Here is a 144,179-nt window from a genome sequence, read left to right on the forward strand (position 1 = left end):
AACCGCCAGGGCAGAGGGCAGAGGAAGCACCGCCAACAGGCTGGTGGTGCTTGAGGGGCAATTCTGTACCGCCGCAGTCAGAAAAGGGGAACCAGCGGTTTCCCGCCGGTTTTCCCCTGCCCCAGGGAATCCTCCATGGCGGCGCTGCATGCACCGCCGCCATGGGGATTCCGACCCCCTTCCCGCCAGCCTGTTCCTGGCGGTTTACACCGCCAGGAAGAGGCTGGCGGGAACGGGTGTCGTGGGGCCCCTGGGTCCCCCTGCAGTGCCCATGCCACTGGCATGGGCACTGCAGGGCCCCCCTAACAGGGCCCCATTAAGATTTTCAGTGTCTGCAAAGCAGACACTGAAAATCGCGACGGGTGCCACTGCACCCGTCGCACCCCAGCAAATCCGCCGGCTCCATTCGGACCCAGCTTCATCTTTGCTGGGGCTTTCCGCTGGGCCGGCAGGCGATCTGCTTGAGATCGCCCGCCGGCCCAGCGGGAAAGTTGTGATCACCGCCGCGGTCATTTGACTGCGGTGCGGTGTGTGGGCGGTTTCCGCCCGGCGGGCGGCGCCTGCCGGGGTCGGAATGACCCCCATAATTCCTTTGCATTTTTCTAGTCGGTAGAGACATCAGCACCATTTTCACCTCCTCTTACGTGAGGTCTGCATCTAATTCCTGCGATTCAACCCCTCCAACACATGAGATCTGCAGTTCCGTCAGTTAATTCTTAATATGCTCCCTATCAGGGGTCAGTGTGGCCAGTGTTCACCCCCTCCAAATGATCTCCAAATACTTCCAGAATATCTTTCTGGGTGAACCTGTCTCCCCCTCTGGGCTTTTAAGATGGAGAACAGGAGGGCTGGGCATCTTGCACAGAAGTGACCCCATCCCTGTGTTGAAGTTGACAGTATAATTTTAGTGTGTAATGCTCGACTTACTGTCATCGCCTCCCTGTCGTAACACTTCTGTTTCCGCTCCATGTCTATGTTCATCATCCCATGAATTTCTGCCGGGGCCTCTTCCTTATGCAAGAGTTCTGTCTGTAGGGTGCATCTTACCCCACATGAGAGACCCACACATCTTCCTCTCATCACCGCCTTCATCGCTTCCCATTCTGTCACCCTGCTCTGCGTAGTATTCCAGTTGATTTCAAAATATTCTCTCAGGGCCTCCACTACTGTCTTCCTGCTCACTTGGTCCTGTAGTATTTCGGATGGGAATCGCCACACATAGAGTGACCTACTGCTCCCTCTCCATTCGAATAGACATACTACAGTGGCGTGATCAGATAGATATCCTGTTAGGTGCATTATCTCCTGTACTCTGGTGGCCATTTATTGTGTCACTAATATACGGTCTAGTCTGCTGAGGGCATAGGCCACAGTTAACTCAGTAAACTCTAACCAATGACTTTCAATTTCTTTGTTTTAAAGCAATAGTTTTTTGTTATTACAAGGCCTAACTATAAACTGACTTTAACTTTTGTTTTTTCAGTGAATAAATAAACTAAATATCTATATATATTTATATATATATATATATACTGTATATATATATATATATATATATATATATATATATATATCAATAGAGTCTCTAGTTGGCAGTGGTATGCACCCTGTGCAAGTAGGAACCCTCACTCTAGTCAGGGTAAGGGAGCCACACAACTAAGATAACGCCTGATCACTCACTTGGTAGCTTCGTATGAGCAGTCAGGCTTCTCTCAGAGGCAATGTGTAAAGTATTTGTAGACACAAACAGTAACACAGTGAAAACACCACAAAACTAATCCACACAAGTTTAGAAAATTAGCCAATATTTATCTGAGTAACACAAGACCAAAATGACAGAAATCCAACATACACAAAGATACCACTTTTAAAAGATTCAATGTCATTGTAGTTCCTTGAAATCAATAAAGCGCTTGACTAAGGCAAAGTACCAGAGATGTGTCAAAACAGAGACGATGCGGGCTGCAGGGAAGGTAAAGGATTGAGCTGGAGATGTTCCTTACTATTGCAGGGGAGGTGGTGCATTGGTTCCTTACTGTCACAGGGGAGGTGATGCATCATTTGCGGCACAAAGTGTTGGTTCCTTACTGTGGTGCGGGGTTGATGAAGAAAATGGCGCCCAGGGATGATGCATCAGTGATGCGTCGGAAGGCAAGTTATGATGTGTCGATCTCACATTGATGAAGCAGGCGCTGCTTCAGAGTCAGGGTGATGCATTATGGACTTCAATGATGCAGTGGTCGAAATATGCAGCAGTGGTTTGTCTGATGTGTTGCGATGAAGAGCTGGAGACTGCATGGAAAACCGTGGGTGTGGTGCGGGCAGCGGTGATGTGGTGAATCCTTACAGCGACACGTCGGTTTGGAATATTGTTTCCACTGGAGGAAGCAGCATTAGTAGCTGCTCCCTCTGGGCGGGAGTAAAGTTGGCTTCCTCTGCATACGGGGAGTCAGATGGGGCTAAGGGCTCTCCCTGTGGCCCAACAAGTTGATGGAGGATGGCCAGGGCTCCAGGGCATTCACTGTTTAGAAATGTGCGGATGAGGTCTCCGGGGCCGAGAACTGCTAGGAGAGGGGGGCTGTGCAGCCCTTCTCCCTTTTGATTAAAAAAAATGGGCCCTGGGGAATGGGGTCCTCAGGGTTTAAGAAGGCTTGGGGAAGGGACCACGAGGCCCCACTCCCCTTTAGTTAAATTAAACAGCTCAGGGGGATGGGGTCACCAGGGTCAAACAGGGTTCAGGGAGGGGGGCCACCCAACCCCCTCCCTTTAATTAACAAAAAGGCTTTGTGGTTGGGGCCCCCAGCATCTAACAAGGTTTGGGGAGGTGGGGCCACCTAGCCCCCCCATTAGTTGTAAAAAACAGCACAGGGGGTGGGGGCCCCAGGGCCTAACAAGGCTCAGGGTCACACGCCCTCACTTTTACTTTTTTTTAAAATGACCTGGGTGAGGTTCCCAGGGCATAACAAGGCTTGGGGAGGAGGGCACATGGCCGTCTTCCCTTTTAGTTAACAAAAACAGCCCTGGGGGATTTGGTCCCCAAGGCTAACAATGATCAGGGAGGTGGGCCACTTGGTCTACTTCCACTTTGAGCAAACATAAGGCCCTGGGGGATGGGATCCCCAGCTTCTAATGAAGCTCAGGATGGGGCCACGTGACCCCCCTCCCCTCTGAAAAAGATGTGCCTGGGGTCCACAGGGCTTAATGAGGCTTAGAGAGGGATCCACGTGGTACCCTTCCCATAAAAAAAAATATAAGGACCTGTGGCCACCCTCCTGCCATGCACGGCCTTTGACTTTGAATATGATGATACAATATTACTTAACAGGTTTTTTTTAAACTACAAATTCACTGAAAAAAAACAAAAGTTAAAGTAAAATTGTAGTTGATGTGTTAAAAAAATGCTTTTGTTTAAAAAAAAAAACCTTAGAAATTCATTGAAAAAAACAAAGGTTGAAGTCATTTTATAGTTAGGTGACAACAATAACGTTTTGAACAAAAAAAAACACACAAATTCACCAGTTTTTCTTAGCAGAGCTAACTATATCTTGCCCCCCAACCATGCACTGCTTTTGACCTCACATAGTATATCACTCATCACATGACATAATTTATGACATCATTGATAACATATCAAATTACATTATTGATGTATCATTGAGAACATCACTGATTACATCATTCAATAAGAGTGCTCATTTGTTGTGTAGTTTTCATAGTGCCGGGTATCTATCATACTACTTTTCTACTTAATTTTGTACTGCCTGTGTCTAGCTAATGGGTGTAAGTGTTTACAAAATGCATTTGTGCCTAATATAGGATAGCTGTGTTACAGTATTGAACACATTATAAATCTCTGCACTGAAGAGCAACCCTGTGGGCAGGTGACAGTTGACATCTTGTGTCCAGCATGTTCCAAACATGCTTTTTGGCTCTGCAGAAAAAGTTTGCAACAGGGTAAAAATTATACGCACTACACATTAGGGGGCATATTTAAAAGGAGCTTGTGCCACCGTTGTGTCATTTTTTTTGTTTGATGCAGCAGCAGTACATTCAGAGCTCCATATGTACAAAGTGAAGACAGAGGCCTCTAGCATCACGTATCTCACTCCTGCATCAATTTTTCCAAGCGCCAGATCCGGCTGCAACAGATAACAACAATAAGATGCAAGGTAGGTGTTCCCTCTTAAAAACCGACACCCTACCACACCATGGACCTACTCTTACTGCAGCTTGGAGCACCAAAAAGACCACCACCACTATCACCACCACTACCACCAACACCTCCACCATCGCCATCGCCACCACTATCACTATCATGTGCACCAGGGAGGCAGTGTAAAAGAAGGAAGCAGACACACCGGCAGAGGATTACTCTAATTGAACTCAGGGAGAAGGAGGTCATTGCCCATTACAGGCTCAGGAGGGAGTCCCCTGTACAGCTCCAGCACCAGAGTGCACCAAGGCTGCATCCAGCATCGCAGCAGTGCACCATCATCCAGGCCACGCCACTGGCCACCATCCCTTCGCAGGCCAAGCTACTGGCCATATTACACATGGTGGCATCTGGAACATTCCAACCCACCACAGCAAGAGTGGAAGGAGTAACCTAGGCATCCTTCTTAGCATTCCTCCCCTCCGTCCTGGATACCATCATAAGCCTCACACCCCAGTCTCTAATCTTCCCCAACGCAAGGCAGAGACAACAGGAAAACAAGCAAAGCTTTCATGCACTTGTAGGATTTCTCCATGTGTTGGGGGCAACAGACTGCACTTATGTCTAACTTCTGTCTCCAGCAGACACATCACACAAGTACCGCAATCATAGGCACACGCATTACATGAACATGCAGGCAATTGTGGACCATCACAGTTGTGGACCCATCAGAACCACTTCATCAATACCCTTGCAAAGTTCCTGGGGAGAACTCATGATTCCGTCATCTTCCAACAATCAATCATCAATAAGCGATTCCAGATTGGGAGATATGGGAATGGCCTACTGGTTGGTAACTAGTCCTCAAGCACATGACTGACCAAATGACAGTCAATAATATGGGGTAATATCACCATATTAATGTTGGGCTGGATGAGACAGTGCATATGGAGCAGGTGTGGGCCCACATACTTACACCATATTACAAGCCGGAGCAAAGTGCAGCGTTGGCTCACCCTACATCAAGCATGTGTTCCATGGGCTTTGAGGTGGTTTATCTCATGCAACACCAATGATGATCTTACACATTTCCACTTGTCCAAGGATCTGTGGCCCCGTGTGTGCATCTGAATGTTTGAAAGATCCTCACTTATCCTGCTCTTTGTGAAATGTTGGGTCCTAACGCAGTGTTAAAGAAAGGGTTGCTCTTTCTGTTGTTTGTGTGTCCACAGGTAACTCCCATGGTCATGAAGCATGTGATATAGCCCAGACCCGTGAAACTGAGACATATAGGCCCTCATTACAACCCTGGCAGATAATGGAGAAATGGCGATGATACCGCCAACAGGCCGGCGGAAAAATAAATGGAATTATGACCATGGCGGTGACCGCCATGGTAATCCTGCACTTCTCCACTCCGACCGCCAGGGCGGTGACGACCGCTGGGCTGGAGACTTCGGTCTCCAGCCCGGCAGCCATCACCAAACTGCCGGCGGTATCAAGACCCTGCATACCGCCATGGATTTCGGGTGGTTTGGCACCACCACAAAATCCATGGTGGTAGGCACTATCAGTGCCAGGGAACTCCTTCCCTGGCATTGATAGGGGTCTCCACCACCCCCTCCCCCACCCCCAAGTCCTCCCCCCACACCCCTGATCCCCCTACCAGCCCCCAAATGTGGCAGGGCCTCCCACCCCCACTCCTAACACCAACATACACCCACCCCTCCCCAACTCCACCCCCAACATGCACATACACACACCCCAACACGCACATATACAATACAACAACACATACACATACAAACAGACATGCACACTGAACGACCCACATACATTTCCCATACACACAACACCATTTTGCAGCACACAAACTACTATATCAGCCTTCCAAGGCTTCAGACTGTGCAGCAAGGTATAGCCTCATGCACTAAGTACATCTCACTGGACAGGCAGCCACACAGTCTCCTTGGGAATAATGTGCCTGTCTTATAGCAGTACTGCACACTGCCTGCAAGCGCAAGCAGCAAACCCGGGACACTGAATCATGTGGACAATATGTCCTACACTGTCCCCAAACAGTATGGCAGTGTAGTGTAGTTATGTACCAGTTTGCACTGTACAGCACAAGATTCCCACTTATCTCAAACCCCTTGTGTACTTCCAGCATAGTGGACTAGTGCATTGCCATGTGTACACTGTCATGACCTACAATGACATCCACTCGCTAACCTCCCCATGGCAGTAGCTATTGAACAACAGTTCCTCCAACTCTCACTGCCAAATATGTGTGAATGAAGTACGCAACATCACCAGCCACAGCTACAGATACAAAATTGTGACATGTATCAGTCCAGAACTGTCAATAGTAGTCATAAACAGAGACAATAGATGAGTGTTAGAGATTTATCTCCTCAATGGCTAATTGACTGTCCTTAATTGTGATAAATCTCCACCTTCACGGCATTGACACTCACAAGTAGGACAAATAATCAGTATATCACAGTGGACAGTAAACCTGCATGTGTAATACAGTGTCAATCAATCTATCAATCAAGCATCCTATTTGTAGATCGTGGCTTATCACCCTGGGGGGTATCCAGGCACTTAAGGTTGTCGCTGCACGTGCGGGCTACTCCTCGAAGAGCCATGTCTTGAGTTCTTTTCTGAATTTGAGTAGGGTGTGCGTGGCACAAATTTGGGGAGGATATGGTTCCAGTTCTTGGCAGCTAGGTAGGCGAAGGATCGCACTCCACAGGGGCTGGGTCAGATTCTCATGACATGGGCGATGGCGAGTGTTCTTGAGTGAAGCTCCTTGATTGGCTGGTGGAAGAAGAGTCTGCGGTTGATTAGTATGGGTCCAATGCTGTGAATGACTTTGTAGGTAATGGTGAGAACTTTGAATTTGAATCTCTTATGAGCCGGCATCCAGTGTAGACCGCTGAGCCGGGGGTGATGTAGGTTCTTCTGGGAAGGTCTAAGACGAGTCTCACTGCTGTGCTCTGGATAGTATGGAGGTGGTGAATGAGCTGGGTGGGGAATCTGATGTAGAAGGCTTTTCCATAGTCAAGTCTGCTGATGATAATTGCTTGAGTAAATGTCTTTCTGGTTTCGAGGAAGATCCATGAAGATCTTCCTTAGCATGCAGAGGTTGTGGAAGCTGGCGGAGACCACAGTGTTTATCTATTGTTTGAAGGTGAGTTTGCTGTTCATGATGATGTTGAATTGTGGGCGTGGTCCATCGGTGAAGGGGGTTATCCAAGTGTAGAGGGCCCCCAGGAGTTGCCCCACGGGGAGGGGTTGCTTCCAAAGATGATCACTTCCATCTTGTCCATGTTCAGTTTCAAGTGATGGTTTTTATCCAATCGGCAACGTGTGTCATAGCATTGCTGAAGTTGTTTCTTGGGGTGGCGCGGTCTTCGGCAAGGGAGAGTTCCATCAGCGTAAGAGATGATTTTGAGTCCATGAGAACAATCTTGGCCAGCAGCATCACGTAAATGTTGAAGAAGGTGGAGCTGAAAGAGGAGCCTTTGGGGATGCTGCATATGTTCCTCTTAGGTTCAGAGGTGAAGGGTGGGAGGCGGACCCTCTAAGTGCAGACTGTTCTGTAGGCATGGATCCATTTGAGGGCATTGCATTGGATCCCGATGTGGTGGAGTATGGCGGTGAGGGTGAAGTGGGAGATGGTGTCAAACGTGGCGGAGAGGTCTAGGAGAATCAGAGTTGCTTTCTCTCTGTGGTCAAAGAAGTGTTAGAAATGGGGACTCTAGTTGGCAGAGGCATACACCATTGTCCAAATAGGGACCACAATCCTAGTCATGGTAAGTTACACACAATCCCAATTATCTTTTACCCACCCTCTGGTAGATTGGCACTGAGCAGTCAGGCTTAACTTAAAAGGCAATTTGTAAAGTATTTGTGTAATAAATCATACAGTAACACAGTGAAAACACCACAAAAATACACCACACAGGTTTAGAAAAATGTAAGATATTTATCTGTTTAAAATGAGGTCAAAACGATGAAGATTCAATAAGCACCAGTCGAGATATCACTTTTGCAGGATCACAAAGAGTCTTAAATCTTAAAAATCAACAGTTGTCTTTTGGTTTCACAGAGTACCTGGTTTGCTTAAAAAATAACACGCACGGAGACCGTAGAGGAGGAGATGTTTGGAAAAATAGGGTGTGCGTAGGATCCTTGGCACGGCTATGACGATGCGTTGTTTGTTTTCCATGCTGCAAGGGGCTTTGCGTTGAATTCTGTCACACAGTCTTGAATCCTCACTGCAATGTGGGGATCTTTTTGACACCCAGGGACGATGCAGGGAAATCCTGGGCGTGCGGGACAAAGTCACAGGCATTGCTTTGTTCCAGTATGTCAATGTGTCTAATTTTCTGTCGCACGGCAGGCTCTGGGTCGATTCTTCACTGGGGAAGTTGGGCTGTGTCATTCCGATTCTGCAGTGCACCGATCCGGTAGGGCTGTGCATCTAATTTCTGGCCACAAGGCAGGCGCTGCATTGATTCTTCACTTAGGAAGTCATGCTGCATCGTTCCGGTTCAGCTGAGTGGCGATTTCTCAGTTGCACCACAGCTGTGCATCGTTTCTGGCAGGCTGTGCGCCGATTTCCAATGCACAAGGAGTTTCCTGAAGAGATGAAGGGGGTTATTACAACTTTGGAGGAGGTGTTAATCCGTCCCAAAAGTGACGGTAAAGTGACGGATATACCACCAGCCGTATTACGAGTCCATTATATCCTATGGAACTCGTAATACCGCTGGTGGTATATCCGTCACATTTGGGACGGATTAACACCTCCTCCAAAGTTGTAATAACCCCCGAAGTCTTTTTGGCCCTGAGACTTCAGAAAACAGGAGGCAAGCTCAATCCAAGCCCTTGGAGAGCGCTTCGCAGCAAAGTCAGAGGGCAGCAGGGCAACAGCAGGGCAGCAATCCTTCCCAGCAAACCAGTCTAGATGAGTCCTTTGGGCAGCCAGGCAGTTCCTCTTGACAGGTTGCAGGTTCAGGTCCAGAAGTGTCTGATTTGAGGGGATCAGAGGTCCAGTTTGTATACCTAAAATGCCTTTGAAATGGGGGGGACTCCAAAGAAGTGCACAAGTTCCCCTGTCAGTACAGATCTGTCTGCTAGGGTCCCAGTAGGGGGCTTAGCAGTCCTTTGTGTGAGGGAGGCCACTGGCCTTTGAAATGTGTCAAGTCCTCCACCCTTTTAGACCAGGAAGACCCATTCAGTATGCAGATGAGTGCAGGTGTGACTGAGTGTCCTGTGTTTGTGGTTGTCTGAGTGAAATGCACAAGGGAGCTATTAACCAGCCCAGACATTGATTGGAGACAGGTATAAGGCACAGATGGATTTTAAGTGCAGAGAAATGCTCACTTTCTAAAAGTGGCATTTCTAAAATTGTAATAAAAAATACAGGCTCACCAATAAGCAGGATTTTCTATTACTATTCTGGCCATACCAAATAAGACCTGGTTACCCCTTTCTGATCAGTACCTACCACTCAAACATTATATGAGGGTATCCCCAATGTTATCCTATCTTCAGTTTGTAGAGGCCTGTGTCACATTATAACTGTGCCAGGTATAACGCATGCAGGGTAGCCATTCCCACACTAAAAGCCACGTAGAACTGGTGCTGTGAAATGTACAACTTTTGACAGCGTCACTCTATGACTTTACTGTGTGAAAATCCCTACACCTTCTCAAACCAGCGCTTTTAACATGGGACTCGCCTGTGTGTTCTGACACATTGCTGGAGTTGTGTTAGTCTTACGACCAACTCCAACAATGTGGCACTTTAGCGCCAACAGATGCTTAAAACTTTCTGACGCATCCGTGAATTTTTGCACCATGGAAACCTGTATTGTAAATAGAGTGGGTCCATGGCATTGTAGGGAATTTGCAGGAGGTGCAAGAAATCTGGTGCATCAATATCAAAGCGTCAGTTCTTGCAAATATGGCCCATTGTCTTGTGCTGCATTGCATAACACTTCTGAATGGAAACCAGTCCGTTGGCATTGATGGCATGAAGTCCCAGAGTCCTCAAGGGATATGGCTGTGTTCAGCACCCAACACTGATCATGCCAGAGTGATGAGAGAAAAGGCCCTCATTATGATCTCAGCAGTCCAAACAGTTGACCGCCGAGAACAATGCTGTGGCAGGACCTCCAGTGCTGACGGTCTTATGACCGCCATATAATGATGCCTGGTGGCACACCATTATTGATGGTGGTGTGAACCACCAGACGCCATACTGGCAGTCAGTGGCAGAGATGGATGCTGCTCCACCCTCACAGCCATGTCAGCCAGACACTGCCACGCCAATTATGATGCAATAATAGGTGTGCCGATGTATAGAGACAAAGCGCCGCTGGTGAAGCAGCATCCAGGGAGCCAGTTCCCTACCGGAGCAGCGCTATGGAAAAGATAAGTGATGTCAGAGAGGGAAAGGGGATTCGGGGGGCGTGTGTGGAGTGATTGAGTGCGTGCATGGGGGTATGCATGTATGTGAAGGGGGATTGTGTGTCTGCGTGTATGTATGCTTGTGTGTATATCAATGAATGTATGCATGTGTGACTGAGGGTGTTGGTGCGCATGTGTAGGCATGTGTGTGGATGCGAACATGTTGTTTTGGAGGGATGGTGAAAGGGGGCTGGGGAGGGCCTACTGGGAGATCGGGGAGGAGGGGTAGGGGTTCAAATTTCAGGGTTCAGGGGGGTGGGACGGGTCTAGGGGCTTGGGAGGGCTGGCGTGTCACATACTGGTGACAGAAATGAGAATTCCTGTCACCAGTATGCTTTCCGTTAGGGATTACCTGGCGGTGTATCCCGCCAGGAAATCCCTGGTGGAAATGGGATCATTATCCCACCTGTGGTCTATGGTCGACCGTTGGGTCAACGCTGGCTACCTTAGGCCCAGTGGTCGACTTAGCCATGGCGGTGGGTGGTGGTGAACTGGCTGCTTTGTTCACTACTTGCATCGGTGCTCGATTGCCAAGATCATAATGAGGGCCAAAATGTCAGCAGGCTTCTCATTTCAACAGCCCATTTGTGCTGCAAACTACAGCATGTATAGTAAGAGGGAAATACTTTGAGAGTTTGCTAATGAGCTTGAACTTATTCATACTGGCAAACAAATCAATTTATTTGTGATGCTGCCACATAAGCACCATAGTGCTAGGGTGGCAGGGTTGCTGCTAGGCTCCATGAACAGCATCTGTGCAAGGAAAGTGAAAGAAAGCTCCACATTGTCAAATGGGTCATTCCTGTCCTTGCCCTTCAATGCAACACAGCACATAAATTTGTCTGGATGTCTCCAAGATCATTCATTGGGCACCTTCACTTGCTAGAAAATTTGAAAATGGCACTTTGAGTGTCACGGTATTCACACCAGGTGCTGTTTTATAGAAGTTCTGCAGGAGCATAATGGGCTTTTGCGGTCCCCGGGATCCCTGGAAAAGCCTGAAGGTGCTGCACATGCTTTTCCCAACAATCATGACAAAGCTGTGACGTAAGGACACTTATACTGGCTGATACATCAACAGAGGGTGCACCCTCTTGTTCAGGGGTGTGTGGATCCATGATTATGTGAAAATCACTTTGGTTTGGACTGTACGCCACATGTAAGATTTTGGGCCAGAGGCAAAGTCAATCTAAGCAGGAGGACTAGCAGTGCGTCCCCAAGTGGAAGCCCCCTGGAGATGGGAATGGGGGCATATGACCCCATCCATACATCCCCCTTCTGGTTGGACCAGCCAATCACAGCACTTGCCTGCAATGGAAAATGTAACCACTCCGCTCCCGCTCCCCTCACACGTTGCCTGACAGCCTGCTACATGCACTGTGGTACATGGCACAGATTGACAGAAGACTGTGCTGTCTTAGATATAGTTGCGCTGACCCCATGCCAGTGCCAGTTTGTGGCATCCCTGGGGGTATCTCAGGCAATGTAATTGGGTGCTAATACTTATTTGGCACACAGGACATCTCTTGTAAGATGTGCCATTGCACTAACAGAGGGATTGGGCCCTATGCGTAGTATGATCCCAATAACACATGCACTGTCACATGTGTACTCTGTCAATACACACATTACACACCTCAACTATTCACAGGCAATACATCAACCCCTGTAAATGTTTACATGCATTGCACATCACACTACACAGAAAACCACCCATGTGCACCATTGCATCAAAAATAAACACACATTAGCCTAATTTGATTTTGTGCAGCCATCGCATCAGCCGGAAGTGACGCTTCCCACCCAATGCATCTGAATTACTTTATGGTGCCTTGTCAGGTATTGTGTGAAATTTATACATTGGTTGGAAGCATCAACAAAATCGATGCATCAGCCGAAAACATGACACATCTACACAGAAAGTGATGTGGTGGATCAGGCATGCTGCATACCATAAACTGTGAAGTTACTTTCATTTTCACTTTTACTCCCAGTGTATGTGTCTGTGCCTGTGAGAGGGTGTGTTTTGGTTGTTTTGGAGAGAGTAATGGTGTTTTTTGAAGATTGTTGTGCTGTCTGCTGTCCCTGTAGTGTCTCTAACATTTAAATTGTCCTTTGTAATTGTCTATTGTATTGTTTTGTGCTGTGTTTTGTACGGGTTTGTCTTTAGGGATATCATTGTTGTTAGGGGTAGTTATGAGTATTTTGGGGATTTTTTGGTTTGTTTTGCCTCAGATTGTGTTTGGGGAGGGACATGTCGGGGAAGGGAAGGGCACGTATTATGAATGCCCAGGGGTTCAGTGGATTTCTGTGGCTTATCACATAGTACCTACCCAACATGTAGCCAATTGTGGATGGGTCATCCAGGGCTACAAGACTGAAACACAAAAGCACAGGTGGAAGAAGGTCTGACACCACATGCTAAGAAACTTTCACATAGACCGGACAACCCACCAACTGAAACATCGGTCGGCGGATGTGATCAGCCATGAACGTGACCTATTGGATTAAATTGGAGTACAAGTTGGTGTAAATGGTAAATACACCTGGTTTTTTAATTCTTCCCTGGGTCTCATTTGCCTATAGATGGTTTGTGCTCATAGTTTGTGGCTCAAATATGTTTTAGTGCAAAAGTGCCATGCCCCTATAAAACATTATTTAAAAGATTAAGCATTCCACAGAGGCATTCAAACACTGGACTGTCATGGGTCCAATTTCTCTGTTTGAACCCCTGTGCACATGTAAATAAGTATGCTGTGCGTCAACTGAGAAAGTGTGCACCTTTCCTTTTCATGGCCTGCTCCCAGGATGTCTGCTAACTTGCGCTGCCTTGGAGTATGTACTCTTTCCGGAGAAGACAAAGCATTTTCAAATCAGAACCTCTGTGTTTCAGTGTGCTTCTCTAAGTCACATGCACTTTGAAGGATGTTTTGAAGTCCCCTTGTAGGATGGGTGAAGTGATCTACATCACCTGCCTGAAAGGGGAAGTCCATGTTGTCATGATTGCCCCCCTATGCCCCTTCAGAGGGCTGCCATCAGGGGGCACCCTGTTAGTGTGACCCCTATCAGGGTATGCACTGTCACTGCACGTCCTGACAGGTTATTATCATCAGTACCTGTGTCTAACATACAGTCCTAACACAGAGGCACAGGGACTTTCTCTTTTTTATGTGGCAACGACCACATGCAAATGAGGGAGCATGCTGTAGTGATAACGCTGGCCTATATGTGGGCCATTGGTATCTGTGTCACAGAAAGTGGCTGCACAAGTGTCTGCAGTAGATTTTGTAATACTAAAGTGTCCCAGGGAAGCATGAAGCATCCGCACATGCTTGTAACACCCCTGGACCATATATCTGATAGTGAACTAGGTAGTGCAAGGCAGCTCCAGAGGTGCTTCTTTCACCACAAACATTTGTCTGGTACTATAGTAACCGGTTATTACAGGACATAAGTTACACACAAAGGTTACAGCAAAACTATGTGGGAGTGCAATTCACAAGTTCGGGTGCAGGGCAGTTCAACAAGGATTCTGGCTGCGCTGGGCAGCATCCGAATCAAATTGCAGGTTTGGAATGAAGCAATTTACAATGGGTCTTTCCATTGTGTTATGCCTGCACAGGTACCCTAACTGGTGTTTTTCTATTACACAGGCACCCCTGCCCCATGGTGCAGGTGTGTCTGCACAGTTGACTTCATTGGTCTTGTACTTCAAAAGGACAGCTTACAGCAGAAAGGGATTCAATGTAGGTGTTCTTCATTTCTATGAGGGCACTGGAATGCACTGGAATGTAGCACACATACAACACAAAGATATGTGAAGATGATCCTCATTGTTATACCTCTCTGGGTGGCCACACAGTAAGGAGGTCTTCAATGGTTTTCATGGTTTAGCTATTCGGGGAAGGTGTCAAAAACACATTTATCTTGTTAGGGACAGCAATTGCAATGAAAAGGAATGTCTCCTTGATGTATAGTATCACTATGCCTTGCTTCGCACTGACTTGCCTGACTCCATACCTCTTAATGCATACAAAGTCACTCAGGGTGTCTTTGCATGGCCTCACAGAACTGATTGAGAGGGCTGAGACACTTGAGCTGTTCTTATTTATAACACTCCAGTTGTTCATGTCTCATATAAATGAGGTCCCATGTATATTACTTTATCCAAAGGTCTAACAGTCTGAATTTTACACATCTGGACATATCTCATACATGTTAGTGTTCAATGTCTAAAAAGTAACCTTTGGGAATACACAGGGCATGTATGGTCAATGGCTGGGACTCTGCAGCCCTAAAAGGTACTGATCTCTGTTAAATGAAGGAACAAGGATGGCTAATGTGCGATGCATATAGCATAGTCATGTACATGTAAAGAAAGTGTAACATAAAGAAAAGAGTAAGGCACAGGTTTTGCTATACCTTGTTGAGTGTGGTCTGTGGGCTATTTAGGTGCAGAGAGCCATGAAAGTATGCTACCGTTGTGAAATTTTGTAGTAGTGAGTTATTTTAACTGGTTCTGCAATGTGCCTCGTGATGCATGTTTTGGCTCATTATATGTGTGTTCACGTCAGCTTGCCTTAATAAGGTGTATTATTGAGGCATGTCACATGAGTCATGTGATTTATTACAACCAGAAGGGTTACATAGCCAATTGCTATTCATATGTACTTTGCTACACTTGACCACAGTGCATGTATTCTACAATCACAGTGCAATGTATCATGTTATGTCTTGTGGGTGGCCTGAGCCTTACACAGCCTGAGAGGTGGAATGCTTCAAGGATCGCAATATTACCAGTGAGCGTCATCCTGAATTCTTACTGTGTAGTGCAAGGATTGTGTGTTATGTTGGATGCTTTGTGCAATGCCATGTTCAATGTGCATCCCTTACATAAAAATAACATATAGCAAGGTGGATGTATTTGCTATAACTGATGGACCACATGATTAATGGTCTAAGTGAAGAACAATGAGCACACTAACATACTCTGTGAACATATGTGGAAGTGGAGTCATAGGTGAACATGGCTGGAGATGGGAAACATAACAAATGCATTTCAGATGCACAGAACTACGTTTGTTTCTCACATTGCATTCTCTGACTTATGTGTATGAGTTATGTGTATGGCTCAGTACAACACAGTAATGACAGAAAGACTATGGTGGTCATTATGACTATGGCGGTGACTGTTAAAGTGGCAGTAATACCACCAACAGGCTAGTGGTAATTACTGCCAAATTATGGCCGTGGCAGTGATACCTCCCATAGACATCCAATATACCACACCAACCACCAGGGCGTTAACACCACTGACCACGGCGGCAGCCATCAACAGCCAGGCAGAAGACAAGGTACAGCCCACCACATTATGACATAACAAAAAGCCACAATTTCCAGGGGGATACCAATGCCATCAAAAGCTTGGCGGAAAACTGCCAAGTAAACAAAAGACTCACCATCAGAGACACACAGAAGATCATCGCATTCCCTATGCTCTTCTATGCCATGCTCCACCTGGAACACCAACGACGACGACGGTGAGTATAGCTACCTAGCACAAAAGGGAGGGAGGGAGGAAAAGGAGAGTGACACACACACACGCACAACACACACGATTCACACACACACCAGACACACAACCAGCTGCAGAGGAAAAACAATGTCACATCATACATGTGATAATAATGCAACAACATTTAGGTCTAACTGATATTGTAATTTGATGCCAACAGCTACCATATTGTTCATGTGATAACAAAAATAGGAGTAAATGTCCTGAAAGGGCTAATGGCCGGTCCAAAATAAAAAAGGCCCACATGGCCACAGGGCACAGTCCAAGCCCAAACTTGTTTCCTGACATCATCCAGACTATACTGTGCAGAGGCATCATGTTGGATATGGGCAGGCACCTCAGGGGGAAGGGGGGCTGAGGGGCACCTCAGCTGAAGTGGGGAACCTGACCACTGGTTCTGGAGGGGGCTCCATCCCCATTTCTCTTTGCAGGGGGGTGCAAGGTCACAGTCTCTGAGGTGGGATACTTGCCCACTGGTTCTGGAGGGGGCTCCATGCCCATTTCGCTTTGCAGGTCACAGTCTCTGAGGTGTGGTACTTGCCCAGTGGTTCTGGAGGGAGTTCCATGCCTGTTTCTCTTTGCAGGGGAGTGCAAGCTCACAGTCTCTGAGGTGGGGTCCATGCCCAATGATTCTGGAGGGGTCTATATGCCCATTTCTCTTAGCAGGGGAGTGCAAGGTCACAGTCTCTGAGGTGGAGAACTTGCCCACTGTTTCGGGAGGGGGCTCCTTGTACAACAGCCCCTGGAGGGTGGCCTACATGCCATCTGCTGGAGGTGAGGGATGCTTTGTCTCTGCTGGAGGTGAGAGCTGCTGTGTCTCTGCTGGAGGTGAGCGCTCCATGCCCACTGTTGGTGGAGGTGTTACCCTGCCTGCTTCTGCTGGAGGTGAGGGCTACTTGCCCACTGCTGGTGGAGGTGGTACCCTGCCTGCCTCTGCTGGAGGTGGGGGCTCCTTGCCAACTGCCGGTGGAGAGGGCCTCTTGCCTCTCTTGGGTGGTGGAGTGGGATCCTTCCCTTTCCTGGATGGTGGAGTGGGATCCATCCCCTTCTTGGTTGATGGAGTGGGAACCTTCCCTTTCTTGCCTCCATGACTAGGAGGTGCCTCCACTGTCCCCGTCTCATGTCCCTTGGGTTTCACCACCCTAGTCCTCCCTTTCTGAGGCAGAGATGTGCTCACAGTAGGAGTGGCTGCTGTCACACTCTGGGGCCCCTTTGAGTCAGCAGCTGTAGGGAGCAGTGGCAGGCCGTTCGGCTGAGGTGCTGGGTTGGGTCATTGGGACCCTGCTCTTATAGACAGGACGAGGTTAGACGGGAGGGAAGAGGTCAGGTTGGACAAGGAAAAGCTTCTTAGGGACGATGGGGTGGGATGAGGGAGGAGGGATGGGAGTGGAGGTTGAGGAGGTGGTTGTTGGAAGTGTACGTCTGCTGGACTTGGGTGCAGGTGCATGGGCAGTGTGCTGATGTGAGGTGGATGACTGTTGGGAGTCTGAGTGTGTGCGTTTGTGTCTCTTAGGTGGGGGGCAGACAGGGTGAGAGAGGACCTACGTGGATGGATGTTGTGGTGATGTCTGCAAGTGAGGTGTGTGTGTGCTGCTTGGTGGAGTGATGGTGGTAGTGGCTGTTGATGCAGTGCATGCAGGTATGAGTGCGGATGTGACTGTAAGGGAGGAGGAGGAGCAGGCGGGGGAGACAGTAGAGGCAGTGGATGTTGTTGTGTGTGCAACTGTCTCGTGTTTGTGTGAGTGCTTGTGGCCTGAAGTGTGCTGTCTGTGTTTGTCTGTGCCTCTCTTATCTGATGTTTTGTGTGCATGCTTGTCTGTATGTGTACATGGGATGGGTTGGGGTTGAGGTGACTGGGACTCGGAAGTGGTAGTTGGAGGGGGAAGGTAAGAACAGGGACACTGGCTGCCATCAGAGAGGAGGCCTGAGCCTGATACAATCTCTGTTGGGCCGCCAATCCACCGTGGATGCCCTCCAGGAAGGCATTGTATTGCTGCATCTGGGATGCCAGCCCGTGGATGGCATTCACAATGGTTGACTGCCCTACAGAGATGGATCTCAGGAGGTCAATAGCCTCCTCAATGAGGGCAGCAGGGCTCAATGGGGCAGGGCCTGAGTTGCCTGGGACGAAGGAGATGCCCACCCTCCTGGGTGAGTGGGCACAAGCAACTCGGTGGGGGCTACTGAGAGGTCAGTGCTGGTACGGGGGTGGCGGCTGTACCTCTTGCTGGGGTGGTCCAAGAGGTGACCGCCACCACCAGGGAGCTTCCATCGGAGGAGGAATCAGAGTCAGTGTTGCCACCTCCTGTCTCTGTCGTGGTGCTCCCCTCACCCTCCGTCCCACTGGTTCCCTCGGCGTTGGTGGACCCTGCCTCTTGGGTCCTATGGGATGCAGCTCCCTCAGTCGCTGGTGCCCCTGCTCCTCCACCAGATGATGCTAATGCACACATGGACAGGATGACAGAAGAAAAAAGGGGGGGAGAGAAAGGGAGCACTGGTTCAATTACAGCACCAACACCACAGTTGGCATACACCTTGCCATCACACACAGGGATCAGGATTGTGCATTATACACCACACTGGCATTCAGTTGTCTAGGTGCCACTGCAAGATGAGAGCCAACCACCGCCAACTGCACCCCTCCTGGGACCCACTAAGCCCTGTCTGACATGGAATGCAACCAAGCTAGGTTACCAGATATTGCAATACACCCATTTCCCTTGAGCTGGATCACGCTTCACTATCTGACCTGGAATTAAGGGGCACCCACTAACTGAAACCCACCACCAGGGTCCTATACCACCTACCAATAATTGTTGTCACGCTCACTGTACTCACCCTCTTGTGGCTGCTGTGATGCCCTCAAGCGCCCATCCAGCTCTCGGTAGGCCACTGACAGTATGTGGCCATCAGGTTCTGATGGTCACCCCACCTTCGTTGGGAGGCCATCCCCAGCTGGGCCAATCTGTCTTACGGGCCCAGCATCTCAGGTCCTCCCACCTTTTCCTACAGTAGGTGCTCCACCTGCTGTAGACCCCAAGGGTCCCCATGTCCTTGGCGATGGCATGCCACAATCCCTTCTTCTGATGAGCGCTTACCTGCAGAGGTAATACAGACAAAAACACCATGAAACATACAATCCAGCCTGTCACACATACGGCCTACAAATCCCATTTTCATCTCCATTGGCACACACATCACCCAGCGCCTACCATGTACACTGCCACCAGACATACCACCCCGCCAAATGACACAATGCTTGCACACACATCTCCATGCAACCTTGCCACATGCATCGTGCCCATGGTGTACTCTCCTGTTGGTCTAGAGGTCCATACAGCTGGTCATACTGGGGTAGGACCCCATCCACCAAGAGCTTTAACTCCTTCGAAGTGAAGGCAGAGGCCCTTTCCCCAGTCACATGGGCCATGGAAGGATCCAGACACAGGTCACAGCAGCACACGCAGTCTAGGTGTTGTCCTGTGGAAAGTCAGGAATCAAGTGAGGTTATAGACAGAAAATAGTGGTTACGTCCGCGGCAGTGCAGATCGTCACCACCGCCGGTGATCCCCATTGGCCACTGTACTCCATAGAGCCCCATTTTAGCCAATGAGGGACACCACGGCGGTGCCATGATGCCCATCGACGGCGGAGTTACTTCACTTCCACCTGTCCCTACATACAGGACAGGCGCTCGCCATTTTATGGTGGTGGACAACATTCAGAAACTGTGTCATTGCTGTAAATTGCACATACATTGCCATTCCAATTGTCCCATCACATTAATGCTCTATGTACACTGGGGTGGTGGTTCCATTGTTTAAATTGTGACATCCTACTCACTCTTGTGTCCCTTAGGCCCCTACCACTGTGGAGGAATAGGAGGAGGAGACAGGACCCCATGTACAGACCCCTTGTGGACTTGGCTCCACTGGAGGACAGGCACATAATACTTACCTATAGACTGGACAGGGTCACTATCACAGAGCTGGGTGCTCAATTGGAGCCTGATATGATATCAGCTGACCATTATCCCACTGGGACCCCCCCTCTATCAGTGCTCCATTTCCTGGCAACTGGTTCTTTCCAAGTGACAGTGGGCTTGGCAGCACAGCCAATGTTCTCAATTGTGCTGGCAAGGGTTTTGTCTGCCTTGGTCAAACACATGTGGAGGTACATTGTTTTCCCCCGGGTGAAATATTTGGCCACTGTGAAGGCAGGATTCTATGCAATGGGACATATACCTAATATTATTGGGGGGATTGACAGAATAAATATTGCGTTTCCTCCCCCCCACCACAATGAACAGGTGTTCAGGAATCGGAAGAGTTTTCACTCACTCAATGTGCAAATGGTGTGCCTGGCTGACCAGTACATCTCCCACGTCACTGCCAAATATTCTGGGTTGGTGCATGACGCCTTCGTCCTGAGGAATAGCAGCATCCCAAATGTGATGGCACAACTACAGAGGCATGGGGTGTGGCCAATAGGTGAGCCTGAGTCCCCACACAATGTATGTCAGTGTATGCCTTCAGGAGTTATCCCCATACCATTGTGTAAGGCTAATGTTTGTCCCTCAATACTTGCAGGTGGCCCTGTGAGGAATGCCCAGACAGGGGCTGAGAATCAGTATAATGATGCACATGGGCAAACCAGGTGGATCATCGAACGTACCTGCGGCCTCCTGAATGCCCAGTTCAGATGCCTCCATCTGACAGGTGGACCCCTGCGCTACTCACCCGGGAAGGTCTGCCAGATAGTAGTAGCATGCTGCATGTTCACAACCTGGCCTTCAGACGACATGTGCCTTATCTACAGGAGGAGGTGATCGGAAATGCACCCTTGGCAGCAGTCGTCCCTGAATACAGTGAGGATGAGGAGGCAGAGGATGAGGATGTGGACAACAGAACATCAGTTATACGTCAATACTTCAAATGACACACAAGTGAGACAGCGGAAATGACCATTCCTCTGTCTAATTATGTTTTCCGTGTGCCTGTAGCAGGATGGCATTCACTTCCTTTGCATCTAAACTGACTGTCACCTATGCCTTCTCATTTTGCAGATGTTGGTGTTATAACAACTGTGTACTGATGTGATGACTACAGACAGCTGCAGGTGATTATTTGTATGCTATCATAGTGTTCAGATCATTTGCACAAGATGTGACTGTTTCCATAATTGCACATTTTCATCACATAAAACACTATCACTCAAGTTGTGTTCAAGGGTGTTTATTGCAGTGTACAATATAGATGGAAAAGTTCAATGGAATAGGGTAAGTTCAGGGTATTGGTCCAGCCTGTTTGTAGCACAAGTCCAGTGTCCAAGGGGCCATAGGAAGGGGAGCAAAGGCAGTTCAGATTGGACAAGATTGGACAGGGGGAGGTGGCTTGTAGGTCCTATGGCAGGGCCTCCTGTCCACTAGCTGCAGCAGATGAGGAGGGCTGCTCAGTAGATTGGCTAGTGGTAGGGGCCTGCTGGTGTGCTGCCCATTCCCTAACGATGTTGGCCATATCAGCCAGCACCTCTGCTATGGAGACCACAGTGGTGTTGAGGGCCTGAAAATCTTACCTGATCTCCTGATGGTGTACCTCCTGCAGCCACTTGTTCTCCTGCATGTTGGTAAGGATCTGGCCCATCTTGTCCTGGGATTATTGGCAAGCCCCCAGGACATTAGTGAGTCCCTCCTGGAGAGTCGGTTCCCTGGGCCTGTCCTCCCCCTGGCACACAGCTGCCCTCTCAGTGTCCCTGTCCCCCTGTGCCTGTGTCCCCTGAATGATCTGCCCACTGCCACTGACCGCAGGACCCTCATTGTCTTGGAGGTGGGATGTGGACTTGGGCCCCTGGACAGGTGGGCACACTGCTTATTGACATATCCCGGGGACAGAGGTGTGGGGACGTTGGGTGGGTGCTGTGGTGTTGGATACTGAGGGGGGAGGCTCTGTGGTGGAATGTGGGGATGTAAGTGATGTATTATGTCTGTGACATATTGTACATCCATAGCTTCCCCTCTATCGTTGCTGTTGCCCTGCCACCTTTGTTTGTGTATGGCGATGTATTGTGGGATTGTTAGTTGTCCATGCTGTGCATGCTTTGGTGATGGGTGTACATGCAGGGCTGGGAGGGCTGCACATGCATTGGTATGGCATGCAGGGCTTGGCATTGGGGTTAGTCACATGTTTAGGTGCACTGTGTGGGATGGAGTGGAGTGATGGAAGTCAGGGTGAGGGGATGAGATGGCATGCAGGTATGGGGGCGATAAGTAGTCAATATTGACTCACCAGTGTCCAGTCCTCCGGCGATTCCAGTGAGTTCCTCATGATGCAGTATTGCCAAGCCTTGCTCCTCCCATGCTGTGAGCTGTGGGGCTGGAGGTGGGGATCCACCACCAGTCCTCTGGATGGCGAGCTGGTGCCTTGCTGCCACGGAACGTACCTTCCCCCGCAGGTCATTCCACCTCTTCCTGATGTTGTCCCTTGTTTTTGGATGTTATCTTACGACGTTCACCCTGTCTACGATCCTCCGCCATAACTCCATCTTCCCGGCAATGGATATTTGTTGTACCTGTGCTTCAAACAGCTGTGGCTCTACCCTGACTATTTCCTCTACCATGACCCGCAACTCCTCATCAGTGAAACGGGGGTGCCTTAGTGGGGACATGGGTGTTGTGTGGTGTGTGTGTGTGTGCAGAGGGTGTTGAGTAATGTGGTGGGGTGTGGGATGTGGGGTGCGTGACGGATGAATGGGTAGTTGTGGTGTGTGTGTAGTTGTGTCAGTGATTTTTGTGTCTGTCTTGTGGCAAGTTTTGGTGTTTGTAAAGGGTAATGTGGGTGTGTGTTTTATAGTGCTGTGGGTGAGTGGGTATGGTGGGTGTATCAGTGTCAGGTGTGTGATTTTACTTTTGGCCAATGTTGTGTTGTTTTGTATTTGGGTGGCCATTCTGAGTGCGCCGGTGTGTACTGCCAATGGTTTACCGCCGTTGAATGTCCGCAGTGGTGATTCGTGGATCATAATGTGGTGGGCATTGTTTTGTTGGCGTAACGATATGGGTGCTCATACCAACACTTTAACACTGACCTTTGGCTTGGCGGATATGTGTTTGTCGCAATAATCTGTTGGTTTGGTGTGTGTGTGTGTGTCATAATATGGCAAACAGATGTTCGCCTCCGCAATGGTATGTTGGCGGCCTTCACCGTGGCGGTAAGCGTGATTTACCGCCAATGTCATAATGAGGGCCTATGTGCCATAGTTATAGGATCATGACAAGCCATACAGGGTGGCTTTATGTGGTCTTTTAAATATGGCCCGCTGTGAAAGCCACATGACCCTCACAAAAAGTAAGGTTCTGCCAGGATTGAGGGACTTGTGAATGAGCCCCTAAGTGTAGCAAGGACAGATGATAACATTCCACACATGGTAATGCATTTGAAGGGCTCACTTATGTTGTGTATTGCCCCATACTCCATAGAGGATACATCAACATTCTCATCCCGTGTCATCTTCACAGATATGGCAAGGTGTATTAGACCAGAGGGAGTCATCGAATATGCCAATGCTCAATCCATCTTCAGATGGTGTTGGCCATGATACTCTCCAATATTTATCACAAACAGGATCACACTTTGGACAGCAATATCTATTTACATCACAAGATACCTGTGCAGATGAGATTTAGGGCATGCATGCACACACCTATCAAATGGATGTGCTGAGTGCGGGTGTGCAGCAAGGTGAAATTAAGATCTGACACGTAAGGACAGACACTAGTCTGTGTAGGGGGACACATGTTATTATATTGGGGGTATGTAAAGAGCAGTGGCATGGTCTACAGTAGACTTACAGGAGTTTATATAGGAGATGTTTCATTCATCTTTGTGTGATGTGAGTGAGCTAACCACCCTTCATTCTTACATCTAATACCTGGCACATGTTAGGTCTAGGTAGCAATGTGTCCAGATATGTGTCCTTGCTATATATGACACAATATATGTACCTTGAAGACCTTGATCATCTTACTTTGGCAAATACCAATGGAATCAAGGTCATATTGGGACTGAGGCACCTACAGGCTCCCTCTAGGGTGCCTGTCATGGTGTCCACCCCTGCCCGCACCTGATCTGTCAGCTCCTGCGGGACACCTATCGCAGCGTATTGAAATCGCTTTATGTCCTCAGAAACTAGGGCTCTGGGAAGGGTGGCAGGTGTTGTCTGTTGAATGGTAGGTGGCTCATCTGGAGAACCCACAATGCTGTTGACCCTCCCCATGACTGGAGATGGTGACTGTATGGAGCCCAGGATTTGCTGGAGGGTGTCTTTTTCTAGGAGTTGCAGCTCATCATCCACATCATCACTGAAATCCGGGACAGTCTGCTGGCACACTAAGATAGAGTGCGCTAAGATAGAGAAATGGTAATGGTGATCTCCGTTAGTTGTTCACATGCGTAATCAGGTTGACAATCAAGGTTTCAGATTTAGTACTTTCAGTTCAACAGTGATGCGTAGGCCACCTCTTACACATGGGAATTGATGGCACATTTCTCTTTAGTTCCCTTGCAGAAGGCAGTATCGCTGCATTGTTCTCGTAAGCACTGTTTGCCTACTCGAGGGGATGGGCCCTGTCCTCTTGGGTAGATTAAGCTCACTAACATTCACCCCATTTCATCATGATCAGAGTTGTTTTTCTGCAGAGTGTCACAAGTCATTTGACTCGGGCCCACACCACTGTATGTGTACATGCCTCCTCTGGTTACCCATGTTTGGGCTCCTGGTACATGAATTAGTGGCACACAGTGATGCTACCCAGATCATACATTCACTATCATGTGGCTACAGCGTGTAGATTAGATGGGACCATATCCAATGGAGCTACATGTCAGGTTGTTATTGAGGGCTATAGGTCAGACATCAACCAACATGGAAGAAGTACTGGAAATAGTGCAAAGTACCTACATATGTTTCCCACATCACTAGGTCATCCCACTTCAGCTTCAGACCTTCCATGACGCCCGTCATTTGTGTTGGCTATGTTGTTCTTACTATGTAGTATGTAGTACCCTAATGGGCTGTTCTCTGCCATCCCTGCCCAGCTGTGACACGTGTGGCACAGTCAGACACACAGTGAATGTTTATTGGTGAGGTTACCTTGCAGTGTACATGTCCATTCTCACCTCCCTGGTATGCACAGTTTCCCCATTCAGACCAAGGTGCAGTTTTACATGCACAGCCATTGCCAACAATGTACAACTCAAGTAGGGGCCCACCAGGTCCACACATCATCATTAGTTTGGGCACACATGGTCCTCTGGTTTGCATCTCTTGCACCTTCCCCACACCTAGTCCGATTTAGTAGATGAGAGGAATTTGGGTGGTTCTTTCCATGGCAGCTGACAACTGTGTGCTCTCACCCTGCACGCCAGTTCAAGTGGATGCAATATGGTTTCATGCAAGGTACTAAAGATGTGTCTTTTGCTATGTCCCTCTGGATAGATACTTCTCATGGCCCACACCTGACCCCACTTTCAGTTGAGTGGTTTCTTCTTTGACATGCACATTCCGTTCTGAGGATTTGCAGTCTAGATTAGTATGCATGGGCCCAAGTGAGACCGAGTAGCTTCATGGTGCTGTCAAGTGACGTGCAGTATGAATGGAATATCCTGGGTGGATCCTCCTCTAATGACCTTGGTCTCACAGAGTATTTTCATAAGACCCATAAGGCAGACATTCTGACATGGGTGTGTATCTAAACATTAGACTGTGTGTGCAAACTTTGATTGGCAATATCATAACAAAATGGCTTACATGTTCACATTGTTCTTGTCAACATGAAGCAAAGAGACATGATGACATTCAGATACGTACATTACTGATAATGACACTTTAACGAAATGGTGACTGATTATAAAATAAAAACATCTCTCCCAAAATGCAAGAACTGCAAGCAATGCTAAAATTAATAAAACTGAAGAATAAAACAGAGCATGTTTATCTAGGTAAAATGGCACAGACATGCAAGCCAAAGCTGAGGTAAACTCCTGTACCCAGGCAAACTACAATGGACCCAAAACAGTGCAAGGTGGCCTGCATTGTCACAGTTAGTTTGTGTAGGGGAGAAGTGTGGATGCATGATGTATTGTTCCAGCACATGTTTTTTGCATTGTATTTTGGGAGTTGCAGTTGTGGCGAGTGATGAACATTCCACTGCAAGTGCCAGTATACAAAGAAAGGGGAACAATGACTGCTGCTGCACTTCACATATTCAAGGGAGGAAGGTGACTAAACTGTTCAAATTGTAACTGGTTAATGTGAATTCCATGTATTTGATGTTTAACCATAGATGAGCCAGAATACTACCCTTTAGCCTGCAGAGTGTGGTTGAGTGCTAGGAAATAGCTGCCTGTGCTTTTCAACATTTCTTAGTTGCCACATTGCCCCTCATTGCAGCTTACCATGAGGGTCTTGTTGTTCATCATAGGGAGCACTGTCATGTCCTGGGATCCTGCCATGGACTCCTCTGGGATGATGGCTGTCACACCTCCTCCAACACATCCAGCTGCTCCTGGGATGACAGAATTCCACCTCATGTCTGCAATGTTGCCTTGAAGTTGCTGGCCAGTTTCTCCTTTGTCCTGCACTTGCAATCATGCTAGTGCTTTTTGCAGTCAGTCACTGTCCTCTTGGCTTCTGCCACACTGTTGACCTTGTCCACAATGGACTGCCATATGGCCTCTTTCATCCCTAATGACAATTTTGAGGTGACGAAGAGCTGGTATTAGTGCTCCATCACCTCAGTGATCAGGATGTTTTTCTCCTCCTCAGTGAACATGCACTTTCTCTTCCCCTGGGAGTCTGTCTGGACATCCTGGCTGGTCACTGGGGTTGTTGTCCTGAACTCTGTGGCCTGCTTTATCCTCAATGTCTGCATCAGGAGAGCGTTCCTTTTTTTTGCGCAATGCAGCATTTTTTTAAACCTTTTTGGGCACTTAAAAGTGACACTCGGATGGCTTGTGTTTCTTTATGTGATGCTAATCAAATCAGGAGCACTTTTACAGCAGTAGCATCAGATTTCCTGACAACTCTGCACAGGTTTGTGTCACTTTGTTTTGACACTGACTGACTCCTTACGCCATGGTGTGTCATATTGTAAATATGTAATTTCCATGGCATAAGAATCTCTCATGCCACTGTTAAAATTTTTAATGCATCACTACATTATGGCAGCAATGCATCATTTCTTGTAAATATGCCCCTAAGTTTTATAACCAGCCATGAGTTATTAGCTAGAATAATCACTGAATGCAAATTTGTGCATAACATAAAAGACTGTGGGCACCCGGTATTAACCTCTGTACATGTGCTTCTTTTGCTTCAGAAGATGAGCTATCTGTAAAGTTTTCACCACAGTGTGAAGGCCCCAGGTTGTATGATATTTAGCTCCTTCAGTCTTTGGTTATTTAAGTGAGTAGTCACTCTTTAGACATGTTTTTCATAAAGCATGCGCTGTTCTTGTTTCACTGTCTACAAACAGTGTGGTATAGAGTGAACTCTGTCCGTAGAGTTAACACTATTTACAATACCCACTTTTCTACTAATATCAAGTAGCTTTCTTAATGTATCTGGAGGAACTTCGTTTACCCTGAACAGTTGCATACAGATTGAACACTGTGTGCAGGATATGTTACCCTTTCATCTGTGGTTCTTAGACAACATAAACTCGGCTACAGATGAAGTGCATGCAGAGGGTCAACATTGCAAATAACACAAGGTTGCTTTACCTATTGGGGTTGTATCTATTACAGTGGTAATCATGTCTTATATTATTATCAGCTTTCATAGCCCTAATGCTATACCCATTTATAGAGTAATGTGTATGAAAGAAGCTTGGATGATGTCATCAGTAAAGTCACCAATTATGTCACTTGAGATGTCATGAGTGATGTCATATTTGAGGCTAAAAGCAGTGTGTGGCGGGGGAGCAAGTTAAAGCTAGAGAATTTCTGTGTTTTTTTTAAGTTCATTGTTAATGTTTTCACTGACATATTTATTTATTTATAACGTTACTTAAACCTTTATTTTTTTCATTGAAAATATATCACCAGTAGGTAGTTATAGTTAAGACCATGTTTCCATCGAAAAAGCATTTTTTGACTTCCCTATATCTTTGAAGCCGTTTGATTAATTTTCATGAAACTTTCCAAAACAAAGTGTTCCAGTGAATCTTGTTGTACATGGGAAGTTTTGGGGTGATTCATCAAGCGGGGACCTAGAAAAAGGAGGGTCAAAAAAGTGTGTTTCCCATTATAATTCCTGTGTGGAATTTAGACATGACTACAGCCCGAAAGGCTGGATGAAATCACACTAAATTTGGCAGAAAAGTAGCTCTTGATCCAGAAAGAGTGCCTTTTGTTATTTGGTGTAAATCCGTTCTGTCATTTTTGAGATATTAAAAGAAAAAGAAATATAGATATCTAGAGGCACAAAGGATTTGCGGAATAAGATTGTGCAGGTAAATGCAGAGCTCTGCAGATCCAACAGAAATGAAAAATGAAATTCAAGCACGTGCTCCTGAACTTGTTTTTATTAAGCCCCGGGGTGGGCCAGGTCCCTGGGACATATGAAAATGAAGGATGGGGCACCCTCCCCCTCCTAGGGTACTTTAATGCCCCAGGAATCACCACCTCCCTAGGGCTTCATTCATAATGAGAACCCCCCACAGCTCTAGGGTCTGCCATTTTCCCAGGCCATTAATCAAAATTCATGTGAGGGGCCTTGCTGCTCCCTGCAGCTCATGGGACCGCCACCACCCCGGGGCTTTATTCAGAATGAGTGCAGGGAGGGCCACGGGGTCCCCCGGAAGCCCCATAGACTGCCATCTTCTCATGGCTTCAATCATAATGAGTGTGGAGGGACGTCTGTCCCCCGCAGCCCCGGGGACTGCCACCTCCCTGGAGCTTTAATCAAAATAAATGTGGGGAGGCCACCCCCCCACATCCCCAGGGACTACCACCTCCCCAGGGCTTTGATGAAAATGAATAAAGGGGGGCGGCGTGCCCCCTCACCCCCCCCCCCCACCACAGCCCCAGCAACTACTACCTTCCCTTCCTGGGGCTCAATTTAAGGAAGCAGCAGGCAGCACCACCTCCCCGGGGCTGCTTCAAATTCGAGGGCGACTGCACGCCCCCCTTAAGGAGCCAATTATGTTTCTGGGTACTGCCACCTCTCAGGGCTGGCTGTGCTATGTCCCGGGGTGTCCACTCCCAGGACATAGCTGTGTGCTCTGATTTGGTGGGAGCTTTGACAGCTCCCACCAAGCCAGAGCAAACACTCTGCTGTTTGCAATTGGGAGCTGTCAAACAGCTCCCAATCACAGAAAGTAGAGTTTCCATCTCATTTATGAGTGCAGGGAAACATGAAAGCTTTGCTCCCGCAAGCAGGGAGCTGCTTTTGAAAGCAGCTCCCTGTTTGCGGGAGCAATGCCAGCTCCCCAGGATGTGGGGAGCTGGCTAGGACCGTGGGGGCACTCAGACTCTCCCCACATCCCTGTCTCTTCCATCCCATGATATGATGAAAGAGAGAGAGAGAGAGAGAGAGAGAAAGATTGTTACTGCAATGGGCAATTCATGCAATGACTTCAAAGAATCAAACTAGCAAGATTTTTGGTGCAAATGTTACACTTACAATTTAATGGAGAGGAGAGCAGCGTCACTTCTGGCCTAGTGGTAAAGTTCTTCGACTGTCAGTAGGCTGAAGGTTCAAATCCTAGTATCTCATGACAGTGTGCCAATTTTTATGTGTTTTGACTGTTAAACGTTCCTAGTGATTGAACACTGAAGTATTTTCCCCTCTAAATATGTGGGTTGAATGTTATAGATAGGGTCACTGGAATTATGCAATTGTGCGGCTGCAGCGATTTTCACATAAATATAGATTTGCTGCATTTGCCACCTAATCCATCATCTGCCACATAGGGCCTGATTCTAACTTTGGAGGACGGTGTTAAACCGTCCCAAAAGTGGCGGATATACCACCTACCGTATTACGAGTCCATTATATCCTATGGAACTCGTAATACGGTAGGTGGTATATCCGCCACTTTTGGGACGGTTTAACACCGTCCTCCAAAGTTAGAATCAGGCCCATAATCTGCAGATTTTAACAAAAAAATGTTATTTCTAGCTCAAATGGTTCCAAAGTTACAAAAAGCGCAGCAACACTTGTTGCGCTCAGTGGAAGGCCCTTTAGAAAGGTTGAATGATGACCTTTACTATATGTAGGTGTTAAACTAGTACTAATGAGGTGCAACTAATGCCCAGGCAAGAGTTATAGTTACCTTAGGGCATAAATTATAGTTACTTGAAATAATTCTAGCTATCACAGATGAATGTATATGGTCTTGTGCTTATAAATTCAGAACCTAACTATAAAGTCCCAGTAACCTTTTTTTTCCCCAGTGAATTTCTAAGGTTTTTTAAAAGCTAATTCCTAACTATAATGTCCCTTTGTTTTTGTTGATGACTTTCTTTGTTTTTATAATGCTGGTGGGGCTGGCCATTGGGCTTGGCTGCAGGCCAGACCCTGCGCCCAACCCCCACATGTTACCACCCCCCACATGCATTTAACCCCACCCTGTTTGCATGGTAGGGGTTGACCGCAGGGCCTGAAGCACGGCCAGGCCTGAGGCCAACTCCGTAGCCACCCAACTCTGTGATATGCATGGCCTTTGGCCGTGCAAGGTGGGGGTTGGTCGTAGGGCCTGGCCTGTGACCCTGCCCTGCAGCAAACCCCTCATAACCATACCACCACGCACGGCCTTCGGCCATGTGTGGTAGCTTGGCTGCAGGGCCCCCTGAAGCCATCCAGCCCTGTGCCACGCAGGGCCTTCAGCCAAACCAACAGGACTTCTAGGTAATTTTGCACATTTGCAAACTTGTAGTAGTTAAAAGGGAGACAAACGTGCTCTGTTCTCAACAGGAGATGACAAGAAAAAAAACATCTGTCGCAATCACTACAGAAGCTATTGTGCTCCAAAAGAGCAACAATGCATTCACCTCCACCATGGACTTCAGATATTGTTTCACAGTGGAACTGCAGAGAAAACACACTTGTTTTGTCTTGCCCAAGAGCAAGAAGTTAGGATGAATTGTACTTTACGGAAACGGAGCTTCAACTAGGGCACCTGCTTGCTTTTATTTGTAAGTGCTTCCCAATGGGATTTACTTTCTGTGAAATGAGCATCGGTGCCAGAATGCATCCTGACCTGCTTATTTATCCAAAAGAGGCCACAGTTTTGTGAAAAATGTCTACCATCTATGTATTGGCCATTTAGTAAGTGCTACCTAGTTGGGTAAATGTATAGTGCATATTCAACACTACTGCAACATTAAAGGCCCCAAGGTAATGTCTTCAGTGACCTTGTGTGTCTGTAATTTTGGCACTGTGATTTTTCCCAGAGCATCTTCATACAGGCAGTTATAATCACATTAATCTTCCTGCAGAGAAGGCAATGAGATTACAAACAGCTGAATCCCCACCAAACAAGAATACTTGCTCTTGTTTTGTGGAGATGTGCCACACATCTCCTGGGAACCCCATGGGAAGCCTCAATGCTCCTGTGGTCCCTGCTAGCTCCCAGTGTACAGCAGGAGCCAGCATCTAAAATGCTGCTCTCTTTGTGCAACAGTAATCCTGTCATCTGTTTTTCTGTCTGCTTGACAGTGAAAGCAAATTTCTGACTCCCAAGGGTGGGGGCACCTCAGGTGATAGGGAACTGGCCCTGAGGGATGGAGATTCCTAGGGCCACTAATGACTCCAGGAGTGGGTTTGCACCCCTCCCTTCCTTTAATTTGCACAGAGCCAGCCCCGGGAAGGTTGTTGTCCTGGAGGCCGAATCTGGCCCAGGAGGGGAATCGCACAACCCACCTCCCGCTTTTTACTCAAACTGTGCCCCAGGGAGGTGACGGTCCCCAGAGCAATTTTCAAAGCTTGAGGGGGGGTCTGCATGATCCCCCCTTATTTAATAAGCAAGACCCAGGCATGAGGTGGTTATCTGGGCCAGTGCAGGCCTACGGAGGGGGGGCACGCATCCCTCCTCCTATTATTTTATATTGTAAATGCCCCAGCGATGTGGCAGTCCCCAGGGCACAAATTGCCCATGGGGAGGGGACCGCAAGTGCCTCCTGCCCATTTGATGCAATTGAACATGTCCTCAGGATCTGGTCTACCCAGGTGCTGAAAGAAAAACAAAAATGGAAAACCACATTTTTTTAAAACAAAAATTCTCTGAGATTCACAATTTCTCCCCGAATTTTATGTCAAATTTAAAAGACACCAGAAGTGAATACCTTAGTGAGTTGAAGTGATCCTATAGTCTCATACAAAAGATGGGAGTGGGGAAAAAACCTCACATAGTATAAGAGGTGTTTGTGACATCCCTCAAAGAACCTTGACAAGTAAAGGACTGTTTATTCACCTGCCCACCTTATCAAACTATTCTCAAGATGGGCAAGCTTTGCGGAGTGCTTCTCTGCACTAGAGATTTTAGTCTACACACTCAGATGGAGACAAAAATGTACCAAATTTAATTGAGGCCAGCAGCCCTCTTTTTCCCCCGTACTGTGCATAAAAGACCTTGTTAAGTTAGTGCTCTCTTGTTTTCATGCCACTACCCTTTTCTTCTTTTTCCAGCCTGGGCCACTCACCATGAGTGCCACGGTTCTCCACAACCGTGCCAGGTGCATTGGTTTCTCCGATGTAGTCCCAGGACTCTACTTCAAACCACTCTTCTCGCTCCTCATCTTCTTCCTCTGTTCTACTCTGGCCACCTGCTTCTTGTCCTGGTTCCGCTCTCCTTCCATCTGCTTCTCGTCCTCACTCTGCTATTCCTTTGCCTTCTTCTCGTCTTCGCTCTTTCCTTCTTTGGTTTCCGGTTCCTTGTTTACCTTCTTCTATCTTGTCATTTTTTCTTCTAGCTCCTCTCTCCTGATGTCTTTGGCTTCTCCTTCTTCTCCGCCTTCTGCATGCCACCCCCTTTGCTCCTCCCTGTCTTTATTACTCTCTATCCATCCTCTCTTTTTTTCTTCCGGGTATTCCTTAGAGCTGTCCTTGTTCTGAAAAATAACATCCGGGGTCATGAATGATGTTTCCTCTGATTTTTGTTTCATTTTGTTCCACAGATGTGGTGCCATGGATATCTCCCTGGGATATCTCAAGTAAGTACATATACAAGATAATGTCCCTGGTCTGAATTGTTTTTTTTCCCCCTGCTGTTTGTGGACAGATAGCAGTACAACCCCTAGATTTTAGCAGTTTTAGATAATGGATTAAGGTTATGGTTGTTTTCATATGGTTCTTTACCAATCCACATTTTTTCCAATTCTTTTCCCTGTTATTACAGTTACCCAATGTGCTGGATCAAATTGTTCTGTTGCACTTCAAACTCAACGATTCTCATTTTTTCAATATGTTTTCCTTGGATCGCCCTGCTTATTGGATTAATGGGCTTTGTTTCCCCATGCCTGGCTATAATTACCAATACAAACCTCCACAAAAAAATTTGCATTCAAAAATGATTTTGCTATTAGTTTTGTCCTATGTTTTTGGTACATAATGAGAATTTGCCTCATGATTACACATAGTTTATTGTATGTGCTGGGATTAGATGGATACTGCACCACATTCCCCATATTTCTTTTGTTTGTCACACTGTTAGTGCATTTCGTTGCAAGTAATTTCGGTGATTTGGTAATTTCTTTCCATTCACATATGCCTTTCTACATTTAAACACCGCTTCAGGCTATATGGCTATTTGAAATGATTGATCAAGTGTTTATGTGTTTGACCGTGGATCCTAATTTTTGATCTGTTGTCAGACTTAATTAACTTTTTGTCTTTTGTTTCACTAGAGGCAGCCTGTTACTCTGCGTAACTTATATCAGTCTGTTTTCTGTTGTTCTTAATTGTGTCTGATTAAATTCAATGAACAAATATTAAGGTTTTATTCAGTTTTCTTTTTTCTATTTTTCTATTGTGATTGTGGATAGTTATATGTGTATATCTAGTTTGTCCTTTGTATGCCTTTACAAAATAGGCAGACACGTGCTGTAGTTGTTGCTTCTGTGCTTCATTGCGTATTACATGCTGCTTCCACATCCTTGTTTTTTTTTTTTTTTATCTGTTTATTAAACACAATCTTCACACAACAATACAATAGCTGTACGTTATTTTGCAGTTCGTTTATACATTTGTATAATTTTACACAGCATTGCTACACCGTAAGGTGTCAAAGAGAAAGGAGGGGAAGGGGGGATGGAAGGAGGGGAACGAGGGTAACTGGAAGGGAGAACCTATATAACCAATCCTAAGAATGCGAGGAAATTAAGGGCGGGGTAAAGGAGGGTACAGTGGCATTTAGCGTGCAAGCTATTGTGGGAAGTGATTGCAGCTTAAGGGGACTGGCCAATCACTGACGGTATCCGTAATTAAGGTGGAGATCACCTCAAGGGTATGAAAAGTGTCTGTGGTGTTGACAGGTTCAAGGGCAGGGATATTTTACATGTTATAAATGTATGTTACATGCATGTATTAACGCGTGGGGTGTGACTGGGCACAGCTAAGAAATATCATTTGAGGAAGAAGGAGGATATTAGCGATGAGTGTATTTGAGGACAATCAGAGTTGATGCTGTGTGGCTAAAGTATTAACAGTGTCAGCCCAAGCTGTGTTGTTTGTGTGTTGTATCCTGTTCACGGGGATACATGTCGTCTCTGGCCTCTATTGCCACCACGAACGTGTCCCAAACCTCCGGGCCCGCAAGAATGAGACCTCTGTGTTGTAGCAAGTGCAGCGTCTGGGCTTCAGCTTGAGATCGGCTATGTAACTCATGTAGCCATGTCGCGTGGGAGGGGGCATGTGGAGCTTTCCAATGTGTTGCTATCAAACGTTTATACACCACAAATGCCAGGTCTATAATCCTGTGCGTATGTTTGTCTGTTTTGGCTCGATGTCGTATGCCGAGTAAGCAGGAGTCAGGCGTGGGTACCAGGGTGTGAGATGAGATCTCTGCTGTGATCTCCGTCACTCGTTGCCAGGCCGAGTTTATGGAATGGCAACTCCAAACCATATGATAGAAGTCAGCTGCTGGTGTAGCGCATCTGGGACATGTTGGCGTTGTATTGGGGTAGATTTTTTGGATGCGAGCTGTTGATAAATATGATTGGTGAAGATAATTAAATTGGGTGTAACATAGGCGAGGATTACAGGATATTGATTTGATTGTTGCGAGGGCGGTAACCCAGGTCTTCTGTGGTAGTGGGGTAGGAAGGACAGAGTCCCAGCGCGCTTTCGCGTGTGGCAGTGTTGTGCATATTGCTTCGAGCAATGCTTTATATAGTGTGGTAATAATGCTCTTTGAGCTGCCAATGGTTAGGATAGTGGTGAGCAATAGCTTTATGGCATTAAATGTTAGAAAGGCCCCATTTTGCATAATGCCTACAGTCACCAGTTCCGCGAAAGTATGCATCGCGGAGCTAGAGTATAAATCACCTAATTGGAGCGTGTTCATTTCTCATGTATCATGGTGTATTGACAGGGTTTGGGTACCCGGCAATTGAAGCAGTGGCAACAGAGGCGAATAGGGGAGAGATGTGGTCTTGTTTTGGACATATCTGCGCCAACAGAATCGGGCTGCCTCTAGTAATATTAGTCTGGAAGGCGTGTGGGGAGTGCTAGTTAGTATCGAGAGCAGCAGCCCCTGTGGTGCTGTGTGTGTCTGTAACATCTTGCTTTCAACCGACGGGGTGTCTCGTAACCATGTGGATAGCCATGATAATTGAGCGGCTGCAGAATATCTTTCAAAGTTAGGCATTCCCAGTCCACCCATCTCATGCGGGTGTTGCGTTATTAACAACGCCACTCTGCGTCTATCTTTACCCCAGAATAAATCAGTTAGCATTGATTGCAGCTTGTTAAAAAAAGAGCGTGGTAAGCACAGCGGGAGAGCTGTAAAGTAATACAAAAACCTTGGAAGAATGAGCATCTTGGCTATCGCCACACGGCCCATTGGAGACAGGGGGAGTGAGCTCCAGAAGGGTATTGAGCCGCGAACGGAGCCAAGGACCCTATCTATGTTTCCTTCTTTTAGATCTATAATGGAGTGATAGATCTGCACTCCCAGATATTTAAAGGTTATATACGACCAGGGTAATTTATATTGCGGTAGTGTCATATGGTGAGCTACCGGGGATGGAGAAATGGGGAATATGCTTGATTTGGACCAGTTGACGTGCAGTACAGAGGCGATGGCGAAGGAGTCTAGCATCTGCAATACCTCCGTCATATGGGCCGAATGGTCGCGCAGATATATTAAGGCATCATCTGCATACAAAGATACAATGTGGTGGGTGTTAGACTCCGGGATACCCCATATGTGTGCGTAGCTCCGTAGTTTAATCGCTAGTGGCTCCATAGCAATAGCGAATAGCAGTGGGGATAATGGGCAGCCTTGTCTGGTGCCCCTGCCTATGGGGAATGCTTCAGAGATAACTCGTCCATTTTTGACACGGGCAGTGGGCCTGGAGTAAAGCGTTTTGATCCAGTTAATAAAACCGGCGCCGAAACCAAATGCTTTAAGTGTGTGTAAAAGATAGTTCCAACTGAGTGTATCAAATGCTTTTTCTATATCTAGGGAAAGAGCCACTGCTTCCGAGTTTGTATTGCTGTGTATTATGTGTAAGAGTCTCCTAATGTTCAGGAAAGTGCTTCTGCCAGGAATGAAGCCGGATTGATCACGGTGTATTAAAGACGATAAATAGGCGAGGAGCCTGTTTGCGAGTACTTTTCCTAATAATTTGCAGTCTGTGTTTAGCAAGGAGAGCGGCCTGTATGATTTGACATCTAGAGGGTCTCGGCCCGTTTTTGGAAGAACGACTATCAGTGCTTCGCACATTGAGTCCGGTAGTTGTAATTTATGATGTGCTTCATTGAATACTTCTGTAAGTGGGTGTAATAAGAGGGCGGCGTGGGAATTGTAATATTCTATTGGTAGGCCGTCTGACCCGGGTGTTTAATTACGTGCCATTTGTGATAGTGCAAGCCGCAGCTCTTCAATAGTGATGGGGCCGTCTAGGGTGGCAGTGTTGTCAAGGATAAGTTGATTTTGGGGGACCAGGTATAGTGTGTTGATAAGATGTTGCTCTGGAGGTTGTGGAGGGGGTGTATAGAGGGTGCGATAGTATGTGGAGAAGGCGTCATTTATGCCTGCTTGGGTATTAACGATGGTGTCAGAGTTTAAGCGTATTGCGCCAATGGGTGTTGGTTGTGATGGCTGCCGAGTCAGCCAAGCTAATAATCTACCAGATCTGTCACCTTCAGCGTGTTGTCTGGTCATGTAGGGGTCTGTAATCATTTTACTCAATCTATTGTCTGTCTCCTTGTGAGTAGCCCTAAGTAGGTGTAGTGTTTCTAGTGCGGGTTCACTATTGTCGTTTACATTCTCTGCGTTTCGGAGCTTTGTTTCTAAGTCTTGTAATTCCTTAATGAGTACCTTTCTGACACCTACCGTGGCCGAAAGGCAGTGACCCCTTATCACCACTTTATGAGCGTCCCATTCTATGGCATGGATGAGGTTGTGTTTTTATTTGATAGAAAGTAATCAGTTAGACTTTTGGAGATATCTTTTTGAAAAGGAGGATCTAGGAGGGCTTCTGGTTGCAGACGCCATTTTGGGATCCGAGTGTGTATGTGTCCCCATGCCAATGTTAGGCATAATGGGTTATGGTCTGATATTGTGCGTGCCAAATATTCAGATAAGCATATTTTATGATTAATAGTGGCGGATACAAAGAATACATCTATCCTAGTATGCAGTTTATGAGCTGGGGAGAAGTAAGAGTATTCGCGGTGAGTGGGGTGGTGCACCCTCCACATATCTCTTAGTCCATTGTTTGATGCCCACTGCGCCAAAGTCTCTGAGGCACGATTGGCAGGGGCTGCAATGAGTGGGGGAAATGAGCGATCCATTTGAGTGTCCAGGACACTATTGAAGTCACCCCCCCATATGCATTCCAGTGTGGGGTCGCTAAGGTTGCCAGTAGTGAGCGTGGACAAGAAGTCATGCTGGTTGCGTTTGGGGAGTATAGTGCGACCAGGGCTAATGGGGACCTGTCTAGGGCGCCTTCAAGTATTACATATCTACCATTTGGATCACATTGTGTGCGAGAGAGTACAAACGGGACACTGGGTGCTATCCAGATGGCTACTCCGCGAGCAAAGGACGAAGAAGTAGTGCCGTATAATTGGCCCTTCCATTTTGAGCGTGCAGTGTCCAGGACGGATTTGGTGAAATGTGTCTCTTGTAGCAGAGCCATGTGTATTTGATGTCGTGTGAGAAAAGCGTGAACCCTTTGGCGTTTCCGAGGATTTGCCATACCCTTAACGTTCCATGTGAGTATTTTGTATTTCAGGGTCCCTTGGTGCTTGTGAGTGGCCATAGTTGTTTTATGTATATTATATGATCGGGATTGTAATTATCGGTCAACCCGATTTTGACATTGTTATGGGACTCAGTCGCTGTGATTGGCCGACCAGTAATTAACAAGCTGTGAGCTGTATATTTGTTGCTACAGTAAGCGTTTCTTGTGTGTTTGCCGCTGTTTTTATGTTTAACCCGCCTACTGTAGATCCATACTCCTAATATAGAGGTGCACACTAAAACAACATACAACAAATAAACTATTAACATATAGAGAACAATACCGGAAAAATCCAGTGTGAGGTAATTGTCCATATGGAGCAGCGGGGTGCCAATTAGCGTTGGTGCAAAAGTAAGGTCTTACCCTGCCCGGGTTTCATGTAGTTTAGAAAGCGAAGCGCGCCGGCCGGGGGGGCACCCGTTGGCTGCAAGACTGCGCATAGGAGCATTGAAGAAGCTGTGACGAAAACTTTTAGGCGTTGAGTGAGCAAGTCCGATCATTCAGCAGATGTCATCCGCTGTGCGCGGTGTAAGGAGAGGACCTTGTGTGGACTCAGTTGAGTCAGAGTTTGTATCCTGTTCCAGTTCGATTTCCGTTTGCAAAGGTAGGACGACGGAAGAAGCGTTGACAGAATTGGATGTTGTCCGAAGGAGCCGAGAGCGCTCGGATTTTGCCTGCTCAGGTGAGGGTCCAGCTCCCTGTCTCTTGCGTTGCTTACGGTTCAGCGTGGAGAGAGACCTATTGTCGTCCTGAGTGCTTGCGTCCAGCGGGTCCGCTAGGCCTTTAGCATGCAGCCAAGACCAGGCATCTTCCGGGGTGGTAAAAAAGAAGGAGCGAGAGTCATCCTGTACCCGAAGTCTGGCTGGGAACATCAGTGCGTATTTGATATCGTGTTGGCGGAGGCATGTTTTAACACGATAGAAGGAGTTGCGTTTTTTTTGCACTTCTGCTGTAAAGTCTGGATAGGCTGTTATCGTAGCATTTTCATAGCACACTGGGCCTGATTTGCGAAATAGTTGGAGGATAAGGTCTCTGTCTCGGTAGTTGAGGAGTCTTATTATAAGAGGTCGTGGCTGTGAGCCGGGTGCTGGAGGTCTACCTGGGATCCTATGTGCTCTTTCAACAGAGAAGAACTTCGGGATATTGTTTTTAAGGATTGTGTCTATGAGCCATTGTTCAATGAACAGTTCCGCGCTTAAACCCTCTGTGCATTCGGGGAATCCGACCAGGCGTATGTTGTTGCGGCGGGACCTGCCTTCTGCATCTTCCGTTCTGCGCTTTAAGAAATCAACTTCTGTTGACAGCTGCGTTAGCTGTATTTGCAGGTCTTTCATGGAGCCAGGTAAGGACGCCGTGTCTTTTTCAAGTTCGGATACTCTATCTGCTAAAGCGTGTTGGTCAGTACGAAGGATGTTGAGATCTTCTGTTACAGAGCCTATTTTGGCTTCCAAGGTGGTCTTAGTGTCTAGAATGGCTTGCAAGATTTTTTCAAATTGTGAAGTATGTGATTGTAAAGTTAGTTCCAGCTTCTGTAACGTTGCTTGCGCAGTGGTGTGAGCTTCTGGAGGGGGTGTTGTAGTGTGATCCATTTTAGTGAGAGGTGCTCTGGTGGTCTTTGGCTTCACCATTTGAGAGATGCAGCAGTGTCTGTGAGTTAGTATTGCGTTTGGGGTCCCTGCGGTGAAAGCCGCTTGGTCAGATGTTGTGGCAAGCCAGCCGATCGGAGCATACGTCCGGCGAATAACTTGGGGAGGAGCAGCCAGAAGCGTTAACGAACTGCTTAAAGGGGCCGCAGTTAGTGGTGTCAGCCTGGTATCACGCTGTTGAAGAGGCGTGGATTTGGCGCTTTCAGACTAGGTAGGAGCAGTGTCTGTGCTGGATCTTTTGGGTTTTTGAAAGGAATATTTGACGTATTATGAAGTTTCGGCCCGAAGAGTGTCACCAGGAGGCTCACCTTGTGTTCAGTCAGTGCACCTGGCATGCATCACGTTTGTGGGGGGTGCTTAAGCAGTGTGGTTCTCTTTGCCGATGAGTTCGGCACTTCTGGACCACAGGATCACGGCCCGCAAAGTTTTGAAGCACCCAAAATGGCGGCCTCCGATTGTGCGATCGTCCGATTAGATCATTTTTCGGGCTATTTTTCGGGCCGGCAGCGGTGCTTGACTTAAATTGGTCCCGGGTATGGGACAAGACGTTTGTGGGGGGTGCTTAAGCAGTGTGGTTCTCTTTGCCGATGAGTTTGGCACTTCTGGGCCACAGGGTCCCGGCCCCGCAAAGTTTTGAAGCACCCAAAATGGCGGCCTCCGATTGTGCGATCGTCCGATTAGATCATTTTTCGGGCCGTTTTTCGGGCCAGCAATGGTGCTTGACTTAAATTGGTCCCGGGTTTGGGACAAGACTTCGGGACGCACCGCGGGTGTCCGATGGGTGCCTGAGCGAGGGAAGAGAGCGGCTCGATCTGGCGCGCTCCGGCGCAGCACCAGGTTAAGCAGGGCTGTGTGCGGGAGGACTCGGCCGGCCCTGCGCACGCCGGGCAGCCCCCCGCGGGCCAACGGTCAGTCCCGGCACGCACGACGGGGGCGCGGCGGCGATCTCCTACCTCCGTGGCAACGCCGGGGTCCAAGCGGCGGCTCCGGTTCGCCGAGCATGCAGCTCCGATCCGCTGGGCCGCGCGGTCCTCAAGTCGAGCACGGGTCGTATAAATGCATTTTTCTCCGGGATTACAGCGGCTGCGAAGCCGCGGTCACGGTTGATAGTACAGCCCTTTGGGGCCCCCCAAACGGCTTCCCCACCCTGCACCGGGGGGGGTGGCTGGGGACACTCAACAGCAGGATAATTGTGCGGGCTGGGTGACGGAGCTGCAGTTTATGCTGCCGCTCCGAACGCCATCTTGGCCACGCCCCCCCCCTGCATCCACATCCTTGTTCACTGAGTGCGCTGGGTGGCTTTGTCTAATGCAAATTTGCCTCCTTTTCCCCTGGCTTTTCCTCTCTGCACTGTTTAATTTACCGGATCCTTTGGGCACAGGTTGAGCCCACGTTCTCTCCATAAAAAATCGAATTCTTCCACAACAGAAGAAAGAGGGTTGTCTGCAGCTGCTGTCTCCTCTACATCCTTTTCGACCTGAGAACTGATTATGCTACCCTCTTTGTATACCAGTTCTTATCCCATTCTGTTCCTTTCACTCATGCACTTCTTGCGTAAATATTCAAATTTCTTTGAAAAAGTAAAGATCTGCCCACAATCATAATCCACTTTATCCCATCGGAATTTCTGCACCTTTCTTATTTTTATAGATGTTTCAAATGTTTTCAATTTCCTCTTTAAGTTTTCTATAAATCTCCTTATTGTATTCTGATCTGCGATGTGCCATATGTGGCCGCGCTTGAATAATATGCCACATTTGCACTTTGCACTTTATTGTGCATGTAAGATTTACTATGAGCTAGAATTTCAACAAACAAACACAAATTGAATGTATATATGCCCAAAGATATAAGCAAAAGTTATCAGCAACACAAACTGAGCTTTACCTATGGAACCGCTGACCTAACCTTCACTACCCAGTGGAGAAAATCGCTAGGTAACATATAGGTATATAGATATGGATCCACAGGCCCCAACTAGTGGTTTGTGGGTGAAACACCTCTGGCCCAGAAAGAAATGGTCCCGGCGCCAAAGAAGGCTCAGGAAAGCGGGGGCGCATGGCCCTCTCTTCCTAATAATGCAATAGAGACCAAAAGAATGGTGTTCCCTGGGCCTATTAAGGCTCAAGGAGGGAGGACATGTGGCTGGCCTCCCCTTTACCATTGTATTAGGCCTGGGGGATCGGGTCCCCAGGGCCTAAAAAGGCTCAGAGAGGGGGCTGCATGTCCCCACCTGCTAATAATAGAATTTGGCCCCAGGGGATGAGGTTCCTGGGGCCTAATAAGGCTCAAGGAGGAGGACCATGCACCCTTCTTCCTTATTATCATTGGTTAGCTCTGGCGAATGGGGTACCTGGGTCTCTTAAGGCATAGGAACAGGGGCCACACAACCCTGATCAGGAGGAAGTGTTATCTTGTGAATGGCTTACCACTGATGCAGGGGTCTCATGTTTGGATTAACATCGGTCTGAATGCATCTTGAGAAAGCAGAAGGACAAGCATTTAAAGTGATTTATACTTCAGTGCAGCAAGTCGAGGAGTGTTTCTTGCTCTACCCGAATCGTGAGACCCCTGCTTTGGTGGTAAGCCATTCACAAGATGTCAGGACCTCCTGACCAGTTGTGTTTTGGTGTTCTGTGTCCTGAAGAGAACCCTTGATTCCAGTGGGTTCAAAACACGTCGACAATAGGGAGATGCAGTGACTGCTATCAAAGAAGATTAGACATTGAGCGAGAATTCAAAGTGTTGTCTTGTAATGCACATCATTCCTGTTTGAGCTACCACAAAGACTTACAATTAGCACCTACACACTATTCTGCTCTTTCAGGAGAAGCGTTAAAATTTTGCGAATGGGTTAGGCTCTGAGTTCCCTCTTTTTCAAATTGGTGCAAAACCTGAATTTAAATTAGATTTTTCAATCTGATGTGTTATTGTTTGATCTTGAGTTTGTATTATTGTTAAATGTTTTTGATGTAAATAATGTTTGTGCAGTGCCAATTTTTTATTTGATGTAATTTCTCACTTCTGTATTTGTTGTTCTGTGTGCAATAAATGTTTTTCAATTAAAATTGCCCTAGATAAATGTTATGTATTAATGCTAGGGAGAGGTATTAGGTTTTGCCTTCTCATAATATTTTTTCCAAGTTAACTATAGTTCTGACTCTTGCTTCTTATAGAAAGTGGACTTTTAGAAATAGCCATTTTCTTGCTTAAACCATTCTGTGACTCTGTCTGTTTGTGGTTTCCTTGTCTGGGTCAGACAGACAGTTGGGCTGTTTGTGCATCTCCACAAGACAGTGACAGTGTCTAATGTGCTGGGGTGTAACCTGCATATCCTGATAGGCCATCTGGAGGGAGGAGTGGTCACTTACACCTGAAAGGTCTGTTCCTGCCCTCACACAAAGCAGTCTCCATCACCCTGGTGTGTGTCTGGAGCCAGGACAACTTCAAAGGCAGAAAGGGGTATAAGTATTGGACCCAAAACCCCAGACTTTAGATTACTTCAAGGACTCAAGAGGAACCTCTGCCAGGAAAAAAGCTGAAGAGCTGAAGGAAAAGTGCTGCCCCTATCTGTGACTGGGCTTTGTTGGGCTATCCTGCAGTTGCTGCTTCTGGCTGAGAAAGGGGACAAAGACTGGACTTTGTGGTATTTTCCTGCTTGAGGTATTTCCAAGGGCTTGGACTGAGCTTGCCCCCTGTTCTGAAGTCTCAGAGCCATCAAAGACTTCCTCTGCCAGCACCTGGACTCTCTGCTGAGACTCCTGCCCTGCCAAGTTGTGCCTAATCCAGTCCCTGGGTCCTTGAAAGGAGAAGCTGGTGAAAAACCAAGAAGAACAAAGAGTACCGACTTAGGATGACTACGACTGACGCTGCTGCTGGATCCTGTGAGGCCTCCTGCAACCGAAGCCGTGGTCCTCGCTGGAGAGCGATGACCCCGCAGGCCCGATGCCGGTACAACCACGCTGTAGTCCGCGACTCCGTGAGTCCCAAAGTGCTGTGCCACTGTGCCACCGACGTCCATGACACCAAACTTTGCCGCACCACGCTGTGACTCCCGGATATCGAGCCCGCCGGAAGTGCACGGATCCATCGCTTCCCACCGACTCCGCCTCACCTCCACAGCTATGCAGCAAGCACCCGACGCCTCGCACCAACGCCTCCACTCCGCAGCACCAGAACCGAAGCCCCACCGGATCCAGTGACGCCTCAATCCCCGACTCCATGCACCGGCTTGTTTCCTGATTTACTCAAGGTACTGTACGTGGCGGTCTGTGTGGCTCCATGGCCGGCGCCATTAACGTCAGATTGTTGGGAACGACTTCGTCACATTGCCATGATGTCACCAAATCGATGCACTTGTGTTTCAATGTGCTATATTGAAGTTTAATCTTTAAAAAATCAAAACTTTGCTTGTGTATGTCGGATTTGTGTTGTTTTGGTCTTGTTTTTCTCAGATAAATATTGCCTATTGTTCTAAACTAGTGGTGAGTGCTTTTGTGGGGTTTTCACTGTGTTACTGTGTGTTGGTACAAATAATTTACACAATGCTTCTGAAATAAGCAGACTGCTTGTGCCATGCTACCAAGCGGGTCAGCAGGGGTTATCATAGGTATGTATCTCCCTTACCCTGACTAGAGTGAGGGTCCCTGTTTGGACAGAGTGCAAACGTCTGCCAACCAGATACCCCATTTCTAACTTGGAGGGATAATACACCCTCTTCCCAATTAATCGCACTTTTACCCTGGAGCTCGGGTCCCCGATGCGCAATTGGGTTCGTGGAGGGGAGCCACTTGCTCCCTCCCTGAAAAGAAGCGTTTTTGGCACTGGAAGATGGTGCCCCAAGGGCCTCTAGAGGCTCAGGGAAGGGGGCTACATGATCCACTCCCATATAATTTCTGAATGGCTTGGCTCATTTGGACTTGTGCAGTGGGGCTCTTGCCCCTCCCCTTATATAAATATGCTTGCCCCCAGGGCATGTGGTCCCTTGGGTCTCCAAGCTCTTGGAGGGGGGCTTTAATTCGTGAATAGCCCAGGGGCATGGAGTCCCCGGGGCCCATTTGGGCTCGAGGTTTGGGGGGTAGTGTGCCCCCACCCCTAATATAAATGCTTTTGGTCCAGGGAGATGGGGGCTGGAGAAAACAGTGGCTTGGGAACAGGGGCTGAACAACCCCCCTCCCCAGAAGTGAGCTGGCTGCCTGTGGCCAACTTCATGCTGGGCTGGCTGCCCATTGAGGTTCATTGGCAGGACAAAATAATGGGGGGATTGGGAGCGTGTCTAGGACCAGCATACAAGCTTCCTAAATGTACATGTATACAAGAGGAGTATGCAGTTCCTAAAAGATTCAGAAAAGTAAACAGAACAGACAGTAGATTGGGATGAGTCTAAGCAAGCAGATCAGGGCAATCTGTTTGCTCAAAAGGGTGTCATGCTTCATCATTGGGCAGCGAGCAATACAATGCCCAATAGGCGCCTTGAGGGTGCTCTTTTCTGGAGGTATATTAAAATAAGACACCGTGATAAAGAGTACATGGAGGTACTGTATGTGCAGATTGTTGTGAGTGTGGTATAGAAATAACTAAGAGAGACCCTGAAAGTTTTAATACGTGGGACTTCTTGTTATAAATGAAAACACAGTGCAGCTCTGTTGGGGACAATGATGCATTACAGCTCACAGGAAAGTGAGAACATCGGTCAACATGTTTTGTGCCATGTAAAGTCCCTGTGGATCTGGGCACTTCTTCAAAACCATGTAACCTAATTTACCAATGATTCAGGTTACAGTAGTGGTAATTAGCAACAAGACCCAGTCTCAAAAAGACACGATCAAAGCGTAGGAAATACCTTGTGATATCTAAAGTCCAACCAAATTTGAGTAAGTAAATGGCCCCTTAGGTGATTGCAGAAACTGCGCTAGCTGCAGAGTGAATGAGGACATTTGCTTCTAAACAATCAGATCCCCCTGATCTGCTTGCTCAGACACTCCGCAACCTACCGCCTGTTCCGTTTGTGTTTCTGATTCTTTTAGGAACTGCATACTCCACTTGTATACCAATCATTTGTAGGGCTTGACTGGGGACCAGGCTCTGTGGCTAACCCCACCACCCCATGCATGGCCAAAGGCCAAGCGTGACAGGTGGTTGGCATTTTGTCTGGTAATATTTTACTTTATGTTAAAAAAAGCCCTAGAAATGCATTGAAAAACATTTTCTTCAAGTGATGCTATAATTAGGAATTGTAATTATATCTTAATTTACATTCAAAAACCTTGGAAATTCCCTGAAAAATCTAAGGTTAAAGTGATGCTATAATAAGATAATTAGATTTTGATTAAAAAAAAAAAAAAACTAAGAAGGTGTGATTTTTAAGATTTGGTGTAAATCCATTCAGTGGAGAAATTAGCATTTAAAGATAGGCTCGGGTTGGTCATGAAGGGGCTAACCCTTAGAAAAAGTCTTGACAGTTGGACCCAGGGTAGCGAAAAACAAGGGGAACATAAAGGGACACAGTGAGCGCACCCCAACTCCTAGAGTCAGGTAGAGAGATCTCAAAAGTACATTTCCATAAGTTATTTTTCATAAAAAAATTGATTATGGTCCTGGGTGGTGCGGTTTCTACCTCTAGAACCTTGGTCCCCAGTGAGACCACAGTCAGGTACCACGTTCAACCCAGCATGCTGTGAAAGCCAACAGCACTATCAATGGAACTACAATACAGCAATGGGAAGATAAAAATCAGCAAGAAAAAAAACACAACGGAGGGAGCCTCTCAGAGTCCAGCTTCAAGAGGGCTTCCGGCAAAAGACACACATTTTTACTTGGTCTGAGAGAGCTGGCATAACTAAATCTCAAGCACAGTCATTTTTCTGCAGCACACTTAGAAAGAGGGAAAAGACTCTCAGTATTGTTTTTGTGCAGGAAGGTGTCCCTTTTTGTGCAAGAAAGTGTCCCTTCCTTCACAAAAACAATCCTTCCTACAACACAGGCACCCTTGCACCATGATACCTGTGTTGGAGCTAGGCTTCCGAAATGGCACTAGTTCAAAGGAAAAGGACAGGAATGTGCTGTATTGGATAAATAAGGTGCAATCCTGTCCTTTCCCTGTGACGGAGGGCAGTGCACCAAGGAGATTTGCTGCGCTGCCCTGCTCCACAAAAGACATAAATGTGCCCCTTGGTCCTCTACTTCTACTTTTGTCATCCAATACTGCCCAGAAGAGGAGGATTCAAAGGATGGGAGTTTTAACCCTTGATATCTTAGATTGTGAAACATTCTTGGGAAATTGTTAAGCAACCACTGGCTGTCGTGAACTTCTGGGGTTTGATGTTTAAGGGAGAGTTCAAATATGAAAGCTGATTCTTTCATCTTGGGTACACAAACATGAGGGTGAAGAGGTAAAGGACGGGATGTTAATAATCTATTTACTTGCTATATACTCTTTACCCCAGTTGATTCTCCCCATTCTATGCATACATTGCTTCCATCTGGAATATGGTTCAGCTTCGTGATTTTCCATGGATTGACATCAAAGCTCTGGGCATGGCAGCTGCTTACATGATTTTAGAATGCAAGAAAATAAATCTTTGTCAGTGGGGTCCCTTTCATAGGAGTTGATGACACTGCATGTAGAAAGAATTCAGAGAAGGAAAAAGAGTGTGAGTTATTTGATTGCCAGTAATTATTGTTACTTCTCCGTATTTATTTTCTGGTCAGTAAAAAATAGCAGGGTTTCAAGAGCCACTTACACATATACTATAGAACAATACATTCACCTAAAACATTAGACTTTTAGTACTAACACAGCAATTAAATTTCTTCTGTGAGGGAGTATTTCTACTGCCAAAATATATATCACACACATAGGCCCTCATTATAAGCCTGGCGATTGGTGATAAAGTGGCAGTAATACTGCCAACAGGCCAGCGGTAACAAAAATGGAATTATGACCACAGCGGAAACCGCTCAGACAGACAGCCACTTTAGCACACCGACCGCCACAGAGGTAGCAACAAGCAAGATTAAACACATGCGCAGCTACATAGTTTTCCCCCAGGTGGAGGATTTGGCCACAGTGAAAACTGATTTCCATGCCATGGGACATATCCCCAACATTATTGGGGCTATTGATGGTGCACATATTGCATTTGTCCCCCCCCCCTGGAGAAATGAACAGGTGTTCAGAAATTGAAAGATCTTTCACTCCATGAATGTGCAGATAGTGTGCGTGGAGGACCAGTACATCTCCCATGTCAATGCAAAGTATCCTGGGTCTGTGCATGATGCCTTTATCCTGAGGAATAGCAGCATCCCATATGTGATGGCTCAACTCCAGAGGCACCGGTTGTGGCTAATAGGTGAGCCCTGGTTCCCACCAAGGGGTTGTTGGTGTATGGGTATGGTGTGGGCCCTAAGGGTTAGTGTGTGTCTAACAGTTGTCCCTTGATATTTTCAGGTGACTCTGGTTACCCCAACCTCTCATGGGTACTGACCCCTGTGAGGAAAACCAGGACAAGGGCAGAGGAATGTTACAATGAGGCACATGGGCGAACAAGAATAATAATAGAAAGGACATACGGCCTCCTGAAGGCCAGGTTTTGTTGCCTCCATCTAACAGGTGGATCCCTGTACTATTCAACCAAGAAGGTGTGCCAGATCACTGTGGCATGCTGTATGTTGCACAACCTTGCCTTACATCGCCAGGTAATTTTTCTGCAGGAGGATGAGGCTGGAGATGGGCGTGTGGCAGCAGTGGACCCTGTGGACAGTGAAGATGAGGAGGTGCTATAATATGACGGTACTTCCAATGAAACACAGGTAAGACACTGTAATTACACTTTACATTGACAGTTTTGTATTTGACATTGTCACTGACAGGCTGATTTTCCACTTCTATGGCCACTTACGGTACCCTTTGGCATCTCTATTTTCAGATATTTGTGTCCCACTGTCGCTCCTGGTGTGTTTTCTGCAGCCAACTACAGGTCATTCCTGTACAGTTATACTGCTGTGTTTAAAGCTTGTGAAACAAATACATGGTTAAATGATTTGACAGACTCCATACTTGTATTCATTCAAATGGTCTTTATTTAAGTGCTAATGATTATAGAGGGTTGTGCAATGGGCTGGTGTGATGATGGAGGAATGTCCAGTATAAAGTGCAGTCTATTTGTATCACAGATGCATTGTCTAAGAGGGCATAGGAAAGGGAACAATGGCAGTTCACGGTGGACAGGGTGACAGAGTGGGACACAAGGGTGACATTCAGGAGAGTCTTCTTTCCTGGCGGGGGTCTTGGCAATGTTCTCTGGCTTCTGCCTGGATCACAGGGACCGTTTGGGGGGTGTTTCTCCTTCTGCAGGAGGTGGGGAGCTGGTGGCCGGTTGTTCTCGTGGCAGGCTTCCTGTCCACTAGCGGCAGCGGAGGTGGAAGGCTGTTCATCACCTTGGCTAGTGTAAGGGGCCAGCTGGTGTGCCACTGCCTCCCTCATGGTGTTGGCCATGTCTGCCAGCACCCCTGCAATGGAGACCAGGGTGGTGTTGATGTCCTTCAAGTCCTCCCTGATCCCCATGTGTGTGGCTGTATAATGACGGATTGCTATGTGTGGGTCATAACATGGGTGGCGGTAAGCCGCTGCGGCTGCAGTATGTTGGCGGCAGTCAGCATGGCGGTAAGTGGGATTTACAGCCAATGTCATAATGAGGGCCATAGTCTCTAGCACACAACCCTTTAATTTAACATGGCATTACAACAAGTCTACATTTTAATTTTTGAATGCTGGTGAAGGGTTGATGATGAGGGATGAGAACTTCACCCCATCTAGGGCTGCTGAGACATAATGATACAAAGGCTGTCTTGGTCCCATATTGCTGACAAGCACCTGAAAGATGACTATTACGACTTATGTAATACAGTAAACTGGTAAAGCTCTGCTACCACCACCTGCTCAATTATTTTAGACAGCTGCAACAAGACATTGGTGTTTACAGACTAGGAAGATCACAATTGGGATTTTAAGCAAAAGAGAGACAATACAAGACTGAAGTCATTGATTGATCAACTTGATGACATAAAAGGACTGTAAGAAATGTGGTTACTAATTAACTCTACTCAAGCAGCAACAACAATCCTTATCAGGGTGAAGTCACAAGCAAACCCTAAAATAACCTGTACTCAACCCTTGGATAGCTTAGCTCAGAGCAGTCAGGCTTAACACAAGGGTAGTGTGTAAAGTACTTGTTTAACATTTCAGATGGTATTAGTGTGAAAACACCATGCAAGAAGAATCCCACACCAAATTAGAAATATAGAGTGTTTTTTATTAAATAAAAAAAGAACAAAATGACAAAAATCCAATTAGTAGAACCGGTTACATTAAGGGTTAAAGATTTCAGTGAAAATAGCGACAAAAAACACAAATTAGAAACTTTGCATAACGGGTCGCGCTGGACTGGGACAAAGTCACAAGTACAGGCTGGGTGCAATGGAGCACAGCCAGCTACAGGGAGCTATTTAATTCAGTCTAACTATAGCATATCACGCAAAAAAGTTGGCAGCCAACTCCTTTGGTGACCCAAGACTTCTGAGAAAGGTGTTAAATCTTCTCCCTTTTTTAGCAGGGAGATTAATTGTCCAGGGCCTTATCATTTCTCGCCTTGACTATGCAAATTTCCTTTATCTCAGCTACCCGTAATATGTGACAAATAGGTTCCAGATCATACAAAATCCCACCGTCAGGTGAGTAATGAACCTCCAAGGCACCATTCCGCAAAAAGAGCATTAAAGGTCCTCCACTGGCTTCCCATTAAGCAACACATTCAATTTAAGGTCCTGTGCACTCTGCATAAATCACTTCATAATAGAGGCCCTTCCTTGAAGACATTTGGCCACTCCATATATCCCGAAGAACCCTCTCGGATCTTCCTCACCTTTTTGCTTCAAGTTCCCAAAGGAAAGAAATCCCAATGGGATGGCTGCTTTTTTTCTCATTTAGCCCCAAAATTGTGGAACACTCTTCCTCCCAAGTTGCTTTTACTACCTACTGAGTTTTCCTTTTGCAAAGTCTTAAAAACCTGGTTAAATACAAACTAACTCCCACCGGCAAGCTGACATCTTGGTTCTGTACCAGCACTTGGAGGACTTCGGGTAGCTATGCGCTTTATAAATCCCCCAGAATAGAACAGGCACACCTAATGTCTATTGTGTGCGGTTGTCTGGGAGGAATATACAAAGACCAACATCCAATGACCCAGAGACAGGTTGCAGGTACTAAATGGCTATGGCAGGAAAATGCCAAATTTCTAAAGGTCGCAATTTCAAAATTGTAATTGAAAACCTGGATTTACCATAAAACAGGATTTCTCATTACAATTTCAAAGACATTAAGTATGAACTGTTTTTTTGTTCCCAAGTGGAAGTTATCCTTATTAAATGTAATAAGTTAACCCCAGCATTATCCCATGGAAGAGGTAGGCCTTGCAATAGTGAAAATGAATTTAAGAGTTTTTCACTTCTAGAACTTGTAAAACGTTAAGGTATATGTCCTACTTTTTAAAGTTATGGCACTGTGCCATTTGGGCTGTTTGGGGCCTACCCTAGAGTTGACTTATATGTACTAAAAAGGAAGGTTGGGAACTGGCAAAATGTTTATTTTGCCAGGTTGACATGGCAGTATGAAACTGAGGCATGTTTAAAGAGCTAATAAGTGAGTAGCACAATCAGTGCTGCAGGCCCACTAGTACTATTTAATTTACTGTTTACAGGCCCTGGACACATGTAGTATAACTTTACTACAGACTTACAAGTAAATTAAATAATATACCAAATGGGGAGAACCCAATGTTACATGTTTTGAGGAGTAAGCGCTTTAGCACTGGTTAGCAGTGTTAAAGTGCACGGAGTCCTAATGGCAACAAAAACTAGATCATAAAGATAGGGAGGACTAAGGCTGACAGGTCTAACAAGGACTACTATATCAGCCATAAGGTTAATGACCAAGGCAGAAAATTAATTGTACTCATAATATGTATGGTTGATTTTCATCAGCAATAATTCAAAATCACTAATTTCTATATCCTTCACGGGGAAAGAGAAAGGATCTGTGCCTATTCCATTGCCTTGCAAAGTAAGGGTTATCTAGAAGAGATTGGTACAAGTTATCCTGCACTTACTGATCTCATGTTCCTCTGGAGTTTGTGGAATAGTATATTTTATGAAGCCTCTAGAAATATTAGATTTGAATATAGGTAAAGAATACCAGCTCTTGTAAAGTTCAACCCACCAGGGGCATGATCCACAAAGGAATCTTTGAATCTAGGTTGAATTTGAATGTTCAAATAAATACATGTGTGAAGGCAAAAACTAATCCTGATTGCACAAGTAGGGATTGATGGCATTTTACATTTGCAAGTTTAGAGGAAGGGCAAGTTTCTTCCCGGTATGTCTTACCCTCAAATGCAGGTTGATACACAAAAATATATATGTTTTTCTGTACTCACATTTTCCCTGCTGGTAGCTTGCATCCTTGGAGCTGAATGTAAAAAGGCCAGACTGAATACTTTTCAGTTAGGGACTGTTGAGAGAACAACCTCACTTTTAACATCAATGCTGTAGGACAGGTTTCTCCATGGTGGAAAAATTATATTTCCTGAAGAACAGTTACATTTGTTTTTTAAAACCTTTATTTTGCAGTTTTACAAAGCAGTTCCATAAAACAGACATAGACATGACATATTCGTAATACAAATGTTTTTTGGATGCAATCACCATTGTATCAAATACAACAGTTACTACTTAGACATGGACCAGGTCTATACTACAATTGACCATCATTTAACAGGTGGTCATTCAATATTAACATTTCCTACAGACCTAAAGGGCTGAGATGTTGTCAGCCTCAGACTCCCTTGTATCAAAGTCTGTATCCGTGTTTTCATGTGCATAAAAATTGTCCAACATCACTCCCTAAGCCATTAAGTCTCCCTCAAGCTTATTGTCTGTGCGAGAAAGTCTCATGTGCTGTTCCTCAGCTACCCCCCCACTCTAATACATCCCGTATCCACAGGGCCTCACTAGGGATGCGCATCCCCATCCATCCCATCACTACCCTATATTTTGCCAGTAATAACAGCAGTTACAGAAATGTATATGCAATCCTATGGTCTCTGGGGGGCTAGATTCCTCCCAGTAAGCATGCAATCTGTGTATGCGGAATATCGATCCCAACAATGCCAGATGAATAAAAGTGACTCCCTCCACTCAACATCGGGCATACTTTGCCCCCTGGTCATGGTCAATCCAGTTAAGTTTAGCTGGTGTTATATATGTGCGATACAAAAAGTTAAAATGAAGTAATTTGAATCTGTTGTTACAGGAGACTGTTTTTACTAACTCACAGGCGTGCTTCCAAACCAAATCTGTAAGGGGTTCACCAATGTTCGCCTCCCAGGCCGCCCTTGCTCGATATACCTTTGGTCTTCTCAGAGGGCCCTATAAAACAGAGGGTTAAGGTGCCAAACCTCCCCCCCATTGCCGCAAACCTTCTCGTGTTTGTGAGAATGAAGGAGCCTCTGCACGGGTACACCGGAGCCCTTTAGCAGTGTTGTCTAATTTAATAAAGTGCAGAAATTGGCCGTGACCTACCCCAAATGTAGCGTGTGCTTCCTGGAATGTAATAAAGACATCTCCTGGGTATAGGTAACCAGAAAGAAGGCAGCCACCCACCCGGCAGCGCTTCCTGGGCATGATCTGCTCAATAGAGTGAAGGGCCTCCATCTCCCAAAGCCGTAGTTCCCTGTCAAAGGGGGCTGTAAGTATCACCATCCTGACCACCCCCCATAACTGTGCAGTGTGTGTGATCATGTATGGTAGTGGGGTACCCCTGCAACCTCCTTGCATTAATAAATATGGTAACGTGTTCCCTCCTGTAGATCCCCGTTGAAGTTTTTCTTCCCAATTATGCTCAGGTGTGAACCATCACGCCGCATGTTGGAGATACACTGCATAGTAATATAAGTGCATTTCTGGGAGTGCTAAGGCGCCTTCCTCCATGTCCCTCTTCAGAATCTTGAGTGTGACTCTACTGTGCTTCCCCACCCAACTGTTCAATGTTTTATAGAACTGCTCTTGTAGTGGAAACAAAGTGTTCTGTATAATGTAAAGGCACCTGGGAAGAAAGACCATCTTAGCCACAGCTGCACGACCAGTAAGAGATAAAGGAAGGGTATTCCAAGAAGTGATTGAGTTGGTAAGTCCTCATATTAATCTGTCAACATTTATCCATTGATACAAAATGCCAGGGCACACCGCAAGCAGTCCTGTAAAGTCGATCAAAGTGGATGCATACACGGTTGCTGTACATACTTCTACACATCTTTCTTTTGCCTCTTCTATGTAATCCCACTTGGGTCTTTTGTATATACCTTTTTCAGCATCCCTTCTCATTTTTAATTTTTATGCTTTATTATGGATTTTGTGGTTGCTTCGTCTATAAGATAATTATACTGTCACTTCAACATATATACACTGTCTATCTATTCCACAGCCTTGACAAAGTCTAGGAGACGAAACACGTGCCGGCTGTTTGCTGTATATTGGACTGTTTGTGATACATAGGGTCATTGGCCGGAGATTGGCAATACCCATACATGCTGTGAATAAATGCCTACTTTCATCCACATCTTGGTCTTCGACTTTGATTGAACAACTACTGGGATCAACTATACAGGACTGCTCGCGGTGTGCCCTGGCATTTTGTATTCATGTTCACAACCACTGACTTATCCCCTAGTCAATGGTTTTTTAGACACCTTGGGTGGTAAGGTGTCCTGCGGGTTGGCACCCACCATATTTATGTCACTTGATGTGATAAAGGACTTCTTTATATTTACATTACACCCATATTTATTTGGATGTGTGAGCATTTTTGCATTTATCACCTGTTCTTTTTTGTTTCGTATTTATCCATTGATGTTCTTACTGCATCCTAGTGACCATTACACCCAGATACCAGAAACTTTCCTCCTCCCCCCGAATTCCTAATGGTGGTAAGTATTGCAGGGGCAGCCCTGCTAGTCGTACCATTGGGAAAAGTAATGTTTTCTGGAGATGAATCCGGAGCCCAGACACCTGACCAAAGGCCTCAAGATGCTGCATCAATACAGGTACTGCTTCAGGGGGAGTATGGAGGTACATTAAGGCATCATCAGCATAGAGTGAGATGGTGTGAGTGGTCCCATGCTCTCACATGTCCCAGGCTTCCAGTTCTTTCCACAGCAGAATGGTAATGGGTTCCATCACCAAGGCAAATAGCAGACGTGTTAAAGGACAGCCCTGATTGGTGCTGTGCTCCACTGACCAAACTGCAGACACATCAACCACCTCTCTGACTCGGGTGATGGGTCACGTATATAGAAGTCAGACCCATTTTTGAAAGGCCAGTTCAATCCCTATCTCATGAAGCACCTTCAAGAGGTAGTCCCTCCGTACCATATCAAATGTTTTTCAATGTTTAAGGACACCAGTGCTAGATCTTGTTCTTAGTGTTCTGTCTCATGGAGAACATAGGTGAGGTGCTGTAGATTAAATGTAGTTCTGTGAGATGGCATAAACCCACACTGATCGTCGTGGACCAAGTCATGGATTGCATCTCGCAGGTGCACTGCCAATATCTTACACAGGATTTGTGCATCAATATTGATACTGCCTATAGGACTATAAGAGGAGGGATCTTCTGGATTACCTCCAGGTTTCAGCAGGAGGTTAATAACACCCTTGCACATAGTCAGAGGCAGCACACCAGGGGTGTTTGTCTCTGTGAAGACCTGTAGTACTTTCTCACCCAGGATCATCAAGTACATTTGATAAAATTTGGCAGGGAACTTATCACTGCAGGACGCCTTTGCCCTATTGGGGCCATGGATGTCAACCTTTATTTCCGCCAAAGTGGATGCCTCATCAGTGCATCGTCATGTGAAAGACACAGCAGGGTCATGTTCATAAAGAACCTATCCATTTCAACTGAGTCTAATAATACATTCTCCCAATATACTTGATGGAAGTGAGTTTCTAGAGTTTGTTATATGGCTGCACATTGTGTCAGGGCAGTACCATACACGTCATGTAACAGCACAATAGGTGGGATTTCTTGTTCTTGACTCAAAATCCACTCCAGAAACCTGCCTAACTTGTTCCCTTCTCTATGCAGTCTCTGTCTATATGGTTATAAGGGTATATTTATTCAACAAAGTCCATATACCCTGCAGAGCCCTTTGGATTTCGGGCGCTTCCGCCATGTTAGAGGCCAGCATTGGCTCATCTCTGTGTAGGACATCAAGGGGGTCATTACGACCCTGGCGGAAGGCGGAGAACCGGCGGTAAGACCGCCTACAGGCTGGCGGTCTTTTTTTCCGTATTATGACCATGGCGGTTACCGCCATGGTCATCCGCTGGTTCTCTGTTCCGCCCGCCAGGGTGGAGACGACCGCCGGGCTGGAGACCTGGGTCTCCAGCCCGGCGTCTGTCACTATACCGCCGGCGGTATTTTGACCTGGCTTACTGCCGCGGTTTTCTAGCGGTCTGAACCGCCATGAAAACCATGGCGGTAAGCACTATCAGTGCCAGGGAATTCCTTCCCTGGCACTGATAGGGGTCTCCCCCACCCCGACTCCCTCCCCTACACCCCCTAGTACCCCTGCCACCCCCCAAGGGTGGCAGGGCCCCCCTCCCCACCCCGACCCCGACCCCCAACATCACTCACCCATACCCACACGACACGCATGCAGGCACCACCTACATACTTACATACTTACACGCACACACGCCAACATACATGCCTACATCCACACACACAGTCATACACGCACACCCACATTCACACATACATGCATACATCCATACAGACATACCCGCAGGCATACACGCACTCACACACCCCCTCTACATACACAGACGCACACCCCATGCACCCACACAACACACAACACTCCCTCACCCCCTCCCCTCACTGACGATCGTCTTACCTGGTCCGACGATCCTCCAGGTGGGGACGGGAGCCATGGGGGCAGCTCCACTGACACCACACCACCAACAAAACACTGCCACGGTGACTCACAGGTCGTGATTCGCTGGGCGGTGTTCTGTTGGCGTGGCGGTGGAGGTGGAGCAACCTTCACTTCCCCGCCTCCCGCCAGTATGGCTGTTGGTGGCTCTCCGTCGGAACAAGGACGGAGAGCAGCCAACAGTGGGATTTCTTGTTCTTGACTCAAAATCCACTCCAGAAACCTGCCTAACTTGTTCCCTTCTCTATGCAGTCTCTGTCTATATGGTTATGAGGGTATATTTATTCAACGAAGTCCATATACCCTGCAGAGCCCTTTGGATTTCGGGCGCTTCCGCCATGTTAGAGGCCAGCATTGGCTCATCTCTGTGTAGGACATCAAGGGGGTCATTACGACCCTGGCGGAAGGCGGAGAACCGGCGGTAAGACCGCCAACAGGCTGGCGGTCTTTTTTTCCGTATTATGACCATGGCGGTTACCGCCATGGTCATCCGCTGGTTCTCTGTTCCGCCCGCCAGGGTGGAGACGACCGCCGGGCTGGAGACCTGGGTCTCCAGCCCGGCGTCTGTCACTATACCGCCGGCGGTATTTTGACCTGGCTTACTGCCGCGGTTTTCCAGCGGTCTGAACCGCCATGAAAACCATGGCGGTAAGCACTATCAGTGCCAGGGAATTCCTTCCCTGGCACTGATAGGGGTCTCCCCCACCCCGACTCCCTCCCCTACACCCCCTAGTACCCCTGCCACCCCCCAAGGGTGGCAGGGCCCCCCTCCCCACCCCGACCCCCAACATCACTCACCCATACCCACACGACACGCACGCAGGCACCACCTACATACTTACATACTTACACGCACACACGCCAACATACATGCCTACATCCACATTCACACATACATGCATACAGACATACAGACATACCCGCAGGCATACACGCACTCACACACCCCCTCTACATACACAGACGCACACCCCATGCACCCACACAACACACAACACTCCCTCACCCCCCTCCCCTCACGGACGATCGTCTTACCTGGTCCGACGATCCTCCAGGTGGGGACGGGAGCCATGGGGGCAGCTCCACTGACACCACACCGCCAACAAAACACTGCCACGGTGACTCACATGTCGTGATTCGCTGGGCGGTGTTCTATTGGCGTGGCGGTGGAGCAACCTTCACTTCCCCGCCTCCCGCCAGTATGGCTGTTGGTGGCTCTCCGTCGGAACAAGGACGGAGAGCAGCCAACGGTCATAATATGCCGAGCGGAAGACTGCCACCACTGGTGGTCTTCAGCACGGCGGTACCTCGGCGGTGTTGCAAAAAGACCGCTGAGGTCGTAATGACCCCCCAAGTCTTGTGTCTTGTCTGCTAATGTCTGCAAGAAGTTGACTTTTTACCCACACGTCCTCCCAAAACAGGTACCCTGCAGAACAACCTTAAGTGTCTCTCATTCAGTAACCCTGGAACCAGTTGATCCCCAGTAACCATCTATGTATGTTTGAAGTGCTTCCCCTAGGCTTCCCAGCAAGCAGTGTCCATGAACATATCTGGTGGCATATGCCAACTTCTATTGGCCTTCGCCTCCGCTCCCCATTCCAAGGAAAGCAGGACTGGGTTGTAGTCTGACATTTATCTGCCCGGGTGTTCCAAGCCCAGTAACGTCTCAACATCAAGACCCATAAAGAGGATCCGATCAAGGCGGCTGTAGGTATGGTGTGTCAGTGATCGTAACTTCCTTCAGCAATTCACCAACCCCAGATTGCCCATGATTTGCACTTAAGATTCCGTCATTCCGTGTTTTGGTGAGTGCCTGTCCCACTCACCATCCAAAACACAATTAAAGTCACCCGCCTACACAATGGGCGATCCTAGGTTATCTTTCAACGATCTTTGTATAGTGGGGTAAAATTGTCTGCAGGCAACACTAGGAGTATATCTATTCAGAATTGAGATGGGTTGACCATTGAGCATGCCCAGTAGAAGAACATAGTGGGCTACCATATCTGCCTCACTATAGTTATGACAGAATGGGACCCCTGGGCAGTGGCATCTGGCAGTTTTAGGAGGGAGGGGGGCAGGCGGGAAGCACACTCACACTTACACACACACACACGCATGCACGCACATCCATTAACAACACTCATCAACATTCAAACATGCACACACGCACCAAAAATTCATTTAAAAAGATCTCACACACACACTTACCCTCAGCCTCGGAGGTCCCAGGAGGGTTGGGACTGCTGCCTTCCCTCACTGGTGGACCTCAGGTCAGCCAGTGAGGGAAGGCAGCAGTACCAACTTTGTCACAGAGTGGGATGGGGTCAGTGAGACTGCTGACCCCACCCCACTCTGTGACGAGGTGTCACTGATTGACACTCGCCCTGGGCGCTTTAGTTCTTAAACCTGAAGCGCCCAGGTCGAAGTCAATGGGTGACGCTTCCCTCGTCACCCGGGGAAGGGCCTCGAGGCACCTTTTGCTGAGCCAAGGAGGTCACGCCCACAGGAACTGTGACCTTTACAGCTCAGCAAAGTTAATCTCAGGTAGCCAGGAGTCTGCGCAAATCGTGCATGTCTGCTCCTGTCTGCCTGACCTGAACATGAAGAGTGTCTGTCAGGCTGACCTTTGTTCAGCCTGACAGCCACTCTTCATGAGGGGCAAAAGGTTGGGGGGTGGCCCCTCCACCCTAAAGGACGGGATGCACCTGACCCTGGGGCCACCCATACCCCCACCCCCACTCCCCTGGTGTACGAGGAGTAGGTCACAGAGTACTTTTGCCCTCAGCATTTTTTGGCCAACTTCTGTACCTCTGCTCCCATCAGGTTGGTATCCTAGAGACAGGCTATTTGAATTTTACGACAGCGGAGGTACGAGTGGACATCATAGCATTTCATGTAATCATGCAGACCCCAGACATTCTAAGTGAGGATAAGTACATCATCGGTCTTACTCATGTTTCACCCCTAACTAGGCATAGGTCTGGATCCTTGTGGATGGATTGTGAAAAGGGTGTGGTTGCTCCAATAAAGGATTGATTGAGTTGTATACCATGCAGTGCAATAACAACACCCAATATTGGAAATCAAAAATAGAAGAAATATTGGTAAACAGCAGCCGATTCCGGATAAACATTGAAACATGGATAAACGACAATACTGCCCAACCATTACTCTCAACGTTGCCAGGACTTGCAGCCTAAACCTACCCATCCCTAAATTTCTCTACCACTAATGTGGAAACGGCTCCCGCCACTCCTTCAACTCTCAAGAAATCAAGTTGCATTATGGCATGTTTTTAGCATGGTGACAGCAGCAAAATCCTGTACAGGTAACTAGTCTCCAACCCACTGGTGCATGACATTCTTCCCCTCCCTGAGCAGTTTGAAGGTCTTCCACACCCAAGCCAGGAATATTACCTACCTCCTCCACATTAATGAGTAGAAGCATCAATTGTTGGTGATACCATGCAGGTCTTTTCTGCATTCTCCTGTTCGAGCAATGGCTCCAGGGAGGTTCGTGTCAGGGTGCTGTCATCTTGCACCTGAATATGCCCACTGTCCTGGGCTTCCAGCTCCTGGATGTTGATCTCTTTCAACCCCCCACAGAACTGCCAATACGAAGTATTTGCTCCTCATCGAGGGCGAGTCGTAGTCTTCTGTGCCTTCATCTTATCACAGAGGAATTTGTCCCAAACTTCTAGCCACTGCCACACCTTCTCCGGCAAGTCAAAAAAGTGGACTTGCCCCCAGAAAGCACTCAGAGGTGGGCTGGGTAGAGTAGCATATATTTAAGGTAATTGAACGCAACTTGCGTTTTTACTTCCAGGAAGCCTTTTCGAGTATCCTGTAGCTTGTGTGTATACTGTGAGTATACTGAATTTTTTTGATTTTCAAAGCACTGTGCCTGTCCTTATAGTTGAGATCATGGGCTATGATGGCCCTTGGGGGGGAGGGGCTGGTATGGAAGGGGCCACCAACACTCTTTGTGGCCTCTCAGTAGCAAAAGGCAAAAGATCTGCGGGACATAGGGCTTCCCGGAACCAACGCTCCACAAATTGTTCTGTGCGCCCCCGTTTAGGTGCCCTGAGAATCCCAATAGGTGAAAATTATTCCTCTGAGACCTCCCCTCAGCATCCTCTGCACCGGACTCAAGGTTTTTTACTGACTGTCACAACTGTGGCCAATTGTTGCTTTAAGGCCGTCACCTCCGATTGCAGTTCCGAGAGGGTTCAGTCTGCAATCTGGACTCTATCTGATACCTTTCTAAGGGCAGTGCGGAGAAGACCCACTTCTAGGGCCACTGTTTTGATTTTCCCCTCCAGGGCAATTCCTGAGCTCTGTAACACTCCCATAAGTTCTGCTTGTGAGGAATCATCTGTCATGGGGGTCACCTTTCCCCTGGGACCAGTCTGATGTCTGGGCCATCGAGCTTGAGTGGACTGTGTAGCACATTGGTTCATAGTGATCCACTGGGGGTTTCCGGTGAACTTGGACTTGCCCAAGAGGGGGTGGCCAAGGAGTCACCCCCAGATCACCAATTGAGGAGACCAACACACCACACAACCTCAGGGGGAAGGACAGCCCCTTAGGTAACCTGTCCCCAGTGCCCTCTAGAAAATTCACCACCACTCCAAGTACCAGGAGCCAGTGCCAAGTCCAAAGAGTAGGCACCTTATGTCTCCCAACCCCAGCAGGTGTCCGATTACATGCAGGAACCACAATGTCTTGAGGATCTTTGGACAAGTGGAGAGCAAAACCTCCACCGGCCCGAGATGAGTCACTCTGCCACCTCTGGAAGGGCCCCGCATCCACAAAGGGCAATCTCATCCCCATCAAGGCTACTAGGGTTTGTCTACTGGAGATTCCTAAGTAGGAGGGCACTGTAATCCCCACTCAGTATCTGTAGTGGCAGAGGGGGCACAGCAAACCACACAAAGAGCAGCCAGCTGGGGCACATCACACTCCAAGGCTAGGTTGGGTGTAGTTTGGGAATGGGTGCCCTCCTCTCTGCCTCCACCGCCCGAGTCCTGATGGTGATTCCAGCTCCCCAAAGCCCGGCTCGCAACAGACATTGCACAGCAAAAATGAGCCCAACTGCCCCTGCACAGGATCACAGATGGAGGGGGTCAATTGCTAGGTTCATCGACCCAACCCCCTCACAGTTAGCAATGTCTGTGCACCAATTGCAGGTTTCCTGGCTTCATCTGCCTCAACTCACAAGGGCACGCAGCTCTCCATTTCCAGGCCCAGGATATCAGGCCCCTGTCCACTTCTCCACACAGGTCAGGGCCTTCGCCCCTTTGGGGCAAAATCTCACAAGGAGGGGGTCGCACAGAGAGGCTGTCAACCAGGCCCTCTCTCAGACAGCAGCCTCTGCAGGCCCAGCAGCCTCACCTGGCACACTTCCTAGTGGCACACGGCCTGCCAACAGTAGGCTAGGGGCTCAGCACTGTACATGGCTTCTCTAAGACTGAAGCCTTCCTCCTCTCTCCTGGTCAGCGCATGACCGCAGATCCATTCTTTCATCTGCAGTTGACTCAGGGCCTCTATGATCTGTGTTGGATGGTGCTCAATGCGTCTTTTGCTGCCTGCCTTCCTCCCAGAGCGAGGCCCAGGAAAGCTGTGCAGTCACCAGCAGCTGCCCTCCTCTTCCACACCAAACTGCTGCCAGCCCTCGAAAGTGATCTCCACAGGGAGCCACTGATAAGGATGATATTGCCACGACGTCACACTCACTCAGTGGGGGCAAGCAGCCGCAGGATGATGTAGGATGAATTGGGGTGGCCCGGAGCTGTCTAGGAATGCATCCTATCAGCCATCTTGCTTGGCCATGCCCCAACAGTTAAATATTTAGGGAGTTATTTAATAGCCCCTAGCACCACCTGCACGACACATTAGCGTCATTTGTTTTTACACTGATGTGGTGTTAGATGGCAAAAAATGCAGCGCCATATTTACAAAGTGGCGCAATGCATGGATTGGTCACTTTGAAACCCTTTGCACTACAATATGCCTGCGCCAGGCATAATGTATGCAAAGGAGCCGCTCCCACGTTGGGGGGGGCAAAAAAATGGTGCAAAGAAATCCAAAAGATTTCTTTGCGTCATTTATTTCGACACTTTTAATTGCTGCTCAGAGCAGGCATTCAAAAGAGGCACACCATTGTTTTCAATGGGCCTCAATGGACTTTGCAGGATTACCATCAACATTTTTGACGCTAATCCTGCAAAGCTCCGAAGTAGAGTCAAAAATGTTGATGCTAGTTACCCTAACTTCCGCCATGGTGCGCCGCATCTTAGGTACGGCGCACACATGGTGGCACCGGGGGGTGCTAAGGGCGCAAAGATAGTGGCGCTGTACTGGGTGCAGCACCACTATTCTTAAATCAGGGCCTTAATTTAAAGAAGAGCATCAAATTTCGGTCCGCAGAATGCTCCCCATGGTGAAAAAATTGCATACACTGTTTTTTCACACTCGAACACTTTTGGAAACGTGTGACTGGTGTGGTTTACACGAATACTTGAGATTCCAGGCTAGAACCATGAAAAATCAAGCGGTGAGGACCAATATTCCTTGCTTGCATTAGAGCATATGGAATCCTTGCTTTGCCGCTGACAATGTACAATTGAAAAAGTGACAATAGTTGGACTCGGGTAAACAGTCATTATACCATCTATAATTTAATGACTGCACTTTCAAAGAAAGTCTACTACTGTTTTATAATCTACACAAGAACATGGAGGAAACGTTCATAAGAACATTAATTTATTTCAAGAATTTACAAATTCAAAGGTGATTGTAATCTGTTTTAAAATACCAAGGGCCACACACTATTAACATCAGATTATAGAAAAAGGGAAAATTATTGTAAAACAGTGGCAAAATCAGTCAGTTAGTCATCTGAAACAGGCGACTTAAAATTACATTGACATGTTTTAAAGATATATTTCAAATCGGTTATTACTGTTAAAATCAATAACTAGAGAAATTACTTTTAAACAAGCCACGATAAATTGGAATATTATGCATACCATCATGCACAGCATGAGTAATAGACTTATTGGATGCAATCTAAGCACAATGTTCCACCTACATTCAAGGATCTCCAGAATTCTGGGTAGCACTATAGTATATGTACCTTTAAAATGCGCTATCGCCTACTATGGTAGTGATTATCCACTGGGGTGGGATCAAGATTTGAAGAGTTAGTGCTATTATTTTCAGACAGCACAGCTCACTGTTTCTGAGACACACTATCTGACAGTAAAATTCTGAGGCAGAGAACTATTGGAATAAATATTTTCACTTTACACAGGAGCTGGGTTCTATCCAGCACCAGAAAATGCGCTCATGATACCGCCCCAGGGCAGATGGTGCTTCTTTTCACCCCTGTTTTAGCAGAGTGGTAACAGTATATTAGTTGCACATTTACTTTCTCACAAGTGTGTACATTGTTTCGATTTATCAACGTTTTTCGTCATGATACTAATAACACTGAAGATGGAATGCTTAGATTAATCTCAGCCACTCATAATTACTCTGACTTGCCGTTTAGCTTGTCTGTGCCTTTATAGGCAGAGACCAACCATTTTCAAATTAGGCTTATTCCTGCTGCAACAGAGACAGTACGGCCAGAACTCTGAATGGGATGACGAGGTCTTCGTTAGCTTAAAAACTACAAACAAACAAGCTTTGGTCGCATGTCTGAGCATGTGCCACATACTTCGGGAGGCTCATTTAAAAGACCCAAAATGTGATGGATGATGAATTAATTTTATCAACTGGTAAATAATTTTGCCTGCATTCCATACCATCATTTGAACTTGTCCGGGCCACGATAGACATGGAGCAGACACCAAGCAGTTTGGGCTGGATGATCTTTGGGCATTAACATGTTTTACAGTGTCATAAATTACTTTAGTAATCCTAAAGTAGGGAATTACTTTAGGATTACCTATGCTTGAAGTAACAGATGGTCACTTGTGCACTACACACTTGCACTACTTGAGTATTTTCAAATTCATAGAACATTGTATTAGATACGGTGATATTAATACGCAGAAGACACAACAAGAAAAATGCAAGAACATTAATCAAAACCCTATGAAAGCATGTGAAACTGATACCCTGTTGCTCAATAACGTGCACAGCAGAGTCTGCGCACCGGCTTGAGACGGCAATAATTCAACTGTTCTCTGTTCCAACTTAAGCACCCAAATATTTCTGAGTCATTAGGGTTTACATTCAACAGTTTGAAGACTTGAACCAAGCTTATGCAAAGAAACTGATTTAGGTTTAGATGAGGCAGACCCCAATAGGAATGCAACCTTCACTGCAGGCAACCTTCTAGCCTGTGGTTCACAGCGGAATTGTCCGAAGCTAAAAATGCTTGCAATCAGCAGGATCGTGTGTGGGGCAGACTATTCTGCTGGAGCCCAAAGCCACTACAATGAGCCTATAGGAAAGTATAACATATTATTATCACTAAAATTGAGTTTTATGTCACATACTTATCTGTTCCTTCACAGGAGTTCTTTAAGATCGTGACAAATTTACCAATCCAATGAGCCTTAATAGCATCAATATCATCTTTATAGTTGTTAGATTCTACCTCTATTTTTCTAAACAAAGAGCAGATTTTTTAAAAGTGGTGCTGCACCTAGTGCAGCGCCACTTTTCTTGCACCTCTTAGAGCCCCCTAATGCCACCTTGTGTGCACCGTATTTAAATATGGCGCACCATGGCAGTAATCAGGGGGACTGGCGTCATAAATGTTGACGCTAGCCTGGTGTTTAGCAGGATTATTGTAAGTATTTTGACACTAAGCTTGCAAAGCACCCAGAGGACCATTGCAACCAATGGGAGACTCTTTTTAACACCTGCGCTTAGCAGGCGTTAAAATATGATGATTGAATGGTGCAAAGGAATGTCATTGATTCCTTTGCGCCATTTTTACAGCTCCCCTAGCACCAGAACGCCCCCCTTGCATACATTATGCCTGGGGCAGGCATAATGTGGTGCAAGGGGTCACAAAGTGGCGCAATGCAAGCATTGCGCCACTTTGTAAATATGGTGCAGTGTTTTTGCCCTTCCAAAACCACATTAGTGTAAAAAAATGATTTTAATGTGGTGTTGTAATGACTCAAGGCCACCAGAAATCCGGGCCTAAGATTTATAACACATCTAAGGCTTTTTTCCAAACTATTTCTTACAAGTCTCTTACCTCTGAGTGTAGTTTTTTTTTCCAACACTGTGGATGTCTGTTTCAAAGGTTTGCAGTCATGTCAACGGATAGTGCACTTCAGTTAATTGTCAGTAAAATCAAGCTCACCACATGACCCAGGCCCCAAAGAATCTTGCATCACCATGCAAGTTTCGTAGGTCTATGGGAAGCCATTCATGTCAAAATTAGAGCTTCCCATATACGACACCTCCTGAAATGCATAGCGTGCTGAAAAATGAATATAACACACACTTATCTGAATGTATTATGTGTCAAAATAAATGGGATACCTGGCACATTTCTTGAAATGCCTGACATGTGCCAAGAGGAAAAAGACATACACTGAAATAAATTAGGCAGATTGAAATTAATATAATGTACTGAAATGAATATATTATATTCTGAAAAGAAAAGAATGCACATTGAAAATAATATACACAGAAATTAAAATTAGACATGCTGCAACAAAGTTCATATTTGTTTGTTTGTTGAAATGAGTATTACCCGGATTGAAATGAATATGTGATATACAGAAATACATTACAGATGATTTAATATTAATATGGCTTGTCTTGAAATTAATAAAAGCCCCATTGATTTTAATTTGACATGCCTTTGAATGAGTATGACCAAAACTAAAATTCTTATGACGTTTGTCAAAATGAATGTGGCATGCATTGAAATTAATATAATACATGTTCAAATGAATATGATATTTGTTAAAATTGATATGTTGCATCTTAAAAATAATGCGACAAGTGTTAATATGAATCTGACATCCATTGAAGTAAATATAACATTAATTGATTTTAAAAATATGACACAAGTTGAAATTAACATGAGCTTCATTTAAATGAATTTGACATGTTTCGAAAATGAATATGAGTAATGTTAAAATGAACATGACATTTATCAAAATGAATACGGCTTGCATTGAAAGTAATATGACATTGACATGATTATGATACGTGTTGCAATGGATATGGTTCATGTTTAAAATAATATATGTTAATATGAATGAGACATCCTGTGAAAGGAATATGACACATGCTAAGATGAAAATGGCAAGCACTGAAATTAAAATGAGTTCCAATGAAATTCATTCAACATCCCTTAAACTGAATATGAGCAATTCTGAAGTAAAAATGAAACTTGAAGATGAATATTTTATGATTTGAAATTAATATGATACACATCAAAATAAATATTGTGTATATTGAAATCAAAATGACCTACTTTGAAATGGATGTGACCCATCTTAAACTTATTATGACAGGTGTCAAGGTAAATATGACATCCACTGAAATCAATATGACATTCATTCAAATGAATATGACACATATTAAGATTAATATAAACCACTTTGAAATTAATATGACAGCTGGTAAAATTAATATGGCCCACATTAAAATTAGTATGACAGTCATTAACATGAATAAGACACTTTTTGAAATGAATATGAAACTATGTGAGATAAATGTAGCATGCCTTGAAATGAATAAAACAAAATGATCGCAAGCAATGTTTAAATGAATATTACCCTTGTTTAAATGAATATGGCTTGCACAGAACTTATGCTGATTTGTTTTAAAATTAATATTACATATTCAAATTAATATTTCATATTCTGAAAGGCTGTGATAGGGACAAAAATGAATTAACTAAAATTAATATACCACACATTTAACAGAATATAAAACAAGGAGCCAGCCTTTACCACACATCTATTACATGCATTCATTTACAACACAGGCAAGTATTTCTGCATGTGTCACACTGTACAGATCAACTTCCAAAACCACACAACAGATGTCACCAACTCAAGGACAACTGCCTGAAGGTCAACACAGACAACACAGAGGTACTGATTTTACGAAAGGAAAGCTCCCCATGGGACACATTCTGGTTGCCCTCAGAACTACTCCCACTAACCATGCCGGGAACCTAGGCATCATTCTGGACAGCAAGCTAACCATGGCACCTCAGGTTAACTCCATCTCCTTCTCCATCTTCCGCATGCTACGTAACATATTCTAATTACTATCCTGAAGCTCAAGATGCACCATCACTCAGGCACTCATCTCCAGCTGACTGGACTACGATAACATATTTGCTGCAGGGATCACAGCTCACCTCCAGTGACTACAGACCATACAGAATGCTGCAGCCAGACTCATCCTGGATCTCGCTAGATGAACATTACCCCTTACCTCAGGAAACTCCACTGGCTCCTTGTACAAAAAAGACGCCAGTTCAAACCTTGACCCATTCATACAAGGCCCTACAAACTGCAGACCAGCCTACTTGAGCCACTCTTGAACTTCCATCAGCCCACCAAAAACCTCTGCTCCATGTCCGTTTCTCTAACATTCACTCCTCGGATCTGACATAGCAGGTGGTGGTCACACTGTCACCTACTTAGCAGCGAAGTCATGGAACGAACTACCCTTTCATCTACGGACCACCCCAGCCCCATCTCTTCCAGAGTTCTGAAAGTCAGTGAAGACCAGACTATTTGGCTAATCAACTGGAACCTGCCAGTGCTACATAACCTCATGGGTGACAAGTACCTTTCTACAAATTTACTGGTTGAATGAATGAATGATTGTCCCAGCATTATCTCTTCCAGATTTCTGAAAGTCAGTGAAGACCAGACTAATCGGCTAATCAACTGGACCATGCCAGTGCTACATAACCTAATGGGTGATGAGTACCATTCTACAAATCTACTGGTTGATTGAATGAATGATTGTCTGTGAAAAGATGTCATCTTATTAGTACCAACTGAATGCCAATTGCAGCAACAAGCAAATGAAAGATGACAAAGTAACATTTTCAAAGATCCTTCCAGTGCCCAGGACGACGTTTTGCCATGTTTTTCTGTCCAGGGAGCCAGTGGAATTCTTTGAGGCAGGGAATGATGTGGGTTCATCAAGGGAGATCCAGAACAAGTCTGGCTGTGGCATTCTGTATGGGCTGTTATCATTGGAGGTAAGCTGCGATCCCTGTATAGAGAGAGTCGCCATAGTTCAGGCAGCTGGAGATGAGGGCCTGAGTGATAGCGTGTTTTGAGCTTTGGGTTAGCAATTTGAATATCTTACTTTGTATGTGTAGGATGACGAAGCAGGTAGAGGAGACAGAGGTAATTTGAGTGCTTATGGTTAGTTTGTATTTCAGAATGATGCCTACGTTCCTAGCATTGTTAGTGGGAGTAGTAGTAGGTCTGAGTTATAAGGGCAACTAGGATAAGTACCATAAGGAGCCTATGTTTCTAGAAATCTGTGCCTCTGTCTTGTCTGTGTTGAACTTCAGAAGGTTGTCCTTCATCCAGTTGGCGAGGTCTGTCTTTCAGTTGTGGAAGTTGGTCTTGGTGTTGAAAGAGTAGTGTGTTGTCAGCATGATGTTGAGTCTATGTATTTTGGCGATGCTGACCAGAGGTGTCATATAAGTGTTGAAGAGGCTGGGGCTGAGCGAGAATCCCTAAGGTACTTCACAAATGGTTTCCTTAGGGTCAGAAGTGAAAAAGGGAAAGGTAGACTTTTTGCATTCTTCAGGTTAAGAAAGATGCAAGTCATCTGAGAGCTGCTCCGTGGATGTCTATGCTGTGCAGTCTTGTGATGAATGTGTGATGGGAGATCCTATTAACGGCTGCTGAGAGTTCTAGGAGGATTAGACCCACATTTCCTCCTCGGTCAAATAGGATGTCATTGGTAGCTGCGATGTGGGTTGGGGGGAGTCGCCTGTAGGAGGTTCCATTTCAGGTGTGAGGAGAGTTTTTGGTTGTGTTTTTCTAATACCTTGGCCGGAAACAGGGGTAGGGAGATTGGTTGATAGTTGTTGAGTTCACTGGGGGGCCTGCTTATGGTTTCTTTATTAGGAAGTTGACTTCTGCATGTTTCCAGCCCTCAAGGAAGGTGGCCGTGGCTTATGAGGCATTGAAGAAAGTGGTGAGTATGTGGTTGAAGATGTGATGAGGGCATGGATCAGCTGGGGCCCCTGAGTGGACCGAGTTCATGATGGAGGCGATGTCCTGTGGGACAAACTGGCCCCATTCGTATAGTTAGATGTTTGTGTTAGAGCGGGGTTGTTGTGTTCCTTGAAGAAGTTGGTGGACTTGGGCTTGGGTTTGATGTTTCTGTAAATGTTGGTGAACTTGTTGTGGAAGAAGTTTGAAAGGTTGTCGCAGAATTCATGTGAAGAGGTAATGTTTGCTGTGGCTGAGGGATTGGGGAATTTTTGATGATGCTAAAGAGTTCTTTGCTGCTATTGAAGCTTGATTCTATGCGTGGGCTAAGGACTTTTCCTTTGATTATCTCAACTGTCTGTGGTAGAGGTTGAGGGCTGTCTTGAAGGCAGTCTTGTCGGTCATGTCCTTGCTGATGCGCCATCTCCTTTCCAGTTAATAAAGTGTTGTATAGTGTTTCTGAGGTCTTCAGTGTACTAGGTAGCCTGCTTGATGTACCTTCTGTGGGTGTTGTTGCAAATAGGAGTGACACTGTTGGTGACGTTGGTCATTCAATTGTTGAAGTTTCTGATGTTCTGTTGATTTAATTTCAATGGTGCTCATATTCATTTCAGTGCATGTCATATATTAATCTTAGCATGTGTTATATTCCTTTCAATGAATGTCTCATTTATATTAACACATCATATTCATTTTAACATGAATTTTATCCATTGCAGCATGTATCATAATCATGTCAATGTGTATCATATTACTTCAAAGTGTATCATATTACTTCAATGTAAGCAGTATTCATTTTGATAAATGTCATGTTCATTTAAAAGTTACTTGTATTCATTTTAAAACATGTCAAATTAATTTCAATGAAGCTCATATTCATTTCAACTCATCTCAAATTAATTTGGACATGTGTTATATTACTTTAAATCATCTATATTTATTTAAATGGATGTCATATTCATATTAACGTTTGTTATATTAATTTTAAGATGCAACCTATCCATTTTAGCATATATCATGTTCATTTGAATATGTACCATATTAATTTCAATGCATGCCATAATCATTTTTACAAATGTCATGAGCATTTTAGCTTTGAACTCAATTGAAGGCATGTCAAATTCAATTCAATGGGGCTGAACATAAGCCATATTCATTTTAAATGATCTCCTGTTCATTTCTGTATATCTCGTATTCATCGCAATCTGGGTAATATTCATTTCAACACAATTCATATTCATTGCAACATGTGTAATGTTCATTTCAGTGTATTTTATTTCCAATGTGCTTTATATTATTTTCAGAATATAATATATTCATTTCAGTACCTTATATTCATTTCAATCTGCCATATTCATTTTCATTTCAAACTATGTCATATTCCTCTTGGCTTGTTAGCCATATCAAGATTTGATGAATAGTGTATTAGTTTCTGCGATTGCTATATTGTTTAAAGTGAGGGCCATATTTATTTCAATATGATTGATATAAATTTCAGTATATCTCTTATTCAATTCGGAGTGTGTGTTATTCATGTTAATCACTAAGAAGCATATTCACTCTGCCAGGTTTCGTATTTGTTTTGGTTGAAGTCAGAAACACTCTGCCAGGTATCATATTTATTTTGACCCACATTACATTCATTCTGGTGTGCGCCATATTAATTTTGCAACAATCTATGCATTTCAGGAGGAGTCCTATATGAGGAGCTGTAATTTTGACATGAACGGCTTCCCATATAAAGGTCTGCATTTCCAGGAAGGTGTCAGTTTCTCTTAGATGGCTGCCTTGGTCCCAAAAGAATGGAAGAAAGCCTATTGCATTCTGATTAAAAAACAATTTCTTGATGAAAGCATATTGAGAAACTATTGTCCTATGTTTTTACTTCCATTCCTTGGGAAACTTGCAGAAAAAACGGTTACTGGCCAACTTTTGCATGGCTGCCAGGAAGGCCCCAGCCTGCTCACAGCATAGAAGTTGCCCTTATTGCAGTGCAAAACAAAATTTGCATAACTCTTGATCAAGGTGGCGGTAGAGTCCTCATCCTGGTTCATTTGTCTTGCGGTATTTTATGCTGCCTCTCATCGTATGGTGATAGAAATCATTTATTTGGCGGCCACAAGAGACTTGGCTGCTGACTTTACTAACTGGACACAGAAAAAAAAAGTATTACTTTATCCTTTTCGGTCTACATCTATATCAGTGTCTTGTGAGCATTCCCTCAGGGCATTTTGCTAAGCCACACTCTTTGTAACATCTACATGGCACCCTTGGACAAATTGATTTGCTATTTTAAATCTTTCTTTTATTTGCTAGATGGATGGCACATAGGCGGTCATTCTGACCCTGGCGGTCAAAGACCGCCAGGGCGGAGGACCGCGGGAGCACCGCCGACAGGCCGGCGGTGCTCCAATGGGGATTCCGACCGCGGCGGTAAAGCCGCGGTCGGACCGGCAACACTGGCGGTCTCCCGCCAGTGTACCGCCGCCCCATTGAATCCTCCAAGGCGGCGCAGCTTGCTGCGCCGCCGAGGGGATTCCGACCCCCCCTACCGCCATCATGGCGGTAGGGGGGGTCGCGGGGCCCCTGGGGGCCCCTGCAGTGCCCATGCCACTGGCATGGGCATTGCAGGGGCCCCCGTAAGAGGGCCCCTACAAGTATTTCACTGTCTGCTTGGCAGACAGTGAAATACGCGACGGGTGCCACTGCACCCGTCGCACAGCTTCCACTCCGCCGGCTCGATTCCGAGCCGGCTTCATCGTGGAAGCATCTTTCCCGCTGGGCTGGCGGGCAGCCTGAAGGCGGCCGCCCGCCAGCCCAGCGGGAAAGTCAGAATTACTGCGGCGGTCTTTTGACCGCGCAGCGGTATTCTGGTCTAAGCTTGGCACCCTGACAGTGATGGACCTGCAACCACTGGGAGTGGGCACACTGTGCCAGAGGCACAGCCAAGTGGGGGGAGGGTGCATGGGAGGGATGTTGTGGGCCAGAGGATGGGCCCTCAAGAGGACACAACTGACTAGGAAACCGTCTCCCAAGTTTTGGGAGCATGCCAAAGTTTACAAGACAGGATGGGCCAAATCATCACTATGTTGGGGGAAAATCAAAGGTTGCAGAGGGACCACCACTACCAGGAAGCCATGCAGCAGTGGCAGGCACAAAATTCACACATGGCTACCATTGCAGGAGTGCTGTGGGGCATCAATACCACCCTGAATACTTTCTCTACACAACATCTGTCCCCCTTCCACTAGCAATGTAACATATGCCCCATCAACATCTGCGGCTGCTAGTGGAGTGGAGGCCCTGCCAGGGGAACGTCATTCCTCAGACACCCCTTCCTCTGTAGTTGAAGAACTCCCTGAAAATGTGGACGTCTACCCAGACAAACAGCAGGAGCAGATGCCAAGACCAAATCTACTGCCAGGAAGTGAACCTCTCCTGATTAGTCACCCTTGTGTGCCACACATACACCCTGTTGACTGTACTGAAACCTAACTCCATTTTCCCATGGTACAAGGAGACTGGACTTGTGTTACCAACTAGTGTAGCAGCTACCCTGATAAAAACATCCATCATGACTTCACCCATCACTGTTATGTTCATTTATCTTAATATAATGGTTACGGTTTTCCTTTTAAGATGTACAATAAATGACCCTTAAACACAGGTACTGAGTATGTGTCCTTTATAATCCATGTACAATAGCTATGCATGCCAATTGTGGTGTGGTCATGCCCCCCTGTATCGAACAGCCATTATAATGGACATCAAACAGAGACTCCATCAGCAGGAGACTCATTACAACAGAAATGTTACAGGACCGATGTAAAATAGGTTGAAATCTAGGTCAACACAAATTTATAGTCAGTAGTGAAATCAGCACATAGAGCATGACTAAGAGTACCATCAGGATGTATGCAATGGTGTCATACAATGCAAATACACAGGATACAGAATTCAGGCTCATGGTAATCTACCTATGAAGCAGGGGTACACTGATAGGTCCTCTGTATCACCTGGTATGGGCACTTCACATACCCATACCATAGCTTCTAAATGAAATATTCCATTGAACATACAAAGGTTATAACAGAGTACCCAGTACTGAAACCACACACTAACATTAGTCCCATACCTGTAGGATTGTCTCTCACCTATGTCAGTCTGCAGTGACATGCACCTTGAACTGCAAAGTAAGAAGAAAATGACAGCTAAGTCCAATGGCGGTCACAATGTACTCAACTCATTGTGAAGCGAGAGGCTATGATCCAACATTTACACATGTGCCAGACACATAAAGCACCATTTGACATCCTCCTGTACCCTACAGGTGAAAGAAAAGGAGAAACCATTTACCACCCCTGTTTTATGACGGCTAAACTTTCAAGTTTACACCCCACTTCAAATAAACACATATTACCAGGTATCTGTCATGTACACCTCTCATGTCTGTCAGCAATTCCCATCTGCTTCTTACACAGTATTCCTCAAGCCTAGGCTGCAGAGCCAAACAGGATCTAGGCAAATCTGTGTGTGAAAGGGAAAGAAGATAGGAGATTGCACAAAACATACATCACATCTGAAAAGTCATTTCCAGAAGTGTAAATTAGCATCTGCTGTAACAATACATGAGAATGTTGAAACATCTGTCTGATACGCAGTTCAGTGGTAACTTACCAACCGGTCAGGTCCTCTCTGGCTAGAGTTGTGTCATTAGCAGTGGGATTTTGCTGTTTTGCATGATGAAGGAATCATGCATGGATCCTGGATACTTGGCTGTGACTTGTGAGATGTACTGGTCTGCTAGATACACCACCTGAACGTTGATTGAGTGGTAGTTTTTCCTGTTCATTTACACCTGTTGATTTGCACTGAGAGAGACCAAGGCTACATGGATGCGATCAATGGCTCCTACCACATGTGGAATGTGTTCCATCTCACAAAAGTCTGCCTTCACATAGGCCAAATCTGCTCGGAGGGGAAACCTAATGTAGCTGTCCAGGTGTTTCAACAATGCATACAGTACATCCTTCAAAACCAGACTGAACATGGGCTTAGACATCCCTGCTAATAAAGCCACTGTGTTCTGAAAGGACCCTCTGGCCAGGATGTGTAGAACTGACAAGACTTCAACAATGTGAGGTATGCTATAGGTATTGCGAATAGCAGGCATCAGATCTGGCTCCAACTGTTAACAAAGATCCACGATGGTATGATGATTAAGACGATATGTCTAAATGGTATGCCGTTCCTCCATGATGTGCAGGTCTACCAGTGGACGGTACACTAGTGGTTGTCTTGCTCCCCTCATGGCAGGATAACTATGTGAAAAAGTAAACATAGTAAGAGAAATGCAGAATGCACATATCATGTATAGCTATTTACATTCCTCACACCTAACAGCTGTAGAGGACGGGCACAACACCTCACATATACAGTACAGCACATAGCTATGTATTCGATTACACCCTCCTTGGTGCACATTACCAACTATAACAATGGGATAGAACTTATGTAACTACTGTAACTGTCAATGTGTGTAAGACTTATCAGTCATGCGTAATTCTCATATATTGTTCAACTTAATCAAAGTTTTCCGATAAATAGGAAGCTCTGAGTAGCTGTACATAGCCATCACCACATGTTCTCACACTACACAGCTTTTACAGCACATGTGCCCAATATGTCACCCAAACAGTATGTTACAGGGGGTTAAGTATATGACGCAGATTAGGAAACGTTTCCATACATTAAATGTCCTTAAAATGGCAGGCTCCTGACCTACTGTTCTGGAAAGGTGGAAGTGACCTAAGTCTGCTGGCAGACGTCATCATGGCGGTATGCGGTCACAACTGCGGTGTAACTTGCCATTGGAAGACATTTCTGGCTTTAGCGGACTTGGGCCAATGGTGATGTTCGCCAGCAGTGACAGTCATGTACGTGGCGGCTGTGACCGCTATTTCTGCAGTATTGCTCACTTGACTCCTGACACTGCTGCCAGCTAGATCTCCATGACCTGAGCTGCTGTGTACTGCCTCTGGGAGCTATCATGCCACGTCCTGCAGGTGATAGGGCCCCTGTCTTCACCCCTAAAAATCTGGAAAAGATGGTGCAGGAGGTCCTACCCCTGTATAAACAGCTATATGTTGCACCAGAGGAGCAGGTAAGTCCAATGTCAAAGCAATGTGTGATAGGTGTTGTGTTTGCCAGGGTACCCTTGATGTAAACTTGTGAAGGTGTTGATGCATGAAGCTGATATATTGTGAAGACATGTGAGCAGAGAAGGTGGGTATGTGTGCCAACTTGCTGTGACTGATGTGTACTGTCGACTCCTATTGGTAAGGTGCATGTGGACATGACTTTCTTTTTTTGTCTGAGTCATCCATGCAGGTCAACTCCCATCTGAAGAAGGGGATTTGACGTGCCATCGCCAAGCAAGTGCAGACCCTGGGGGTCCACAACTGGCAGTGCACCCATTGTAGAAAGTGATGGGAGGACCTGAGACGCTGGCCTGCATACCGCTAAGAACCAGCTGGGATGTCCTCTGAAGACGGGGACCCTGACCCCCCTAATGGCCTGTATTTTGGAGGCGGCATACCTTGAGATAGATGGGTGTTTGAGAGCAGCACAGCAGCCACAAGGGGGTAAGTTCTGACTGAATCCATGTACTTTCCTCTGATAGTTTGGTGTATGCTGTTTCAGTATAGCAGCTGTGACAATGTAGTGGGTGCCACAGGTATGTTGACTGCTGGGAATACACAGTACTCCAGTTGCCAATATAAAAATAGAGATCTGGCCTTTGGGTTGTGCTTGGAAACATGTTGATCACCTGTGTCCAGTAATATGTATGACTACATGTGGAGATGCACATGTGACAGAGCTGCATGTGTTCCTCTACCCAGCCATATATGTCTGTAAGCTGCTGTATTTTCCTTCCCATCTAGTGTTCCCAGGTCCAATCATCCATTTAGCTTTAAGGTGTCAGACCACTCCGATTTAAATAGATCCGCTCTATGTGCAACATTGGGCCTGACTTATTAGTTACAGGGCCTAGTTATCCTGTGTTCTGAAACAGTTGTAGACTTCATGTGAGGCTGGCATCCCATTCAGGCAATTGGTATGACCAATATAGTTCTGTCCATATGAGGTTTAGGGAGGTGTCCCCATTGTCAACTCATAATCATACAATGGTGTATGTGAAGTTTGTAACGGATGGACATCCAGCAATGGGGACTCATGTTGTGTATTAGCCCTTAACACTTAGCATTTCTTGGCATTACATTGACATGTGGACAAATAACTTGTATCCCATTGCCTTTGTTGTAGAGGTGGTAAGTGGCTAGCCTGTTCTACCCTTAGACAATGTGCTTTGTCCATGCTAGACAAGCCAATGCCATACCTATAAGGGTGTACATATGGTCTTACCTGCCTACATCATGTCTCAATGGTTACTTGGAGGCTGATCATGTATAGTAGGCGATTCTTGCTACACTTACCATAGCTGATGTGGGCTGCTTGGACAGGATTTGGTCTTGGCTCACCTCACATTAGCCAGATTTCATGGTTTAGCTGTACTTCCATTTCACATACACCTGTTGTTGTTGTGGGATATGTTGTCAGTAAACTAGCAGTCGTGTAGATGCATGTGTGATTCATGTGTACATTGGTTTTTCAGTGGGGTAAGTGTTTTGTCAGACTTAGCTAGAGGGAATCACATGTCAGGATAGCTGTAAGTGATGTAGGTGTACTCATGTTGTCATGACGTGGCTCTGAATCAGCATGTCAGGTGGAATTTTATGAGCCCTCCTAGAAAACTGTAGGCTGTCCATAGTATTGTTGTTGTAACTATGCTCTCTGTGATTGTTTGTGGATGTATCATGTGTGCTAGGTAGCCCACAGTTACAGCACATTGAGTTATGGTGTATTTTACAATGTCTTTGAATAGTGACTGCAGAAAATCCTGTAAGATTTAGTACACATATTGACATAGCTGTTCTCCAGGCATGGAATATCAAATTGTGATGGCCACTGTATAGGACTGCCACATGTTGTGTATTCATCAGAGAATGTTGCCATTGTGTCAGTAATGTTCAAAAGGATTAGCTAGGCATGTGATTGGAAGGCTAGATGCTGTGTCGGATGTGATGAGAGATGACTTTCCGTGCATGGAACATGACTTCTGTTTTTAGACTGGGCAGATGTGGAGTCCGAGTAGACATGATATGGTGTTGTCTGCCAACTGCATTTCCTTAGACTGATAAGATGATGGGCAGTGATGAGCTGTATGGGGATGAAATATTTGCTTTAGCCAGGCCATGATGAGTATGCTGCCTTAGAGTTACAGGCAATTTTATGTGATGGTCAAGTAGTGCTCAAATACTTGGCTTATGATGTTGGTTAGGCAGATGACAAATGAGGTGGTTGGAAGTACCATATTTTGACATGATGTAGGATCTGAGGGTTTTAAACTGGGACTTCCCTGGCAGGAGATGTATACCTACAGTTGTGCATGTTATATTGTGTGTACGTGAAGAATATGATGACCGTCTCTCTCCCTCTCTCTCCCTCCCTCTCTCCCTGTTTGAGTGCATCAACATTGGCAGGTGAAGGAGACGGGGCACAGGCGAGTAGGGATGCTGCTGGCCACTGGACATGGAGTGCTGAGACCACCGACAGCGAGGGACCCAGTGTCCCAGAGGGTGAGGGGAGTGCCACAGGGGAGACAGGATCTACATCATCCTGAGAATCCTCCTCCAGTGGACACACCCTGGTAGTGGCGGACCCATCTGAAACCACCCCAGCACCATCATTGTCCGCCAACCCCCTTTCCACCACAACTCTCTCTGTAGCCCCCACCCAGTTGGCCATGCCCGCTCACCCAAGAAGGTGGGTGTCTCCTTTGCCACAGGCACCTCTGCCCCAGCCCTTGTTAGCCTTGCTGCCCTCCTGAGGTTTATCTCGGCGGGTCAGGCAACCATCATGAATGCCATCCAGGGACTTGCAACTCAAGTGCACCAGAGTAATGTGTTCCTGGAGGGCATTCATGGTGCACTGGCTGACCTACAGAGATCCTTTCAGGCTCTGCCCTCCACACTGATCGCAGCTGGTCACCCTTTGTCTTCGGTCCCCCCTCCACCTTCCTCTTCCCAATCCCAAGCCCCTCTTCCCCACCCCAGACAAAGCACACAGACAGACAAGCATGCATCCACCTCAACATCCAAGGGTAGCTCAGACCAACACAAGCACCACAGGACTCACCACCGGCATGCACACAAGCAACATACACCTGCAGTCACATTAACACTCACAACCTGCCCTGACACTTCCAGCATCATAGACACAACACCTGACACACCTGCAGACACCACACAAACATTCACAGATCCAGCCACTACACCTATCATACCCACAGACATCACAACAGCAGACCCTCAGACATCCACTCCAGTCACCAGATCCGCAGACACCACAACCACAGACATGCCTATACGCAGCACATCCACCATACCTACAGTCACCACCCCAACAGACAGTCGCCCATCCACCATTGCATCTTCCAACACCACCATCCCCCTCCTCCCAAGACACATACATGTCCACATTCACCCACTCAACAGACACCTATCACCCACAAGCACACCTCGCACACATTTGCACCCAAGACATCCACAACTACACCTCAGACAACCACTCCCTCTCTCTCCACACCCAGTGGCAGCTTGTGGGAGGGAAAAGGGGCAGGGCAACCCGGCACGTGGCAGAGGAGGGGGAAGAGATAAAATAAAATATATGTTTTTTTGAAACTTACCTTAATTCCGTGCTGCTCCACTCCTCTGTACTGGACTGCAAGAACAGGCTACCAGCCTGCCCTGCAGCCAATCCTGGCACTGCTCAGAGCAGCGTTAGGATTGGCTGGATGCACCAAGCTAGGGTGCTCCCAGGCAGACTGGGAGCCTGTGCCTGCTCTCTTCAGCCCAGCAACACAGTGCTGGGCTGGAGAGAGCCTACTGCGCATGTGCATACATGCACAATGAGGGGGAGTGCACTCCCCTTCACTGCTCGTCACAGTTAATGATCGGTTTGTATTAAAAGGTTTGCAACTGCTGCTGCCGGGAGATCAATGCTTCTTCACCCTAGTGGAGGAGCCGTGCCTGTCCACACCCAAACCCTTTTGTCATGACCATCCTCGTGTGTCAAAGAAAGCTTTCCTCTCTGAGTTTTCCAATTTTCCTACTCCTCCCCACCCCATGATACCCCTAAACTTTGCAAGACCTGTTCAACCCCCTGCTAGTTCCCATGCCCTCCCCTATCAAGAAGTCAATCCCTCCCAAGAGTACCCAACCCTCCCCAAAGCCTCGACCTAATCCCCCCAAAATAAAACCCAAAGGTCCCCCTCCCAATCCAAAGCTCAAACACCCCTCCCCTCCCTAATCCCTTAGGTGCCTGCCTGCCCCCTTGATGCCCCTACCCATGGAGGTTACATGGTAGTCAGGAGTCAAGATGGGGGCACACACATGTGCTTTGTGTGCAAGTTGCATGAAAAAATATTGAACTGGCTTCTGGCCTTGATATTATTCATATATATTAGGACCAACCTGTTGTTGGTGTCAACGTTATATCTTTGTCCTGCATTTCTTTACTTAGGGCAGTTTTGGTCATGGCTGAGACTGTTTGTGTGTAAGCATTTGTGTGTCAGTGGTGGTTGTGCTACCTGTTTTGTCTGGGCAGCATGTGTGGATTTGTGCAAAGCATTTGTCCTCCAATGATAGGTGTGTTGTGTGATGGCCATGTGTATGTTGGGGACATGTTGTTGTGTTGGTATTGTGTAGTGTTTGTGTTGACATGTGTTAGTTGCTGTGTTATGTGTGTTTGTGTGCTTGGACTGTGTGCGTGAGTTTGTGTGGAGAATGGTATGTCAGATACGTTGTGATGTGTATTTCCGGGGTATGCCATATACTGTGATTTTTGGATGTGTGATTATATGAGTTCTTTCCCTGGTGTTGGTACGTTGTGTTATATGTATGATTTGTCAAGGGGTAGTGTCTACTGTGGGTCCTTAACAATGCTTTGATGATGTTGCGATTGTGGTGTAGTTGTGATGTTTGGTGGTGTTGTGTGTTACTGTGCTGGTGCTGTGTATCCAGGGGTTAGTGTGTATTTTAGACATGTGTGTGTGTGTTATGGCTGTAGTGAGTGTACTATGTATGTGTGGGTGTGTATGTGGCTGTGTGTGAATGTGCATGTCAGTGTGTAGTTACGTGTGTGTGTGTGTCGCCCTAGTGATCCGATCCTGATTTGTATGTTGTGTGTGAGTAGGCACTTTGATATTTTGCAACAGTGACAGGTAAGTGTGTGTTCTCACGGTTACTGTCGTTGTCGTCGTTGGTTCCAAAGTTGTTGAGCAAGCAGGCACAGCAGGATGAAGTGTAGTTCATGTTTCATGTGGGCTCCGGACGAATATGGCTTCCTGAAGATGAGTGTCTCCTTTTGTACAGTTGGTTTCCGCCTGGGTTTCTGTGATGATGCGAGCACGACGGAAACCTTGGTGGTGTGCAGCCTCATAATCTGTCAGATGGAAACATGATCTCCATCGGTCTGCAGGTGGCTACCTTCATCCGTGGCAGCCTGACCGCGTTGGCAGTGCCAGCGTGTTTTGACTGTATTCTGTTGGAATTATTGCTTGGTCATAATTTGGTGTTCTTCTCCACCAGCCTGTTGGCGGTTCGACCGCCATCGCCAACATGGTGGTCCTGAGACCCCCAAAACCCATAATGACCCCCATAATCTTGATGGTTATCTGTTTTACCTGCCAATACCATCAGAGTTAGCCATTCCAAACCTTTGATCAGTTTGATTATTCTTAAAAGGCATAAACGCTCAAATTCAGATTTCAACTCTTTCCTCAAATTTATGGGTACTCTGTGCACTTTGTTTATGTTGGGCTGGGCATTCTCTTAAAGGACAATTCGGTGTTAAGTTTATCCAATCTGCATGGAAACACGTCAGGATATTTGTTTACCCACTTTTCACTCACTCAATTGGAGGACACTCGTACATCTGCTACCCAACTAAGTTATGCTTAGATAAGACCTGATCTAGATAACTGGGGTCCATAACTATGTTCAGATCACTTTGTTCTTTACAACCAAGCATATTCAGCCCATTTTGGGGGGTACATATACTGTACCACTTGTCACATTATTATCAAATTTTAATGTTGTTTCAAATTTCCCTACCACTTCTACCCTTTTTCGATCATATGCAAAAATACTAATGTTGGAATCTTAAAGTTGTATATCATCTAAATTGGAGAACCGACTTTCACTAATTAAAGTGATATGAGAACCAGAATTTGTCATTACCTTAATGTTTTGACCATTGACTTCAAAGTGCAATAGAATGTTTTCCTTTTCTTGAGACTGTTGTTGATGCTCTCTCAATTAATCAAGTGTGTTTACTGTTTGACTTCTCCACCCTTTCTGGGTCCTTGACAATTTACATACAAGTGCAAAATGCCTCTTTTTTTACACAATTGAAGCAACTTTGGTTTAAGGCTAGGCACAATTTAGTTTACTCCCACAATGAAAAGATAATTTCTATCTTGAACCACCCTCGTAGAATTATCCCTGCATAGTTGTGACTTATATCCCTCTGATGTTAAAACACATTAATTGCAAATGTATTTGTCCTCATACACTTCAGCACTCACACACATTTCTTTAATGCACAACTCAAATTATTCAAAGCTTCTGGCCAACATTTATGCTCTCCCTAAATCTGGGTTACCTGTTTGTAATAATTTGTCTTGAATATTTCTTTTTATTTTTTATTTTTTATTAGCTGGTCTCAAATGACTTCTTCCGTGAGTGTGTGATTGCTCCAATCCACCCTACTCCCATCCAATCCACCCCACTCCAATCTAATCCACCCTAATAAAATTGCCCTACTCCAACCCAGAAAATTCTACCCCACTCTAGTCTGCCCCACTCCAATCTTAAACAATCTGTCCCATTCCAAGCCGCCCCACTGCAATCCATTTCAATCTGCCCCTCTCCAAACTGCCCCACTTTAATCCAAAACAAATCAAAACAATCTGACCCACTCCAACCTGCCCCACTCTAACCTGCCCCACTCCACCATGCCCCACTCCACTCCAATCCCAGCTCCAATCCAAAACATTCTGCCCCTCGAATTCGCCCCAATCCAGTCCATCTCACTCCATCCCAATTGAACCTACGCCAATCCACCACAATCCACCCCACTACAATCCAGTCCACCCCATCCCACACCAATCCAATCTATCCCAATCCGGCCCAGTCTAGTCTAATCCAAAACATTCTGCCCCACTCCAATCTGCCCCACTCCAATCTGCTCCACTCCAATCCAAAACAATCTGCTCCACTCCAATCTGACCCACTCCAGTCTGACCCATGCCAATCCACAATCTGTCCCACTCCAATCAGTCCGACTACAATCTGCCCCTCTGCGATCCGCAACAATATACCCCACTCCAGTCCAGCCCACCCCACTCCATTCCAAGTCACCCACTTCCATCCGCTCCACTCCCATCCAATCTGCCCCACACCACACTAACCCAATCAATCCAATCCACCCCACTCCGATCCACCCTAATATAATCTACCCCACTCAAATAAATCCCACTCCAATCCACAATAATCTTCACCCTCTAGTCTGACCCACTCCAATCCAAAATAACCTTCCCACTCTAAATCACCCCTCTCCAATCCATTTCAATATGCCCCACTTTAATTCAAAACAATCTGCTCCACTCTATTCTGCCCTACTCCAATCCCAAACAACCCACTCCAATTCCAAACAATCTGCCCCACTCCAATTTGACCGACTACAATCAAAACCACCCCACTCCATCCCAATTCACCTAAATCCAATGTAATCCACCCACTCCAATACAACACACCCTACTCCAATCCATCTCACCCCACTCCAGTCCAACCCAGCCCACTCCAATAAAACCCACAACACTTCAATCCAATCCATCCAATCCACCCAATTCAAACCAATCCACTCCACTCCAATCACGTCCACTGCTACCCAGTCAAACTCACTCCAATCCAATATACCCACACCACCCCAATCTACCCCACTCCAATACAATCCACTTTAATCCACTCCATTCCAGTCTAATCCAGTCCTCATTAATCAACCCTACTCCCGTCCAATCCACTCAACTCCAAACCACCTTAATCTACCCCACTGCACTCCAGTCCACGCCTCTCCAATTAATTCAGCCCACACCAATCCAATCTACCCAACCCAACCCAACCCAATCCAATCCAATCCAATCCACCCCACTCCAATCCAACCTAATCCAATCCACCCTAATCCACTCCAGTCCAATCCACCCAATCCACTCCACTCCAATTCATCCCACTCAACTCCAATTCACCCTACTCTACCCCATTCCAATCCACCCTACCCCAATCCAGTCCACCCCACTCCTATCAAATCTACCACACTCAATCCAATCCAGCCCATCCCACCCCACCCTATTCCACTCCACCCTAATCCACCCCACTCAATCCACTGCACTAAATCCAATCCACCCCACTCTATCCAATCCACCTCACTCTAATCCACCCCAATCTGATCCACCCCACTCCAGTCCACCCCACTCCAATCAAATTCACTCCACTCAAACCCAGTCCCCCTCACCCCACTCCCATCCAATCCATCCCTCCAGTCCACCCACCCCATTTAAATCCATTCCACTCCACCCAACTCCAATCCACCCACTCTACTCCAATCAACCTCACTCTACCCCAATCCACCCCACCCCACCCCACCCCATCCCAGTTCAGTCCACTTCACTCTAATCCATCCAGCCTACCCTACTCCAATTCACCCCACTGCAATCAAATCCACCACATCCCATGCTAATCCAATCTACCCCAATCTAATCCACCCCATCCCACTGCAATCCAATCCATCCCACTGCAGCCCATAACACCCCAATCCAAACCACCCCATTTCGATCCACCCCACTCCAAACCACCCCACTCAAATCCACCCCACACTATCCCAAAAAAATCTTTCCCACTCTATCCTAATCCAATCTACCCCACCCTATCCCAGTTCAGTCCACCCCACTCAAACCCAATCCATCCAGTCCACTCCACCCCACTCCAATTCAATCCACCACACTCCAATCCAATCCAATCCAATCCACCCCACTCCACTTCAGTCCACTCCACCCTCAGCAATTCAGTGAATCCAATCCACCCCACTCCGAACCAGTCCTCCCAAATCCAATCTAATCCACTCCACTCCAATCCACCCCAATCCAATCAACTTAACCCAATTTCAGTCCACCCCACTCCAATCCAATTCACCCCACACCAATCCACACCAATCTGCTCAGTCCACCTCACTCTACTCAGTCCACCCCACTCTATCCCAATCCAATCCACCCTACTCCACATCAATCCAATACACCAAACTACCTCAATCCAACCCACCCCACCTCAATCCACTCCAACCCACTCTACAACACGCTCTTCCTTTGAACCGCTGAACTGTACCTGTACTGCCCTCTACTCAACTCTACGACACTCTACTCCCCCTCTCCACTCTATGACACTCCAACAATTCCAATCTTTGACAGTCTGCTTCCCACTCCACTCTGACACTTCACACCACTACTTTTTAGCCATGCTTGAAAGTAGACACACTGGTGTACTACATGATAAAACAGATTGCCTAAGCCAATAGCTCTTGTATAGGCGATACCTATTAGCTTTGCCAATGCTTGTTAAAATGTACTCCCATTTATCCCCCAAGATATACATTTCAATGCTATTCGATCTATTGTAGGCTCGAGTATGCCTTATATCTTTGCCTTCTTGTTTCGACCATCCATTCTTTACAAATTGTCCAAACTTTTGCTTATTTGCTTATTGCAATATTCTCATTTGTATTTTGTTAAGCTATCATTATATATCAGAAAACTTCAAATTTTATTTTTTAAACAGTATTACTTATGATCAAATCATGTGAAATACCAATATATCCCACTTCACATCATGTCAAAACTATACATGTAATATATGGTATTTTGCATTTAATTCAATAAAGGAAATTAATCACCACACATTTAAAGTGGGACAATGACTCCCCCACCCTCACTTCACTCATACAACCATGCATATTTACACATTCAATCGCACATAAACAACAAACGACCCCGATAGTTCAGCATAAAACATGAACGTTTTTACTGTGTGTTTCCTCTAATCTCCTATTTCTGTAGTCAAATTGGCATTTGACGGATCTATAATCTGGTCTGCGACGTTTGGATAGTTATTTATTTTTTGTTTCCACCTCCCTTAAGACCGAAACCAAAAAAATGTTCTCAGTAGGAAAAGCTGGGGGCAAGGAGTCAACCATTTCACCTGAAACTATAAATAAAGGCATTGGATCAAAACTATAGGAAAACCTCTATTCATACTTCTACAGTATATGAGGCTCTAGATAGATATTTCCACATTACTGATGACATGCTGTAGAGCAACGAAAAAAAATTGGCATGCCATAAAACTGTATAGTGAGTGGTAGGTGACCCACAAGTGCTCATGTTTGTAAAGCCTTAACGTGAACAAAATGAGGAGAAAGTGTCATCCAGAAAGGGATTACAAAATCCACAGTTATTAATCAATTTCGTATACCTGCAAAGTGTTTCATATTTCTACATGCCCCTAGTGCATCTAAAACATTCGTACCACATTACTTCATTCTGGTGCGCACCTCTGTTTGTTAGTATAAGTTCAAAACAAGATGAATCAACTGTACCCGCATTCTTGTAATTCTCCTGGTTCTCTGACTTGATACTTTCTCCCCAAATGCTGATCTTTTGTATCAAAATCATTTGAAGGAAAAGGAACTTGTATTAACTATAAATGTTCAAAAATAACCTAGACATCTCATTGTGATTCATGCACAGGAAAAAATATGAACACTCGTTGATGTATTTTGGTGCTAATGTCAGGGGCGGCCTCTCCGCAGTGGTGGAGGGGCGTTGCCCCTTCCCCCCAGATGAGCAGAGGAAAAATAAAATTATAGCTTGCTATCATTTTATTTTTAATTTTTCATCTGCTGGCTCAGCCAGCAGGGAGGGGCGGGGATGGGTTGGGTCACTGGAGGTGGAAGGGGGAGGAGGGAAGAGTGCACCGAGTGCACAAGTGTGTTTGGCTGGTCTTTTCAGGCTGGCCAAACACACATGCACACTGAGGCTTCTCCAGCTCGGCTCTATATGCAGCCGAGCTGGAGAAACTGCACAGACCCTAGGCTTGCGTCTGAGCGGCAGTGACTGCCGCTTAGATCAATCCTGGCGCAGCTTACATGCTATGCCAGAATTGCTGGGGAGCCTGTGCTCTCTGGGACACCATCAGGAGCAGAGGAGTGAGTAAGTAGGAGACGGGAGACAGGCGGCAAAAAGTAAGTGGTTTCTTTTTTTTTTTTTTTTTTTTTAAATGTTTCCTCCATCGTCCGATGCAACCCCCTACCCCCCCCTTGACATATGCGGCAGCTGCGGCTGGCTAATGTATACCTAAAATGTGAGGCAGACCATTGAATCCCTTAATATAGCATCTTTGTAAATCTGTCACAGCTGGTGGCATGGCATTCAAGGTCCCAGGGCGTGGCTTTTTCATACATTCTATAAAAGTAGATATATTTATATTATTAAGTATGTATATGTAATGACTTGTAGCCTTTATGGTAATCTTTATGAGAGGAATGTTGTTGGGTTCACATTTTTATGCTTAGAAAAGGGGGACCCAACTAAATCTGTTATTTGCCATATATTCAACCATGTTGTTACTGAAAACCAAAGGGTACATTTGACCTAAAGCCTGAGAACCAGCTTATAGTAATTTAACCCACATTCAAACTTTGCGTCCCATGCCAGCTCACTACCAACGCCTTCTCTGCTGCATTCCAAAAATCAAAAGAACTCGACTAGGTGGCTGACTTTTGCTTTTAGGGCAGCCAGCTTTAACTTTTAGGGCGGCCTTGATAGGAAAGCTCTCCTTCATTAGATGAGGTCCATCCTCTGCTTTTTGATCTTTCAGAGGACCTTAAAAGCTTGTTTTTTTCTTTATGATGTCTGACCTAATCCTGCTTTTAGCTGACACCAGGGTGCCTTCAAACATTTGAGTGGTTTCCAAAAGTCATAGAACATGGAAATCGGATCTCCTTGCAAGTGCCAGGCTGGCAACGCTTACTAGGCAGTTTTTACCGCTACCACCTTAATTGCGGCCTAACATTACAAAGTATTAGAATGAAAGCAAATGTTCAACAAAGTTAAGGAGGTGGAGTAAAGGAAGGACACCCCATAATCAATGCAAATTTTCAACCAATTGAGAAAACTCTTGTCACCAGAGAAGAAAGACCTAGAGATACAGCCAACAAGCAAGACAATATTATCCTTCCAAAATCCATGATTAAATACAGCATGGAAAAAACAAACAGCAGAGCAATATACACTGGCCCTTTCTGACAATCGATAGTAAGATGACAACAAGTGTAACCATAAAAGCTCAAGTAAGTTGTAGGTCCTCTAGAATCAAAGTTACTTATTTATTGTAAATGGAAAGATGTACCCCACTCGGAGAATGGGAAATTGCCATATATGGCGTCACACTATGGCCAGATTATGAAATCCATTGACACCTCAGGACAAATGTTCATTTGGGCAATATTTTAATTGGATGTTCTCCATTTTCTAGAAAGGTATTCATGCAGTTTGAATAAAGAAAGAATAATCAAATACAAACCAAACATAAGGAAACTACACCCACTCAGAGACCGTTATAAATATAGCAAGATAAATGTATGATTGGCCACAATGTGTGCACTAATCAACCAAAATGTGCCCAAAAAGGGGGTCATTCCTACCCTGGCGGTCACAGACCGCCAGTGTAGGTGACGGAGGAAGCACCGCCAACAGGCTGGCGGTGCTTCCGGGGGCATTCTGACCGCGGCGGTAAAGCCGCAGTCAGAAAAGGGAAGCCAGCGGTTTCCCGCCGGCTTCCCGCTGCCCCAGGGAATCCTCCACGGCGGCGCTGCAAGCAGCGCCGCCATGGGGATTCCAACCCCCTTCCCGCCAGCCTGGTTCTGGCGGTTTTCACCGCCAGAACCTAGCTGGCGGGAACGGGTGTCGTGGGGCCCCTGGGGGCCCCTGCAGTGCCCATGCCACAGGCATGGGCACTGCAGGGGCCCCCTAACAGGGCCCCACATTGATTTTCAGTGTCTGCGTGGCAGACACTGAAAATCGCGACGGGTGCAACTGCACCCGTCGCACACCAGCAACTCCGCCAGCTCCATTCGGAGCCGGCATCCTCGTTGCTGGTGCTTTCCCGCTGGGCGGGCGGGCGGTCTTTTGGCGGTCGCCCACCCGCCCAGCGGGAAAGTCAGAATCACCGCGGCGGTCATTTGACCGCGCTGCGGTGTTCTGGCGGGGGAACTTTGGCGGGCGGCCTCTGCCGCCCGCCAAAGTTAGAATGACCCCCAAAGTCTCATTCTTTGCTCTTAATTTAGCATCCTCAAAAATGATATTGCAGCTGAGTGCTGCAAAATTATTGTTCTTTATTTAGAAGACAAAGAAGTATGTAAATAAATCTAAGGGATAAGACCTGAAAACTAAACATAACTTAAAGGTGCCAAATTGGAAAGATGATCATCTAGAACTCTATCAATGAATTGCCCATTACTTCACATATGATGAAATAGATGAAATTACAACATACATCACTGATGTCATTACTGGTGACAACACATATTCCTTTATCATTGGTATTATCAATATGATCACCAAAGCTATTCACCATTTCAAAACTCACTAGATATGAAATTTGAATGTCTCCAGCAGATTCAAAGGTAAGGCCTAGCCTGACCTTTGGTCATGCACTGAGCTCAACACTAGGGGTGAAAGGAATTGGGGGAGTTCCAATCCACAGAGTTCAGTAAAACTTCATTAAAATTCAGCAGAATTCCAGAAGGGGCAGAATGGACACCAAAATGTGCAGAACATACCCCTTGGTGCCCTTACATAAATCTTTTAGGGCACCAAGGGGTATGCAGTGTACTCTAGTGCAGCTCATACCCCTCGGTACCCTTACATAAGAGTGTAAGGGCACCGAGGGGTATCCGCTCCAGTGCACACCCTTTCGTGCCCTTCCATGCTTATGTAAGGGCACCAAGGGGTATCCATTCCAGTGCATACCACTCAGAGCCGTTAAATACTTATGTAAGGGCACCTAGGGCTATGCACTGCACTGCAGTGGTACTTTACAGGGCTGAAGAGGGAGCAGTGCCTCTATGTTTAAAAACCACTGCAGATTAAAGCAGATACATAAGCATTACCAGCATAAGCAGATACATGCTTATGTGAGGGCATCGAGGGTATGCACTGCACTACAGTGCAGCGCATGCCACTCAGTGGCCCTACATACCTATGTAAGGGCAAGGGCAACAAGGGACATGTGCTGCAATGTAGTGCAGTACATACCCTTCAGTGGCCCCTTATATAAGTATGTAAAGGCACCAACGAGTGTCCACTCCACTGCCTACCCCACGATGCCTGTACATACTAATACAAGGGTGACGAGGGATATGCGCTGGACTGTAGTGCAGCTCACACCTCTCGTTGCCCTTATATAGTTATCTAAGAGCACTGAGGGCTATCCGTTCCAGTGCATAACTCTTGATGCCCTTACATGCTTATGGAAGGGCCCACCTATATATACATATGGAAGATCAGAGTACTGGGGAGGCCATGCCAAGAGCTGACAGGTCCACTCCACTCTATGCCACTCAGCTCCCTTACAAACTTATGTAAAGGTACCAAGGGGTATGCACTGCACTGCAGTAGAACCTTACCGGACTGGAAGAGGGAGCAGTCTCTCTATGTTTAAAAATCACTGCAGATGGAAGTTTAATCTGAATTGTTTTTTAAACATAGAGGGACTGCTCCCTCTTCCAGCCTTGTTTAAACCATTAGAGTGCTGAATGGCGGAATTAATGAGTAATTCTGCAATACGTGCATGATGCATAGTTAGTAAATTACTCCAGTTCCGTTGGCTGAATAAAAAATTCTAACCACACCTACTCAGCACCAGTTTCCTGAGAGTCTGCTAGATGTGGCCTTCAGCCATGCCCAACAAGCTCAGAACTGTGGCCTTACCATGTGCCCCTCTCATCACATACTGATGGTCCTCACATTTGTCACCAAGCTCTGCATGTGAAGCCTGGCCTTCACAAGACTTGGACTTTGCTGCAGGCTTTCAGTGTTCGCTATTCAATTTACTGTGAAATTAGGGAGTAAATGCTGCTTCAATTATAAAATACATGCAAAATGTCATCATTCTTGCCAAAGCAGCAGGTGGAGCACCCCAACATCATGAGTGCTATCGATTGTACAGATATTTGCCTTGTCCTATTTTGTGCCTGTGAGAATATGACAATATTCTCTCTTCAGACAATAGAACTGGGTGCTGAGTGAGTAATAAAATACTTTTTCCTAGATGCGTAATATTGGCAGATTACCACTGATATCATTAAAACCTGCCATTTGTAATGTAAATATTATTCACTGCACATATTTTTATGTCTGGCTTGACAGTGCAGCTGTCGCCAAACATAAAATGATAATCAGAAAATGTGCTTTTACAAGCAATTCTGCGATGGGGCTGCGGCTCCACCCACTTGTTGATCTTCCTTTTAAATATTTAAAACTTTAGGATGGGCAGAAAGTGTGTGCTTCCACTGCACTGTATTGCATGTCTTGCTTTGTGACAAAGCTCATGGTCACTGGCCATGAGACAAGACAAGATGGGACTGATTGTTTCATTGGGAAATGTTCTTTCAGATGTAGTAGGTCTGTTCATTATGAAACATAACAAAGACAGAGGGGCTGACATATGTATTGTGAAAAGCATCTGTTGCTACAATGTCTACACACAATGCCCAATGGTGTTACATGATAGCTAGGAGCTGTTATATTAATTGTTTACTTATTGTTTACTGCAAGTATTTGGGCACTATCTTTAAGAGATGGCATGCTTTTCTTTTTTTCAAGTTTTCTATTTTTTAATTGAGCTCACATAAGCTCGTTGAGTTTGTGGATATTTTATTGTCCATTCGTGGGTGGGAGAATGCAAAGCAGATGAAATAGTGCATGCATGCAAGGATGAGTGACAGAGACAGGTGTGATGACTTATTGGGTACCTAACTCAAGCAGAGACTGTAAGGGCATTTCATTTATAAGCCATAACTAAAGGCATTACAAATGCTTGCTTACAGTTTATATCAATTTCAGGTGATGATGGAAATATACGTTTGCAACAGAAATCACACCCGTAATAGGCAGAAAAACTTGTAGAAACAGAAATAGGTACCACACTAATTTAATGGATGAAGGTGCTGGAAGTTGTACCATACCTTATGGTACATCTTTTTCAGGCTCACCTTATATGTTGTAAATAGATTATCCTTGATATGTGCAGAAATGTCGATCATTTATTTTTTTATTTAACTTGACTCAACCACCATAACAAAGCTAACAATAAATTACTATATTTTAAGTTTGGTTACCTATGTCAAGAATCTCATTTGAAAAATATACACTGGTCTTCCTAATATAAAAGAAATCAGATGAGCCACATCACTTGGTTACCAAGTTGTACAGACTATTTTGTAACACTGTCTGTGTTTTATGCAAAATAAACTACTCCCCCAAAGAATTAATCCAGCGTTATGCATTGTTTATTTCTCCTGGCTAACAGCAATTATTTTTGTGTGGCAAGATTACATGTAGAGTTAAAATGTAAGGAACCACTACTGACAACTAACATTCTCATAGTATAGGTGTTTGACTCAGGTGATTCTAACACCTATCTGATTGTTCTCTGAAGGATCCACCTCGGCATCCAAGCATTCCAGTAAGCATCTGTTATTCGGCGCCAAGATGGGTGCATACTTTACAAAGAGAAGTTTTTATTTATTTTCCAGGCCCTGAAATCTGTGATCATTGAGGTGTCCAGTAATTTCACTTTTTTAAGGCCTAGCTCCAAGAGAGCAAACTAAGAATGCCTTTTGCATGCTGTTCCCTCTCAATGTACTTTTTCAAAGTTTTTTTTCTTAGATCATCTTTTTTTTTTTTTAGATTTACACCAGAAAAGATGTAGGTCTTATTAGTGCTGTGGATGCAGTGACATTTGCTTTCATTAGGAACCAGGCCACGCTTGGTACTCTACTATACTCAAGGTCGATTTTGTGCTGGACATTTAATATATTCTATGCAAAAGAAAAATCCACCCTGCACTGTTCAACTGTTGAGAAGCATGGTGAGATCTAACACTGACTAACACATCCCACTTTGGGGTGGATTCCTATGCAAGCAGCAAAATTTCATTTGTAGAATATTTACTTTGTGTTTTCTAAGTACACCTCCATCAGTCATGCTTGATCTTTATACAATTCTACTGTAGACGGGTCAACTACAGTATGCCAATGCCAACCGCATATCTGCCAAGGAAAAATATGCAAGTAACTATGAAGAATGAGGTTATGGGGGCCAACGAGAGGAGCAAGATGGCGGAGCCGTAGAGCGGACACAGCCTTGCGGCCACGCCCACCCCAACTCCAGACGCCGAGGAGTGAGGACGCGTCTCTGAACGCGGGAGCTGCAAGAGGGGAGGCCCCCCTTTGATGTACTTCCAGCCTGGTACGGCCGAAATGAACACGCCAGGGGCGGTCCCAGAGGGCATCTTGAGAACCGAAGGACGTCTCCATTCTCCAGCGGCTGGCTTCAATCATGGGAAGTAGCCAAGCGCGCTGAGGGAGAACAGCGTGAAGGGGAAGCATCGGCCTCCCCAGAAATTTTTGGGAAAGCAGGGGGAGACACATGGAAGCAGCCCTGACGGCTATTTCCAGTTAATCGCTCCCTGCAGCTTCAAGACATGCCACATACCTAGGTAAAGGAAAGAAATACCTAGGAAAAGAGAGGAGGAAGCAGTCTTTCATTTTTGCCTGCCTGCTCTGCGCTTTCAACTATGGACTCTGCAAGAAGGAGGAGCAGCAATTCCAAGTAATTCCAAGTAACCGAAGGGGGGGAAAGTGGTCTGATGACTGACTGAAATTCCAGAGAACACGTTAGTTTAGACACACACTCCCGCCTTTTTTTTGTTTTGTTTTTTGTGCTAAACTTTTTTTGTAAAGGGGGAGAGAACTTTATCAGACCTTAAGGTATTTATGAAGGGTCTATGGTGAGCCGTGTTTGCAACCAGGGCTCCCCCAATGTTATTAACCATGGAGGCGGATACTATTCACTCATGTGCTTATCCCTGGACCTCTAAGGGTATTATTAGAAGTGCAATATATGGCATAGCACAGGATCTGATAACAGCAATAGTAGAGGTAACCAACTGGGCGAAACTATTCCCCCATTTTTTTTAAAAAAGGATGGCGCCTAAAATACCCCGGAACCCTGGAGATAAGACTGACAATGCTAAATCATTGCGCTCAGGAAGAGATAAAGGGGACCTGGCCGGGGTAAACAGACGGCCCACCTCAATGGTGGGGAGACAACTCGGGAAAAACACAACGGGCCAAAGTAAAGATCGTAAAGTGAGCGATAACATAACTCCCCCTGCGGAAAATAAGGGGAAAAGTAAAACTCAGGCCACTATTACCTCTTTCTTGACAGGAGGGGCACAAGAGATTGAAACTACACTGTTAACTACCATGCTGGGAGGGGAACAAACCTCTACAGAAGGAGCATGTGAGGGGGCCTCCAGTGAAAAGTCCGGAAAGGAAAGATTATCCCAATCGGGAACTATAAGGTCTGACAGCGGCACAATGGAAAAATGGCAGGAAACTCCCTTGAAGTTGCAACATGTGCCCGAAATACAAGGAAAGGATTTGAGTAATATAAGGCAAACACGGGGCAGTGCAGGAGAGCAGGGCAGGCTGCAGAACTTAGGAGAAAGTGATAAGAGCAATGGGAAGGAGATTAAGAACTTGGACTGGTCAAAAGATACTGGGGATAAAGTCTACTCATTAACAGAGGAATCAGAACTCAGCAGCACTGAGGGGCACAGCCTTAATGACTCTGGAAGCAGCAGCATATCCTCGGAGGAGGGGAATGCTTCATCAAATAATGAACTCACAGTGCGGCAGAGGCATCGTCAGCGTAAGTGCATCAAAACGAGATCTGATCTACAGGAGGGTTCCGAATTTACCGCCTCTAGTGGGAGCAGGACTTTGAAGTGGGATTACTCCAGTATCAATCTAACAGATATAGCTTGCACAACGAATAAACCAAATATGAGCGACCAGCAGTCGCCAGGGTGTAATGACAGAGGAGATAATATCGAGGCTTCAAAGAACGATATTTGCGTAGCGAGCAATGATTCTGGGATGCTACAATCAATATTTAACTCAATCAAAGAATTCCAAACGGAAACTCGGGTGGAAAGTCGCCGAGCCAGAATGGCTACAAAACGGCTGCAAGGATCAGTGCGTAAAGTGCCAAAATCATGTACTGAGATAGAAACTAAGTTAGGCCCAATGGAAGAGAGGGTTATAGCAATCGAAGAGGATGTCGATTCGCTGAAATAACAGAATGCCATACAGGAAAGCCAAATGACAGACGTGATGTGAAAACTGGAAGATTTGGAGAACCGGCATAGGAGGAATAATCTACGCTTCTTGGGTATAGAGGAAGGGCTGGAAGGAAATGACATTTGGGACTACATGATCAAGCTTTTGCAGAGAGCCTTTCCTGAATTGAACCATTGGGATTGGAACAATGAGATACAGCGGGTGCATAGATTTCCCCCGACCAGGAGGGAGGGGGTGCACCCAGCTCCTTCAAAATATCCTAGAGCCATTTTGGTGTTTTGGGGGAATTTTTTACTGCGTCAGGCAATTTTTGATAAAGCACGCCCTAATACCCCTCGACAGGTGGAAGGGGTCACCTTTTTCACGCAACCAGACTTCTGTCATACAACGGTGGAGCGGAGATGGCGGCTCCGACAGCTGATCAAGCCCTTTTTCTATAAGGGAGGAGAGGCTTACATGATTTCCCCTGCTCGGCTGAAAGCGGTGGTTAATGGGAAAGTGAGATGGTTTTCGTCAGAGATTCAGGCAAAGGAATACCTGACGGAGCTGAAATAATGATGTTCTTTATCTCTCGTTATGTCTAGATTTAAAGGGTTTCGGTGGTGGGCACTCTGCATCTACACTTCGCCAACACTCGAGCCCAGAGGCTCGACTGCTCTACAAGAAAGGGGGGGGATGGCTGAGAGGGAGGGTCCCCAGCCATCACTTGGGAGGGAGGGAAGGGTGGAGGGTGGCCGGGTGTGTGGTGGGATGGGGGGCCTGGAGGGGATGAGAGGTAGGAAGGAGGGGGGGAAGAGGGGGAAGGGTAAGGGAGGGACGAAAAGATTGGAAAAAAAACAGAACAAAAAAACCAGGGAGAGCAGAGAAAGTAAGGGCTACACAAGAGTATATACAATTGGAGTAAAAAGGCCAAATAGGAAGAATGGGAGATGGAGAAGGCTGGGGGAGGGTAGAAAGAACTTAAAATTACCAGACTCCGTTTTGCCTCTATTAATATCTGTGGTCTAAACGATCCTAGGAAAAGAAGGATAATCATGGAAGAGCTAAAAACTCTCAGGGCAGATATCTGCTGCTTGCAGGAAACGCATGTAGAACATAGGAATCGAGGGATACTAGGATCACTTGGTATGAGAGTGATAGCCTGTTCAACACAAGAGGTGAAAACAAAAGGGGTGGCGGTATTGGACCAGAGTAATAAAGTGAAATTTGTGAGGCAGAAGGTGGACAAGAATGGAAGATGGGTAATTGTAGAATGCCTATATGGGGAAGGTAGCTTTACGCTGTGCTCTATATATGGGGCAGTAGTAGACGATCCAACGGTAATTAATACTATGGCTGTAGAATTAACTGGCTGGCCAACCCCGTATATTATGTGTGGAGACTTTAATTTTAATGGATCATAGGATGGGCTGCAGGATCTTTCAATGCCCGTAGTGAAGAGATATCAGGGGCGGAAGCCTCAAGTTTTTAAGGTCATGGTAGGATTGCAAAAAGAACTAGGACTGGTGGATGCTTGGGCCAAGCTGTGTGATCCAGATCCGGGGTATACTTACTTCTCTGCCCCTCATGTGAAACTGGCCCGACTAGACTTTTTTCTGATATCATCTGAATGGTTATCGCAGGCTAGCATGGAGATATATCCACGAGTCATGTCGGACCATAACCCATTGGTATTGGACTTGGAGTTAAATAGTCTAGAACATAAAATCAGGAGATGGACTTTTGAAAGGGGGCTCCACAGTGACTCTGAATATCTGGAATATATGAGGAATTGGATAGTGGAATTTCTAGAGTTTAATAGAGGTTCTGCTCCCATAGAAATAGTATGGGATACTTTGAAAGCAGGGATACGGGGAGCAACCCTAAGTTTCAGTCTGAGTAAACAAGGAAAGCCCCAAAAGAAAATTAGAGATTCTCATCTGAAGCTTAGAGATCTAGAATTGCAACTGATTATAGCTACAGAAAGGGGGGAAGACACAAAGAATATTCAGGAGAGAATTGCTATAGCAAGGGCAGCAATAAACGAGGGTAATGCAGATAGAATGGCTGGAAAATATCTTGCGCAACGATCTGAGAGGTACGAGTATGGTGAAAGAACCGGTTACCTGCTGGCAGTAAGGGCAAGTCATAAGGCCGCAGCAGGGGCGATTCGAGAGATTCAAGACCAACAGGGACAAATGGTGATAGATAATGAAGGTATTAGGAAAGTGTTCCAGGAGTATTATACCGATCTGTATAAGGACACAGCTGGGTTCTCAGCAATAGAGATGCAGGAATTTCTCGGCCCCATCAGGTTTAATACAATCTCAGAAGAAGATTACTCGCAATTGGAGGGTCAGATTGGGAGCTTGGAAATAGATAAGGCACTTAGTGATCTAGCCGCTGGCAAAGCATCCGGTCCGATGCTATCCCATTAAAGTTCTACAAAACTTTTAAATTAGAAGTACATGCACTGATGCTCGAGCTGTTTATTTAAGTACAGAGTGGTGGGAAGACTCCGCCTTCTTGGGGAATGGCTAATATGGTAGTTTTCCTGAAGAAAGGGAAGGCCCCGCAGAATCCGGCTTCCTACCGGCCAATAACATTAATTAATAGTGATACCAAATTATATTCTAAAATATTGGTGGCACGTCTATCTCTGGTAAATAAGAAATTGGTAACGCCCCGGCAACACGGATTTGTCCCTGGTAGAGATACGGCAGAGCATATTCAAAGACTTATTGCGCTGTTTGATGCAACAGGGGTAGCAGAGGAACCAATGGCAGTGGCCCTACTTGACTCAGAGAAAGAATTTGATCGAGTTAGTTGGAGATACCTCTGGGAGGTTATGGAGAAATATGGCTTCAAGATCAATTTATAGTGGCAATAAAGGCCATGTATAAGTCACCGGGAGTAAGAATCCAACTAATGGGGGGGCAGTCTGATTGCATCCAAGTGGGGAGAGGCACTAGGCAGGGATGCCCTTGTTCTCCGCTGCTGTTTGCTCTATATATAGACCCTCTGCACAGACAGCTCGAAGAAAATAGGCAGATAACTCCGGTACAAAGGTTTGGGTGGGACACAAAAGTCCTGGCCTATGCAGATGATATTGCTGTTATAACTTCCAATCCAGATACAGCACTGAAAGAAATTGAAGAGATTACTACTAAGTTTGGATCATTCTCTGGGTATTTTTTAAATAGGACCAAAACCCAGCTATTGGTTAATCAATTTACGAAATCACAGGATAATCAGAAGGTTGAGCAGGCAATATACCTTGGTATTAGTATCTCACCAAGGGTAGGAAAAATTGTAAGCATGAATTTGGATCCAATAATGGTTAAAGCTAGAAACAATATGCTCAGATGGAACAACTTGCACATGACCATAATAGGGAGGTGTAATATGGTCAAAATGATTCTTCTCCCCAAGTTACTATACCTATTCCGGACTATACATCTGATCTTTACAAAAACCTGCTTTGAAGACTTAGAACGTATGATCATGAGATTTATCTGGGCATATGGCAAGTGCAGAAGGTCGGCCAAGCTTATGTCCTTACCTCGCGAAAGGGGGGGGTGGGCTTTGCCTAACTTGAAGCTATACCAGTTGGCAGCTGCTTTCCAATACATGCGCCCATTGTGGGGGGAAAGGCCAGGGCAGAGGAAGGGGGGAAGTACCCCTTATATCCCTAATATATACGAACTACTTGTGGGCTCTGCTTCAATGGGGTGCTTGCTAACGTTTCATGAGCCGGGGTACTATAAGAAAACACGGTACAAGGTACTAGAGGCGGCTTTCAAATGCTGGCGGACTTGGCGAACAAAGAACGGGCTTGGGAGATTTAACTACTACACTTTAATTAAGAATAACCCGTCGCTCCCTGATATCTATAATGACGGTTATATGACAAATTGGGCTTCTAAAGGGATAGCAAGGTTAGGGGATTTTTTTGATGATGTTGGAATCAAAACATTCACGAGTCTCCAAGAACGGTTTGCTTTAGAACAAAGGGACTTCTTCAAATTCTTGCAGGTACGAGACTTTCTGAGCATTGAGACGGGTGGATTACAGGGGTTTAAAAGTAACCAATTGCTAAAACACATTTTGGGAGAATCGAATTTAACTATCAAAGTAATTTACTCCTTGTTAATGGAAGAGCAACTTGACGATCTGGAGAAGCATGGTGAACGTTGGAGCGGAAAATTGGCTGATGGAAACGTATTTTTTTTTAATTCACTTGAGTTAGGTCACACTGTGCTATTATCCTTGTCTTTACAGGCACAACATTATAAAACTGTGTTTAATCTGTATTATACACCAGCCCACCTTGCTAAGTGGGTTGGATCACGAGGAATCAATTGCCCAAGGTGTGGGGATCACGCAACAGATGTAATACATGTGTTTGCCACCTGTAGAGAATTAAAGACATTGATAGAAGGGATGCAATCTGTAATAAAAGAAATTGTGGGGTACGAGGTGGCCCTTACGCCAGAAATTCTGGTTTTGGGGACTGCAGGACAAACAAGGGGACGACAGAGGGCTTTCATTTTTCTCGCTATGGCAGTGTATCGCTTATGTATTTCCTCCGTACGGTTGAGCAGGTTACCACCATCCTGGCAACAGTGGCTGGGCAGGTTAATATCAGTATATTATCTGGAGATCTCCCTGTACGAGCAGAAGGGAAGACTGGCCAGAAGAAAAGGGAGCATGGTCTGGGGTCAATTTCGGAACTGGCTCATGGCTAATGACTGATGCACCAAAATGATATTCCCTTTTTTTGTTATGATCTCCTGTATAGGGTCAAATGGATGAAATATATGTATCCCCCAATTGAAGAAAGTTTTATTGTATGTTGTATTTGCTTATTTGCCTTTGTGAAAAAGTATAATAAACAAAACAAAAAAAAAAGAAGAATGAGGTTATGACAGAATTTAGCATTCCTGCCTATTTTTACTTTTCGAACACCCATGTTTTTGTGTCTTTGCTATGAGAGAGTCTTCCTAGGTTACTGTAAACTCCGATAAAACAGATGTGAGCGCTAATCACCAGTGCTCACCTTTTATAATAAGGTCCTCTGTTGCGCAGCCGGAGAAAGACACACTGGCTTGTTACATGTGATCATACGGGAACATGCTTTTGCACCTATGTTGAGTGAATAGGAATGCTGTCTAAATTAGCCCAGTATCTCTGGGCATGCAGCACGTTGCAGGGGTACCCCTTAATAAATTGATTATCGTCTATATAGGTCTTATAATCTAATTGGGTATTCTAAATAAAAATACAAATGTTTTGATTATAGTGTGAGTTGTCTGTAATGATTCACTGTAAGCCTTTCCTGCTTAACTGTTTTCAAACTGTAGGTGAAAGCTGCACTGTGCAGCTTGGGTGAGACATGGGTGGCGTGATGTTGTCCAATATTTGAACTGGACAAAGGTGCCCACTTTCTGGAACTTTCCACCCCAGTTAAAAACCACTGTACTAGGGAGAGACTTTGAGAAGCACTGGGATCTGAGAAAACTACCAAAGAAGAAGAAAGCCCAGATGGTAGAAAGAAGACTCTGTACTCCTGCTTAAGAGAGAGAGAAATAAGGACTTCTGATTTCTGATGGAAAAGAGGACTCAAGGACTTGTGAGTCTAGTTGCCACCCAGGAACTGGGATTTATTTTCATGGCCAGTGACACAAGCCTCCTCACTCCCTATAGGGGACAGTTGAGGACAGACTTGCTGAAGACCCTGGAGGAGCGTTTTTACCTGGAACATCTGTGGTCTGGACCTGTGGGGGTGACCCCCTCCCCTCTTGACTTTTGCTCGATGCACAGTTGACCTACAACTGGCGCGGAAGGCCCTGGGGTTTTGGAATAAGTGGCATGAAGGGTAAGCTGTTGTGAGGCCACAGGGGTCTGCTGAAGAAGACCACAGAACAAGCACAGTACCAGGTGCCCAGACAGAGGAGTGGGTGCTGCCAAGAAACCTTAACTAGCAGGCTGTGAGGAGCTTTGGAGCAGTAGGGTAGGCCATGAGCACTCTGTCATTTCAGGGAGAGCAACTGAAAAATTAGTTCATGGAAATTACAAACATTTAGAGGCAAAAAAGATTAGAGTTAACTCTTCTGGTGGCCAGTGTACATCAAGGAATGGAATAAGCCAACCTCCTTCAAAATCTACCCGCTGGAGCCAGGTGAAATCAACCTTTGTTCGGGTCCTTAGTTTTGGCCTGCCTGGCACGCCTTGAGGATTGTATGCTAGAAGAATAACAACACTGTGTGAAGTGTTTTTTTCAAGTCCTCCTAGTGAGCCCTTAGCTGGGTGGGTCCCACTTGAGGGCAATGTAGGCTTCAGAAGAGTGGGGCATTCCCCCACCACCTATTCTTCAATATGACTAGGGAGTGCCAGGGTCCAGGGGGTGGATGCACACCGAGCACCTAGTGCACACAACCCCCTGAACCTTTAACTTCTCCCAGGGAGGGTTGGGCCCCTGTGTAGTGCAGAGTGCTGCTGCTCTCAAACCACCTGGGCTCCCTAGGTGGGCTGTTACAGCAGGAGCATTGTTTAGTGACCCTCCTGCATCCAGTTATTGTGCCCAGGAGGAGTGAGGAGCACCCAGTATGAAAGTTCCAGTCCATGCTGGCTGCAGGTGGTAGAACAGTGAAGCGAGCAGCTCCCCTGCTGCCTTTCCGGAGTTGTGAGCCTCCATGTACAGGCTGAGCTGGGCACCCCGGTAAAAACTATAAGTAATTGCTCTTGATAGCACGTTTAAAAAAGAATAAAGAATGAAAAAGACCAGGCCTACAGCTGCATTAAAAGCAGTGTTGTGGGTTAGGATCAGATAGGGCAAACCAAAGGCCACTCAAGGACCTACACATTTGCATTTTCAGGGGAAAATGGTGTCCCAGGAGGAGTAAGGGGACCACCATCAAAGTAAAACTGCTCTGGAGTTCCCAGGAGAGCAGCAGGTCCCCACAAGAGCCTCACTGTCCTTTTTTATGTAGTCACTCTAAGTCACCCAGGGAAATTAATTGATTTCCCTGGCAGAGGTTTCTATTCACTTTAAGCATTCCTGGAGCTGGTACTTTCAGCCTTATTTGTTTGGGGTGGAGGGACCTTTGTCTTTAGATCTTGTGGCTGCTCTGCAACCAATGGAAAGGTAGACGAAAGATCCACACACTGTACAGTATTAACTGTTGAAATTTGCATTGACCGTAACAGTGAATCACTGAAAAACAGTTGTACCATTACCTGCTTTGATATTGATTGTTCTATGAGTGGGCCTTATAATTCTTATTTAACTGTCATGGTGATACTGTTGTGAAGCCGGTAAGCCTAGCCTTAATTAACTGCACCCACTATGTAATGTTAAACCTTTGGGGGAAGTTTGTGGTTTTAGAGATCAGGGCTTACTAGTGACCAGATTGTTAGAGGTGCCTTCAGTGCAGGGATGCAGGGCACATACAGGGTTTTACCTGATCTGTGGGACCTTTCTTTAGTGTGCACTCCCCATTGCTTGTGAGGCCCTTTAGAGGGTACCACCACAGCCATTTCCACTGGCAATTCTGTATATAGATGCAAGTTTGTGTGTAGTATTTAGTACTGTATCTAACAAAGTACTTTTCCTTTTGAGAAGAAAAACACTGTCTGGATAATGATTTATTAATTGGTGTTTGCCTTGGACTGTGCTGCCTCACTATGCTGAGAGTAAAGTGCTAAAAAGGGATAGTTGGTTTCGTGTTTAGGACTCCACAGTATGGTGGTCCAAACACAAAAGTGATAACCATGGTCTGCCCAGGGACCTTCTGAACTGGACAGTATATATCAATTAACCTGCCACCCAAAATTAACAGCTAGATATATTAACTTTTGAGGGTGTTAACCTACTTAAGCTGATGATGCAACATGGAATGCCTTCAAATCTACCTGTCAAGTGCTGATTTTCGAGTTATAGATGAAGATAATTTTTTTTTTTTTTAATGCAAGGCCTGTGACTCTCACTAGACAGAACAAAATCCAGTTTTAATTTGATAGTGGACTTAGGTGCAATCAAGAAGGGCTAACTGTAACAAGTCCATCACCCAGCGGAACAAATCTGCAACAGATACAAAAAAGAATACAGGTTCTTGTCTGCTACTGATACAACAGAAGTTACCTTTGACCAGGAAGTAATTCCACCATCTTGAATAGGGCAAGCGTTAGCTAGTATTATAGAAAAGAAAATGAACTTCCCCAAGAACACAACAGGTCCTGAAAATCTCAATCTCAAATTGGAATCTGGAATATGGTTCAGTGCACAGTCAAACACTGACAGAGCTTACATTTGAGAATCAGAGCATCAACTGACATGGCAATCATCAATAGGAAATTAATCTGAGCTGAGGCAGCCAGGTAAGCATCTGTGACTTGCCGTAAAAAAACAACAACAAAAATAGAAAAAAAACAATTATAACTGTTGCAATTATCAGAGCAGGCATAAACATGACCAGTGCTCACTAGACAGGTATTGACGCTACCTCAATGAGCAGATTTGCTCACCAGTATCTACCATACAGGCAGAATATATGTTAGTAACTGTTTGGAAAGGAGTTTATTATATGGTGGGATTGTGCAACATCACCATGTAATACATTCACAAACTCGTCTTTAGCCCAGTCAGGTTCATTTGCAACACCTTAGCTCAGCCTCTGGGCAGCTGTGGCTTTGAGCAGTGAGGCTTTGTCAAAGGAACAAGTCCAAAACATTTAGAAGTACCAAAACAGTTGTATAAAACAGAAAGAGGACACAATGAAAATCTGACATTAATTTATAAAAATAGCTCTTACTTTTAGGAATTTTTATTCACTAAAAGAAACAAATTTTCCTGAGGCCTGCAGAGATACAAATTATTAAGAAAATAATAAATCACTGCTTTTCATTCAAATCACAAACAACCATTGGCAACTGCTGTGGTTAGCAGTTACTTTAAAAACTGTTGAAATAACATGTAACGTTGTGTTTAGTTAATCCAGCCTGCTTTGGGCAGCAACCCAGGCAGGGAGCAAGCCACAGGGGCCAATAAGGCTTAAAAGAACAGTTACCTTGCAGTCAAAGCAGTTTCCACTCCAGTTCAGGCTTTATGGGTGAATTGCCATAGACGTCAATAGAATGGTCCTGATACAATGGATACAGGATGCTGAAGATGTTGCAGGATGCTGATCCAGTTGACAGGGATCTTCCTAGAGCCACCTCTCAGTCCACAAACATGGTAGGGTAGCTTTGGCCCCAGAAGTTGATGTCCCTCAATGTCTGTTTAGAGTCCAGCCACAAACCAGTTGCCACTGGTCTACTGGTTTGTGGTTACAACAAATCCAGTGCTTCCCTTTAACTGAGTATAGTGTCAATCTTGGGCATTCAAATTGCACCCAGACAACTCTCCCAGATTCAATAGACCCAAGTGCATCTTCTGAGTGTTGAAACTCAGTACCTCAGGCTATGCTTCAGTGGTCAGTAGCGATCAAATGATTGCTACTACTTACTTCCTAAGGCAGACTTCTTCAGCTTTTTTGGCCCTGGAGCAGTAATAACAAGTAAGCCAACTGACTCTTGGAATAATGTCTTCTGTTTGGGGTCCAAGGGCGACTTTCCTCGACTGGGGCACCAGAAGCACAGTTGTCTCTGTGCTAGTCCAATGATCAGCAGGTGCAGTCCAGTGTTTGGTGCAATCTCTCTTTGCCGGGTCCAGTGAACAGCAGGGCAGTCCTTCTTCAACATTCTCTAGTTCATATGGATTATGACTTTTGAAACGAGGACTTGCTCTCAGGGGATGGGGTGACTACTAGCAAATGGGCTACCAGGTCCCTTCAAGCTTGATGTGACTTCCTGCAAAATGTGGCATCTAGCTATCCCAGAGTGTAATATTCTGCCCAGTCTAAAGATGGCAGAACCCCTCTCCCAGTGTGTGGAGCTTGGTAGCCCACCCTAGAGGTGTGGCTACCTGAGAGCTACGTACCCATGGTAAAGCTGGTTTGGCAAAGGTTTCCACCTCTCTGTCCCAGACACTAATCGGTCTACCAGAAAAAAGAACAGTCCCTCTTGTGTGTGTCCACCATTTATCCTTCAAAGATGACTTCACCATTGATTTTGCAACTTTTGGGCCTTCTTGGCAGAGAGAGGTAACACCAATTCCAATGGCATTCCCTTTGTGTTTCCTCCTGGGAGTTATTTGCATATCTCACAGAAGGGTAGAAAGCTTTCTTGTGGCCTCAACCATAAAAGGTCACTGGAAAACTTAGGCAACAGGTTGGCAACTTTCTAACGTTGTCATTCACTTAAAAGTTACATTAATTATGATTTGGGCATCAAGTGGGGTTTAATGTAATTATTCGTTTGATACCTTGAAATACTAACTGTAGAAGTCACATTTAGAAGTTAGCAAGCCTGAGTTGTCAGTGTGTAACCCCGTACTCACTATTGAGGACAACTAGCCTTGCTACAGCAAAATTTTTGTAGTTTTACTGCTTCACTATTAGGACACCTGAAAACATGTGTCCTATTTTTTAATATACAGTGCCCTGCCTTAATGCTTGATAGGTCCTCCTTAGGGGTGACATATATATTAAAAATGAAGGTCTGGACTTTGTTGTTAGTTTAAATGCCAAAGTCGAGTTAGCAGTTCAGAAACTGCTCTGATAGCCAGCCATGGACAATCAGACATACACGTTTAAAGGGTCAGAGCACTGGCACTGAGGTAGGGCTAGCCGGTCTAAGTTACCTTATGCCAATTGTGGGTGAGCTAATCAGACATACACGTTTTAAGGGTCAGAGCACTGGCACTGAAGTCTGTTTAACAGGTCTCAGTGCACTCTCAGAGACAAAAATCCAGCAGCATCAGTCCAAAACTCTGTGGACGATAATTAAAAAAGAGACATTTCCCCACAGTAGCTCAGATTTACAAGGACACAATCCCACCTTTCCTGATACTGTAATTCAACAATGGGATTTCGGCACCTAAGCTTTACTTAGATGGGCACATATTTTGTGAATTGGACCCAAATATTAGTTCTCAACATGCTAATCTCACTGTTAGAACTGCAGTCCTGTCTGTTAGACATTGTGATAGTTATGGTTGTTTTTTTAAAACAATAGCCAAGAGCCACTTCTCTAGTGCCCCAACACAACAAATGAATAATAAAGCTGGCAACCCCTCTTGAACCAGTGCTTACTTTTATGATGAATATCTCCTTTGAAACCAGGCCAGTCCAACAGAAGCTGAAACAAGGAGAGACACTAAGACTAATTGAAAACTAAACATATCTTGACCAACAAATTATCTACTTGTTACGGACCTGGTGACTTGTTGGATTGAGAGACATCCAAATAAATACAGGCCTTTCTAAATGGAGAGTAGTCGCGGGTCAACAGTGAATTCCATTGCTGAGAAACTCTGCAAGCTCCATTAACAAGGCCACTCAGGACGACACACACAGACTTTCCTGCTCAGTAGGCACAGTGCTGTGCTGATCTCCACATTGTTACTTCAAACAAGAACACTAACAGCCCCAACCCTACACCACAGGTGACCTCACACCAGCAGCTCTTGGGGAAAATGCCATATGCAGGCTGCATGGGGGGCAGATGACAGGAAATCGAGATGGCATGTGGAGGCAGAGAGACTAGCTAGAAAAGGACTGACTAGGAAAAGGAATAAAACCGCAAATGAATAGAAAGTTACTTGCACTGGCTGAAACACAGTGTAACAGAAACAGTTTAACATAGTATACAAATTCAAAGACAAGAAAGTAACTTGCAGAGTTAGGTTACTCATCCTTTGAGTGAAACAGGAAGAGCAGGATGCCCTGGTCACTTCACTTTTTTTTATCACAGCCCACCTTTATCAAAAATGAGAAGATTACAGATGAGTCAGAAATCTGCTGCCACACTACTCATACATGTAAAGTGCCAATACTCCGCCTCCCCTGCCTTGAGAGCACTACACTGGTTAACTAACAGTTGCAAGAAGATACTTATTCAAGCTGCCTTGAATCACTCACAAGGCAATACATAATTGCATGTCCAAAACACATATAGAAATTGCAAGAGGCATAAAAGAGAACTGATAGAGATGCCCTAGTGTTACAGAAATATCCACAGACTTCATCAGACATAAATAAACCCCATTAGTCAAATCCACTTCAAAGGGTTATGCGTCCTGTACCATTGTAGTGCCTAGCAATACTTAACTGACAAAGTACAGACTCCCCCAGCAAAGGTTTGCTTGGTAGATGTTTTGTATAGCATGAACTCGGCCCTACTGTCCTCTAATAAGAGTATTCTGAACTGCATCCTACTGTTTGGCCACCCAGACTAAAGAGTCTGGGTGCTAAATTCTCAAATGCAACCCTTTCTAGAACTGTCCTTCCTAAACTGTAAGACAGTGCTTAATTTGCAAATAAAAATGTGCCGGTGCCCGAAGCGCTCTTTTTAAACGTGACTGCTGCAAGAAAATGTGTGAGCACAGAATACTGAAGCAAGGTAACCCTAAAGCCATCTCGGGCCTCTTTAGTCCATTTACATCTACTCCCTGCCCCCTCAGCTCACTCTTGCAACTTTCTGCTGTCTCCCTTTGTGACGCTTTTTCCTTTTTCAGGTCGTGCGTGCAAGCGCTCTTACCTGTTGTAATCTATCTGTGGGTTTTTAACCACGCCCACTGCACGCCCATCACTATCACTTGTTCGTGAGCTTGTCTTTCAAAAATCCTTTGTTATCATTGGTAAATACTTTACGTTTGTCCCTCCTTGGGGGCAGTTTGGTTACTGCCTTGGACATTGGCCCTGTTACATGGATAATTGCTTTACTATCTCTAAATGAGATGTTTACCGATACGTGTGACTGCGAGCGAACTTCTTTTTCCTTTGGTGTCTCTCCTTCGTGCTCATGATCATGGCGGCAGTGGCACTTTGAATCGGCTCGCTTATGTCAACTGTTTTACTTTTAACTTTCAATTTAAGTCTCAAAGTCCAGTTAGGAATTTACACTGTTAACAGCTCTAACTCGAGCAAACGTGACACCCATTTAATTGCAACTGCTTGTCTCTTCCTCTGTCTTTCCTATATGTAATTTTTTAACTCACAGAAAATGTCTGAGGCAGAAAATAAGTGTCTGCCCTCAAAAATACGGAAACAATTGGCTCAAATTGAGCACTGCTGTAAGAGCGACCTAAGAAATCACGTTTGCTTAGCCTCCCTTGCTGTCTAGTTCGCTCTGAGGTGAGCACTGCTTCGAGACGTGCACACGTCCAGCAAACTATACAAATGACCTCAATTTATTTTAAAAAGTCAGTAATCCTATAAGAGCACAATTCCAACTATTGACTAGTTCGTTTTTTGAGTCAGGCACAACGTGCCTTTGCTAGTCATTTTCTCACTCAGGCATCCCATGAACCCCCGTGCTTTTGTTCCTCTTTTCTGCGGTGCATGTATGACAGCTCCAAGGCTAAACCATACCGTGTGAGAGGCAGCAGGGCCGCTCTGCACATCCGGATACCAACGAGTGGGAATCATGGCTGACCTCTTCTGACCTGCTGCTATGCTCTGCGTGCCTTGTTCTTAGTCCATTCACTGTCACAACCTACACTGCAAACATTATTACAATAAATTGTTTGAGTACCCTGACCCTTTTGAAGTGACAGAAGCAATGGAAAATCACTTCTTTCCTCTTCTGCTCATTAAAATTTGGGTCAGGTGACTCACATAGTGGTCATTAAAAAAAATCTAAGTTTTCTACAAACACATAGCAAAATTAATCTTAATTCTTGACAACCGAACGTTTCAAACAAGGCGGCAATGCCCAATCTAGGTTCAGTCTACACACCGAGCTCGACTCAAAATTCTCATGTTCTCTTAATTTGTCAGTGTTACAATTATCCTTTTGTTTGGTGCTCTGAAATGGTCAATGTGACCTGTGGGGTTTATGAAATACGTAAATAAGTAAAAAAGACCGAGGATAAAATATAATTTTAGGTTATCTCGAGAGCAAGCTCTACTATATTATTGGACACAATTGTTTTTGTTAATCCGACTGTAGGAAAAATGAATCTACTATGAAACACTGATCAAAATATTTAGAAAATATTGTATTCAGTTTCCCCTTTTCAACGGATATTGTGCAGGAAACAGCTGGAACCACGTGTATTCCTACATCCCACTCTGGGGGAAGGTGAGGGATATAAACAAAGTACAGGACGTGGACCCAGATGTAAAATCATAAATTCAGAAGACCCTTTGTTTGGGGATATGGGCAAGGGGGGAACTCAGGAAGCAGGGAGTGATAAAGATGTTTTTTATTGTTCATTATTTTCGGTACGGTCTAACATTTTACTTCTGATGTATAAGTCTTAAATTTTAACAGAAAGAATCACGTTTCCGTTTTGGATCCATTCCAGCACCTTACATGTTTGTGTTATAAAAACGAAATTTTAAACAGGAGAGGGGAATTGAAATGAACAATATGGTGCGTATCTGAGGAAATGATATAACTTCCTATGTGCCTCACTATAAATACGGTGCCTGCACACTCCGTCTCTCGGTGGATCATTTGTCTACAGAACACAACTCTGGGAAATAGTAGTTTCTGTTTATGTCTGTGCAGTATCCTTTCTACTTAACCTGACACGTCTGTCTCCCCTCAAATAAGGGTGGCTAGTTCCAGTAGGAAAGGCAGAACTGTGGTGATACATCACAATTACTCGCAATTCGCAAATGCCTATGTGTACTCTATATAAGTATATAAAAAAAAAAACCTCCACTTTAGCCGGCGGTGCATTTAGTGTAGTTACACAAAACGTTGGGGTCAGCCTCCACGTTGTACATTTTCGTCATTATAACCATCCCTCTTTGCGTCTGCCACTTTCTCTTTCGCTCTGTCTTTAACTGCCATTAATTTTTCCTCTTTGTTCCTTCACGGCCCTACATGTCCATCACTCTCACTTCTTTTCTTTTGATATCTTTCTTCACTCTTCCTTCTGTTCTATTGCACATCCCTAAAGCACTCTCACTTGCTCCGTGTCAATGTGCCCGTTCTGCGGTCTCTTACTTTTCCCCCATCACTCCTCTATCATCTAAGCACTGTCTCACTGCTGCTGCAGCACCACGGAATCCTAGCTATTATTTGCACTGAATAGTAGATTCTGCGCTAGAGGATGATGGATCGAAGCAACATAGTTTGAGGGGATGTCATCAATGAGCAATGTGAGGATCAGCAAAAGTCAACACAATCAATAATACTAAACCTCACTCAATAACCACACCAGTTTATTAAGAAGAATTATAGAATTTATTTCCCTAGATTAACAATGCTAATGTCACGAAAATAACTCTCAAACACAAATGATAAGCATATAGGATCAATAGCGGTTGATTAAAGCGTCTTCTACATCTCAATTTGATTAAGACAGCCAAACAAATTATCTCCAAAAGAATCACACTTATTAATAATACAAAAACTGGTAATAATGGCAAAGTATACATTAGTTCAGCATTCAAATGATCTCAAAATATGTCATGAGCATTTCAAATTAGTTCCCTCACTAACCACAAATTAGCATCAACATGTTGGGCTTCATGTGAAAAGAATTTAGTAACACACATTTAGAAAAACTCTCTAACTTGATTAATAAAAAATATTATTAATGTACAGCGATTTAATTATTAATTGCAGCTGGTACCTGAAAAGCAAAAGAGACACACTATACAATACAATAGCATATGTTACCAATAATAAACAGCAAATAGCTTGCTTCAACCAGGGGACACCATCAGTTATGTCATAAGAAGATTTGGGCCTAACGACAACTAAACCCACTCAGCCAATAAGACTCGAACCATTGGAATCCCTCTCTCAAGTCTCTAACATGAAATCTCTCGCCAAGTCTCTAACATAGAAAAAACGCACTCTCTCTGCCCACCATGAGTTGTTATACTAAATCCTAATAAGCTTATGATTGGTCAATCTATGGGGTGGTTACGCTTCAGCCAATCAACAACTAAATTGATGACCTAAAACACAACAATTCTACAATAACTAAAACATTTTCTTCAATAGTATTGTTTTCTCTTCCATCTCGTCTGTAGCGCTGTTGTTTTATCGCCTCTCAAATGCCTCGTCGCAGGAAGAAACTTTTACACTTAATCTTTACTTCCATCCTCGAGGAAAGACCAAATATTAGGAACATTCTCAAACAATAGAACATTTCAACTTATGCAATGCTCGTTTACAGCATGACCTTATAAGACATAATGCAGCAACCCACTAGCGGTAGGTGTGAAAACATCTACCCAAACTTTGAAAACACTTTTTTGTGAGCTTTGAATTATGGAAAATAACCATCACATTTAATTAGAATTTTTCTCAGTTAGGAACAGAAAACAAACACTAACAATCATTTTCAAAAGTTACTCGTTTTACACGTTAATTCATTACACATCTTAGTAGGAAAATCATTAATAAACATATTAGAAAATTCATACTCTCACACTGCCGTCCCATCTTTTTCTCCCACACCCTCGCTCACTATCAAATTATCCTAGCACTCCCTCTCAGCCACCCTACCACTTCCTTCCACACCCTCCTTCACTATCACATCATCCTTGCAACATCTGCCTTCCACAGTCCTTATATCATGAGATTTGCCTCATAGTAATGTCAGGATTTATCTACCGAAGTCTTAAAAATAACTTTAAGTCTAGCACTCATACCAGTACCTAGCCCAGTGTCCTCTCTTCCTCCGAGAGTTGTAAAGAACAGTTCGATTCCAACCTTTTCTTACAGCATTGTTCATGGTCACTATTGCCTGTGAGTTACAGACTGTTTCTTCAGGATCATGCAGTTCATGTTTGGACTGTCTCAGTCTCACTACTGTAGTGCAAATGTTGGAAATGCAGTGATGGGAGCTGTTGTTGCTGTTGTTGCAACTGCCATTACAACTGTGAATTGTACAGTATTATTGCATTTTCTCTAGGTTTTACTATCTCTAAATGGGATGTTGAAGCGCTTACCCCCATGGAGAGCAAGTTACACCGTGTAGAGTGTGTGTTTATAAGTGTATTAATTTCTTTTGTCATTCTGCGTGGAAAGTATTTTCATGTTGTAAGTGATGACGACCAAGGTGCAGTTATCGTGTTGTAGAATGCAGCGCTTGACTGTGTGATGGGTGAGGGTAGGTGAGAGATAGATGTGCAAATTCTCGTTACAACTCTGTTTGCGCCGGATTTGCGTCGTTTTTTTTACGCAAATCCGACGCAAAGCTAACTCCATATTTATACTTTGGCATTAGACCCGTCTAGCGCCAAAGATCTTGGAGTTTGCGTCATTTTTTTGCGTGGACACCTACCTTGCGTTAATGATATGCAAGGTAGGCGTTCCCTTCTAAAAAATGACTCTAAGGCATGTGCGCCTTATTTAAACTCCCGTGCAAAAATGACGCACAGGAGTGGGCGGGCCTTAAAAAATGACGTCCAGCCGCTTTTGCGTCATTTTTTTAACGCCGGGTCAGGGCAGGCGTTAAGGGACCTGTGGGCTCGGAAGGAGCCCAGAGGTACCCTCCCATGCCCCCAGGGACACCCCCTGCCACCCTTGCCCACCCCAGGAGGACGCCCAAGGATGGAGGGACCCATCCCAGGGAACTTAAGGTATGTTCAGGTAAGTATTTTTTTTGTTATTTGTTTGTGGCATAGGGGGGCCTGATTTGTGCCCCCCTACATGTCACTATGCCCAATGACCATGCCCAGGGGACATAGGTCCCCTGGGCATGGCCATTGGGCAAGGGGGCATGACTCCTGTCTGTGCTAAGACAGGAGTCATTTCAATGGGGGTTGGGAGTAAAAAAAAATGGCGCAAATCGGGTTGAGGCCAATATTTTGCCTCAGACCTGACTTGCCCCATTTTTTGACGCCCAAGCTCCATTTTCCCCTACGCCGGCGCTGCCCGGTGTGGGTCATTTTTTTTGACGCACACCAGTCAGCTGCGCCGGCTAACGTCATTCAATAAATAAGGCGCCCGCAAGGCGCTTTGGAATGGCATTAGCCGGCGTTCAAATTTTTGACGCACAACTGTGTTGGCGCAGTTGTGCGTCAAAAAGTATAAATATGGCCCTGTGTGCCTGTAAACCAAAAAGAGGTTTAATAAACGACTGCCCAATAATTCATATGCGAACTGAGATAGTCAGGGATGCTGTTGAATGATTAAATGGATGGCACATGTGTAAGAAAGGGGATTGGTGATATAAGCTGCAGCCATGAACCATTTAAGTGTCTTTTTATTTATTTAATTAAACTAGTTAATTAATTACTCAATTGATTAATTTATTTATTCTAAGGCAGAGATACTACCTACTGCTGATTAAATACAACCCATGAAAGAGAAAGGAAATGGAAGAGTAGTCAAGGCTGGCAACCTGAGCAGAAACTATACAAACTTTAAAAGTCCCTGAATCTATCTCCTCTTGATAGGCTGAAAAAAGCCATATTTTGAGCAGCATTTCATGCCCCAACCCTCTTTCAAGCTCCAATGGCTCCCAATGGCATACAAGCACCTGTGAGGCGAGTCATAGTCAGGTTGTGGCTGTGACCCCAGTCAGACTGGCACCCTGCACATGCAAGGGAGAAAGATGAAGCACTTTTTAGCTTTATTCCCCAACAGCGGAATAGCGAATTGGCTTGCCTTGTGTCGCCCTGCTGTTCTGGCCCCTACATATGAGCCTAATACTTTTCTTAGATCCCAGAGACCCTTGTTCTTTCTTGTTTAACCCCTTCGCTGCCAGGCCTTTTCCCCCTCCTGTGCCAGGCCATTTTTTGCCTATTTGGGGCAGTTCGCGCTTAGGACCTCATAACCTTTTGTCCACATAAGCTAACCAAGCCAAATTTACGACCTTTTTTTCCAACATCCTAGGGATTCTAGAGGTACCCAGACTTTGTGGGTTCCCCTGAAGGAGGCCAAGAAATTAGCCAAAATACAGTGAAAATTTCGTTTTTTTCAAAAAAATTGGAAAAAGTGGCTGCAGAAGAAGGCTTGTGGTTTTTCTCCTGAAAATGGCATCAACAAAGGGTTTGCGGTGCTAAACTCAGCAGCTTCCCAGCTTTCAGGAACAGGCAGACTTGAATCAGAAAACCCAATTTTTCAACACAATTTTGGCATTTTACTGGGACATACCCCATTTTTGCAATTTTTTGTGCTTTTAGCCTCCTTCCAGTCAGTGACAGAAATGGGCATGAAACCAATGCTGGATCCCAGAAACCTAAACATTTCTGAAAAGTAGACAACATTCTGAATTCAGCAAGGGGTCATTTCTGTAGATCCTACAAGGGTTTCCTACAGAAAATAACAACTGAAAAAGAAAAATATTGAAATTGAGGTGAAAAAAACATCACTGTTTCTCTACGTTTTACTCTGTAACTTTTCCCTGCAATGTCAGATTATCGAAAGCAATATACCGTTACGTCTGCTGGACTCCTCTGGTTGTAGGTTCATCAAGAACCCGAGGAACCCAGAGACAATAAATGAGCTGCACCCTGCAGTGCGTTTTCATTCTATACCGGGTATACAGCAATTCATTTGCTGAAATATAAAGAGTAAAAAATAGCTATCAAGAAAACCTTTGTTTTTCCAAAAAGGGCACAAGATAAGGTGTTGAGGAGCAGTTGTTATTTGCAAATCTCTGAATTACGGGGTGACCATACTAGCATGTGAATTACAGGGCATTTCTCAAATAGGTGTCTTTTTAACACACTCTCCTATATTTGGAAGGAAAAAATGTAGAGAAAGACAAGGGACAATAACACTTGTTTCACTAATCTATGTTCCCCCAAGTCTCCCAATAAAAATGATACCTCACTTGTGTGGGTAGGCCTAGCGCCCGCGACAGGAAACGCCCCAAAGCGTAACGTGGACACATCCAATTTTTTTAAAGAAAACAGGGGTGTTTTTTGCAAAGTGCCTACCTGTAGATTTTAGCTCAGCCGGCACCTAGGGAAACCTACCTCACCTGTGCATTTCTGAAAACTAGAGACCTAGGGGAATCCAAGATGGGGTGACTTGTGGGGCTCGGACCAGGTTCTGTTACCCAGAATCCTTTGCAAACCTCAAAATTTGGCTAAAACAACACATGCTCCTCACATTTCTGTGGCAGAAAGTTCTGGAATATGAGAGGGGCCACAAATTTCCTTCCACCCAGCGTTCCCCCAAGTCTCCCGATAAAAATGATACCTCACTTGTGTGGGTAGGCCTAGCGCCCGCTACAGGAAATGCCCCAAAGCGCAACGTGGACACATCCAATTTTTTGAAAGAAAACAGAGGTGTTTTTTGCAAAGTGCCTACCTGTAGATTTTGGCCTCTAGCTCAGCCGGCACCTAGGGAAACCTACCAAACCTGTGCATTTCTGAAAACTAGAGACCTATGGGAATCCAAGATGGGGTGACTTGTGGGGCTCGGACCAGGTTCTGTTACCCAGAATCCTTTGCAAACCTCAAAATTTGGCTAAAAAAACACATGTTCCTCACATTTCTGTGGCAGAAAGTTCTGGAATCTGAGAGGAGCCACAAATTTCCTTCCACCCAGCGTTCCCCCAAGTCTCCCGATAAAAATGATACCTCACTTGTGTGGGTAGGCCTAGCGCCCGCGACAGGAAACGCCCCAAAGCGCAACATGGACACCTCAAAATTTTTGAAAGAAAACAGAGGTGTTTTTTGCAAAATGCCTACCTGTAGATTTTGGCCTCTATCTCAGCCTGCAGCTAGGGAAACCTACCAAACCTGTGCATTTCTGAAAACTAGAGACCAATGGGAATCCAAGATGGGGTGACTTGTGGGACTCGGACCAGGTTCTGTTACCCAGAATCCTTTGCAAACCTCAAAATTTGGCTAAAAAAACACATGTTCCTCACATTTCTGTGGCAGAAACTTCTGGAATCTGAGAGGAGCCACAAATTTCCTTCCATCCAGCGTTCCCCCAAGTCTCCCGATAAAAATGATACCTCACTTGTGTGGGTAGGCCTAGGGCCCGCGACAGGAAACGCCCCAAAGCGCAACGTGGACACATCCACATTTTTGAAAGAAAACAGAGGTGTTTTTTGCAAAGTGCCTACCTGTAGATTTTGGCCTCTAGCTCAGCCGGCACCTAGGGAAACCTACCAAACCTGTGCATTTCTGAAAACTAGAGACCTAGGGGAATCCAGGATGGGGTGACTTGTGGGGCTCTGACCAGGTTCTGTTACCCAGAATCCTTTGCAAACCTCAAAATTTGGCTAAAAAAACACATGTTCCTCACATTTCTGTGGCAGAAAGTTCTGGAATCTGAGAGGAGCCACAAATTTCCTTCCACCTAGCGTTCCCCCAAGTCTCCCGATAAAAATGATACCTCACTTGTGTGGGTAGGCCTAGCGCCCGCGACAGGAAACGCCCCAAAGCGCAACGTGGACACATCCAATTTTTTGAAAGAAAACAGAGGTGATTTTTGCGAAGTGCCTACCTGTAGATTTTGGCCTCTAGCTCAGCCGGCACCTAGGGAAACCTACCAAACCTGTGCATTTCTGAAAACTAGAGACCTAGGGGAATCCAAGATGGGGTGACTTGTGGGGCTCGGACCAGGTTCTGTTACCCAGAATCCTTTGCAAACCTCAAAATTTGGCTAAAACAACACATGTTCCTCACATTTCTGTGGCAGAAAGTTCTGGAATCTGAGAGCAGCCACAAATTTCCTTCCACCCAGCGTTCCCCCAAGTCTCCCGATAAAAATGATACCTCACTTGTGTTTGTAGGCCTAGCGCCCGCTACAGGAAACGCCCCAAAGCGCAACGTGGACACATCCAATTTTTTGAAAGAAAACAGAGGTGTTTTTTGCGAAGTGCCTACCTGTAGATTTTGGGCTCAAGCTCAGCCGGCACCTAGGGAAAACTACCAAACCTGTGCATTTCTAAAAACTAGAGACCTAGGGGAATCCAAGATGGGGTGACTTGTGGGGCTCGGACCAGGTTCTGTTACCCAGAGTCCTTTGCAAACCTCAAAATTTGGCTAAAAAAACACGTGTTCCTCACATTTCTGTGGCAGAAAGTTCTGGAATCTGAGAGGAGCCACAAATTTCCTTCCACCCAGCGTTCCCCTAAGTCTCTCGATAAAAATGGTACCTCTCTTCTGTGGGTAGGCCTAGCGCCCACGAAAGGAAATGGCCCAAAACACAACGTGGACAAAACATATTTTTTCACAGAAAACAGAGGTGTTTTTTGCAAAGTGCCTACCTGTGGAGTTTGGCCTCTAGCTCAGCCGGCCCCAGGGGGGGGCAGAAATGCCCTAAAATAAATTTGACCCCCCCACACCTCCCCAAACCCCCCCTGCACGGGAGCGACCCTTGCCTACGGGGTCGCTCCCCCTGCGTGACATTGGCGCCAAAAAACAAATCCCTTGTGCCTAGTGGTTTCTGCCCCTTGGGGGCAGATTGACCTAAAATCGACCAATCTGCCCCCAAGGGGGGCAGAAATGGTCTAAATACAATTTGCCCCCCAGGGGAGCGACCCTTGCGTGATGGGTCGCTCCCCATCTCTAAAAAAACAATCAAACAAAAAAAACACACAAAAAAAATTTGCCCTGGCGCCTAGAGGTATCTGCCCCCAGGGGGGGCGGAAATGGCCTAAAATAAATTTGCCCCGCCAACCCCCACCCACCCCCGGTAGCAACCCTTGCCTACGGGGTCGCTCCCCCTGCGTGACATTGGCGCCAAAAAACAAATCCCAGGTGCCTAGTGGTTTCTGCTCCCTTGGGGGCAGATTGACCTAAAATCGCCAAATCTGCCCCCAAGGGGGGCAGAAATGGTCTAAATATAATTTGCCCCCCAGGGCAGCGACCCATGCCTGATGGGTCGCTACCCATCTCTAAAAAAACAAACAAACAAAAAAAAAAACACAAAAAAAAAACTTGCCCTGGCGCCTAGAGGTTTCTGCCCCCCCTGGGGACAGATCGGCCTAATAATAGGCCGATCTGCCCCCAGGGGGGACAGAAATTGCCTAAAATAAATTGCCCCCCCCCCAGGGAGCGACCCTTGCCTAAGGGGTCGCTCCCCTTGCGTGATATTCACGCAAAGAAAAAACTCCCTGGTGTCTAGTGGTTTCTGCCCCCTTGGGGGCAGATTGACCTAAAATCGACCAATCTGCCCCCAAGGGGGGCAAAAATGGTCCAAATACAATTTGCTCCCCAGGGGAGCGACCCTTGCCTGATAGGTCGCTCCCCATCTCTAAAAAAACAAACAAACAAAAAAAAAACACTAAAAAATGTTGCCCCGGCGCCTAGAGGTTTCTGCCCCCAGGGGGGGCAGAAATGGCCTAAAATAAATTTGCCCCCCCAACCCCCTCCCACCCCCCGGGAGCGACCCTTGCTTACAGGGTTGCTCCCCCTGCGTGACATTGGCGCCAAAAAACAAATCCCCGGTGCCTAGTGGTTTCTGCCCCCTTGTGGGCAGATTGACCTAAAATCGACCAATCTACCCCCAAGGGGGTCAGAAATGGTCTAAATACAATTTGCCCCCCAGGGCAGCAACCCTTGCCTGATGGGTCGCTACCCATCTCTAAAAAAACAAACAAACAAAAAAAGAAACACAAAAAAAAAAACTTGCCCTGGCGCCTAGAGGTTTCTACCCCCCCCTGGGGGCAGATCGGCCTAATAATAGGCCGGTCTGCCCCCAGGGGGGGCAGAAATGGCCTAAAATAAATTTGCCCCCCCAGGGAGCGACCCTTGCCTAAGGGGTCGCTCCCCTTGCGTGAAATTCACGCAAAGAAAAAACTTCCTGGTGTCTAGTGGTTTCTGCCCCCTTTGGGGGCAGATTGGCCTCATCAAAATAGGCCAATCTGCCCCCAAGGGGGGCAGAAATGGCCTAAATATAATTTCCCCCCAAGGGGAGCGACCCTTGCCTAAGGGGTCGCTCCCCACCTAAAAAAATAAAATAAAACATTAAAAAATAAAAAATAAAAATATGATCCCTGGTGCCTAGAGGTTTCTGCCCCCAAGGTGGCAGAAAAGGCCTTTCCGAAAAAATGCCCCCCCTGGGAGCGACCCTTGCCCAAGGGGTCACTCCCTTATGACAATTTCACAAAAAAATAAAAACCCTGGTGTCTAGTGGGGTTTCAAAAGCCGGATTGCAAGCAATCTGGCTTTTGAAACCCTGGGAGAGACTTCAAAGGGAAGGAAATACATTTCCTTCCCTTTGAAGCCCCACTGGGCCTCCCCCAGTGATTGAAAGAGAAATGCTTTGCATTTCTCTTTCAATCGCGCTGGAAGCAGAGCTACCAGCGCGATGGGGGAGGCCCCTGTGACAAATCAGCGCGCGCTCGCGCGCTGACGTCACAGGGGGGGGTCAGGGTGGAAGGGGAAGGTCTTCCCCTTCCATCCCTGCCTTGGGGGTGAGGGGGGTGCACGGGGGCATGCTAGCGCTCCCCCAAGTTCCCCTGTGCCTTGGACGAGGTGACCTCGTCCAAGGCACAGGGGAACTGTAGCCTTGGACGAGGTCACCTCGTCCAAGGCACAGAAGTGGTTAAATAAGGAGACTTTGGGCCTCATTCCGACCCTGGCGGTCATGGACCGCCAGGGCCGGGGACGGAGGAAGCACCGCCAACAGGCTGGCAGTGCTTCAGGGTCAGAAAAGGGAAACCGTCAGTTTCCCGCCGGTTTTCCCCTGCCCCAGGGAATCCTCCACGGCAGCGCTGCAAGCAGCGCCGCCATGGGGATTCCGACCCCCTTCCCGCCAGCCTGTTCCTGGCGGTTTACACCGCCAGGAAGAGACTGGCGGGAACGGGTGTCGTGGGGCCCCTGGGGGCCCCTGTAGTGCCCATGCCACTGGCATGGGCACTGCAGGGGCCCCCTAACAGGGCCCCATTAGGATTTTCAATGTCTGCAAAGCAGACACTGAAAATCGCGACGGGTGCCACTGCACCCGTCGCACACCAGCAACTCCACCGGCTACATTCGGAGCCGGCTTCATCGTTGCTGGGGCTTTCCCGCTGGGCGGGCGGGCGGCCTTTTGGCGGTCGCCCGCCTGCCCAGCGGGAAAGTAAAAATGACCGCCGCGGTCATTTGACCGCGGTACGGTCTTTTGGCAGTCTCCGCCCAGCGGGCGGCGCCCGCCGCCCGCCGGGGTCGGACTGACCCCCTTTGTGTTAAACTTCTAAATTTTCCTCCCAAAACAACTTCTACTTTCATTATTAGTAATGAATGACATTCCAGTGTAAAGAGACAGTGGTGGTCATTACAACCCTGGCGGTCGATGTTAAAGCGGCAGTAAGACTGCCAACAGGCCGGCAGTAAAAAAATTGCAATTACGACCGTGGCGGAAACCACAAACAAAGACAGCCACTTTAACACTCCGACCGCCACAGCGGTATAAACAAACAGCGCAGTGGTCACCGCCAACAGACAGGCGGGAGACAATGTACCGCCCACACTATTACGACAGGCCAATCCGCCACCTTTTCCGGGGCGGATACACGCGGATAAAAACACTGTGGTTCTAAAAATTCTGGACCCATGTAATTTACTTTGCCACAACAGTACGATTTTAGTATCAAAAGACCGATAATGACTAGTACACTAAGCATGAGCATTTTCGCTCAATTCCAGCAGCGTTTTCACCTCGAAATCGCCATCCTCGTCCTGCACTCGTGGCTCCCATTTTATACACGGCAGCCATTTTAAAAGTTGCCCTCACATAGGCTTATAATACAGTCGGATTTGATTCCAAGGACACGTACACCTTGATTGACTTTTCTCTGACCTGGGCAAGCTGGAACCATTGCCTCAGGCCAAACCTGTTTGGTCAGTCCCTCTCCCAGTGGCCGAATCAGATAGCATCAAGGCACACCATGCCATAAAACCCTTATTATCACTCACACACCCTGCCTAATCTTGCTCACACCTGCACCTGCTCTTTTCTTCTTCTTACTTTACGAGGGGGAGGTGCCCGTTTTTATTGGGGGTCCACACTTATCTGATGTGAAATTCTAGGCCTTGCCGGGTAATTTATTATGGGTTGGATGACATGAAATATGAGGTTTCATCATGACACTGTTTTTTCCTTTGTAGTGAAAACATGTGAATGACCAACCAAAATGTCAAGAATGTTTGCCTAAAGCTTAAAAAACTGTATTTAAGGAAACCTGATTTTGCATTGACAGACAGTCTCCTGAGAACATACAAACCGTGCTGTTGTACTTCTAGGACGCTTGTTACTTGGTTGCAGCCAATAAATTCGATCTTTGACTTCACCTAGAAGACTCTGGGTTTCTGTGGTCTGAATCAGGAAAGTACCCGAGGTCTTTGGGTGTACCCTGGCACCGCTGGGTTACAGTACCAGTACCGGTTCTGAAAAACCCAGTACCTCAGTTGGCGCCCAATGTGGGGCGATACCAGCGGTACCGGTCCAAGCCTGAGGTCTGTGAGGAGCTTCGTGTGAAAATTCTGGAGGAAGGCCACCACATCATCGACCCCTGCATGTCGACGTGGTCCGAAAGTCTTTGCTGCGAGGTTCCCCGCTTCCCGACGGCTACGAAGGACTGCTGCCCTGGCTATCGCCCTGATTTGGACCCTTGATGTTTGGTAGAGCGAAACGATAAGACGAGTCTTCTGGTGACGCCATCGATATTTTCAGTTAAGTATAAGTGGAGCGTCTCCCAGTCCTTAGTTGGACACTTGGTTTGGTCCTTAGTTGGACATTTGGTTTGGTATCCCTTTGGGATCACTTTGATTTGGAACTTGCAAGTACCAAAGCCGAAGGACTCGTGTATTCACGAGACTATCGTAAACGATAATCCTTTGAAGTTTGAAGCTAGACTAGTGAGCGAAGATGCCTGGTTTTAGCAGACTTGGAAATTTGTTTTGTCTTGGTTGTAAAAGGGACTCCCGTTTGGAGGACTCATGTCCGGTTCCTCCGATTGGAACTCCAACCTATGAACTATATGTGAAGCACGGAGTAGGCCCCATCACATATAATGAAGTATGGATCCGTTACACCAGAAAAGATGGTGTTTTAAAATGGCCCCAAAATGGTAGCTTTTACACAGAAATCTTAGATAACCTCGAAGTTAGACTTTTTAAGAAGAAAGCCCGGCCGGCAATGTTTGATTCTTTCCGCTTATGGCGTAAGGAAGCCAAGCAAAAGGAAATTAAATTAGCTAAGAAAAATAAGAGAGAAAAAGGTATTTCGATTATGCAAGCTGCTATACAGTTTTAAGATAACGAAGTAGAACAGTTGAATGAGCAGTTGCATAGGCGACATAAAATGACAGTAGATAAATGCTATCCAGTTTTGCCGCCTCTTCAGCAAGATGCAGCAAAAGACTCTGAAAAAGATCCCCTAATGTCGCATTTGCTAAGTTCGCCACCACCCTATGCGCAGAATGCAACGGCACCTCCGCAACCTCTAGTTGCACAACCGGTGGTTGCATTGCCTCCTGCTCCTCCCAGCACCCACCAGCTATTCTTCAGTTGGTTCCTATTCCTCCGGTGCAGCCTCCTCAAGGGCCACCGGCTTTGACATCTGCTCTGCCCTTACTTCCTACAACTTTGACTACTATAGCGACTACCACTCCTGGTATTGTTTCTGACACTGCTTCTGTCTCTGCCTTGTCTCATTCTGTTTCTCCTCCTGTTCATTTGTCAACCTCTCCCTCTATCCGTCAGAGAATGACAAACACTGTGACTAGTCTTTTATCCCCTCTCTTTGGGTCATTAGCTACGACCCCAGTTTCAGAGCGTAAGCAATTGCGTAGCCAATTGCCTGATGGTATGGAGAAAGAGACACTGAATAATTTGGCGCATAAATGGGTTACTGAACCAGCGAGATATGAACTAGAGTCTGTTATGGATGTCTTCCATCAGTGGGAAGAACCGAAACAGAGATACGTTTTTGAAAAAATGTGTACTTTTCTTTCTGAGGATTTAGAGGAAAATGGTTTGGAGCCCAATCCGCCTAAGTTGTGTCGTGTACGGTTCGATTTTTCGACAGGTTTGATTGTGGGTTCAGATGTCGAGAAAGCAGTTGCGATGTTATTGTCGTTTAGGACTGAAGGTGTTTCCAGGTTATTGTTTAAATATGATTCTTCTGCTAAAAAGAAAGGGAAACAGTACCCCATGAGAGAAGTTCCCCCACAGTGGAGGGAAGGGAACCCAAATGCTAATCCACCTGTCCTGCCTCATTTCCAGCGTGTATGGGTACACGTTCCATGGAAGCGAGCTGAAGTTTTAGCCCTTAAGCAGACATTGCCTGATCCCCGTAAGAATCCTACAGGGTATTACAAGGAATTGTCACAGACTGCGGGGTCTTGCATTATGAATTTAGCTGACATAGACATGTTGTTTGGGAATGTTGTTCCACAGCCTTTATGGGGAAAGATTCGCCATACAGACCATGCTCAAGAGTTAGGTGACACATGGGCTAATATTGCTGCTGCAGATGCCCGACAAATTGGTGGTGCTAAACCTGAGCCTTTAGTGACAGAGCTTCCTGGTAGAATTATTGATTACATGAAAACTATAATGCCTGCGATGCGTGTAAACTGGGATAAATTGTCTGCATGTAAGCAAAAGAAAGAAGAAACGGTATCAGATTTCTTCACCAGGTTTGAAGAAACGTTTGTGGATCACAGTGGTCAAGATATGAGCACGGAAGGTGGTCAACGTTTGTTCGTCGATAAATTTGGGCATAATCTGCTTCCTGAGTTGTGTAAAAAGTTAAAAGACTCAGAAAGTTCTTGGGCAGTTTCCTCTTCAGCACAGATATTGGCTACTGCACAGTACTACGAAAATAGAGATAAAGATGAGAGAGATAGAGTAGAGAAGAAAACAAAAGATTTGAAAACGAAGGTTCTGTTACAACAAGCGTATCCGCCACGTGGTGGTCAGAATAGTGGTGCACAGAACAACTATCAGAATAACTATCAGCCCCAACCGTTTCAGAGAAACTCGCAAAGAGCCGAGTATGCTCAACCACGTATCCCATTGGGTCCCAATCAGTGTTCATATTGCAAGGAAGAGGGTCATTTCAAGTATAGTTGCCCTGCTTTGCTACAGCGCGCAAATGGTACTTCTGGTTTAAGAGGTCGAGGTGTTCCACAAGCACCTAGAGGAAGAGGACGTGGATATGTTCCCCAGAGCGCGCGTCCATTCCTCCCTCAAAACTCAATGAACAGATTTGATCAACAGGTTAATGCATCTGGTAGGACGGCTCAGTACTATACTGATGATTACTATACAGAGGATGAGCATTTGGACAGTAATGATTGCTAGGACAGCCATAGACAAAGAGAGGGAGTTGTTTCAGTTCTAGTAGATCAGAGTGGGCCTTATGTTAAGGTGATTGCATCAGGTGTGTCAGAACCTTTTCTGTTGGATACTGGTGCTACCAAGAGTTCTATTATGCACTCAAAACTCCCTGGCGCACCTTTGTCTGGCGAAACAAATGTATCAGTAGGGTTTTCCGGCGCCCCAGTTAGAAATCCGATTTCTAACCCTATATCTCTTTCTGTTGGACCTTGTAAATTTGAAACACCCCTTATTTTGACGACAGGTTGTGGCGAGAACTTGTTAGGATTAGATCTGTTAAAAAGATTGTATGCGACATTGTATTGCTCTCCTTCTGGAGTGCAACTCACATTGGGTAAGAAAGTGGTTTCACTAATGTATTTGTCAAAGGACAGATTTCCACCAGAATTTTCGTCTCTTCCTAATACCCTTTGGGCTACTGGACCTAATGATGTAGGTCTTTTGGAAATTCAGCCATATGTGATAACATTAAAAGCCAATGTTAAAATGCCACGTATTCCCCAATACAAGATCTCTAGTGAAGGGGAAAAAGCGTTGTTGGCAATTATTCGTGATCTGATTGAGAAGGATGTAATTGAAGAGACAAGAGGCAACGTTTGCAATAGTCCTGTTTTGCCTGTCTTGAAGCATACTGACCCTACTCAGCCACCTGTTTATAGGTTTGTAATTGATCTTAGAGAGGTGAACAAAATAGTTGTGCCACAGTTTCCAGTCGTTCCCGATATCACTGCATTGTTGACAATGATTCCAGCTTCAGCCACTTGGTTTTCAGTAATAGACCTGAAAAATGCTTTCTTCAGCATCCCTATTGCAGAAGAGAGCAGGGACATTTTTGGCTTCAATTTGGGAGGACGAAGCTTCAGATTTAAGAGAGCTCCTCAAGGCTATTGTGAAAGTCCATCTATCTATAGTCAGGCTTTGAAAGCACAACTTGACACTCTTATGTTACCTGATGGCGCCACTCTCATTCAATATGTCGATGATTTGCTAGTTGCCGCAGATACTAAGGAGATCTGCAAAGAAGCAACATTGTCATTACTGCGTCATTTGTCTGATTTACACCACAAAGTGTCCCTTTCAAAGTTACAGTATTGTCAAAAAGAAGTGACCTATTTAGGTCATCTCTTTTCGAAGGAGGGAAGGCAACTGACCCCAGAGAGAATCAGGGCTGTTGCAGCAATAAGTGTGCCAAGAACACAAAGAGAAGTGCGTGCTTTCTTGGGTATTACATCATATTGCAGACAATGGATACCTAATTTTTCCGTTAATAGCCAAACCCTTGGTGGCATTAACTTGTAAAGATATACCAAATCCCATCCCATGGTCTGAAGATTGTCAGAAAAGTTTTGTCGAATTACGTGATGCATTATGTTCAGCTCCTGTGTTGGGTACCCCCAACTACAGCAAGCCTTTTACATTGTATGTCCATGAGAAAGAAGGTTGTGCGTTAGCAGTTTTGACACAACAGTTTGGAGTCAGGGAGCGTCCATGCGCCTATTTCTCTTCAACCTTAGACCCAGTAGCTAAGGCACTACCGAGCTGCTTAAGAGCGGCAGCGGCAGCTGCTGTTTCTATCCGCCAGTCTGCTGGTTTAGTGATGAATAACACATTAATCGTAATGGTTCCACATGCAGTGGACACGTTGTTAAACAGAACCAAGACACAGCATTTAACTAGTGCTCGATTGTCAGGTTACGAGTTGACATTGTTAGCAAGCCATGTACATATAAAAAGATGCACTACACTTAACCCAGCTACGTTATTGCCAGTTGTGACGGAGTTAGATACTTCCGAACAACATGATTGTCTCCATAGAACAGAAGAAGAAACGAAAGGGAGAATAGACCTTCTGGACACTCCCATTGCAAAGAGTGATGGTACTTTGTGGGTGGATGGTTCATGCTTTAAGCTCCCGAATGGTGACACGACTGCGGCGTATGCTGTGACAACTTTGGGTACGATTGTTGACGCTGCACGTATCCCACATAATTCAGCCCAAGCAGCTGAGTTAATAGCCCTAACAAGAGCATGTACAGTATCAAAAGGAATGAAAGTGACTATCTATACCGATAGCCAATATGCGTTTGGTGTGGCCCATAGTTTTGGGCGTTTGTGGAAGGAACGTGGGTTCCTGACCTCGCATGGAACTAAAATACAGCATGGTCAGTTGGTAAATGAGCTTCTTGATTCACTTACTTTACCGTTGCAAGTTGCGATTGTGAAGTGTAGCGCACATAAAAAGGTGACTGATGATGTTGGTCGTGGGAATGCATTTGCTGACGAGGTCGCAAAAGAAACGGCAAGGAATGTGATGAGCCGAATGTATGTCGCGGGCCCTGCAAGATGGATTGGTGATGTTGGAATGTGTGAAGACACGATAGAAAGCGTGAAATCGATTCAAGCTGAAGCCACAGAGAGAGAATTGAGTGTGTGGAGAGAAAGTACGGGTAAATTGGATGCGAATGGTTGTTGGGTCGAGTTGTCAGAACATCAAAGATGGTTGCTACCCGATGCGTATGTGCTTGCAGTAGTTACAATGGCTCATGGAATGGCTCACATCAGTGTGAAAGGGATTTGTAAGTTGTTGGCCCCAGTATGGCAAAATGCAGGAATTCCCAAGTGCGCAGAAAATGTGGTTAGAAATTGCATGGTATGCCTGAAACACAACCCTGGTAGAGGAACCCCAACTCCAGCTGGTCATTTTGCACCTCCTACGTATCCGTTTGAGGTTTTGCAGCTAGATTTCATCCACATGGAGAGGTGCAACAACTTAAAATACGTACTCGTTGTTGTTTGTGCCTTTTCAAGATGGGTGGAAGCCTATCCCCTAAAAGACAATACTGCGCTATCCACAGCCAAAGCCCTTGTGAAAGAGTTCTTCCCTAGATTCGGAATGCCGAGAATGATCTGGAGTGACAATGGAAGTGAATTTTTGGGTCAAGTGATGAAGAAAGTATGCGAAGGGCTAGGCATAAACCAAAAGTTTCATGCTGCAAATCACCCCCAATCAGCTGGATTAGTGGAGTGCTATAATGGCACTCTAAAGCTAAAATTGGCCAAGATACAAGCGAGCTCTGGTCTCAAATGGCCTGACGCTCTACCCTTAGCACTCCTATCAACCAGAATGACTGTGCATTCACGAGTGAAACTTAGGGGCATATTTATACTCTGTTTGCGCCGAATTAGCATCGTTTTTTTCGACGCAAATTCGGCGCAAAACTAACGCCATATTTATACTTTGGCGTTAGACGCGTCTAGCGCCAAAGTATGGGCAAATAGCGTCATTTTTTTGCGTGAACGCCTTCCTTGCGTTAATGAGATGCAAGGAAGGCGTTCCCGTCTAAAAAAATGACGGCAACGCAAATGCGTGGTATTTATACTCCCGGGCAAAAATCACGCCCGGGAGTGGTCGGGTCAAAAAACCCCGCATTTGCGCCACTTTTTAACGCCTGGGTCAGGGTAGGCGTTAAGGGGCCTGTGGGCTCAAAATGAGCCCACAGGTGCCCTCCCCTGCCCCCAGGGACCCCCCCTGCCACCCTTGCCCACCCCAGGAGGACACCCAAGGATGGAGGGACCCACCCCAGGGACATTCAGGTAAGTTCAGGTAAGTATAAAACATTTTTTTTTAATATTTTTTTTTTGGCATAGGGGGGCCTGATTTGTGCCCCCCTACATGCTACAATGCCCAATGACCATGCCCAGGGGACAGAAGTCCCCTGGGCATGGCCATTGGGCAAGGGGGCATGACTCCTGTCTTTATTAAGACAGGAGTCATGTAAATGGCGTCTGGGCGTCGTTTAAAATGGCGCAAATCGGGTTAAGATGATTTTTTAGCGTCAACCTGACTTGCGCCATTTTAAGACGCCCTAACGCCATTTTTCCCAACGCCGGCGCTGCCTGGTGTACGTGGTTTTTTCCACGCACACTAGGCAGCGCCGGTCTGCTTGCGCCGGCTAACGCCATTCAATAAATACGGCGCCCGCATGGTGCTTCAGAATGGCGTTAGCCGGCGCAAAATTTTTTGACGCTAAACTGCGTTAGCGCAGTTTAGCGTCAAAAAGTATAAATACGGGCCTTAGTCCTTATGAAATAGTCTTCGGCCGCCCGGCCAATATATGGGGAGTGCCTAGGCCCAAGAAGTTCCGCGAGATAGAGCATCCTGTCTTGCTTGACTATCTGTATGAATTGACAGCTAAATTGCGTGTCTTACATCAACAGGTCCACGACACCCTGCCTCCGGTCTCTGAATCTCCAGGTCATCCCATTGAGCCTGGATCCTGGGTTTTAATAAAGAACTTTCAGCAAACCAAAAACGAGCAGCCCAGGTGGACCGGACCGCACCTCGTTCTTCTCTCCACAAGATCAGCTGTTCGAGTAGAAGGGAAGAAACACTGGATCCATGGGACCCATTGCAAAAGGGTACCCCTACCTCTGCCATATGACCGTTGGGTCCAGGAAGGTGTCGCCGACTCAGAGACTGAAACTGTGCCACGTTTTCTGCCTTTCAGCGATGCACGAATAAAAGGAACACTCACTGAGAAAGAAAGTGATGACATTTTACAATCAGCAGTATCACCGTCAGTTCGATTGGACACTACAGAACCTGAACTCCTTTTTCAGGACCACACGATACCTGGGACTAACCGTTATAATCTACGACCAAGAATAAAGGACAAATAAAACAGTTTACTTTTCTTCCCTTTAGCAAAGTTCTCCAATATGGAAAATTATTTTTGAATGACTTTTTGTTTTTTTGTAATTTTTGAACCTCCATCCTGGTTCAGCTGTAGGATCGTGGCTGAAAAGACTTAGGGGGGTAGCCTGTGGACACAAGGTCTACAGGTCTGGTTTGTTCTAGGGCGGCCTGGAACATTCAGAACACTCCTAAGTGAAGTAAACCAACCGCCACGAACGGCAACGGTTAGAGGATGGAATCTTTCCAAAATGGAGAACATGTTAAAAGACTGAGTTTCAAGAAGAGAATATGTGAAACGATAACCAGGAAACGGTTTTTGCTGCTGTGCATTTTTATATTATTTAGTATACTTATGTTTTTTATAGGATATATTTTATTCTGTTTTAACGTGATATTGGCACCCACTACCTCATCTGCACCTCCTCCTTCCACTGTTTCCCCACATTCTTTTCAACTCCTCCCTAAACATGAATCTGCTAGGAGACTAGAGTTCATTAATAACTCCTTCATCCAGCTTTTGCACCAACACCAACTAGTGATAAATACAACTAACTGTTGGGTGTGTGGCCTTATGCCTCACACAGCAGATAAAGGTATCCCTTATCTGATCCTGCCTTTCAGCCACAATGGTTCCGTGTGGGCATTCAGAACGATATTCATCTATGCACACTACCCCCTACGTTTTGCGGAAGACAACCCTAAGAAAAATGCTTTAGTTAAAGGTATCATAGACATGATGAAGGACAATATCTTCTACGAGACTATCCCCAGAGATGAGACAATGGCATATATAGGATGGAACATGACCGGATATGAAGCCACAATGAGTGAGAAACAGCAAGCTAAGATATCTTCCCTGATTTGGGTTGTACCCCATCAGGGTCACCTGTGTCTGCAAGGTACTGGCAAGAATCCCAGAGCTCAGCTAGGGGAAAGCGTCTGCACTGAGACATATGTCTTCGCATCTCAGACCTCCCCTCCGCTCTTGGCAGCTAAGGGTACCTATTTCATCTGCCATGATAGAGCCTTTACATGGTTGCCCCCTGACTTTTCGGGCACATGCTTCGTTTCGTTCCTGTTGCCCCCTACCTACACAGCAGCGGCAGATTACCACAAGACAAGGATAGTTAGAGGCGTCTTCAGTGAAGAAGACACTGCAGGACAAGAATTTGGGGACTTCGTAAAGGGTTTTCTGCCGTTCTGGGGACAAATAAGTAACAGCAGGAGTATAAGGCAATTGATAAGAGTGGTTGAATCCACCGTGGCTGAAACCGCTGGTGCCCTTGGTAACTTGACTGCTGAGCTCCAGTCGGATCGTCTTATGACCCTTCAGAACAGGGTCGCATTAGATGTCATACTTGCAGACCGGGGTGGAGTATGTACATTGATCCAGTCGAGTTGCTGTGTTTTTGTCCCAGATAACGCTCCAAAAGTATACCAGGCCATCTCCAAACTGCATAGAATTTCCGAATCTATTCATTTAGATAAAGGAGATTGGTCATTAATGGGATGGTTCTGGGAACTGATATCAGCATGGGGATGGAAGATTCTGATGGTCATTGGGATGATCTTGGCCATTCTTTTCCTGTTCTGTATATGCGTGCAGTGTGCTCCTGCGATATGTGGCCTCTGTGTTACATCATGCATAAAGAAACCTGCACCAAGAGACGAGCTAAATACTAGGATGATGTTACAGCAACATCTCAACGACTTTAGAAACATAGACCTGGACTCAGATTAGCATGGGAATAGGTTTATTGCCTATGTAAGGGCAAAAGGAGGGTTTGTGGTTCTAAAAATTCTGGACCCATGTAATTTACTTTGCCACAACAGTACGATTTTAGTATCAAAAGACCGATAATGACTAGTACACTAAGCATGAGCATTTTCGCTCAATTCCAGCAGCGTTTTCACCTCGAAATCGCCATCCTCGTCCTGCACTCGTGGCTCCCATTTTATACACGGCAGCCATTTTAAAAGTTGCCCTCACATAGGCTTATAATACAGTCGGATTTGATTCCAAGGACACGTACACCTTGATTGACTTTTCTCTGACCTGGGCAAGCTGGAACCATTGCCTCAGGCCAAACCTGTTTGGTCAGTCCCTCTCCCAGTGGCCGAATCAGATAGCATCAAGGCACACCATGCCATAAAACCCTTATTATCACTCACACACCCTGCCTAATCTTGCTCACACCTGCACCTGCTCTTTTCTTCTTCTTACTTTACGAGGGGGAGGTGCCCGTTTTTATTGGGGGTCCACACTTATCTGATGTGAAATTCTAGGCCTTGCCGGGTAATTTATTATGGGTTGGATGACATGAAATATGAGGTTTCATCATGACACTGTTTTTTCCTTTGTAGTGAAAACATGTGAATGACCAACCAAAATGTCAAGAATGTTTGCCTGAAGCTTAAAAAACTGTATATAAGGAAACCTGATTTTGCATTGACAGACAGTCTCCTGAGAACATACAAACCGTGCTGTTGTACTTCTAGGACGCTTGTTACTTGGTTGCAGCCAATAAATTCGATCTTTGACTTCACCTAGAAGACTCTGGGTTTCTGTGGTCTGAATCAGGAAAGTACCCGAGGTCTTTGGGTGTACCCTGGCACCGCTGGGTTACAGTACCAGTACCGGTTCTGAAAAACCCAGTACCTCAACACAGCGGAAACAGGAATTTCGAAGGGAAAACGCTCACCTCTACACACTCCACGAGGAACAAGCACACCATGGAACCGGAACTCCAAATCTTACCTGCGATAGTCTTCCTGCTCCTCTACCAGGAACGCGAACGCCGGCAGCGAAGACCACAGTGAGTACTGCACCTACGACACAGGGGAGGGGGGAGGCAAAAAACAGGGACACACACAGGCAACACCCCCACCCCCACCCTCACCCACTACAACACACACACTAATGCATATCAGTACATCACAGTTACACCCCGCAAACCCCCCCGGAAGAATGCAAAGACCAAAGAAAATGAGTGTAACCATCGGAATATATTACAAACAAGTAGGCAGAAAAATATATATACACCATGTACAAAATATATACCAGGCATAGAAGTCCAGGTACTGCACAAAGAAAGTCCGTGGAACACTGGGACCACACGGTACGGGCGAGGCCCACACAAGATCCCCGACCATGCAGAGAGAACACTGCAGGGGCATCAGATACCAAGAAAACAGGCACCTCAGGGGGAGGGAAAGGGGGGGCACCTCAGCCGCTTGAGTGCACACTGTTCCATTCTGGGGAGTGCAAAGCCACAGTCTCTCAAGTCTCTACAGTGGGTGGTTTGCCCACTTTTCAATCCTGGGGAGTGCAAAGCCACAGTCTCTCAAGTCTCTACAGTGAGTGGGTTGCCCACTGTAACATCCTGGGGAGTGCAAAGCCACAGTCTCTCAAGTATCTACAGTGGGTGGGTTGCCCACTGTAACATCCTGGGGAGTGCAAAGCCACAGTCTCACAAGTGGATAACACTCTCCACTGGTTCTGGAGGGGGACTGGTGCCCAGAGTGCTTCATCCTGTGAAGGACAGAGGTAGTGGATGGATGTCTCCACTGGTTGTGGAGGGGGACTGGTGCCCAGAGTGCTTCATCCTGTGAAGGACAGAGGTAATGGATGGATGTCTCCACTGGTTCTGGAGGGAGACTGGTGCCCAGAGTGCTTCATCCTGTGAAGGACAGAGGTAGTGGATGGATGTCTCCACTGGTTCTGGAGGGGGACTGGTGCCCACTGCATCACTCACCCCGTGACTGACCCAGTTGCGTCAGTGCCCCTGCCGCTCATGGGCTAGCGGTGCTTGATTTGGCGGTGCCCTGTTCAGCGGTGCTTGAGTTGGCGGTGCCCTGTTCAGCGGTGCTTGAGTAGGCGGTGCCCTGTTCAGCGGTGCTTGAGTTGGCGGTGCCCTGTTCAGCGGTGCTTGAGTTGGCGGTGCCCTGTTCAGCGGTACTTGATTTGGCGGTGCCCTGTTCAGCGGTGCTTGAGTTGGCAGTGCCCTGTTCAGCGGTGCTTGAGTTGGCGGTGCCCTGTTCAGCGGTGCTTGATTTGGCAGTGCCCTGATCAGCGGTGCTTGATTTGGCGGTGCCCTGTTCAGCGGTGCTTGAGTTGGCGGTGCCCTGTACAGCGGTGCTTGAGTTGGCGGTGCCCTGTTCAGCGGTGCTTGAGTTGGCGGTCCTTCATGGCTCAGCGGGGCTTGTGCTGGCGGTCATTCATGGCCCAGCGGGGCTTGTGCTTGCGGTCCTTCATGGCCCAGTGGGGCTTGTGCTGGCGGTCCTTCATGGATCAGCTGGGGTGGGGCTGGCGCTCCTTCATGGATCAGCTGGGCTGGGGCTGGTGGTGGCCTCCTGGGCAGCTGGGCCCAGGTGGCCTCCTGGGCAGCTGGGCTGGGGCTGGCGGTGGCCTCCTGGGCAGCGGGGATGATGGCGGTCTTCTCCGCCGTGCAGCCCTTCCCAGACTTGCTGGGTTTCTTGTGGCCCTTCCCCACCTTGGAAGGTGTCACAGCTGACTCCACACTCCCAACGGGACCCCTGGGAGCGGCTTTGGTGGCTGGAGATTTCCCCCTCTCCCGCCGGGCACCCACCAACTTCTGATGCTTCACAGGTGGGGGACTGGCTGTGCTGTGGCTCCATGCCACACTGGCTGTCCTGGTGGCCGGTGCACTCCACATACCTGTGACTACAGGCACCACTGGTCCCGGAGATGTTGTGGCTGAGGTGCTAATTTGGCAACTATGAGATGGACGGGGTGGGGGAGGTGTGGAAAAAAAGGTCGAGGCTGGACAGGAAAATTATTTTGGAGACACTGGGACGGGTAGCTGGAGGGGGTTTGGGAGTGGAGGAAGAGGTGGTGGTAGTAGGAGGTGTACGTTTGGTGACTTTGGGTGAAGGTGCATGCGCTGAAGGCTGTCGTGAGATGGATGGCTGTTGGGTGGGTGTGTGCCTGCGTTTGTGTATCTTGGGAGGGGGCGTCACAGACACACTGGGAGAGGACACAGGGGATGTGTGAATGGTAGTGGGGGTGGTGACTGCACGTGAGCGAGTGTGCTGGTGGATGTGCTGGTGAGGGACGTAGTGGCTGTAGAGGTAGTGCATGCAGATGTGAGTGTAGACGAGACTGGGAGGGAGGAGGGAAACGACGAGGAGGGGGACACAGTGGAGGTAGTGGATGTTGGTGTGTCTGCATGTGTGTGTTCCTTGCGTGAGTGCCTGTGTGATGTGTGGTGCTTATGTTTGCCAGAGCTTCCCTTGTGTGGTGAGGTGTGTGCAGGCTGGTCTGATGGTGTGCTTGGGATAGGCAGAGGTACAGGGGATTGGGTTTGGGTGGAGAAAGTTGGAGGGGGGAGGCTAGAGACGGGGACAATGGCTGCCATCAGTGCTGAGGCCAGAGTTTGAAAGGCTCGGTGAAGGGCCGCCTGACCAGAATGAATGCCCTCCTGGGTGAGCGGGCACAGGGCGAAGGCTGAGGGGCTGCTGGGAGGGCGGTGCTGGTAGGGGGTTGGCGGCTGTCCCTGTAGATGCGGGGGGGCACAGACTGGTGTCAGCTCCTGTCCCTGCCGTGGAACTCCCCTCGCCCTCCATCCCACTGGTGAATTCCGAGTCCATAGTCTCGCTTTCCAGGGCCATGTGGGATGCAGCTCCCTCGTGCTCCGGTGCCACTGCTCCTCCGCCTGATGACGCTAATGCACACAAGAACAGGAAGACCACAAAAAGGGGGGGGAGACAGAAGAAAGACATGTTGAGTGCATGGATTACCGCTACAGTTGGCGGACAAGACAGACACAGAAGCCCCCTGCACTTCGCCGCGCTCTTGGGCTCCACAGTTCAATTCCTGGGAAATGGCCTACAAGGCTATGGACGACATCTGCACACATAGATGACACAGGGGCATGAATAGCTGTACTTGGCACTCTACAGAGGTGGGGTGGGGTGCCACAGGGCCTGCCTTACAGAGGGGCCTAGCCTACGGAACTTGTACTGGCCTAGGGAAACCCACAGCCCTCCTCCCCCATCCAGACAACTCCACTGTGCACAAAGTCAGCAGAATGAGAGTGTACTCACCCCCTTGTGTCTGCTGTGATGCCCTCAAGCACCCATCCAACTCCGGGTAGGCCACCGCCAGGATCCTGAACATCAGGGGGGTCATGGTGTGACGGACAACCCTCCCACGTTGGGAGGCCATCCCCAGCTGAGCCTCCGCCGTCTTCTTGCTCCAGCGGCGAATGTCCTCCCATCTTTTCCGGCAGTGGGTGCTCCGTCTGTTGTAGACCCCCAGGGTCCGGAGTCCTTGGCGATGGCATGCCAAATATCTTTCTTCTGGTGGGCGCTGACCTACATGAAATGTACAGGGGAAGAAGAGAAGTCATTAACAACTGCACCGTCAAAGTGAGTGGCCCCCATCCCTACCCTTGCCATGTGGCACATCCATTCACCGTCGTTCATGCACGCAGCACTCTGCCCCCTTCCTTCTTACATACAGCCCACTCCACACAGGCATAGCCCATACAACATGCTCCCTGTGTACTTACCTGTTTGTCTGGAGGACCATAGAGTAGCGTGTACTGGGGGAGGACCCCCTCAATGAGCTTCTCCAACTCCTCCGATGTGAAGGCAGGGGCCCTTTCCCCAAACGCACGAGTCATTGTCTCTTCCAGACCGAGGTCACAGCAGCACTTGCAGTGTAGGTCCTCTCCTGTCGAAGATCAGGTATTGAGTGATTGAACAGATAGAAAATGGCGGTCACGTCTGCGGCGGTGCATACCGACACCGCCGGCGTACATCATCATTGGATCCTGGGACCCATAGGGTCCAATGTTGACCAATGCAGCATTGCGCCGCGGTTTTCAACCGCCTACTGCGACGGTGAACAACGCCAGCGCAGTTACCTCACATCCCATTGTCCCACTTCAGAGGTCAGGCAGCCGCCATTTCAGGGGCCCACATGGCTTCATTTTCAACTGCGTCACACATACCTAGGCCTAGACTCAACACATATACAGGCCACCTTTTGTGTATGATTGGTCTTCTGGGTAAACTGTGGGTACGTACCTCTGAGTTGTTTGACTCTGTGCTTGCTGTTGTCCTTCATAGGCACCGTCCGCTGGGACATTTGAGGAGATGGCGGCATCCTCCGGTGTACCGACCGTTGGTGGACCTGTCGACAATGGAGGAGCGACATTTGATAATCACCTACAGGCTTGACCGTGCCACAATCCAGGAACTGTGTACCCAGTTGGAGCCAGACCTGATGTCAGCAATCCGCCATCCCACAGGAATCCCCCCTCAAGTGCAGGTGCTGTCAGTGCTCCATTTCCTTGCAAGTGGCTCTTTTCAAACAACTGTGGCCATGGCATCAGGGATGTCCCAGCCTATGTTTCCCAACATATTGTCCAGAGTGTTGTCTGCCCTACTGAAACACTTGCGGAGCTACATCGTTTTCCCTCAGGTGGAGGATTTTCCTACAGTGAAAGGTGATTTCTATGCCCAGGGACATATCCCCAACATCATAGGTGCCATTGATGGGACACATGTGGCTTTGCCCCCCCCTCCCCCCACAGGAGTGAACAGGTGTACAGAAACCGGAAGAGTTATCATTCTATGAATGTACAGATGGTATGTTTGGCAGACCAGTACATCTCCCATGTGAATGCCATGTTCCCTGGCTCAGTGCATGGCGCCTACATCCTGCGCAATAGCAGCATCCCTTATGTGATGGGTCAACTCCAGAGGCACTGTGTGTGGTTATTAGGTGAGCACCTGGAAGCAAGTCAGTGGGTATGGTTGTCTGGGTCTGGGGTTATCCCTCCAGGTTAGTGTGTGTCTAACAGTTGCCCCTTACCATTTGCAGGTGACTCTGGTTACCCAAACCTGTCATGGCTACTGACCCCAGTGAGGAATCCCAAGACCAGGGCAGAGGAACGCTACAATGAGGCCCATGGGCGAACTAGAAGGGTGATCGAGCGGACCTTCGGCCTCCTGAAGGCCAGCTTCCGGTGCCTCCATATGACAGGTGGATCCCTATTCTACTCACCAAAGAAGTTGTACCAGATCATCGTGGCCTGCTGTATGCTTCACAGCTTGGCTTTGCGGCGCCAGGTGCCTTTTCTGCAGGAGGATGGTCCAGATGAAGGTGTTATTGCAGCTATGGAGCCTGTGGACAGTGATGAGGAGGAAGCAGAGGAAGAAGACATGCACAACAGGGACTCAGTGATCCTGCAATATTTCCAGTGAGACACAAGTAAGAATACAAACCAGTCTACTACATGTACTTAAACACTACTACCTCTCTACTGTCTGTCGTTTTCACCCAGTGTATGGTCACTGAGTTGTCACTTTCCCTTACGGTTTTTACAGATATGGGTCCCGCTATGTGACATCTGCTTAGATTCCTCATGGACTAGAGCTGTGTGACATAGGTATGTTGACATTACTATTTTAAAAAACATTTTGTCACTGTAATTGCTAATACACTATTTCGAAATCACAGACAGACTCAAGATTATTTTGTGCTTTAGGTGTGTTTATTTAAATGCTCAAAATTGGAGGGGGTAGTGAAATGGTGAGGAGTGATGGCGGAGGAATGTCCATGGCAGAGTCCAGTCTATTAGTTTCACAGGTGCATTGCACAAATGAGCATAGGAAGTGAAGCTTGGGCAGTTTGAGGATGGACAGGGTGACAAAGTGGGACAAAAGGATGACAATCAGGGTGGTCTCATTTCTTGGCGGGGGTCTTGGCATCGTTCTCTGTCTTTGTTCTGGATCTCAGGGACCGTTTGCGGGGTGGTTCTCCCTCTGCAGGGGGTGGGGTGCTGGTGGCGGGGCGTCCTGTCCACTAGCGCCGGCGGAGGTGGTAGGCAGTTCATCGTCCAGGCTAGTGTCAGGGGCCCTTTGTTGTGCCACAGTGTCCCTCCTGGTGTTGAGTACTTCCTTCAGCACCCCTACGATGGTGCCCAGGGTGGACCTGATGGTTCTGAGTTCCTCCTTGGAGCCCATATACTGTTCCTCCTGCATGCGCTGGGTTTCCTGAAACTCGGCCAGTACAGTTGCCATCATCTCCTGGGAGTGGTGGTAGGCTCCCATGATGGAGGAGAGGGCCTCGTGGAGAGTGGGTTCCCTTGGCCTGTCCGCCCCCTGTCGCACGGCAGCCCTCCCAGATCCCCTGTGTTCCAGTGCCTCCGTTCCCTGGACCGTGTGCCCACTACCACTGCCCCCAGGTCCCTGGTGTTGTTGGGGTGGTGGGTTATCCTGGGTTCCCTGTAGTGGTGGACACACAGCTGATTGACGTGTCCTGGGGACGGAGGTATGGGCCCGCTGGGTGGGTGCTGTGCTGGTGTTTCCAGAGGGGGGAAGGTCTGTGGTGACCTGTGCCTTTGTGAGTGGAACCGACTGTCCAGAGGTCCCCGATGGTCCGGGTTGGTCATCTAGATCCAGTTTGACAGAGGTGCTGTCATCACTGTGGGCCTCTTCTGTTGGTGGTGTGGACATGTGTGGACCATCCTGTCCGGTGAAGTTGGGGAGGGGTCCTGCAGGGGTGTAAAAGGATGTTTATTACATCTGTGTGTGTAATGTGTGCAATGGGTGGGTGACCGTGTACCCCAGTGCTAGCATTCCTGTGTGGGAGCTTGTGTGATGATGGTTCAGGGGGGTGTATGGGTATGTGCAGTGGGCATGCTTTGGTGATGTGTGTCCATGGTTGTTGTTGCATGCAGGGCTTGGTGTTGGGATGGGTGGTTTGTGATGTTGGGACATTTGTGAGGAGTAGGGGTGCTGGGGGTGAGGGTGAGGGTGGGGGTATGTGATAGCATGCAGGTAGGGTGGGGGATGTAATAGTAAAGCTTTGACTTACCAGAGTCCATTCCTCCAGCTACTCCTGCGAGGCCATCAGGATGCAAAATCGCCAAGACCTGCTCCCCCCATGTTGTTAGTTGTGGTGGAGGAGGTAGGGGTCTGCCGCCAGTCCGCTGAACCGCCTGGTGGTGTCTTGAGACCACGGAACGCACCTTCCCCCGTAGGTCATTCCACCTCTTCCTGATGTCCTCCCAATTTCTTGGGTGTTGTCCCACTGCGTTGACCCTGTCCACTATTCTTCGCCATAGCTCCATCTTCCTTGCAATGGAGGTGTGCTGAACCTGTGATCCGAATAGCTGTGGCTCTACCCGGACGATTTCCTCCACCATGACCCTGAGCTCCTCCTCTGAGAACCTGGGGTGTCTTTGCCGTGCCATGGGGTGGTGTGGGTGATGTGTGGGGTGGTGATAAGTGTGGTGATATGTAGTGGTGTGTTGTGTGAGGTGCGTGGAAGTTCTGTGGGTGATGGTGTTGTGTGCCTGTGGATGCTGTTGTTCTTGCTGGTGGTGTTTCTCTCCGGCCTTCTCTCTGTAAATTTGTCGTAGGGGTTTGTGGGTGATGTAGGTGTGTGTTTTATATTGTAATGGGTGTGTGAGGGTGGTGTGTGTATGTGTATCAGGTGTGTGTATTTGGAATTGTCCAATGTGGCTGTGTTTTGTAAGAGTGTGTGTATTTTGAGATTTGCGGTGTGTACCGCCAATGGAATACTGCGGTTGAAAGACCGCCGCGTGGCTCGTGTGTCGTGATAGTGTGAGCGTATTTCTGTTGGCGTGACGTGGAGGTTTTGTTTTTGCCAGTTTAGCACTGACCTTTGGTGTGGCGGACTTGTGTGGGTGTCTGTATGTTGGCGGATTCCGAGATGTGGGTCATAGTAGCTGTGGCGGAATTCCGCGGCCGCGGCGGTGTGTTGGCGGCCTTCTGCACGGCGGTAAGCGGCTTTTACCACCAATGTTGTAATGAGGGCCAGTGTGTTGAAAGGAGACTAACACTGCTTCTATTGTTTCAGGACAGCAGCAGTGCACTGATTTTGTAGTTCTTGTTTTGTTCAGCCCAGCTATTCTCTGATTTGTGAGCATTGTGAAATACAGTGTGTATGTATGTCTCACAAGTTGACTTCCCTTCTGATCTCATATATCTACCTCCAATTAACTTTGCTTACACCTCTAGCAAGAGGCCTTTGAACTAAAACAAAAAAAATAATCAATAGGTGTTGTTTTCTGTCCTACACAACACCTAACTCAACTTCTCTGAATGCCAGCTGAGTCCAACTGAGTGTGTTGATTGTGTTTACCAGATACTGAAACTAAGGTCTACTGTGAGAGAGCAGAGACTTTGGCTACCTTGTTCATCCTGAAACTCTGGTCTTGGACCATATGAATACATTGTAGGGGAAAATTAGACTGTCCCTTACTACTTTAAGGCCGATCACAATGTCTCTGTATAATAGCACTGATTCCTGTGCACTAGGACACGTCATGCTGACCCTTTGCAATGTTAAAATATGCCCAACAACCTGCCTTTGTCAGCGTTAGAAGATGATAGCATTCTCAGCCGTGCCAGCCATGAAAAGCAAACACCCCCACCACATTAAGGGTGGTCACAATGTCTCAAACTAGCTTGCCTGCTGTTGTCCTTGCCTTGTTGGCTGTTGTTATTGCTGCTTTTATCCTTGTCAAAGTGGCAGTTGTGGTGGCTTTTATAGCCTTCCTTGTGGTTACAGCAGTGATTGCTGCTGTTGGCCCTGCTCTGCTGGCATCTATTGATGTTCCTGGCATGCTGGCAGCAGTGATTGTTGTTATTATATTAGTGACTGCTGCTGTGAACCCTACTGTGGCTGTAGATATGGCTGTTGGTGTTGGTCCCACTGTGTTTGCAGTCGGGGTTGCTGCTGTGATCCCTGCTGTTGTAGCCACTGTTATTCCTGATCTGGAGGCAGCTTTGGTCCTTGCTGTGGTTACAGCTGTAATTGCTGCTGTTGCCCGGTTATAGTTGCAGCTATGGTAGCTGTTGTGGTCCTTCCTGTATTTACAACGTGGTTTGTACTGTCATCCTTCCTGTACTGTGGCTGTTATTTCTGCTCTCTCAGCTGTGATAGAAGCTCTTGTCACTACAATCATCATTGCAATTGTTGCTGCTTTGCTGGCAGCTCTGGTTAATGCTATTACCTTGCTGTGGTTACAGCTGTTGGTGCTGATCTAGTCCCTGCCATGTCCCCACCTGTGATTCTATTGAGCTTGCAGCTGCTACTGTCCCAGTCACACTGGCAGCTTTGTTGACTGAGGTTGGCCTTGCTGTGGTTACAGCAGCAGTTACTGCTGTTGTCCTTGCTCTGCAGGCATTTGTTACTGGTAGAACTGTTGCTGATTTCCTAGTAGCTGTTCTTGCTGTAATCCCTGTTGTGGTGATAATTGTGGTTGCTGCTGTTGTAGCTGCTGTTGTCAAACCTGCCTTGGTGGCAACTTTGGCCTTTGCTGAAGTTACTGCGGTGGTTGCCACTGTTCTCCCTGTCATCGTGTTCACTGTGGTTAATACTGTGGTCCCTGCTGTTCTCCCTGTCATCGTGTTCACTGTGGTTAATACTGTGGTCCCTGCTGTGGTTACAGCTTTTGTAGAATCTATTATTGCTGAGTTGCCCAGTAGGCTTACAGTTACTATTTGCAGCTGTTGATGCTACTGTCGAAATAGCTTGGGTCACAGCTGCTGTGGCTCCTTATTACTGCTGTGATCCCTATTGTGCTTGCAACTATTATTTCTGATGTTGTTGCTACTGTGGTGGTTGCTGTGAATGATGCTGTGATCCGTGCTATGGTAAGGGATATGGTTCTGACTCTTGCCCATGTTATGGTGGCAGTTTCATTCACTCTTTTGGTTACTCTAGTGCGGCCTGGTGTGCTTACAGCTGTTGTTGCTGCTATAGTGGTGGCTGTTATAGTAGCTATTATGGCTGTTGTTGGGATAACTGCTGTGGCCCCTGTTTTGGTGGCTGCTTTTTGTCACTGCTGTGGTCCTCATGTTGTGACAGCTGCTGTTTTTGATGTGGTTCCTGCTTTGGATAAAACAGTGGTCACTGCTATTGTCCTTTTCCTGCTGACAGCTGTTTTTGATGCTGTTGTCCCTTTTCTGGTGACATTGGTGATTGATTTAGTGGTCACTGCCATGGTTACAGTGATAGTTGCTGCAGTTGTCCTTGCTATGCTAGTAGTCGTTCTTGTCCTGTGGTCACTATTTGATCATGTGTGCTTGCTGTTATCATGACTGCTACTGTTGGTGCTGTTGTCTATTAGATGTGAGTGTTGCTGTAGTCCTTCTTATTGATGTCAGGGGGAACTTTCAGGGGGGAAATCTCTGTCAGAATATCTCCAGAGTGTGATCACTCAGAGGGACTAGAAGACTTTCAGAAAAATAATAAACTGAAAATAATTACTTATGGAGGGAGGAAACTTTAAGGAGATCAAAGGTATCTGGATATCCCCAGCTATGATGAAAAATGCTAGGACGGCTAAAAAGTACTATAGCCAGTAATTCAATTTAGAACTTCAACAGTAATTCCAGAAAGGTGTCATGGCAGAGGAGATGCTTTGTCATTACCATTACCCTGCCCCCAATTCCACTTTTTGTGTCAGCATAGGTCATGGGTAGAGATGCCCAGTAAGCGGGGCAGGCTGGAGCGCTTTGGATGCCACATACTAGGCTTCCATAAGAGAACATAACAGAAAACACAAAACAAAAACTCTCAAAACATCACCTTTCAACTGGCAATCATCTGGACAATGCCCCTCTCCCACCTTCTACTCATCTTCACCCTCCAAACAAGAATCATGCTGGCATCCATATCATTGGGAGCACCCTCCCTGAAAACCTCTTTCACTCTTCAAAAATATTTAATTGTATTGGTTAATGGGATCAAACTCTACTACAACTTGATTTCTCCCTTTTTGTAGAATTGAACATTTGAGATGTATGTGTCAATGCAGGGGACTCACAGGCTGCATACTATCTTGAATTGGGGCATTCAATGCTGAGAAATTATTGGACAGCTCAGTTTTATTGCTGGCTGCAGATTTTCATTAGAGTTTTAAGATGCTTTTGAGTAAAATACACTTTTGCTTACTT

Source organism: Pleurodeles waltl, chromosome 1_1 (genome assembly GCF_031143425.1).
Source record: "Pleurodeles waltl isolate 20211129_DDA chromosome 1_1, aPleWal1.hap1.20221129, whole genome shotgun sequence".
Classification (NCBI taxonomy): domain Eukaryota; kingdom Metazoa; phylum Chordata; class Amphibia; order Caudata; family Salamandridae; genus Pleurodeles; species Pleurodeles waltl.